Here is a 144,179-nt window from a genome sequence, read left to right as displayed (position 1 = left end):
TCTCTCCACTTCAATCCATACTTCATGCTGCTGCCCGGATTATCTTTGTCCAGAAACGCTCTGGACATATCACTCCCCTCCTCAAAAACCTCCAATGGCTACCGATCAATCTGCGCATCAGGCAGAAACTCCTCACCCTGGGCTTCAAGGCTCTCCATCACCTCGCCCCCTCCTACCTCACCTCCCTTCTCTCCTTCTACTGCCCAGCCCGCACCCTCCGCTCCTCCACCACTAATCTCCTCACTGTACCTCGCTCTCGCCTGTCCCGCCATCGACCCCCGGCCCACGTCATCCCCCGGGCCTGGAATGCCCTCCCTCTGCCCATCCGCCAAGCTAGCTCTCTTCCTCCCTTCAAGGCCCTGCTGAGAGCTCACCTCCTCCAGGAGGCCTTCCCAGATTGAGCCCCTTCTTTCCTCTCCCCCTCGTCCCCCGCTCCATCCCCCCGCCTTACCGCCTTCCCCTCCCCACAGCACCTGTATATATGTATATATGGTTGTACATATTTATTACTCTGTTTATTTATTTATTTATTTATTTTACTTGTACATTTCTATCCTACTTATTTTATTTTGTTGGTATGTTTGGTTCTGTTCTCTGTCTCCCCCTTTTAGACTGTGAGCCCACTATCGGGTAGGGACTGTCTCTATGTGATGCCAATTTGTACTTCCCAAGCGCTTAGTACAGTGCTCTGCACATAGTAAGCGCTCAATAAATACGATTGATTGATTGATTGATTGATTGATTGTACAGTTACGTCCTTATGTTTTTAAGCTGGCTGTCCCTTGGTTGCCCCAATCTGGATGGCTAGCTCTGTCATCAGGAGCTGCAACCTGTTCTCATGTGTCTCTGTCCCTTTTGCAAGCCTGACTCTGCCCCAACAGAGGTGGTCTGAACACCTGAGGACCGAGCTCCACGACCCGATAGCCCGTAACCAAAGGTAACTTTAGGTCTAACTATAGGATATGACGGCCGCATCTCCAGTCCAGCTCAGTGACCTGCAAAGCCCCAGGACACAATTCCTCCTCTTGCTTCTCCGGCTGCCCCAGAATCAGTGTCTGCCTCCCTCAGTTCAGGATCCAATGCCCCTCTCTTGTAATGTCCTAGAGCCCAACGTCTGTGCAATCTCTCTCTTGCTCACTAACCCTACAACTATAAAGACCTGCTCATCCTCCTCCGTGCCATAGACTATAATCTCATCATAGGAAGGAAATGTGTCTCCACCAACTTCCCCTAGGTTATCTTTCTGCTCTCTTCATCCGCTATTCCCCAGCTTGCTCTCTTCATTCTTTTGTAGCCAGCCTACTAACTGTACCTCGTTCTCAGTTCTCCCACCTCCATCCCTTCGCTCACACTCCTGTCCTGGCTTGGAACTCCCTCTGTCCCCAAGTTCGACAGTCCACAACCCTCCTCTGTTCAAAACCCTCCTAAAAACCCTCAGTTTGGAAGGCTTCCTGAAAGAGATGTGATTTCCTGTTCCTCTCACCCTCCCTCCCTCTATCTCTCCACACAGTATGGTTCCAAAATCCTCCGCTTTCCCACAGCATAAGGGACTTGTTACAGGCTTCTGGCAAGCTCAACTAAGAAATTCCCAGGACCCTCCAAGCAAGCACGAGCAAAAGAAAGCATACCATTGATCCAATTATAATCAGACTGGCAGCAGATGCAAAGAATCAGGCCCATCCAATAGCTGGGCATTTGCCCCACTTCAGCATCAAAGGCATGGGCAAGAGGCTATGTGTCCGATGAGTGTGAGTGACTGGCAGAAAACCCCTATCTCTTGGCACCTGGCCGGCAAACAGTGTGTCTATTGAGAAAAGCTGCAAAGACAACTGCTAAACAACAGAGAGCCTGTTGTCTGTCCATTAACCATCTTCTGGGAATAAGTGATTCAACAGGGAAAAGTTTGACAGGGAGATAGAGGCGATGACAGGATATGGGGCACTTGCCCCTACGTGGCAATGATAAGTGTTAGGCAACCATCTGGTATTGGTTTCCATTTGAATAACCTGTTTGCAGAGCCAAGGTACTGGCTGGGCCCTAGTGAGGGGTGGTAGGGACAGATTAGAGAAACTCTCCCTGCAATGAGCATCCTAACTTTAGGTACCTGCAACCCGGTTGTGAAGTCCTAGAGGGGGAGCTCCCAGCAGAGTGCTCTGCAGCTGCTGTTGATAGCAGTGATGACGATCTGTGGTATTACACCCCGACAAGGGGTGTCCAAAGGATTTCCTCACTATGAGCATTGTGGGCATGGAACGTGTCTGCTAACTCTGTTGTATCATCATCATCATCAATCGTATTTATTGAGTGCTTACTATGTGCAGAGCACTGTACTAAGCGCTTGGGAAGTACAAATTGGCAACATATAGAGACAGTCCCTACCCAACAGTGGGCTCACAGTCTAATAGGGGGAGACAGAGAACAAAACCAAACATACTAACAAAATAAAATAAATAGAATAGATATGTACAAGTAAAATAAATAAATAAATAGAGTAATAAATATGTACAAACATATATACATATATACAGGTGCTGTGGGGAAGGGAAGGAGGTAAGATGGGGGGATGGAGAGGGGGACGAGGGGGAGAGGAAGGAAGGGGCTCAGTCTGGGAATGCCTCCTGGAGGAGGTGAGCTCTCAGTAGGGCCTTGAAGGGAGGAAGAGAGCTAGCTTGGCGGATGTGCGGAGGGAGGGAATTCCAGGCCAGGGGGATGACGTGGGCCGGGGGTCGATGGCGGGACAGGCGAGAACGAGGTACGGTGAGGAGATTAGCGGTGGAGGAGCGGAGGGTGCGGGCTGGGCTGTAGAAGGAGAGAAGGGAGGTGAGGTAGGAGGGGGCGAGGTGATGGACAGCCTTGAAGCCCAGGGTGAGGAGTTTCTGCCTGATGTGCAGATTGATTGGTAGCCACTGGAGATTTTTGAGGAGGGGAGTAATATGCCCAGAGCATTTCTGGACAAAGATAATCCGGGCAGCAGCATGAAGTATGGATTGAAGTGGAGAGAGACACGAGAATGGGAGATCAGAAAGAAGGCTGATGTAGTAGTCCAGACGGGATAGGATGAGAGCTTGAATGAGCAGGGTAGCGGTATGGATGGAGAGGAAAGGGCGGATGTTGTATCGAGAAGGAGTGTGGCCTAGTGGAGAGAGCATGGACCTGGGAGTTAGAGGACTTGGGTTCTAATCCTAGCTCTGCCAATTGCTGTTTGACCTTGGGCAAGTCACTTAACTTCTCTGGGCCTCAGCTTCCTCAACTGTGAAAAGGCGATACCTGTTGTCCTTCCTACTTGGACTGTGAGCCCCATGCGGGACAGGGACTGTGTCCTACTTAATTAATTTGTACCTACCTCAGCACTTAGAACAGTACTGTAAGCGTTTAACAAATACTATAAAATAAATAAATATTCCCCCAAGCACTTAGTATGGTGCTCTCCACATAGTAAGTGCTCAATAAATATGATTGACAGTGATGATGCTCCAGGAAAACTAATTTTTTTTTACTTTCCCCTCAGGGTTCAGTGGCCCCAATCATCACCAGAGATGTGTTCCTACTCCACTCTGAAACCGAGGTTAAAATCCAAGCCACTTTGGAGAAGGTCTGCAGCTCTGTAATTAGAGCCACCCAAGAGCTCACACACATCTGGAGATGGCTGCAGCGTGGGCTGGGGCTAGCATTTTGGTTTGCTGTAAGCCAGCCAATGAACAGAGCATCGTTCAACTGTTCTATTACCAGCAGGCAGCCAATCCAAAGGGTGATTCTGCATCAAACAAAGCATGGTTGGGTTCGGACCAAGGGGTAGAGCGGAAAGAGCAGAACACAAGTGCAAGGCTGGAGCTAATCTGTCACCTGATTGTTATTAGATTAGAGAAAGAGCTGCATAATCACCTTGCAGCTGTCGGGAAGGATAACACCACCATCTTCCCTTTCCCAGAAACCCAAGATCCTCTGTGTCATTCTCGACTCCTTGCTGCACTTCAACTCTCATATTCAATCTACTGCCAAATCCTTCCTAGGCATCTCCCAGATCCGTCCCTTCCTCTCCACCCAAACTGTTATCACTCTGGTCCAAGCTCTGGTTATATCACAGCTTAGACTGTTTTGTCAGCCTCCTTGCTGGTCTCCCTGCCTCCAACCTCTTCCCACTTCCAGTTTATACTACAAGCTGCTGCATGGATCAACTCATCTTTCTTACCATGTCTCACCTCTTCTCGAAACCTTCCAATGGCTTCCTGGATCTCTCCACATCGAACAAAAACTCTTTGCAATTGGTTTCAAGGCTCTCCACCAACTTCCCCTAGGTTATCTTTCTGCTCTCTTCACTTGCTATTTCCTGGCTCGCTCTCTTCATTCTTCATTAGCCAGCCTACTAACTGTGCCTCATTCTCAACCCTCCTACCTCCATCCCTTCACTCACACTCTTCTCCCAGCTTGGAACTCCCTCCCTCCCCAAGTTCGACAGTCCACAACCCTTCCATGTTCAAAACCCTCCTAAAATCCCAACTCCTCCAGCAAACCTTCCCCAATTAATTCCCAGTATTTGAAGTCATATTCATTCATTTATTCAATCGTATTGAGTGCTTACTGTGAGCAGGGCACTGTATCAAGCACTTGGGAAATACAAATTGGAAACACATAGAGATGGTCCCTAACCAACAACGGGCTCACATATAAACCTATCAATACCGGAGATGTTCATTCATTCATTCATTCAATCATATTTATTGAGCGCTTACAGTGTGCAGAGCACTGTACTAAGCGCTTGGGAAGCACAAGTTGGCAACATATAGAGATGGTCCCTACCAAACAGCGGGCTCACAGTCTAGAAGGTGGAGACAGGCAACAAAACAAAACATATTAACAAAATAAAATAAATAGAATAAATGTGTACAAGTAAAATAAATAGAGTAATAAATATGTACAAACATATATACAGGTGCTGTGGGGAGGGGAAGGAGGTAAGGCGGGGGATGGGGAGGGGGAGGAGGGGGAGAGGAAGGAGGGGGCTCAGTCTGGGAAGGCCTCCTGGAGGAGGTGAGCTCTCAGTAGGGCTTTGAAGGGAGGAAGAGAGCTAGCTTGGCGGATGTGTGGAGAGAGGGCATTCCAGGCCAGGGGGAGGACGTGGGCCAGGGATCGACGACGGGACAGGCGAGAATGAGGCACAGTGAGGAGGTTAGCGGCAGAGGAGCGGAGGGTGCGGGGTGGGCTGTAGAAGGAGAGAAAGGAGGTGAGGTAGGAGGGGGCGAGGTGATGGAGAGCCTTGAAGCCGAGAGTGAGGAGTTTTTGCCCGATGTCTGAAACTTATGAACTTATACACCTCATTCAATTGTACAATCAATTATCTCAACTACTGTATAACCATATAGTTTTATGTCCATCTCCTCCCCGTTGTGGGAAGGGGATGTGTCAGTTTATTGTTGTATTGTACTCTATCAAGGGCTTAGTATAGTGTTCTGCACATAGTAAACACTCAATAAATATGATTGAATGAATGAAGAATTGTGTCATTTCTTTGTTTCATATGTCCCAGGTGCTTGCATCCAGCTGGTACTCAATATATATTAAATCTAATACTACTCCCAGGGCCAGTAATCGTAGTCAAAAGCATTTCCTTCCCATTTTGTGTTTTTCCCATTGGACTTCTTGTTTCTCTAAGATGCAATCAATAGACTGGAACTGACTGGCTTGGATGGGGCCGGGGCAGTGTATGATGTCCATCCAAATGGACGGACAGATGGGGGTGTTCAGCATGGTGATACTGGGCCAGTTCAACCTTTCTAGAGCTTTGTATTCCTGGGTATTCAAACCATGACCAGCAGCCTTCTTTCTAGGAGGAGAAAGGCAAAGTTGAGAGCATGATCATCGACATCAGAAATCTCAAGAGAAATGTCTTTTTGGTGAACGGATGTGCATTCTAGGTAAATCTGCATCATGCTCCAGAAAAACTGCAGGTGGATCATTCAGTGTATTTACTGCCTTCAATTGACATATTTTGGGGTTCTGATAGATGCATACACATGTGCACATGCCCAATCTACCCAAGACACATGCCTCCAAATGTGTGCATACCATCTGTGGGAAGGGAATGAGGGAGAAGAGTGATATCTAATATCTCCAGATGGCAATATTTTCCTCTATTCTTTTTTTTACTGATAAAATCTGGGTGGACAAAACCATCTCTCTACTGGGGGAGAGGAACAAATGTTTCCAAAGCAAGGTTAAGCTCTTGTGGAAGGGTCCTTTCAGCTGTCAGTATGTGTTGTAGGAGACAGGCATCTAAAGAGGGATAACAACTGTTCTGAGAAATCCAACTCCACTTCCAAATTGAGAGACTGTGATGGCCCTGTAACATTAGGATTGAACTAATCATCACTTCTACACATGGCTTAATGCTGCCACGGCAGATGGAGAGGAACCATCTGTAGCAGGCCTTAGCATATTGAGGAAGGCAACTGAATTGGATCTTGTGGGTTAAATATGAAGGAGGAAACATGTCGAAATAAGTAAATGCGGTAGTGGGTGAGCAGACTGGAAAGCAGAACACAGTAAGCGTTTAACAAACACCATTAAGAAAAAAACTCCCTCTGACAGGAAATATGATAAAAATGCGGAGTTACAACTATGCCATGTGTTTACCTGGATACATCCAGGATATTCTGCACTTCACCTTGTCCCTTGAGGATGTTCAAGTGAGAAAGGAACACCTAGTGGAGCATGTGAAATACCAACCTCCACACATCAATCAATGGTATTTATTGAGCGCTGTGTGCAGAGCACTGTACTAAGTGCTTAGGAGAGTATAATACAACAGAGTTGGTAGACACATTCCCTTCCCACAATGAACACATATATGTTCTTTAATGGTTCTTGATGAAGGCACTTCAAGAGCGGTTTCCATCAGAATTCCACATATCAGGGGAAAGACCGGTAAACATTCTCCACCTCCTACTCTTTCCCTGTGGCCAAGACAACCCTGTGCCTCAGTCAGTACTATGTCAGAGGGGTGCATTCATTAGATGGTGCTGGCCAAGGACCCCCAGATCTTTCTGTGACTGCTAACTGTTGCTGAGACAAGCCTGAATTAGAGCATTCTCTTTTTCAAACCTAATTCAGTCAGAAAAGGAGGTGGTTTTGAGGGTTTAAACTACAGGGGAAGTAGATTTCCATTTGCAGAGTTGGGGTATCTATAAGGAAGAATTTCCTTATACTGAACATTACCAAGGGAGGCGGTGGATTATTTTTCTTTGAGGAGTCTAATTCCCCAAAGAAATATTTAATCTGGTTCCAAATCCTGTTGGTTCAACCTTCACAACATCACTAAAATCTGTCCTTTCCGCTCCATCCAAACTGCTACTATGTCCATCCAAGCACTTATCCTATCCCACCTTGACTACTGCATCAGCCTCCTTTCTGACCTCCTTGCCTCCGGTTTCCCTGCTGCCCAGGTCATTTTTCTTCAAAAACACTCAATCTATGTTTCCCCACTCCTCAAGAACCTCCAGTGGTTGCCCATCCACCTCCACATCAAACAGAAACTCCTCACCATCGGTTTTAAAGCCCTCAATCTCCTTGCCCCCTCCTACCTCACCTCATTGATTTCTTACCGCAATCCAGCCTGCACATTTTGCTTCTCTAACACCAGTCTATTCACTGTACCTCAATCTTACCAATCTCACCACTACCCTCTCACCCACATCCTGCCCACACCTTTCTTCTTCATATACAACATTTACTCTCCCCACTTCAAACCCTTATTGAAGGCAAATTTCCCTCGAGGGCTTCCCTAAGCCCTCTTTTCCTTTCCTTCCATTCCCTTTTGCATCACCCTGACTTGTTCCCTTCATTCATCCCCCTTCCCAGCCCCACAGCACTTATGTACATATCCATAATTTATTCATTTATATTAATGTCTGTAGGGAATGTGTCTATTATATTGTTGTATCGTACTCTCCCAAGTGCTCTGCACACAGTAAATACTCAATAAATATGATTCATTGATTGATTATCTACCCTGTCCTCAAAGTAATGTGTGGCTTAAAGCAGCATTAAGGAATGGCATGGCCTAGTGGAAAGAGCACGGAGCTGGGAGTCAGAGGACCTGCTTTCTAATCCCAGCTCTGCCATTTATTTGCCTGCTGTGTGACCTTAAGCAAGTCACCAAACTTTTCTGTGCTTCAGTTTCTTCATCTGTAAAATGGGGGACTCAATACCTGTTCTCCCTCCCCCTTAAACTGTGAGCCCCATATGGGAAAGGGACTGTGTCCAACCTGAATATCTTTTATCTACCCCAGTACTTAGTACAGGGCTTGACACATAGTAACTGCTTAAAAAACCTCCACGATTGTAACTGTTATTTTCCAAGGCTGATCTGCAGATAGGTGCCAGTCGGCCATCCCAGTTTATCTGCTCTGTGAATCACAGATTGCACCCTAACTCCAGCTCCAGATCCAACTTCAGCTCAGGACTTGTTTCAATTCCATGAAAAGGCCGACCTGCAGTCATTCAGAATCATTAGATCATTATCCACAGCAGATGAGTTCCCCAAAGAGCTGATCTAACAGCACTTAAAGCTGCTGCTGGCACTTGGAGAAATCAATTCTGGGGGACAACAGAGGATGAAATGTATTTCTACATATTTTCTATGTCCTACATTATTCTTCTTGCTCAGTTTTATCACATACAAAGTTCAGGAGAAATAGGCTCTTATTCCTAAGGTATTTGCCATTTTCAGTTGGCAAATAAAAATCTTGATCATCATCATCAACAGCATATATTGATCTGCAGTGGACAGAGAAGTGTATTATGCACTTGGGAGCAAAAATAGAAGCAAAAGACATGGATCTTGCTTTCAGGGGAATGGTGGAGACAAGCTGGCACAAATTGCCAGATAGTAAAAGAATAAAAGCAAATGATAAAAATGATTAAATTTAAGCAAGTAAATCAATAACAGATGCACAGATTTATATATGGGTGTCAAAATCTGAAGTCAACGGTCCAGCCTACTGTGACAACTAAGCACATACATTAAGTAATGATATTCACCGGGCTCATGACAGTTGGAGTTGAGAAGCTGCGTGGCCTAGTGGAAAGAGCATGGGCCTGGGAGTCAGAAGACCTGGCTTCAAATCTCAGCTCTGCCACTTGTCTGCTGTGTGACCTTGGGCAAGTCACTTAACTTTCCTGTACCTCAGTTACCTCATCTGTAAAATGGGAATTAAATCCTACTCCCTCCTACTTAGACTGTGAGCCCCATATGGGACAGGAACTGGGTCCAAACAGATTAACTTGTATCTTCTCCAGAGCTTAGAGCAGTGTTTGGCTAATAGTAGGTGCTTAACAAGTACCATAATTTATTAGTATTAATTATTATTAGTAGTATTATTATTATGACAGGTGACTGGTTGAGACATGTTTAGAATGGGTTTTCTGAAGGCAGATGCCTCATGGAATCAAAAAATAAAGCCAGAGGCAGGCAGGAGAGGAAAGAGACAGAGAGATGCTGAGAAGCAGCGTGGCTCAATGGAAAGAGCTCAATGGCTTTGGAGTCAGAGGTCATGGGTTTAAATCCCAACTTCGCCAATTGTCAGCTGTGTGCTTTTGGGCAAGTCACTTAACTTCTCTGGGCCTCAGTTCCTCATCTGAAAAATGGGGATTAAGACAGTGAGCCCCCTGTGGGACAACCTGATCATCTTGTAACCTCCCCAGTGCTTAGAACAGTGCTTTGCACATAGTAAGTGCTTAATAAATGCCATCATCATTATTATTATTATTATTATTATTATTATTAATTATCCATGGAGAAGAATCAGAGATGGAAAAAGACAGAGAAAGGCGGGGGGGGGGAGAGAGAAGTAGATGGAGGAGAGAGAAAGAGGCAGAGAGAGGGAGAAAGAAAAAGGGAGAAATGGGCAAACAAAGATAGGCAGAGATATATGAAGACATACTTTACTGAATCTGCCACCACTTGAAAGGGCAGGGGGTTAGTTCTACCACTGCCAGGAGAAGATGCAGAAATCAAGTCTGCCACAGTTAGGTGGCATGGAAATTGGGTGTGGTACTGAACCCCACTGCAGCCCACAATAAGGGGGAGAGAGATATTCCTGAGCTACTCAGGAAGAGAAAAAAACAGACCTTCACCATCTCCTATGACAAAGGCATCTCACCATACCTGAGGGGAAGAGGGAGAAGGTCCAGAGTCCAGACCTGCTGCAGCCAGGTAAGAGGAACAAAACTGACACACTGTGACTCCAGAGCTAGGGCATAGTGGCCTCTCTGATCCTCACAACTTCTTTTCCCTTCCCCTTCTTCATAACACAGCCCCTCACCTTCACCCTCCCCCCCCCCCACTATCTCCCATCCCCTTGTCCCCATGAACTGATACTGTCTCCCTCCTTCTCTTTCACCCTGGGTTTGCAACATTATAGGATTGAAAGTGTGAGTAAAATCCCCAAAACCCAGATATTCTTGATCAGTGGTGAAGTTGGTGTTTTTCTCCCCACTCCCTCAATGTCAGGAGGGAAATCAGTAGAAGAGCTTCACTTTTTACTTACTATTTTAGCCCCAGAAGAAAAATCTTAATCTCTGCTGATAAAGAATCAGGCACCCCTAATTGTGTTAGCATCCTGCCTCGCAAATATTTGGTGATGCTAAAACTCCAAACCTTAAGAGTGGGGAGTATCATTTTGGCCAAGTCTGTCTAGCGCAAACCTAAAACTAGTGTGAAATAATAATAATAATGGCATTTATTAAGCGCTTACTATGTGCAAAGCACTGTTCTAAGTGCTGGGGAGTTTACAAGGTGATCAGGTTGTCCCACGTGGGGCTCACAGTCTTAATCCCCATTTTACAGATGAGGTAACTGAGGCACAGAGAAGTTAAGTGACTTGCCCAAAGTCGCACAGCTGACAAGTGGCGGAGCCAGGATTTGAACCGATGACCTCTGACTCCAAAGCCCATGCTCTTTCCACTGAGCCACGCTGCCTCGAATTTTGGAGAATCAGTCTAGTCCTTAAAGATTCTAACTCTTTGTGTTTTGCTCTAACTCTAACCAGAAGACATTATTGGAATGTGATACTAGAAGTCTGGGTCTTAATTCAGGAGAGAAGGATGAAAAGCTTTTGCCTTCGGTCTTACAGATAGGGTATTCTTTCCATTCGATGTGAGTCTCCTAAATGTTATGGAAGTTCACCCATTTAGTAGCTACTGGGGCACTAGTGTCTCTGTGCTGTCTTCCTTAACCCACTGCAAGCCTTCTTAGGCTTGGGAGATTATCCTGAGGATTCCCAGGTAGCCAGCTATCAAGGTGAAACACCAATAATAATAATAATTATTATTACTATTAATAATAATGATAATAATACTTGTTAAGCATTTGCTATGTGCCATGCACCATTCTAAGCACTGGAGTGGATACAAGGTAATCAGGTTGGACACAGTCCCTGTCCCAGTCTAAGTAGGAGGGAGTAGGATTTAATACCATTTTACAGATGAGGAATGAAGTCAAGTGATTTACCCAAAGTCATACAGCAGATCTGTGGCACAGCAGAGATTATAAAGCAAGTCCACTGACTCCCAGGCCCGGGCTCTTTCCACTAGTAGAAGAACTGGGATGGGAGATAGAAAAGTCTGAAATGCTTTTTCAGAGAGACATGTTGGCACCAGGGGTCCTGAAGCAGATTCCAAGTTGTAACAAGTAGCCCCAAAATACTAGCCCTCTCTGCCCAGGTGACCCTCACCAATATTTCGTTTTGCCCTGGACAGGTTTGGGCCGCAGATGGAATGTCAGCATTGTGCAGGTTTGGCTAGTGCGAGCTAAATCCATACTGGCTGACTGGAAGGAGGTGGGGTTGTGGAAAATGACAAGTTCCCACACAAAAAGTATGGGTGGCATCAGAGGAGTGCCAAGTGAGACCGAGGTGTGAGACAGAGCAAGCCTAGGCACATGATAGGGCCACTAAAACCAAGCCACCTTTAGTCTTCGTTTGCTTTTACTCCCCGGCAATGCAGTGCCACCTGGGGCATCTATCTGTAGCAGTGTCAGATTGGGCCATACAGCAAAGAAGTATTTCTCCAATACCTCCCCACCTGTCTGCCAACTAGGGGCCCTCTCTAGAGAATCCAACAGGACAGGGCCTTTCTCCTCCCTTGTCATAAGTCTGACCCCTGCCTTTTACATCACAGGATGAAATATCTTTGCTTGACAGAGGGATGGACCACTTTTCTCAGGGAAACAAGCTGCAGGAAACGGGTGATTCTCTTGTCAAATGTTCAGATTCAATGATTAATGGCCAGAATCGCATGTGCCAGAAGCTCAACTCTCACCAACAGGAAGATGTCAGTGAATTTGGCCTTCCCTGGTCCAGAAATAAAAATTCAGCTGATGAAAGGCTCTGTCAGCTTTCTTCATCTCCTAATATGGCAGCAAAGAGTCACTCTCTCCTTTCTCTTTTGGACTTCTTCCTCTGGGAAATTAGAAGCAAGAAATGACAGAACCAGAAAAGCAGGGTTTTAGATATGTGACTCACCCTGGGAAAATATTTCTAAAGGTGAGATAAAATTAGAAAAGAACCACAAGGCAGAATCAGTCTGGGGGGGATTCCTCTTGTAGAACCTAGTTAATTGCAATAGTAATTGTGGCATTTATTGAGTGCTAACTATAGGTCAAGCACTGTACTAAGTGCTGGGGTAGATGGAAGATAATCATGTCCACAGGAGGCTCACAGTCTAAGTAAGAGAGAGAACAAGTATTGAATCCCCATTTTGCAGATATACAGAGAAGTGAAATGACTTGCCCAAGGTTACACAGAAGGTAAGTGGCAGAGCTGGGATTAGAACACAGATTCTTTGGCTCCCAGGCCCAGGCTTTTTCCACGAGGCCACACTGCTCACAGGGCTGGCTGGGGAAGAGGAGTTGAGTGGAACATGCCCTGGGTTCTATATTTGTTCAGAGGCTGCCAAGGCCCTCCACCACTTTCCTTGGTCTTGATGAGGCCTCCCAGTACAAGGGCACTTAAGCAGCTGGGACCCAAGTTGCTAACACCCTTTTCTTGATGGTAGGACATCTTACTGGGTGCTTGGAGATTGGGTGGCCTCTGACATCCCTCATGGATGGTGGAAAAGGATACACCTGTAATGTCACATGAGTCATTTTGCAGCAGTACACTGGAGCCATCTGAACCTAAAGCATTTCTCTGGAGAACACCCCAACTGCCAGTTGTTGTTTTTATGGTATTTGTTAAGAGCTTACTATGGGTCAAACACTGTTCTAAGCACTGGGGTAAGTACAAGTTAATTAGGTCGGGTACAGTCCCTGTCCCGCATGGGGCTCACAGTCTAAGTAGGGGAAAGAACAGAAGAACTGAGGTTAAAAAGAAGTGAAATGACTTGCCCAAGGTCATACAGCAAGCAATTGGCAGAGCCAGGATTAGAATCCAGGTCCTCTGTCTCTCAGGCTCGTACTCTTTCCACTAGGCCATTCTGCTTTTCAATTTGGTCCAGAGCCTCCGAGTTCACCTCCCAGATTCCTCTAAGTACCAGTGCCAATTAAAAATGAGGCAAGTAGTACATACTTCCCCTCACCATCTCTGTCCTTTTTCTCCCTTTCCTCTCTGCCCCTTCATTTGCCCCCTTTTCACCTCCTGCCTATTTCATCTGAGACAACCTGACTTCTAGTTGTCTTTCCTTTAATGGGTTAGGGCAAGAACACAAAATGGAGGTGGTTTGTGGAGGAGCCCATTAGGAACTGAATATTTGAAATCAGGCTCTATAGAGACAGAGAGCTATAATCTGGAGATGTCATAAAGACACAAGTGCCAATTGGCTCATGTCTATTTCCAGGTTAAACCAGATAAGTCTGGCCTGTCAACTAGCCAGGTAAAGGGTGGAAAAATATCACTTGGGAAAGAAGATACCTCTCCTGTCTGTTTTCTCTATATAATGCAAGCACACTTTCACTCCCATTTTCCCAGTACAAAGCACTTTTCCACATCAAAAATATTGAACACCACAACATAGTACTGATTCTGGGCTGTATCACCATGACCCAGAAGGCTGTACTAAGTGCTTGGGAAAGTACCATGAAAATGAAAGTTACCATCCCTACCTTCAAGGAGTTGGTACTTTAATGGGGTAGAGAACCAGATACAATTGGTTCCTCTTGTGGAAGAAGAGTGGGAGAGGGAACAAAGCTACACCAGATAGCAGCAGGAGCATGGAAAGATGACTAGACGAAGGAATAAGTGAAAATAAAAGTAGTGTGCATGAATCAGTTTTATGAAGTCTCTCCCATTAAGAACTGTGGATGAGCCTCAGTCATGAGGCTTTGAACTGAGACTTTAGGTAGCAGCATGGCTTAGTGGATAGAGCACAGGCCTGGGAATCAGAAGGGCATAGGATCTAATCCCAGCTCTGACAACTTGTCTGCTGTGTGATCTTGGGCAATATTCATGTCACTTCTCTGGGCCTCAGTTCCCTCACCAGTAAAATGGGAATTAAGATGGTGAGCCCCACGTGGGACAGGGACCGAGTCCAACCTGATTTGCCTGTATCCGCCCCAGGTCTTAGTACATTGCCTGGTACATAGTAAGAACTTAACTTACCACAGTTATTAATTATTATGAAACCCGAGAACTGTGTGCGGAAATTGATTCTAGTTTTAGTGGGTTGGGCAGTGCCACTCACACTCTCTCAGCTCAGACAGTTAAATTCCTGCTGGGCAGAGTGCTAACAAGTGAGCCATCTGGCAGAAGTTTAGCAATGCAAAGCGCATGCAAAAGTTTTTTATGTGCAGGACGCAGGACTCATTTAAGGCTGAAGTGACCACAGCATAGTACCGATGCTGGGCTGTAGCACCAATCAGTCAATCAATCAATGGTATTTATTGAGCACTTATTATAATAATTCATAATTATGGCATTTGTTAAGTCCTATGTGCCAGGCTCTGTACTAAGCGCTGGGGTGGATACAAGCAAATTGGGTTGGACACAGTCCCTGTCCCACTTGGAGCTCACAGTCTCAATCCCCATTTTACAGATGAGGTAACTGAGGCCCAGAGAAGTGAAGTGACTTGCCCAAGGCCACACAGCAGACAAGTGGCAGTCAGGATTAGAACCCATGCCCTTCTGACTCCCAGGCCTGCGCTCTATCCACTACATCATGCTGCTTCCACATGAGCACTGTTCTAATCACTTGGGAGAGTAGAATACAAGAGAATTGCTGACATGTTCCTTGCCCATAATGAGCCATGAGCTAGAAGATGGTTGCCTTGGTTGCCACTGTGGTTTTTGCTGCCCAGGTGGACCAGGTATTTTATAGGATTCCTGCTGGTCCAATCATAGCAAGTCATAGTTGGTTCTTTAGTTCAAAACCTTCACTATTGATGGCATGGCCACAATGGGAAGAAATGAATCAGTACTGTTTCATAAAGGTGGCTGTTGGGCTGACAATACCTAGCCCCATGAACTCTTTCTAGCTACCTGCACATCATTCAATAATTTATCCTTTCAGGACCTGAAATCGTACTTGTGTAGCCTGGAAAAAATGCAAAATTGAAAATAACCTGATCAAAAAAACCATTATGTCCTCTACTGAGAAAAAAAATATCTGAAACATACATCAAAAACTTCAACTGGTAAAACAACTAGTCATGCTAACAATCTAATTGGAGATGAACTGTTAAAATGGAGGAACAACATATCAAAATTGACTTCAGGAAACATCAATCTCCCCTCTAGCTCCCTTTCCCCATCATCTTCTCTGCCTTGCTTTTATCCATCACCTCTCTATAGCTCCACATCCCCACCTTCTCCCCGCTCCACCTCATTATCCCTCTTCTGTTGCCCTTGTCCTCATCACTTCTCTGTCTTTTCCCTCCCTCTCTCTTTGAAATTCTGCCTTTTTGTAGGTTTCCCTTTCCCCTCTAAATCTCAAAATGCTTTACGGACATTTATCAATTCTTCTAGGGTCCCAGAGAGCTACAGTAGGAAGGAAGCATTATTTTGCCTTTTTCATGAATGAGGAAACAGATACAGTAAGTGAAAGTTAAGTCCTTTGCCTGAGGTCATTCAGTGAGACTACGGAGGGGAAATAAATAGACTTTAGGTCATCCTTTGGTCAGGCCAAAGCTCCGCCTAATAGACTTTGCATATAAGGAAGGTCAGTTCTGTTATAACTGTATATTAATACAATAATGAGGTGATGAGGTTAAGCAACTCTCTAACCAAACCCAACTCAAAGGCAACATAAAAGAGAAGCAGCAAATCTTAAAGTATCTTTTGGGTTTGCAGTCTTATTTTCCTTGGGATCACTCTGATTTCTTTTAGGTCTTGGACACAGGTTATTTTATGGACACATAAGTCAAATAAGGGTATTTTCAAAACTAACTAGGTTTCTTTATGGATGGCCACCTTAAACCACAATTCTTCACAGTGATCCAAGTGCCCCTCAGAGAAATATTGAGAGCTGGAGAGAGCTTGACATTAGACTCTTATTGTTGTACTCTACTCTTCCCAGTGCTTAGAACAGTGCTCTGCACACAATAAGCACTCAATAAATACTACTGAATGAACTGGAGGCAGGAGGGGCAGTATACATGTGTGAGGTGGCACTCAGCGCTGAACATTGCTGCCAGCAATCAAGCAGAGATATTCACTGAGGGGGTACTCCATGCAGAGCACTGTACTAAGCATTTGGGAGAGTACTAGGGAGTTAGTAGACACAAGGCCTCAAGGAACTTAAAGTCTAGCAGAAGAGTTCACAACCTGGCAGCATTGCCATTCCCTGATCATCTCCATTGCTGCTCCACTTGTGGATCATTAAGGCAGCTGAGGGAAGGGAAAGCGGCACTGGGAAGGTAGGAAGACATGTTGCCCTTCTGCCAACACGTCACTCCCCCTACCACTACTAACTAAAGAACTACAAGGAAAAGTAGTAAGAGGGTTCGTGGAGGATGTGGACTGTGTTATGCATACAAACGTGACCAGACCTCACCCTGTATCTGGCTGCTTCCTGTCCTGTCTACCTCTTTTAATATCCATTTCATCCCCTCATTTCATCTTACCATTCATTAAGGCTCTCCTCAGCAAGGTGCCACAGAAACAGCCCATTTGCATTGCTCACCATAAGGCAGGGCTGGCTCCAGATGTTTGGCCAACTTGAGGGTGGAGAAACATTGGGGTACATGAAAAGATTGTGACTTGCTAATCTACTACTCCTTCACCAAAGGAAAGTCTTCCAGGAAATCTTTGTTTTTTGGATTCCTCCAATTAAAACATTGGCTTACAATCCACCCCACCCCCTTATCCCTTCCTCTGATTGGTTCCCCCAGGCAGGCTCTGATTGGTGGAAAAATCTTCCTGTTGAGTTCCCCCACACCATTCATTCGATCGTATTTATTGAGCACTTACTGGGTGCAGAGCACTGTATTAAGCGCTTGGGAAGTACAAGTCAGCAACATATAGAGATGGGGGTAACCCAGTCCCCAGGTATGGTGGGAACTCAGCGCCCACTTTCATTCAATCACATTTATAGAGTTCTTACTCTGTGCAAAGCACTGTACTAAGCACTTAGGAGAGTACAATACAACAACAAACGGACACATTCCCTGTGCACAAGGATCCCATTGTATGCTCCTTCTCAAAGTAGCAGGCACTCTGTTTCCTAGGTCTCTGGAGTAGCAGTCCCATGCTCTTTCCATATCATAAGCAAGAACTCTGGGAAAAGGGATATCAGAAACTGCAGGAGGCAGAGTGTCGGGGGAGCATTGTTAGATGTGATAGCTGGGTGGAAGGGAGTGCTGTGTTTTCTTCCCCTTACAGACCTGGCAGAGTTTCAATACCTTTTGAAGCCTGATAATAAACTGCAAACAAGCAGGAGGGAAAACAGAAAATATTCTCCAGCTACTGCCCAAGGATTAGAGCTTTTTTGTTGGTCAAGCAGCATAGCCTAGTGGAAAAAAGCACAGGCTAGGGAGTCAGAGGACCTGGGTTCTAACCCCAGTTCTGCCACTTGTCTGCTGTGTGATCTAGGGCAAGTCACTTAATTGGTATGTGCCTCAGTTCCCTCATCTGCAAAATGGGGATTCAATACTTGTTCTCCCTCCTACTTAGATTGTAAGTCCCACGTGAGACCTGATTATCTTGTATTTACCCCAGAGCTTAGTTCAGTTTCCGTACCCAGGCTTCCAGCTCCGGGAAAACTGGGGAGTAAATGGTGGATCTCTGGGGAGGTGCTGGAGATGGCAGGGAAGGAGAGGGCTGGATTCTGGTCCCACTGAGGGGAGGCCTAGGAGAGTCTTCCTGGCAGTTTTTCTCCTGCTTGTCCATTAATCCCCCACAAAAACCCCTGGACAGATTCCCGTTCCACCCTGCTTCCTGTCCCTGCTGGCACCTCTTCGCTAGCAGGGATGAAACTGAGACTTAGGAGACCTGAGAAAGGAAATAATGGCTTTTTCTAAACTGCTCCTAAAATACACCATCTTGCGGCATTCACCAACAGGAGAATCTCCGTCCATAGAACTAGATTGGCTTCATGGTACCAAAAATTTGATTCTTCCTTCCCCCACCCTATTCCTTAGGATTTCACTACATTGAACAGAGTGCACGGAAATGTAGTGTAATAACATGATATGGTAGTCCTTTCTACCCTAGGTCTTGGAAGGTTTGGGGGCAGGGGGACCCACAGGGCTCCCTGGTTGCTTCAGGACCATTGTGTTCTCCTCCCAGGTCTCTTGACAAAAATGTGGCTTCTAACTAAGGCTGGGTGTTTTTAAAATTTTTATAACTTCTCCTCACAGTCATCCTCCACTCCCGCCTCAAAGCAATTGCCTCATTCACTTAGTATCTGAATCCCGCCCCAAACTCAGGATTTCTGGCTCTCGTTTCCCAGCTTTGGAAAAAAAAATGTATTTGCTTTTTCTCTTCTCTGCACTCAACACATACTTTCGTTTTCTTGACCACTAGTTTGAAAAGTGTAATTGGTGTTGGGCATAATAGTCATCTACCTGGGTTACTGCTTGGCACATTTACAGTTGGTAAATTTAAGAAGTAAAGATTTGGAAACAGAAAAAGACTACACTGGAAAGTGTAAACTCCCATACTTTAGATTCCTAGTATTTCAGTGCATTTTTTGTGCTCCACACATTGCCACCTCTTATCAAGTGTACATAAACCAGACCAAGGGGCTTTGCAAAAGTCCATACTGGATCACAGTTCCTCTCATATCTATTTTTTCCTCTTTAAGGATAATTTAAGTTCTCAAGGAACACAAGTATAAACACACCACTATTTCACATTGAAAAATAATGACATTATTCTTATTGCACCCGATTCTCCCAGTAAAGTTACTCCCTGGAATAACTTAGACACTGTGGAATAATTCTTTCAAGTTATTAGAGGATTACTTAAATCCTCCCATCAGGACTTCCTAATCAGATAAGTCCTCTGATGACCCTTTTAATAATAATAATGGCATTTATTAAGCACTTACTATGTGCAAAGCACTGTTCTAAGCAACCAGATTGCCAAGGCCCGCAGCCTGGGACAGGTGCTGCCCTACCCTCAAGGCATGAGAACTTCCCTATCAGTCCTTGTGTCATACTGGAAACAACAGCAAGGTTTGGTCTTTAGAGTTATGGTATTTGCCAAGTGCTCACTATCTGCCAAGCACTGTACCAAGCTCTGGGATAGATACGAGATGATCAGGTCAGACACAGTATCTGTCCCTCATAGGACTCATAATCTCCTCAACTTTTAGAAAGTTTGGAAGGCCGTGGTTGTGGGTATGGCTGGACAGTTGGACTCTGAGGCCCGAGAAGCCCGAAATTTTGCTCCTTTAGGGATAGTACTCTATTGCTCATATTGTACTTATCTTTGTTCTTTTCTTTAGGCTGTTTTCATGTTTTTATGGTTTCATCTTTCCTTCTGTGTCTGTCACCAACCTCCTCTCCCCACCTTATTCTTAGACTTCTGAGCTCTTTGGGATCAGTGACCGTGTCTAATTCTTATCCATGTATGTTTTCCCAGTGCTTTGCTTACAGTAGACAGTTAATAAATATTATTACTATTATTGAAAGCATTACTGTCTGTTACTGCATCATGTGTATAGTGTATATATTATATATACATTTTTAAAGATGACAAATCTTCATACTTGTGGGGGAAGCTAAAAATAATTATGATGTATATTAAGAGCTTACTAGGGACTAAGCAGAGAAGCAACACTTGAACCTTGAATGTAAGTCCTATGAGGGACAGGGATAGTATCCAACCTGATTATCTTGTGTCTATCCAAGTGTTTAATACAGTGCATAGCACAAAGTAAGCACTTAACAAATACTATTAAAAAAATATTCAGAGATTTGGAAGTACATCTTCATGTTTATCCTGACAGAAATTGTAGATCACTCAATCATATTTATTGAGCACTTACTGTGGGCAGAGAGCTGTACTGTTATATTGTACTCTCCCAAGTGCTTAATACAGGGCTCTGCACACTTACTGTGCTCAATAAATACGATTGAATGAATAACTGCTTGCGAAAGTACAATATAACAGAATTGGTAAAAACATTCCCTACCCACAATGAGCTTATAGTCTAGAGAGGGAGACAGATGTTAATATAAATCAATGACTTACAGATATGGTTGAGGGTGGGGTGAATAAAGGATGCAAATCCAAATGCAAGGGTGATGCAGATGGGAGTGGGAAAAGAGAAAATGAGGACTTAGTCCTTCATTCGTTCATTCAATAAATACAATTGTGTGCAGAGCACTGGACTAAGCGCTTGGAAAGTACAATTCAGCAACAAAGAGAGACAATCCCTGCCCACAACGGGCTCACAGTCTAGAAGGTCAAAGAGGGTCTCTTGGAGATGCACTTTAAATAAGGTTTTGAAGGTGGGGAGAGCGATCGTGGGTTGGATCAATGGGATGTGACCTCTATACTTACTTGATGAAGGTGTTGAATGATGCTAGTGCTTCACCAGTGAACTCCCCACCCATCAAGAGAGATAGCTTTGCTCAGAGACACTCTTCAATCCCTCACTAACTGGATCCATCCTGACTGCCGGGTGCTTCAACAGGTGTGATGCTACCCTCAATCTTTTGCTCTGCGGGGAGCTTTCCTGCAATCTTCCCGAAAGATCTCAGCAGCTGCGCCCTGCTGAGCTGCCTATTGGGGCCATAATATCAGAAAGGAAGGGTGTTGGGTGGACTGGGTGGTTGAAGTCTTCCAGTAGCACTGGATTAGTAAGCAAGAATATGAAGAAAGAGGGAGTACGGTGATCTACAGCAAATACACTTAAAGGGTCTAGTGTAATCCAGATAGAGAGGAATAACATGACGAGCCTGCACAGTTATAGATTTCCCAATAAAGCTTTGACTTGAACTGGCTTTGGGTTCTTTGGTTCCTTTCTTACTCGTATGATAGGGCTGTGATGGCCAGAAGAATTTGCCCTCTAACTTATTAAAAGCAAGCCACATTTCTGACCTGCATATGCAGTCCATCACCAAATCCTGTCGGTTCTACCTTCACGACATCTCTAGAATCTGCCCTCTCCTCTCCAGCTAAACTGCTACCACGCTGATCTAAGCACTTATCTTATCCCACCTTGATTACTGCATAAGCCTCCTTGCTGACCTCCCCGCTTCCTGTCTCTCTCCACTCCAGCCCATACTTCACTATGCTGCCCACATCATTTTTCTCAAAAGCCATTCCATCTCCAACTTCCCCATTCTTCAAAACCTTCCTGTGGTTGCCCATCCATCTCCACGTCAAACAGAAATGCCTTACCCTCGACTTCAAGGCACTCAATTGCCTCTCTCCCTCCTCCTTACCTCTCTGATTTCCTATTACTAATAATAATTATTATTATTACCTCCTCCAAGAAGCCTTCCCTAACCAGGCCCTCATTTCCCCTACTTACCCTCCCTTCTGCACTGTCTATACACATGGGTCTGTACCCGCTAAGGACTTGTTATTCACCCCACTCCCAGCCCCACAGTACTTATGCACATATTCTAATATTCATACATATTCTAAATGATAATTTCCCTTACGTGTAATTTATTTTAATATCTATCTCCCCATCTAGACTGTAAACTCCTTGTGGGCAGGGAACGTGTTTACCAGCTCTCTTGCATTGCACTCTCCTAAGTGCTTAGTACAGTGTCTTTTAGACAAATATGTATTCTTTTTCACTCCCCTTTGCTGTTTGGCTATAAGGGTCCTAGTGGAATAGCTGACCTAGGTTAACAATCAAGGAATTGGAACTTTTTGGCTCCGTTTACTCTGCAGGAAGGTCCTGTGGGTTATTACTTTGAATAGTCACCTAAGATTTAAATACAGTAATAGAAATAATGCTCACAGTTGGAAAGAACTCTGGAAATGCCATTCACTTTATAGATGAAGCAACGTGTCCCAGTGGAAAGAATGTGGGTCTTGGAGTCAGAGGACCTGGGTTCTAATCCTGACCCTTCCACTTGTCTGCTGTGTGACCTTTGGCAATAATTTAACTTCGCTGTGTCTCAATTTTCTCAACTATGAAATGGGGATTCAATATCTGTTCCAACCTGATTACCTTGTCATCTACCACCATGCTTAGTACAGTGCTTGGCACCTAGTAAGCACTTAACAAGTACCCCAGCTATGTTAGATGATTCTCAATAATAGCTGTCATCTACTGGCAATCGATCCCTTTGCTATATTCCCGACTACTTTGCAGAACAGGAAACAGACCCACAGCCATGAGGGGCCGTCCCACAAGAGAATCTACGTTCATGTCCAGAGTGAAACCTCAGTATCCTGACTCTTAATGCCATGATCTACCAACTCCAATATTTTATTAAAAATGTAAACCTACTTCAGATAATACCTAGGTCTCTGCCCCCTCAAAGCACCAGGGTAAATACAGGATAATAAGGTTGGACATAGTCCCTGTCCCACAGTATTAATCCCCATTTTACAGATGAGGTAACTGAGGCACAGAGAAGTAAAGTGACTTACCCAAGGTCACACAGCAGACAAGTAGCAAAGCCAGGCTTAGAACCCAGATCCTCTGACTCCCAGGCCTGTTCTCTATCCACTAAGCCATGCTGCTTCTCGTGAGTGAGAGTGCATTGCAGCAGTAGCATCCTGTTCAGCTGTGAACAACACCCTGGACAGAGTGGAGTCTGTGGGCTAGATTGAATGAACTGCCTTATCTGAATCAAGAAAGGAAGAATTGTTCTCCTCATGGCAGTCACCATAGTTGAGCAGTTTCCTGAAAGGAGACCTTAGGATAGTGGCTGGTAGTTATTTCTGTTGTATGCATCAGGGACTCCTAGCAAATATTTGGTGTTTCCTGTACTGTGTGTCCTCGAGGAGCTATGCAAATTCTACAGCCCTCATCAGCAATGTCTGCCTTTATACTGCATAGGCTCGAACAATAAAATGTTTCCAGGAAGCTGAGGAACGGTGACAGGATTAAAGTCTCCTCCAAACTCCAATCAATCAATGGTATTTATTGAGTGCTTCCTAAAAGCAGAGCATTGTACTAAGCCTTTAGTACTGCTGTCGGTCTCTGAGGGAAAGAGATGATGGCACCTCCCTCTTGCCTTCTCTGCAGATATAGACTGAGGACATGGGTTGAATGAACGAGATGAGTCGAAGATAATGCCCAAATGAAGGGCTTGTGAGACGGAGGATGGGGGTGTTGTCAATGGTAATGTCACAGTCTTCTAGACTGTGAGCCTGTTGTTGGGTAGGGACCGTCTCTATATATTTCCAACTTGTACTTACCAAGTTCTTAGTACAGTGCTCTGCACACAGAAAGTGCTCAATAAATACGATTGAATGAATGAATGAATGAATGAAAGTCAGGAGGAGAACGAGGTTTGGGACAGGACAGAATTCCCCATTAGACTGTAAACTCCTTGAGGGGAGAGACCACGTCTAATACTTTGATTGTGCTCTTCCAAGAACACTCAGTAAATACAATTGAATTGAATGAACAGAGCCCCAGAGAGCTTACTGTATGCAAAGCACTGTACTAAGCTCTTGAGAGAGTGCAATACAGCAACAAACAGATTCCCTGCCCACAAAGAGTTCACAGTCTAGAGGGGGAGACAGACATTAATATACATAAATACATAAATAAATAAATAAATTACAGATATATACATATGTGCTCCTCTCAACTCTACCCTTTCTACTCAGCTAGACTCACTCACTCCCCTTTCCCTTCGCCGCTCTCGGACCACTAACCCACAGCCCTGGATCACTGCCACTGTCCGCCTCCTTCGTTCTTACGCTTGAGCTGCTGAACGCTGCTGGCGAAAGTCTAAACACCATGCCAACCTCGTTCACTTCAAGTTTATCCTTTCCTGCCTTAACTCGGCCCTCTCCTCTGCCAGACAAAACTATTTCTCCTCCGTTACTGACACCCATGCCCATCATCCCCGTCAGTTCTTCCATACATTCAACTCCCTTCTCAGGCCCCCGGTTCCTCCCCCTCCTCCTTCCCTCACCCCCAACGATCTGGCCTCCTACTTCATTAATAAAATTAAATCCATCAGGTCTGAGCTCCCCAAAGTCACTCCCCCCACTTCTCCAACCCCCCAGTTCTCAACGCTCTCCGCTACTCTCCCATCCTTCCCAGCAGTATCCTCAGAGGAGCTCTCCTCCCTCTTCTCAAGTGCTACTCCGGGCACCTGTGCTTCTGACCCCATTCCCTCTCATCTCATGAAATCACTCTCTCCGTCCCTTCTCCCCTCCTTAACTTCCATCTTCAACCGCTCACTCTCCACTAGTTCCTTCCCCTCTGCCTTCAAACATGCCCATGTCACTCCCATCCTAAAAAAACCCTCTCTTGACCCCACCTCACCTTCTAGTTATCTCCCCATTTCCCTCCTACCATTCCTTTCCAAACTCCTTGAACAAGTCGTCTACATGTGCTGCCTCAAAATCCCCAACACCAACTCCCTCCTCGACCCCCTCCAATCTGGCTTCCTTCCCCTACATTCCACGGAAACTGCCCTCTCAAAAGTCACCAATGACCTCCTGCTTGCCAAATCCAACGACTCATACTCTATCCTAATCCTCCTCAACTTCTCAGCTGCCTTCGACACTGTGGACCACCCCCTTCTCCTCCACACACTATCCAACCTTGGCTTCACAGACTCTGTCCTCTCCTGGTTCTCCTTTTATCTCTCTGGTCATTCATTCCCAGTCTCTTTTGCAGGCTCCTCCTCCCCCTCCCATCCCCTTACTGTAGGGGTTCCTAAAGGTTCAGTTCTTGGTCCCCTTCTGTTCTTGATTTACACTCACTCCCTTGGTGACCTCATTCGCTCCCACGGCTTCAACTATCATCTCTACACTGATGACAACCAAATCTACATCTCTGCCCCTGCTCGCTCTCCCTCCCTCCAGGCTTGCATCTCCTCCTGCCTTCAGTACATCTCCATCTGGATGTCTGCCCACCACCTAAAACTCAACATGTCCAAGACTGAACTCCTTGTCTTCCCACCCAAACCCTGCCCTCTCCCTGACTGTCCAATCACCGTTGATGGCACTACCATCCTTCCCGTCTCACAAGCCCGCAACCTTGGTGTCATCCTCGACTCCACTCTCTCGTTCACCCCCACATCCAAGCCGTCACCAAAACCTGCCAGTCTCAGCTCCGCAAAATTGCCAAGATCCGCCCTTTCCTCTCCATCCAAACCGCTACCCTGCTCGTTCAAACTCTCATCCTATCCCGTCTGGACTACTATATCAGCCTCCACTCTGATCTCCCATCCTCGTGTCTCTCCCCACTTCAATCCATACTTCATGCTGCTGCCCGGATTGTCTTTGTCCAGAAACGTTCTGGGCATGTTACTCCCCTCCTCAAAAATCTCCGGTGGCTACCAATCAATCTGCGCATCAGGCAGAAACTCCTCACGCTGGGCTTCAAGGCTCTCAATCACCTCGCCCTCTCCTACCTCACCTCCCTTCTCTCCTTCTACAGCCCACCCCGCACCCTCCACTCCTCTGCCACTAATCTCCTCACCGTACCTCGTTCTTGCCTGTCCCGCCGTCGACCCCCAGCCCATGTCATCCCTCGGGCCTGGAATGCCCTCCCTCTGCCCATCCGCCAAGCTAGCTCTCTTCATCCTTTCAAGGCCCTACTGAGAGCTCACCTCCTCCAGGAGGCCTTCCCAGACTGAGCCCCTTCCTTCCTCTCCCCCTCGTCCCCCTCTCCATCCCCCCATCTTACCTCCTTCCCTTCCCCACAGCACCTGTATATATGTATATATGTTTGTACATATTTATTACTCTATTTATTTATTTATTTAACCTGTACATATCTATTCTATTTATTTTATTTTGTTAGTATGTTTGGTTTTGTTCTCCGTCTCCCCCTTTTAGACTGTGAGCCCACTGTTGGGTAGGGACTGTCTCTATATGTTGCCAACTTGGACTTCACAAGTGCTTAGTACAGTGCTCTGCTCACAGTAAGCGCTCAATAAATACGATTGATTGATTGATTGATTGATATGAGATGGGGGAGGGTGTTCCCAGGCCAGAGGTAGGATGTGGACAAGATCAAGATAGAGTTTGGTACTGTTGCATCCACCCCAGCACTTTCCCCTCCTATTTCCGGAATATGGCTGACAGCATGGCGGTTCTCGTGGTTTGAAATGGGCACTGCCAGTACCCTGGATTCAAAAGAGTAAAAAAAGAAGACATTGGAGTGAGGAGGAGAAACAGGGGAGTGAGGGGGCTGAATTTGGGTGCAGGAAGTGGGAAGAAAACTGCTTGAAACAAGACAGAGAGTGGGAAGGAAGCGGGGCGCAGGGGGGAGCAGGCAGGGAGGAAATCGGCTTATCCTGGGGAACACGGACAAAAAGTGCATGACACATGACACATCTCTGGAATTCCCATGTTTGCAGCATGGCTATAACCTGAGGTATGCCTGTACTACCTAAGGGGGAAGCGCAGTGGCTTTTTGCTGTATCCATCTGATTGCAGATGCAATACCTGAATGACTGATCTCCCATTAACCTGAATGTGTTGTGTTTGTGACTACTCTTTATCTTTTCCCAACCTTCCAGTGTTCCATTTCCTTCTAATCATGTCTGCACTTTCCTAGGCACTGAATGTATTTTAGTTCCTGAAGGTAGAAACAGTTGATGTGGTCCTGGGGACCCATACCACAGCCTGCTTATTAATAATGATGGGATTTGTTAAGCGCTTGCTACGTTCCAGGCACTGTGCTGAGCGCTGGGTTGGATACAAGTAAATTGGGCTGGACACAGTCCCTGTCCCATGTGAGGCTCACATTCTCAATCCCTATTTTACAGATGAGGTAACTGAGGCCCAGAGAAGCAAAGTGACTTGCCCAAGGCCACACAGCAGGTATGTGGCAGAGCCAGGATTAGAACCCATGAGCTTCTGACTCCCAGACCCATGCTCTATTCACTATGCCATGCTGCTTCTATTTTATTATTATTATCATTATCATTATTATTCTGTGACTGTATTATATTCTTCCTGGGATATGACAACAAGAACTGCTCGCAGTAACCCAGATACGGACATACCATGGTTTTAATTTTGTTTTTCATCTCCTTCCTGATGATGCAAAGTATTTGGCTGGCCTTCTTAGCTGCTGTCACACCTTGAACTGAGAATTTAAAAGAATAGTCAGAAATGACTCCAATATCTCTTTCCTGAGATAGCTCAACACCCATCATCATTATGTTCAAACCCATACTTTAATGTAAGTGCACTGTGGGCAGAGAACATGTTTAGCAACTATGTTATACTGCACTTTCCCAAGTGCTTTGTACAATGCTCTGTGCACAGTAAGTACTCAATAAATACGATTGATTGATTGTTCGATAGGATGAGTGCAAGGCTAGTGAAAATCTGTGCTTCATTTACCTTAACTTTTAAATGGGGATTAAGACTATGAGCCCCACATGAGACATGGACTGTGTCCAACCTGATTAACTTCTATCTACCCTAGAGCACAGTACAGTGCCTGGCACATAGTAAGTACTTAACAAACACCATTAAAAAAAAACAAACTATGTGGATGACTACAGAAACAGCTTCTCAAATTAAAGGAACTGTCAGAGAAATGCAATTTGCTTTAATTTAATGAAGTAAAAAGGCAAGAGCCAACAGGACCTTCAGAAATATACACTTCAGGACTTTCCAAATCAAATTCTGAGCCTTAAGGCCACTGGCTTCAGTATACAAAAGACGAGATGAAAAGGATTAATCCCAGATCATCCAGTTAACCACACTACCTATTCATGGAGTGCTGCACTAGGTTCGTGACTGGGAAGATGCAGGTGAATTGAAGATGCTAATTCTGGGCATGTGTTAAGATAGGCACACAGCATATTATAGTGTGCTCTGCATGCAGTAAGCACTCTGTAAATACAATTGAATGAATGAATGAATGAAATACAAGGAAGTATGGAACATTTTGCAGAGATCCACCCGACCGTATCAAGAATATAACAATAATAAAAACAAAATGCCAAGTGGAATCTGCTAAGCAACAAAAAGTTTACAGTTAGCAGATCTCAAAATTACCATGCTTCAAAAGTTCTGAATAGAAAATCCCTACAGGATTTGCCAGGCCACATCACAGCTCTTCCCCGCTCTGTTGTTGCACCCCGAGGTGGCTGCCTCTCTCACTCATCATCTCAAGCTGGTCCTGCCCATGCCCTTTCTTTCCACTGGACCAACAGTCTACAGGAAACAGGAAGGGGAGGGAGCCAAACATGAAAACTTGGCCCAGTCAGAAAGGGCTTGCCTTTCCCCGGACGTACTGACCCCCGCTCCATCCCCCCTGCCTTACCTCCTTCCCTTCCCCACAGCACCTGTATATATGTATATATGTTTGTAAGGGTTTATTACTCTATTTATTTATTTTACTTGTACATGTCTATTCTATTTATTTTATTTTGTTAATATGTTTGGTTTGGTTCTCTGTCTCCCCCTTCTAGACTGTGAGCCCACTGTTGGGTAGGGACCGTCTCTATATGTTGCCAACTTGTACTTCCCAAGCGCTTAGTACAGTGCTCTGCACACAGTAAGCACTCAATAAATATGATTGATTGATTGATTGATTGACATGAGCGCACTACTCCACACCTTGAGAATTGTGTCTGAATCTGGCTGAGTACCGTACTTACAGTGTGTCAGGCAACTGCCACCAAAGATAGCTCATGAGCACAAAACCTCCAAAACACTTTCAGTCTTGTCCCTGGCCCAGAAGGCAGAGAGGCGATGAAGGGGCAATTTACTCCCCTGCCCCGTCCTCCAAATATTTGTCCAAAATGTACTAGCCTCCTTCATCTCAGCTGACACAGCTACCACCTTTCTATATTCTAGATCGAGTATGATGCAAGTGTTTTAATAAATGTTAAATAGAGAAAGTATGGGGGAAAAGCTTATGGCACATAAATTAGGATAACCGATGCCCACTGGCGGGTTACAAAATCATCTTCGATGATTTATTTATCCCCCCTTGGGCTGGGGATAAAAGCTGCTCCCATGCTTTCTCAGACTCCTCCATCGCTGTTTTATTTATTTGTTTGGGTTGTGTTTTGATGTTTCATCACTCCTGATGTGTCTGCCTCCAATCCCCTCTCCTCACTTCGACTCTTGGATTGTGAGCTCCCATCCCAAGGGGCAGAGACGGTGTCTAATTACCACCTGTGTATTCTCTCCCAGTGCTTAATACAGTGCTCTGCACACAGTAAATGCTTCATAAAGATCACTGGCCAAGCATATGAAGCATTGCCACCCTAAAGGGAAACACATATATGCTGATTTATTATACTAGAAAGATGTTGGCATCAGGACACCGTGGAATTGGCTGTAGTTTTGTAGCCATCACATTGCGTAAGCTATGTTTTATCCTTTATCCTTCCTGAAGCCCATTGCTAAAACTGACGTTCCTAAACCTGGGCTAGGTCTGCGACCAGCAGTAGAGAAAACAGAACAGATGAGGTTTTTGAGTTTTGGGTTCTTTTATGGTGTTTGTTAAGTGCTTACTATGTGCCAGGCACTGTACTAAGCACTGGGGTAGATATAAGCTAATTAAGTTGGAATCAAGTTGGACACAGTCAATTTCCCAAATGGGGCTCACAGTCTGAATCCCTATTTTACAGATGAGGTAACTGAGACAGAGAAGTGAAGTGACTTGCCCAAGATCACACAGCAGACAAGTAGAGGAGCTGGGATTAGAACCTAGGTCCTTCTGATTCCCAGGCCCGTACTCTAACCACTAGACCACGCTGCTTCAGGTTTTTTTGCCAATACTTTTGATGTCAGTCAGGAAGATTGTTTTCCCCCTCTGTTTGGCCTAAGAACATCAGCAGGTGACAGACTTTACAAACCCAAGTGGTCACTCACTCCAGCAGGGGAGGAATTCGACTCTGCAAACTGAAAATTGGATTCATTTTCTTGGTTCCTATAACTTGGCTTCTTTTCTCTTTTCAAAATAAGTCGAGTGACTGGATAACTCAGGGGACTGATCCAGTTTGGCAATATAGTCAGCCCTTGGCTGTCTAATTTCCGTAAAGCAAAAGAAGAGAAAGGAACACTAAGTAAAACCAAAGAGTGTCTGTAATATCAATTGTGAAACTGATACATGCTTCACGGCTGCTAATCTGGCAGTTCCAGATACTTCTTCCTGCCCTTTTGGGTGAGCAGTGAAAATCCATGACTTCATTCAAGAGCACTGTCAAGATCCATTCATCCAGTCGTATTTCTTGAACACTTACTGTGTGCAAAGCACTGTACTAAATGCTTGGGAGAGGACAATATGATAATAAACAGACATATTCCCTGCCCCCAACGAGCTATATGGTATTTTCTGGGTGCCAAATTCATTTACAGTATTCTTTAGCTGTCTCTGTCCCCAACCACACTATTAAATATTTCACAAACATACTTCTCACTCTGCCCATGGTGATGGGAACAATCCCATGCGTTTCTTGAAAAAACCCTTCCTTTGGGCACTAAAATGGACATTTGTTATGGGACTAAAGCCTTAAAGCCAAGAGTGTTCTCAGTTGAATTATTTCGACTCCCTAATCCCCTCTACACCCACATACTACCATACTCCACCCCAGGTTAAAATGTCTTTTTATTGACCACAGTTCCCTCAGCACTTGGGTGGGTAGCCCAAGGTAACACACTTGCTACTTCTCCCCCAACAGATTGTCCCCTTTATCCAACATTATCATTTTTAATCTCCTCTTCCTCCTCTCCATAAATTATTTTCAGTCTGTTTCCCACCTTCAATTGTAAGCTCCTTGAGGGCAGGGATGACTTCTACTTCTATTGTACTTAGCACAGTGCCCTGCATAAAGTAAGTGCTCAATAAATGGTATTGATAGATAGATCACTAGCCATGGTCTTTTTGGGCAACCACATTGACAAAAAAAGGGCTGATTTAGGTTTGGTCAGGTCTGTGTTCAACAAAATTCAACCATTCTCCTTCCTCTCCTTCATTTTGCTTAAGGGAAAAAAATAAAATTTAGGGTGTCAGGAACAAATCCACTTGGTAGGAACACAATTGCTAGGATCAAAGGTTTGATACAGTTACTCCATTGTCATAGTGGTAAATCTAGATTGGTGCTTCGAACCCTCAAATACTCACTGGGCAAGTCTAGAGCTAGAGCTCAATCAATCCATCTGTCATTGGTATTTATTCATTCATTCATTCAATCGTATTTATTGAGCGCTTACTGTGTGCAGGGCACTGTACTAAGCACTTGGGGGAGTACTATACAACACAGGTGATAGATACCTTTCCTTCCTGCAATGAGCTGATTGTCTAGAATTCCAAACCTCTGGACGCACAATATGAGGTTGTTGACGATGATGATGATGATGATGGTCTTCTCTAATGCTGTCGAGTGTTCTCCGGCCCATAGCGACTCCATGGACACATCTCTCCCAGAATGCTCCACCTCCTTCTGCAATCATTCTGGTAGTGTATCCACGGGTTTTCTTGGTAAAAATACAGAAGTGGTTTACCACTGCCTCCTTCCACACAGTAAACTTGAGTCTCTGTCCTTGACTCTCTCCCATGCCGCTGCTGCCCAGCACAGGTGAGTTTTCACTTGTAGCAGACTGCCTTCCACTCGCTAGCCACTGCCTAAGCTAGGAATGGAATGCATATGCCTCTGCTTGACTCTCCCTCCCATAGCTGAGACTGGTAGGCTACTGGAAACTCTCTGGGTGTGATCCTGAGAGGGGTGGGAACGTGTCAACCAACTCTGTTATACTGTACTCTCCCAAGCACTTAGGACAGTGCTGTGCACACAGTAAGTGCTCCATAAATATGATTGATTGATTGGGTGATACAAGTAACTCGGTCTCTCCTTCCTCATTAATAAGAGGCAAATCAATGAAAATGCTTTAGGCACAGAAGGGTAGAATTGGACTACTTTCCCCTAGTAGACTGGGTCATTCTAGAATGCTGGACCACTGGGTAGAGCATTTGGGTGGTTGGCTTCCAGTGATTGATAGCATCCTGTGGTTATGTCAATGGAAAGGCAGAGTTAAGGACTGGTGAAAGTGAAACTCAACGGTTGTTTGTTTCCTCTCCCCAAAAGTATCAATCAACCAATGGTATTTAATGAGTGCTTACTGTGTGCAGAGCACTGTACTAAGTGGGTGGGAGAGTACAATACAGCAGATTTGGAAGACACTTTCCTTGCCCACCAGGAGTTTACAGTCTGGGGTGGGGGACGAGAGGGGAATGGGTGTCTCTACTGGCCAATAACTGGATTTTTACAGGATTAGACCAATTCTACAACTGTTCCAATCCTTGTGAAATGTGGATCCTTTAACAGATTTAATTGAGCTCAGCTTTGTAGTATATAAACTCTTTAATGAAGGAGAGGGTGAGCACCTAGACAAGTTTATAATAGTCAGTCCTCCCCAAGTACCTCAAAGCTCACTAGAAACTTCTAGAGGCTTAAAACAGTAGAAACTGGCTCTTCAGCTACAGTGAAAGAGTATCAGAGTAACAGGGTGATTTTAATGGCACAATGTCATCTTCTGCTGAAGACTCTGATTGTAATCTTTTAGTCCTGTGGACAGTGTTTATTTCATTTGTTCCCTTTTCATGCTTAATTCCACCATTAGAAATTTAGAAAAAAAAACGTAAAGCCCAAAGGAAACGGTAAATGGAATTCACCGCTGCCAGGAACAAATTGCATAACCTGACACACACTCAAGGATTAGAGAGGCTTCCTATGGAAGGCGCTCTTTGGGAATTCTCCAAAAGGACCAGAAGCAAAGGTACAACATGTCCTTACTGAAATCAATTCATCCTAATTTCTTCCACTCTAGCCAGAGGCTGACAAAAAAAATCCCAAAGCAAGCAAGCAGCAGTAGCTGGACCTTTTCAGGCAGAAGTACATAAACGGAGGTACCTTAGGAAAAAAAATGAATTTGGTAGAAAAGCAGAGCCCTATTCATTGATAAACTTGCATCTACTCCAGCGGTTAGTGTGGTGTTTAGCGCACAGTAAGTACTTAACAAATGCCACCACCAATAAGGAGGGTTAGACGGGCCCATTGAGTACAAAGACTGGCAGGCCCACTTTCCAATCAATCAATCCATGGTATTTATTGAGCACTTACTGTGTGCAGAGCACATTGCTAGGTGCTTAGGAAAGTATCATTCCCTGCCTACAAGGAGCCTACAGGACTGTAATTCATCAAGTCCCTTTATGCAACCCAGGGACCTGATGAATTCCTCTTCTCTGATCCCCCTCTTCCCACCCATTACTAAGGCTCCCAGCAGTTAAAGGGTCCCAGGGACATAATCCAAGGATTAAGAATGAATTTTTTGCCCACCTTAAATACCCTGGAATAGTCTTTCCTGTTTGCCTGCGCTTCCCAATGAGGTAATAGAGCAAGCTGGAGGCCAAACCTACTTCACATCCTCCTTACTGCTGAATTTAACTGACTGAATTGGGCTCTTTGATGCTGCTGGCTTTGTGCTGCTTGCCCTGAATTCATATGGAAAGTGCTTCTCCTTTGTCTGCTCTCTGAGTAAACATGCCTATGTTTATTTAGAAACAGCGAGTCCTGAATGTCTTCAGTTAAATTTCTGTCTCTTTGTTTCTGTGCCAATTCCACATTCCTGGATGCCAGGTTCTGCCAAATAGCTATGTAAATTAATGCATGCTCAAGTGACTTCTGGGGCATACGGATGTCAACTATTATCGTATGGCCAGCCTCGACTGGCTGAGTTAACCTAACTGTGAGCAGCTTCATCTAGACAGAGAAAGATATGTTCAGATGACAGCCAGCCAGCCAGTTAGAGTAATGCAGTTCTTGGGATACCGTCTTGTTTTTCAAACAGGCTTTAGAGCAAAAGTCTTTTGACGAGTACATACACAAAATGAGACGTGAATGTAGTTGGCACAAAAAATGTACATGGGTGGTATTCCTTGGTGAGGATATTCCTCTTTGGCTTTGAATTTCAAAGATTGTCTGCTAGATCATTTGGCTAACATCTCGATCCACCCCTCAGCTGCTCTTGCTCATTTGTAGTGCTTGTCTCCTGAAATCTGGGCTGGAGTGGGTTCTGTATATACTCAGTTTAGTTCCCACAGCATTGAAGGACCGAACTAGTTGAAAGGAACTTGTAGTTCAAACATCTCAGAACGCTAGAGGACTTTAGCCCCATGTCCTTCCCCCTCCCCCATCTAATCCTTCTCTTGTCCTTTTCTTCCTGCTCCACTCCCCACCCCTCCCTGCCGCCCCACTTTCTCCCTGCCACAGTTAATATAAATTTGGGATGGTGTCCTGATGGCTTGGTTTTCAATAAAAACAATATGCTCATGAGACTCATGGAGAATGAACTTTTTGATTGTGAAATTAGCTCTAAAAATACATTTATTTACTATGAATGCTATCGGTTTGGCATAGATTACATAGCTCTCCCAGTAGGAGAGGTAACTTATTGAAACAGGAAGGTAGAGCATATTCACTCTCTAAGGAACTTCATTCATTCATTCATTCAATTATATTTATTGAGCGCTTAAAGTGGGCAGAGCTCTGTGCTAAGCACTTACTAAGCTCTGTGCCTCAGTTACCTCATCTGTAAAATAGGGATTAAGACTGTGAGCCCTATATGGGATGTGGGCTTTGTCCAACCTGATTTGCTTGTCCAGTGCTTAGTACAGCACCTGGCACATAGTAAATGCTTGACAAATACCATGAAAAGAAGGCCCTAGATCCCCCAGAAGGTTGCCTGACTAGGGGGCAAGCAGACCCTCAGTCCCAGCTTCAGAACATAGCATGGGCAAGAAGAACCCACTGGGTTCCAGGGCTGACCAGGGGGGTGTGATCTGCTGCTGACAGAGAGCAAACAGTGGAGCTGTCCTGACTTCACTTCTGGCCTCCCAGACCAGTACCATAGGGTGAGGCAGGCTAGTTTCAGGCCTCTACCCTTCCTAAAAGTCTCTGGGGACAAAGCTAATGCCTTCGCCTCCTCGGTGGTATTCCCACTGAGGGTAAAGGATTCCCTTATCCCTGTTGAGCTGCAGATGGCTGCTGGGAGTGCCCTGTTTTCACTCCCTACTATTTCTAAAGTTTTTGAGGTGCGTGTCGTGACATGGCGCTGTTCTTACTGCATGACTTTCTTCAAAATCTTCCCCTATACCTCACTGCACTTAGGGGTGGTTTGTGGATCGAGGATGGTTAGGAATCTGGATCATTTTTAAATCGTCACTTGACTGCCAATCGTGCCTATTTCTTGGATGTGATCCATTCGTTTTACAAATAATGATTTTCAGCAAACCCACAGTGCATACATACATCGTAATTACAGGTGTGGCTGTCTGCTACTGGTCTATGGAAACTTTCTTATTAGCTACTGTATTATCTTGATATTGCTTGAAACCTGTCTAGATCCTACCCAACCTAGCTGATCTAGAAACTTCTTTCATAGAACAACTGCCAGACATCTCTTTGTCAACTCCTTGATTTATATATCTTTGATAAGGCATCATCTACGAATGAGAAACAACTGAAAAGCAAAATGCCATTACTGAAATTAGTACGATAGTGAACCACTTTGTGTTCTGGAGCTCTGGCGAGGGGAAACAGTGGGCGATTCAAGTAAGAGTATTAACATCACATCAGGGAGGAAGGAAGTGCTGGGGAAAGCAGAGATACAAACATGATTAAATCCGTAAAGCTTAAGAGTTCTGCATTATGCTAGTGGAGCTTCTCCTGACCAAAGAGAATTAATCTCTTGTAAACACTTCTCCCATCTTCTACCCATTGCTCACATTCTTGCTCCTGCCCGGAAGGGGAGGCGATAAATGGAGAGATCTACCGTGGGACTGCCACAGAGCAGCTTTGTTTCCTGTCCTCTGGTTCATCCTACTGGGAGCAGAACAGGATGATACGGTATTTAAAATGCACTTTCCACATCCTCTCCATCACCCTTCACTTTGCGATCTAGCTTCAGCAGCTCTCAGGAAATGAAAGCCTGATCCTCAGTATTTGCAGGTCCAGAGGAGCGACCAGAAAGACGGATGAAACTATGACTCAATGACTCCTGCTCTTCATGGAGCCAGTCCACAAGCATCATGACCTAGTGGATAAAGCACAGGGCTGAGAGTCAGATGGTCATGGGTTCTAATCTCAGCTCCGCCACTTGTCTGCTGTGTGACCATGGGCAAGTCACTTCACATCTCTGTGCCTCGGTTCCCTCATCTGTAAAATGGAGATTAAGGCCTTGAGCCCCACGTGGGACATGGTCTGTGTCCAACGTGATTAGCCTGAATCTACCCCAGCACTTATTACAGTGCCTGGCACATAGTAAGCGCTAAAGAATACCATAAAAAATGGCACTAAGGTGCACTCCATCAACCTTTTCCCTTCTATAATAATAATAATAATAATGATGGCGTTTGTTAAGTGCTTAATATGTGCCAAGCACTGTTCTAAGCACTGGGTTATCAGGTTGTCCCACGTGGGGCTCACAATCTTAATCACCATTTTACAGATGGGGTAATCAATCAATCAATCAATCAATCGTATTTATTGAGCGCTTACTATGTGCAGAGCACTGTACTAAGCGCTTGGAAAGTACAAATTGGCATCACATAGAGACAGTCCCTACCCGATAGTGGGCTCACAGTCTAAAAGGGGGAGACAGAGAACAGAACCAAACATACCAACAAAATAAAATAAGTAGGATAGAAATGTACAAGTAAAATAAATAAATAAATAAATAAATAAACAGAGTAATAAATATGTACAACCATATATACATATATACAGGTGCTGTGGGGAGGGGAAGGCGGTAAGGCAGGGGGATGGAGAGGGGGACGAGGGGGAGAGGAAAGAAGGGGCTCAATCTGGGAAGGCCTCCTGGAGGAGGTGAGCTCTCAGCAGGGCCTTGAAGGGAGGAAGAGAGCTAGCTTGGCGGATGGGCAGAGGGAGGGCATTCCAGGCCCGGGGGATGACGTGGGCCGGGGGTCGATGGCGGGACAGGCGAGAGCGAGGTACAGTGAGGAGATTAGTGGTGGAGGAGCGGAGGGTGCGGGCTGGGCAGTAGAAGGAGAGAAGGGAGGTGAGGTAGGAGGGGGCGAGGTGATGGAGAGCCTTGAAGCCCAGGGTGAGGAGTTTCTGCCTGATGCGCAGATTGATCGGTAGCCATTGGAGGTTTTTGAGGAGGGGAGTGATATGTCCAGAGCGTTTCTGGACAAAGATAATCCGGGCAGCAGCATGAAGTATGGATTGAAGTGGAGAGAGACACGAGGATGGGAGATCAGAGAGAAGGCTAGTGCAGTAGTCCAGACGGGATAGGATAACTGAGGCACAGAGAAGTTAAGTGATTTGCCTAAAGTCACACAGCTGGTAAGTGGCAGAGCCAGGATTAGAACCCACGACCTCTGACTCCCAAGCCCGTGTTCTTTCCATTAAGCCACACTGCTTCTGTTTATCTACTCTCTCCTTCCACTACACCCCAGCTCACACCCTTCACTGCTCTCAAGACAACCTACTCTCCGTACCTTGTTCTCATCTCTCCTGCTTCTGATCCCTAGTTCATGCCTTTCCTCCTGCCCGGAGCTCCCACCCTCTTCAAATCTGCTAGACTTGAATCTGTTCTCTCCTCAGTCAAAGTCTTTCTGAAATCACATCTCTTCCAAGAGGCTTTCTCAATGTAATTTTCTCTTTTCCCCAGATTTTACACTTCTGTGCCAACTGTGCGTGTGTTTACTCACAACCATCTGCAGCATTTCTACACATCTCCCCTTAAGCACTCACTCATCTATTTATCTACTTTTCCTTCTTCCTCCTACTTTTTTATGGTATTTGCTAAGTGTTTACTCTTTGTGCCATTCATTCATTCATTCATTCAATCGTATTTATTGAGCACTTCCTCTGTGCAGAGCACTGTACCAAGTGCTTGGGAAGTACAAGTTGGCAACATAGAGAGATGGTCCCTACCCAACAGTGGGCTCACAGTCTAGAAGGGGGAGACAGAGAACAGAACAAAACAAAACATATTAACAAAATAAAATAAATAGAATAAATATGTACAAACATATATACATATATACAGGTGCTGTGAGGAGGGGAAGGAGGTAAGGTGGCAGGGATGGGGAGGGGGAGGAGGTGGAGAGGAAGGAGGGGGCTCAGTCTGGGAAGGCCTCCTGGAGGAGGTGAGCTCTCAGTGGGCTTTGAAAGGAGGAAGAGAGCTAGCTTGGTGGATGTGTGGAGGGAGGGCATTCCAGGCCAGGGGGGTGACGTGGGCCGGGGGGTCGACGGCGGGACAGGCGAGAACGAGGCACGGTGAGGAGATTAGTGGCAGAGGAGTGGAGGGTGCGGGGTGGGCTGTAGAAGGAGAGAAGGGAGGTGAGGTAGGAGGGGGCGAGGTGATGGAGAGCCTTGAAGCCGAGGATGAGGAGTTTTTGCCTGTTGTGCCAGGCACGGTACTGGGGTAGATACAAGCTAATCAGGTCAGACACCGTCCATGTCCCACGTGGGACTCGCAGTCTTAATCCCCATTTTTCAGATGAGGTGACTGAGGCACAGAGAAGTTAAGTGACTTACCTAAGGACACACAGCAGACAAATGGCACAGCAGGGATTAGAAGCCAGGTCTTCCTGACTCCCAGAAATAAATTAATTATTATTCTGTCTTCCCAGCTAGATTGGGAACTCTTTGAAGGGAAGGAATTTTGTCTATTGTAATCCCCCAAATGTTTAGTACAGTGCTCTGCACACAGCAGGTGATAGGTAAATACTACTGATAGATTAACTGATTGTGCAACTTCAAAGGCTGCACAAAATACTGAGGTGGAATTTGGGAGGGTATAACCTGAGGAGAAGTAAAATTATTTGGAAGAAATTCTCCTGAAGGAGATGGGATTTCAGAAGGGCTTTGAAGATGAGAGAACTTTGATCTGCTAGGTTTGAAGAGGGAGGGAATTCCATTCAGTAGGAAAGGCTTGAGCAAAGTTTTGGGGGAGAATGAGACACAGTGAGGAGGCTAGCTTGAGAGGAATGAAGAGGGTTGGAGGGGGGCGTTCAGTGGGAGAAGAGAGTGAAATAAAAAAGACAGAACTGATGGAGTGCCTTAAAGCCAAGTGGTCAGGAATCTCTTCTCGATGCAGAGAGGAACTGGCAACCATGGGAGGCTTTTGAGGAGTGGGGAGTTGTGGGTAGAACAGTATTTTAGAAAAATGATCCAGCAGAAGAGCGAAGTACTGACTGGAGAGGGGGGAAACTGGAAGCAGTGAAACCAGTGAGTAGGGCTGATTCAATAGCCTAGTTGGGATATGGCAACTGCCTTTCCTTTAGGTGGAAAGGAAGGGGCCTATCCAGAAAATGTTGTGGAGGAAAATCCAATGATTTAGTGACTGAAGGTGAGAGTTGAAAGCAGTTGTTTGTTCTAGGCTATGTGAAAAAAAAATTTTGTTGCGCCACATATGAAGTATAGGAATCAGATAGGCAGTCTACAGGACAAGGGAGATCTTCATTTTAAAAGGTGTGCTCCCCAAAAGATCTATTTGAGAAACACAAAGTTAGGGCAGCATAGAGTGATATACTGGAAACAGAGCAAGCACCAACAAAAATTCTATAAATAAGCTCAGTGGGATCCCATTTCACCAGTCTGTACCAAATATTATTTGATTGTGATTTTGCAGACAGACACAAATTGCTCATCTGATAAACCCAGATGATCAAATACAAAAGTATTTATCATGCCAAAGAAAGACAAAAGAAGGGGAATATTACAAAAGCATATTCATAGCAGATCTGATAGTCTATGTGGAGTCAGAGGGCAGATTATTTTGTGTGTTCACTTTTTCTCCAAAGGGATTTTCAATCACTGGACTATGTCCATTAGCCTGTAAAAAGCCCATTTTCCCCAGTGCCGAAAATTACTCCCTGGTAATACATTAGTTACTCTTGGAGGAGTGTTAACTCTTTCCAGACACTTAGAAACCATTTAGAACTTGACTGCAGTGTAAGTACTGTGTAGGCAGCAATTACTGAACCATTTCCCTAGTCAATTTACTGGCAAGGAGTAAGTCTAGGCATTGGGAGAATTGAGATCATTAGCAGTACAAACACTGAGCAGTCCTACAGATTAAATGTTGTGGATATAAGTATGTAGGCATAACCAGCTCCATTGGGGCTAAGTCGTGGAGACAAAAGCAGAGGGGCCTAGTGGATAGTGCATGGGCCTAGGAGTCAGAGGACCTGGGTTCAAATCCTGACTTTGCTACTCATCTGCTGTGCGACCTTGGACAAGTCACTTAACTTCCCTGTGCCCCAGTTTCCTCATCGCAAAATGGGGATTCAACACCTGGGCTCATTTTCTGGGTAGGAATATGAGCCCCATGTGGGACCCGATTGTCTTGTATCTACCCCAGCACTTAGTACGGTGCCTGGCACATAATAAACATTTAATAAATACGATTATTTGTATTTGTATTACTATTATTTGAAAAACAGTGTGCCCTAGTGGGTAGAGCATGGACCTGGGAGTCAGAAGGACCTGACTTCTAATCCCAGCTCTGTCACTTGTCAGATGTGTGACCTTAGGCAAACCACTTAAATTCTCTGTGCCTCAGTTCTCTCATCTGTAAAACAGGGATTAATACTGCAAGCCACATGTGGAAGGGACATGGACTGTGTCTAGCTTATTTCTACCCCAGCACTTAGCACAGTGCCTGACACATAGTAAGTGCTTAAATACCATAAAACATCATTATTACTATTATTATTATTATTAAGAAGCACTATGGCATAGAGGATAAAGCATGGGCCTGGGAGTTAGAAGGCCATGGGTTCTAATCCTAGCTCCGCCGCTTGTCTGCTGTGTGACCTTGGGCAAGTCACTTCACTTCTCTGGGCCTTAGTTCCCTCATCTGTAAAATGGGGATTAGGACCGTGAGCCCCATGTGGGACAGGGACTGTCCAACCCGATTTGTTTGTCTCCACCCCAGCATTTAATACAGTGCCTGGCACATAGTAAGCACTTAATAAATACCATAATCAATCAATCAATCATATTTATTGAGCACTTACTGTGTGCAGAGCACTGTACTAAGTGCTTGGGAAGTACAAGTTGGCAACATAGAGAGCCAGTCCCTACCCAACAGTGGGCTCACAGTCTAGAAGGGGGAGAATACCATAATTATTATTTAATATAATAATTAATATAATAGTTAATACAAAATTTAATATTATTATTACTATTATTTTCACCCTCCATACAGAGGCAGCCCTTATAAAGAAGGTGGCCTGGCTAGCAAAGCTATTTTATACTCTGAAAAGTCTGTTTTTGTAAAAATTTTCAATTGGGTAAGAAAGGTGAGGGCCCAGGAGCTGAGACTTTCTGGGAAAGTTTTACCCAGGGCCTGGTTTCATCAGCCCCGGGGGGATCCCCAGTGTGGCCACCCACAGTGGAGAGACCATGAGCTCCACAGCTACCCAGCTTCTCTTGCTTCAACCCTACTACACTCTGCATCTCCTCAACCCCCTTCAAAGCCCTATTGAGGGCACATCTCCTCCAAGAGGGTTTCCCAGACTAAGCCCCACCTTTCCTCATCTCCTACTCCCTTCTGCGTCGCCTTGACTTGCTCCCTTTGCTCGCCCCACCCTGCCTCCAGCCCCACAGCACTTATGTATATAACTGTAATTTTATTTATTTGTATTAATGTCTGTCTCCCCTCTTCTAGACTGTGAACTTGTTGTGGGCAGGGAATTTCACTGTTTATTGTTATATTGTACTTGCCCAAGTGCTTAATAAATGCAACTGAATGAATGAATGAATGAACGAACCCATCCAGACTTGGGCTCCAAGCATGACTGTCACACCCCTTTCATCACACCCCATCACCGGAACAGGTTCACTTCCACCTTCCTAGCTCTCTTTGTTCCTTCAGGATCTGGCATAAGTAGGACCCAGCAGAAGCACGGTAACCAGCTCAGGAGAACCAATTGAACTGCCTAAGGCCAAGGGGCCCACTGTTTCTTCCACGATACTTATTTAGCACAAAGCTGAGTAAGGAGATTTGATGTGGGTCAGGTTCAAGAGCCGAAAGCCTGAGAAAACCAGGAAAAGCCTGTGCCGTGAGAAAACTGCAGGCCGTTGACTCGAAGCAATACTGTCCCCAAGGACAATACTGTCCCCAAGGACAGAACTCAGGGCTAGAACTATGAAAGTTGTAATAATGTTTGGATAGGTGAGCGGAACAAAATGAGACTCCTTGGGACAGAGGAGGAAAAGAGAGACAACTTGTAGAAAAAAAAAGAAAAAGAAAGGACTAAATCTTTGACCACCAAAGAGCCTCTGGGAATGTAGCAGTGACTGCCAATTAACGAAGCATTGAAGAAAAGCCTATCATGCTTCAGACCAGATGGAAACCTCAGTTTATGGTTAAATAATGATCACTAGGAAAATAGAGAAAACATGAAGACCTTCCTCTGCCTCCCCGCCCCCACACACATTACACCCAAATGTAATAATAATTGGGAAACAAAGAATTAATGAGAAATATCCCATCATATGTCTCAGATCTGGAAGAAACCTTATCAGGTCCTAGCTTTGGGTAATTAGCAGACAAAGGATCTGTTCAAATTTGAGCACATAAAAATGAGACTTTGCCTGGTTTTTGATTTAAAATCCCACAAAACTGAGAGAGAAAGAGAGAGAGAGAGATGAAAAGAGAGAGAAAATGTTCCAGAGGAAAACGAGGGTCTCTTCCCCTTCATCTGAACTAGAATTTTGAGATCTAGCAAGTCTTCCAGCAAGCTCCTACTGTGGTGAGATTTTACCTTTAGAATAGATGTACTGTGTTGCTTTACTGTGAAATATAATATATGTGACACTTTATCCAAAGGATTTGTCTAATTGTTTGTTGAAATATTTTATATTGTTTGAATCATCATCTTTTTTATGGCATTTGTTAAGAGCTTACAATGTGTCTAACACTATTCTCAGTGCTGGAGAAAGCACAAGTTCTTTAGATCAGACACATGCCCCTGTCCCACTAGGCCACACTGCTTCTCAAGTTCTTTGTTTTCAGAGCAGCGCTTTGCCCAATGTGCTCAGCAAATACAGTGAATGATAAATATTACATCTAAGGTTTTTCTTATTTTTAATTTTCATTATTGTTTATCTCAATTATAGCACTAAAAATTATAGCATTAAAAGTTCCATAAACAATGGTTACTGTTATAGCTTGGAGTATATTTTCTATGAACTGTTATGAGCACACCATGATCCACTCAAGAACTCAGTATTAGCAACCTGCAAGCCTAGCCAGGTTTCAGCTGGATTATGGAAGATTTTCCCAAGAGCAAATGGCTGTGACTGCACTTTGCTCTGCACAGCTGTTGTCAGCTCCCCACTTGTCCCTTATTTCACCTTTTACTCCAGCTTATCCCCAGTGCTTAAAATTTAAAAAAAGACAAAGAAAATTATATCCTAAATGCTGGCAGCACCCACCACCCTGAATGCAAACTGGTTATTGAGATGGTGAGCCCCATGTGGGACAGGGACTGTGTCCAACCTGATTTGCTTGTATCCACCCCAGTGCTTAGTACAGTGCCTGGCACACAGTAAGCACTGAACAAATACCACAATTATTATTATTATTATTTTGGTGGGGGGAAAGTGGTGATAGTGGTAATGGCCACAATGGAGAGGGAGGGTGACAAGCTGCTAAAGAGCTCCTCTCCTCCAGCAGAGTAAGAGTAAAATGGGGAGGGGAGGGGGTTGTGGCTGCAGCTGAGGGTGACTAGAGAGACAGCAGGGACTTGAGGGTGAATAGTGTAGACCTTCCCCTGCCCCCCCAAGGGTGCATGGACCACTCACCACCTCCATCCCAGAACAGCCATTCTGGGAATTTATACCTGAGTGAGTTCTTCCAACAATCCATCAATCAATCATATTTATTGAGTGCTCACTGTACTAAGCACTTGGGAGAGTACAATACAATAATAATAATAATGGCATTGATTATGCGCTTACTATGTGCAAAGCACTGTTCTAAATGCTGGGGAGGTTACAAGGTGATCAGGTTGTCCCATGGGGGGCTCACAGTCTTAATCCCCATTTTACAGATGAAGTAACTGAGGCACAGAGAAGTTAAGTGACTTTCCCAGCTGACAGTTGGTGGAGCCAGGATTTAAACCCATGACCTCTGACTCCAAAGCCCAGGCTCTTTCCATTGAGCCATGCTGCTTCTCTCTTCTACAACAGAATTAGCAGGCATGTTCCCTGCCTGTAATGAGTTTACAGTCTAGATGGGGAGACAGACAGAATTATACAATGATTATAATCAATGACCCTCTCTGGTTTTTTATTGCATTTAGGTATTTATCTGTTCTTTATTAATGGGTTTATGCAGCACCTATGATGATCTCAAGGCACTGCACAGAAAATTTGTAAATATATAACTGATTTTACATAGAGGACGGAAGGGTTAGAACTAGAAACAGGAAAGAGAATGGCTTTAAAGTACTCCATCAGTTCTATCCCTCTTATTTATCCACTCTCTTCTCCCACTACACCCCAGCTCATACTCTTTGTTCCTCTCATGGTAGCCTAATCACTGTGCTTCATTATTTTTCTCCTGCCTCTGACCCCTTTATTTATACCTTTCTTCTTGCTGGCACTCTCCCCCACTTCAAATCCACCAGAGCATAGCTTTCCCCCTCTTCAAATCCACCAGAGCATAGCTCTCCCCCTCTTCAAATCCACCAGAGCATAGCTCTCCCCCTCTTCAAATCCACCAGAGCATAGCTCTCCCCCTCTTCAAAGTCCTTCTGAAATTGCATCTTTTTCAGGAGACCTTCCCCAACTTATTTATTTTCTATCCAGGTCATATCCACCCCCATTTCTGTACTAAGTACACACTTGCGTACTCACAACGACCTGTAGCTCTGTATTCAAGCACTACCTCATACAAATCCCCTTCTCCCTCTTCCGTCTATCCATAAATTAGTAATAATGATAATAATTGTATTTGTTAAGTGCTTACTATGTGCTAAGCACAGAAGTAAGTGCTGGGGTAGATAGACTTTACTCAGTTGGGAAGAGTACTTGTCCCACATGAGGCTTACAGCCTAAGTAGGAGGGAGAATGGGTATTTAATCCCCATTTAACAGATGAGGAAATTGAAGCCTAGAGACATTAAGTGACTTGCTCAAGCAAGTGTCAAGTTAGGATTAGAACCCAGGGCCTCTGACTCCCAGGCCCGTGCTCTTTTCAGCAGGCCAAGCTGCTTCATGACTGTCTCCTCCACTAGGTTACAAACTCTTTGAGAAGAGGGATGGTGCCTTCTCAATCTATTGTACTTTCCCAAGGACATAGCACAGTTCTTTGCATACAGTATGTGCTCAATATGATTAATTAATTGACTGAAAGGACATAAAAAGGGTGAAAGAGTGGAGAATGTGAAAATTCAAAGACTTTGATTAAGAAAAACTTCTCAGTAATAACTGAGGTATTTAAGTGCTTACTATGAACTAAGCCCTGAGGTACACTGTACAATCAGATCAGACATAGTTCCTGTCCCAAATGGGGCTCAGAGTGTAAAGGGCAGGGAGAACAGGTATTTAACCCTTATATTACAAGTGAGGAAACTGAGGCACTGAGAAAAAATAATTCACCATAGAGTCAGAAGTTGAGACAGAGCTCCAAATGAATTTCCTTGCTTCCTAGGGCTGTAGAGATATGATAGAGTCACCCGACAAATGGATATTTACCCATCGACCCAGCTGAGAAATTGTGTATGACGAGTGTAGTAGGAAATACTGATTTCATTTATCCTATTAGGCATGTGCCTTCAAGTAGTGAAGCTGGTAAAAGTTTATGCTTATCTTCAAGGTTGTCATGAGGACCCTATCTCTACAAGTGAAAAAAACAGAGAAAGCAGTGGGTCCTAGAGGAAAGAACACAGACCTGGACCTGGCTTCTAATCCTGGCTCCGCCACTTGTCCGCTGGGTAACTTTGGGGAAGTCACTTTACTTCTCTGTATCTCAGATACCTTATCTGTAAAAAGTGGATTAAGACCGTGAGCCCCATGTGGGACATGGACCGTGTCCAACCTGATTAGTGTGCATCTTACCCCAGTGCTTAGTAGAGTGCCTGGCATACGCTAAGTGCTTAATAAATGCCATTAAAAAAGCACACAACTTAATAAAAAAGACACAGAGGAGACACAGCCCCAAAACACATGCTGAGCCTATCCAGTAACAGGCATTTGCCCTGCAGCTGGACCTCAGATGAAAGGGAAATAGTTCACATAGTGCCAGTTTACAAATACCAGCAAGAATTCAAAACAGGACTTCAGCTATGCATCCCCCTCACAATGGATGCTCCAGGATTTCTCAACCCTGGAAAGGCCTCCCAGTTGGAGCATTTACAATAGGAGGAAGGAGAGGACTCTGTGAAAATAAAAGAATAATTAACCCAATGGCCACAAAATCATTCTCCTAACCTTAAAGAATATTCAAGTCTGGAAGGAAGGCTGAGTCTCTGCAAGGAAAAAAATGAGAAAATAAAGGAGTTTGGATTCAGGTGATCTGATTAGTTAAATAGAACTCATTTGGGGGCCTCACTCCTATCCTTGCACTTTGTAAAGACTCAGTCGATTTCATGGTGAAGTTGATCCTCCCATTCTCTTTTTTAATGGTCTTTGTTTAGTTCTTACTGTGTGCCAGACACTGCACTAAGCACTGGGGTAGATGCAAAGTTGGACGCAGTCCATGTCCCACATGGGGCTCATGGTCTCAATCCTCATTTTACAGATGAAGTCACTGAGTCACAAGGAAGTTAAGTGACCTGCCCAAAGTCACACACAGCAGACAAGTGGCAGAGTTGGGATTAGAACTCAGGTCTTTCTGACTCCCAGTACCATGCTCTATCCACTCGGCAATGTTGCTTCCCATTCTCTTGCATTATTTTCCCCACAGCCACCATTTTCTTCCCCTCTTCCTCATCTGAGGTTACTAGAATTCTGTTGGAGGTGGGGAGAAAAAGGAAAGAAAGGGAGATAGAGACACTCAAAGAGAAAAGGGCTGAGGGATACACAGAATGACCTCATCATGATCAAGATCATCACCATCATTGGGATTAAGAAGTCAAAGTCATAGTCCTGGCCCATAAAAAGTTGAAAATCTAATGGAGGAGACAGGCAGACATAAATAGCATGCACTGTGAACAAGAGTAAAAGCATGGATACAACTTATAAAGGCAAAATAAATTAACTGAACAATGGTAGTTATTGAGTGCTTTCTCATGCCTTTCACTGTACTCAGCACCTGGGAGAGCACAGTAATGAACAAATGAAATAAGCATACTGGTACATAAGTACTAGGGGTGAGCTGATGTGTTGAGATGATCAAGGAGGTGAGGAGAAATCAGGAAAGGAAATTGCGGTCCTTTAAGAGGGCTTTGAACTGCGGGTGAGACATGGTTTGGTAGATTTTAGTGGGGAGCAACTTTCTTGCAGGGGATAGGATATATGCAATGAGTCAGAGATGGAAGAGGCTATTTTAGCATGCAAGCTGGGTGTAATGAGAGAAGACAGTATAAAATGTAAGATCTGTGACAGCTGGTGGAAACCCTGAAATCCTAAATTTCATCAGGAGTTCCTAATTGAAGTGGAGAGAAATGGGTAGTCATTGGAGGCTCTTGAGGAGGGATGTGTTCTGAACAGAGGGTTAGGAAGATGATCCAATTAGCTATATATAAATGAGAGTAAAGAGGAGAGAGGCTGAAAGCAGGGAGACTAGTAAAGAGTAATCCAGCTAAGAGTTGGACTAGAGTGGTGACCTTGACAGAAACAACATGGTCTGGGGGGAAAAGCACAAGCCTGGGAGTCAGAGGACCTGGGTTGTAATTCCAGCTCTACAAATTGTTTCCTGTGTGACCTTGGGAAAAGTCACTTCTTCTCCGTGCTTTAGTTCTTTCATCTGCAAAATGGACATTCAATACCTGTTCTCCCTCCTACTTAGATTGTGAACCCCCAGGTGGGACTGCTTATCTTGTATCACTCCCAGTGCTTGTCACATAGGAAGGACTTGAGAAAAAATATTATTAGTATTGTAATTATTACTATTGTTCAGGGATAGCAGTGTGAGGGGGAGTACATGAGAACTGAGGGAAAAGTGTGGCAAAGAGCTGCAGTCAGTCCATTGTATTTACTGAGTACTTACTATGTGCAGTAGGATTTACTGCACCTAGAATTTCTTTACCTTCATTATACTGCTAATCAGCACTCCTATCCCTCCTTGTCTTGTCTTATGCTGTCCAGTCGTCTCTGACCCATAGCAACTCCATGGACACATCTCTCCCAGAATGCCCCACCTCCATCTGCAATCGTGCTGGTAGTACATAGAGTTTTCATGGTAAAAACACTTTAAAAATGTTTATATACAATCTTACTTCTGAAACAATCCACTGTTTTGGGTCATTTTATTTTCCAGCACCATCACCATGTTATATTTATTTGGTACATCACCATAACCCCTCAGGGTTTAATTGAGGAGCACTTAGCTTTTGAACTTACAGAAATAAGCTCACCCAGATGGCAAGAGGAGAGAAAAGGTGCACTACTTATCACTAATCATCCTAAGTGGTTTTATTTTTGTAACTGATTTTTCTTTGTAACAAAGGATAAATGGCATAGTGACAAATTGACAGTGAATTTTCCCAGAAGATAGCAGGGACTCCAAGATAGCTGTCTGATGGAAGTTATCTTTAAAAAAAAACAGCATAGGAAATCACATCTTAAGTCCAGTGGTAAAGTGGGTTCTGGAAGTAGTTGGCACGTGGAGGATGGAGAAGGTGCCAAATATATACAAATGCAATTGTAGGACCTGTCAAACACAGTACCATGAGAGGCAGGGAACATGTCTGCCAACTTTGTTTTAGTATACTCTCCCATGTGCTTAGTACAGTGCTCTGCACACAGCAACCACTCAATAAATACAATTGATTGGTTTATTTTTAAATGATGCAATCAGGAAGAAGTTAAAGTTTCACCAACGTCCCGTCTGACCAAGTAGGGTGGCAGGAGAACTTCACTAAAGCACTTAGAACAATTAAAATCAGGGAAGAGACAACTGTCTTGTGAGCCAGGAAATCTAGTTCCTGATCTCAGCTTTGCCACTGGCCCATTACTTCTGTAACATTTTGTAAATGCTTGGCACTTGTTTGCAAAGTGGCATCATATGGTAAGACAAACAGAGCCAACTGCAGACATTTGGTCATCCTGAGATGGGGAAAAAGTTTGCCACTCCCTCCTTAGAGTGACCACCCTGATGTGCGCAGCACTGCTGGGCACACAGCCTAATGCAGCAACATCACTGGGAATGTTTTGCCCATCCCCTATGACAAGAATATAATAATAGTAAAAACAAATAAATGCAATCAACTAAGAATTCTAGTCTTAAAGTTAGCAGACCTCCAAATTGCCATGCTTCCAAAATTCTAAATGGAAAAATTTTTCTAGAGTTGCAAGGCCACTCCCACTAGTCTGTAAAGCTCCTTAAGGGTGGTGAATGTGTCTGCTAACTGTTGTATCGCCCTCTTCTAGGCACTTACTACAGTGCTCTGCCCACAGTACACACTCAATAAGTACCACTGACTGAGTCTGCTGCAGTCCCACCCGCTACCATCTCTGATGGTGCATGCTGAGGCAGCTGCTTCTCTTACTTACCTTCTGAAATCAGCCCTGACTGCCAGTCACTCACCCTTGTTTATTTTCCCCATCTGTAAAATAGGGACACATGAGTACCACACTCAACAATGATGTATAAATCAGATGAATGTGCAGGGGTGTCTCCTGCTGAAGAGGGCCACCAGAAGCAGCATGCCCTAATATATGGAGCCTGGGCCTGGTAGTCAGAAGGACCTGGGTTCTAAACCCAGCTCTGCCACTTGTCTGCTGTGTGACCTTGGACAAGTCACTTCACTTCTCTGGGCCTCGGTTACCTCATCTGTAAAATGGGGATTAAGACTGTGAGCCCCACATGGGACATGGACTGTGTCCAACATGATTAACCTGTACCTAACCCAGTGCTTAGTACAGTACCCAGCACCTAGTAAATGCTTAATAAATACCATTAAAAAAATAAATCATGGAGGGAACTCACAGTTTAAACACTTTCCCCCAAGGTATGGATTACTGAGGAGATGCCCCAGGCTCTCAAAGAGCCTCACCATTTTCAAGAACGCAGAGAAAGATCAGATTGAAGCAGCAACAATCTTGGAACCTCACTGCTGTCTGTTACTGCCAAGCTCCTAGCCAGGATCCTCCTGGATCAGCTACTGAAAGCAGTTTGGCCTAGCGGAAGGAACACAGGACTAGGAGTGTTAACTAGGCTAGACTAGTGTTACTGGACTAGAATCCTGCTATGCCACTTGTCTGCTGGGTGACCTTGAGCAAGTCACTTAACTTTTCTGTGCTTCAGTTTTCTCATCTGTAAAATGAGGATGTCACAACTTCTCTGTGCCTCAGTTTCCTCATCTGTAAAATGGGGTTTCCCTCTTCTCCTTCCTGAGACTACCAACCTCTTGTGCTGATCATCTAGTATCTGCCCCAGTGCTTAACATAGCGCTTAATAAATACCATAATGATCATTATTACTATTACTGAAGAACGTTGTGGAACGTTGTGAGAAGCAGCGTGGCTCAGTGGAAAGACCATGGGCTTTGGAGTCAGAGGTCATGGGTTCAAATCCCGGCTCTGCCAATTGTCAGCTGTGTGACTTTGGGCAAGTCACTTAACTTCTCTGTGCCTCAGTTACCTCATCTGTAAAATGGGGATTAAGACTGTGAGCCCCCTGTGGGACAACCTGATCACCTTGTAACCTCCCCAGCGCTTAGAACAGTGCTTTGCACATAGTAAGCACTTAATAAATGCCATTATTATTATTATTATTGCATGATCTCAAAATCACAGTAATCCCAAAATGGAGATCATGTCTACTGATCTGGTCTACATGATCTGATCTGAAGACAGGTGACTAGAGCATGGTGCAGTAGACATGATCTCTCACACCATATCCCCCCTAGTGCTTAGAACAGTGCTTCCCACATAGTAAGCGCTTAAAGAAATGCCATCATTATTATTATTATTGTTAGATACAGGGAGAGCAGGGACCAATTCTAAGATCTCCATAGTTTTCTTAGACCTTCAAAGGCATGTGATACCTTCAAGTTAGGGTTCTACAACCCAAGACTTAGAATCTGTTCACTGGGAGTTCTGTTCTCTCTCGTGCATTTGTGGATGTGGGAACCCTGAATGAATAGCTGCATTTGGGCTACCAGTCTCCTAATCAATCGATCGATGGCATTTATTGAGCGCTTACTATGTGCAGAGTACTGAACTGAGTGCCCGGCAGCCAGCCAGTGGTTCGTCTGCTGCTTGTTCCCAAGCGAATACTGCTCAATCTTGTCAGATTCTGGTGAGAAAAGAAAATACGGGAAACTTCCTTGCAGCTGGTCAGGATCCTCACCTTCCCCAGCTTCTGAGGTCCCTGCTTTTGGGACTGGGCAGGTTCCAGTGTTTAAAACCTTACCTGAGGGGGTTTCCATCTCCCCAGCAGGGGTTCCCTCTAGACTGTAAGTAAACTTGTGGGCAGGGAATGTGTCTATTTTTGTATTGTACTCTCCTAAGCTCTTAGTACAGTGCTCTGCTCACAGTAAGTGCTCAATAAATACGATTGATTGGGGAGAGTGAATGTGTTAACCATCTTTCTGTGACAACGTAGAACTAAATGCCATCACAGAATTCTGTTACCCAGCCAGATGCCACTGTCCATCAATGCAATGATCGACAAGAAAGTAGAAAAATCAAATCAAGGAGGCAGCATGGCAACAGGACTCGGACCAAACTGAAGATCTACGGCTGTAGCTCTATCTGCCCCTTCTTCTCCACCCAGACTGCCACCACAGTGATCCAAGCCCTTATCATATCTCACCTCAACTACTGCATCAGCTTCCTTCCTGACCTCCCTGCCTCCTGCCTCTCTCATCTCTAGGCCACATTTCACTCTGATGCCTGGATCATTTTTCTCAAAAGTCATTCAGTCCACATCTCCCCACTTCTCAAAAACCTCCATTGGTTGCCTATCCACCTCTACATCAAAGAGAAACTCCTTATCGTCGTGTTTTATGGTACTCAATCAGCTCTCACCCTCCTACCTTACCTCGCTGATCTCCTATGACAACCCAGCCTGCACACTTCGCTCCTCTAATGCCAACCCACTCACTGTACCTCTATCTTATCCGTCTCACCCACCCCTCTGGCTTGGAACTCCATCCCCCTTCATATCCATATGTCCACCACTCTCCCCACCTTCAGAGCCCTACTAAAATCACACTGCTTCCAAAAGGCCTTCCCTGACTAAGCCCCCATTTCCCCATGCACTTGGATGTCTATCCCTTAAGTACTTGATACTCACCCCACCCCACCCCCAGAACTTATGTACATATCCCTATACCCTGACATTTTCCCCGACATGGCAGAAGCAGAAGAGGAGAAGGAAGTGAGGACAGTGACTCCTTCTTCCTCCAAATCCCCTCCTTTGGGGAGTGTTCAGGAAATTGGAAATGGGAATGGCTGGGCTAAAACGGTTGGAGCAAGGCTACCTCAGTCAAATTTGATAAAGGAGACTGAATTAGAAAAGATGTGATTTTTGCCTCTCTAGCTGCGGAAGGAGGCAATGGTAACCCAGTTCCGTATTTTTACTGAAGAAATTATGTGGATCCACCACCATAACGATTGCAGATGGAGGTGGGGCGTTCTGGGAGAGATGTGTCCATGGAGTGGCTATGGGTGGGAAATGACTCAACAGCATAAGACAAGGCAAGACATGGAACCGTTAGGTTCTTCCTCCTTCTAAACTGTGAGCCCGTTGTGGGCATGGATTGTCCCTCTTTGTTGCTGAATTGTACTTTCCAAGGGTTTAGTACAGTACTCTGCACACAGTAAGCGCTCAATAAATACGATTGAATGAAAGAATAAGAGGTGCCCACACTGCCAACCACGGAAAAACAACAGACATTATATCCTACTCCACTAGGTGGTGCTAGCCATTATGTAAAAGAACTGGGAATCTTAGGGTAGGAAAGTATTCACCTTAATTTAGCTTTGTCCATTTATTAGATACAGGATTGGGATCTCTTTCAAAGGTAGTGATTGTAGGGGCATTTACAAGTCATTCAGGGACACAGTATAACCACCTCTAGCCCTGTTGTTGGTCCAGCAGGTTCACGCCATTGAATAACTATCCTATATCTGCTACCCAGATCGTCTTTCTTAAACATAATGCAGACCACATCATTCCGCTCCTCAAAATCCTCTAATCCTCTGAACTCTGAATTTCTGTTGGTCCCCATCCAACAGAAATTACTGACCACTGGCTTCAAAGCACTCCACCAGCAATCGTTTTACCAATCCGCTCTCTTCACCTGTTACGCCCTAACTTGCTCTCTTCTCTACCCCCTGCCACTATACTTTGAGGAGCAGCGTGGCCGAATGGAAGAAGCCCGGGCCTGGGAGTTAGGGAACCTGGGCTCTAGTCCCAACTCTGTACTTGCCTGCTGTGTGACCTTGGGCAAGTCACTTCTCTTTGCCTCGGTTTCCTCATCTGTAAAATGGGGTTTCAATACTTGTTCTCCCTCCTACTTAGACCATGAGCCCCATGTGGGACAGGGACTGTGTCTGACCCGATGATCTTCTATCTACCTCAGCGCTTGGCACATAGTAAGCCCTAAAAACCATTATTATTAACACTGCTCTGAGAATTGGGTTCTGCCATCAGTGGTGAAGGTTTCTGACCAAAGAGAAGCAGTGTGGCTCAGTGGAAAGAGCACGGGCTTTGGAGTCAGAAGTCATGGGTTCAAATCCCTGCTCCACCACTTGTCAGCTGTGTGACTTTGGGCAAGTCACTTAACTTCTCTGTGCCTCAGTTCCCTCATCTGTAAAATGGGGATTAAGACTGTGAGCCCCATGTGGGACAACCTGATCACCTTGTATCCCCCCAGCGCTTAGAACAGTGCTTTGGACATAGTAAGCGCTTAACAAATACCATTATTATTATTATTATTATTATTATTAAAGAACCACCCAGGGCACTCAGTGAGGTGAAGAGGCCCAGCAGGAAAAATAGCTAACATTCATTCATTCATTCAATCATATTTATTGTGTGCTTACTGTGTGCAGAGAACTGTACTAAGCACTTGGGAAGTACAAGTCGGCAACATATAGAGACAGTCCCTACCCAACAACGGACTCACAGTCTAGAAGATGGGCTCACAGTCTAGAAGATGGGCGGCAAAGACCACAGTGGCTACCAAGGCAACTGTCTGCCGGGTCATGGGGCTATGGCACAGCAACAACCCTATGCTGCGATCACTTTGGCTGCAAATGGGTCCTGCGTGAAAAATATCTTTGTGTGCACTTTGCACTGCACTGCCCACCTACTCACTCGTTACACTCTGTGTCTCAGCAGGAACACATCTGACCCCAGGAGGAGAGCATGAGAGTATGTTGGGCAAAAGCACTAACACTAATTCCTTCATACAGGTTCTTGGTCCTGGATTCATTCACTCAGTAGTATTTATTAAGCACCTACGTGCTGGGAAGAAATTCACAGGTGAAGAGTAGAAACGGTCCCTGGGCCTTAAGGGACTCACAATCTAAAAATAAGCAGGAGGAAGGTCGGTGATGGAAACTAAAGGAAAGATAGAACAATAAAAGCAAAAAAACAGACAAGACAAGGGCAACGGTGATAACAGTATACTCTGCAGAAAGGTGTGGCTAAAGGAAAAGATTCATGCTCCTCTCTGTTCAGGCAGAGCTGTTCAGAGTCCAACAGATAGAACAGATGCTGCACGACTGCCCCAGCGCCAGTGTTCTAAAAGTTCGGAAAGCTTCGCCTTGACACTTCATTCTTACCCAGTCGTTGCTGAAGGTAAGCAGGGTGGTCCATCATTATCCTCATCCACCTATTCATCCACCATTACCACTCATCCAAAACCCTAGTTGGAATGGAAGTACAGTGTTATAGAAAAGTCAAAAGCAAGGGAAGTCCTGTAGTAAGAATTTCATAGAACTTCAAGATTTTCCCCCAAAACCATTTCCAGTGCCTCACAATGGCAACTAGGTTTTCAGTCCTTTTGAGTCTCTTAAACCAGAGAAGACCTAAATAAAAGGAGATTTTAACATTAAAACCACTGATTTGCCTGAATTCCTGTTTCCAAGCAATTTTCCAATCAATCAATGGTATTTATTGAGCACTTACTGTGTGCAGATAGCTGTACCAGGCACTTGGAAGAGTACAACACAAAAGATGTGATGGACACAATCCCTGCCCACAATGAGGTTTTCATTCCTCCTTACCTCGCTTCCCTGTTTCTTGCTTTTGATAAGCTGTATTCCAGAGCCACTTTGTTTATTCTCTGGAGGGGGAAGAGTTGAACCGAGAAAGAATTCAGAATTTGAACGGTGATGGTTATGGAGCATATCTGTACCCATAGTGAAGAGCCAAAGAAAAATTCCTTCATCCTGTCCTTTCTCCAAAAAACTCAGAAGAGGGAGTCTTGAAATTTGTCAGGAGGCCCGCTAGGTGATAAGCTACCTAGAGTTTCATTTTATTCCAACCCCTTTCAGGATCACCTAAATTCAAAAGGTTAGAGATGAGCGCCTTGCAGTTCCTGGGGTTATTATTATCATTTTTACTATTATTATCTTATTTTGGACAACTTCGCTCTCCCAGGGTGGGGCTTCTTTGGTTCCCATGGCAACCTTCCTTGTGCTATTGTGTTGAGGCCTTGGTGGGGAGGCGGGTGTGGAATGGAAGCTCATCTGAAGCTGTAGTGCCTCAGGGAAGGCAATTCACCACTGAACCCCGCGCTGGCGCTGGCTCCCCGGCAATTACAGGGCCTCTTTTGGTTTGTCTTTACCTGTCCGGGCAACAGGAATTGTTTGGAGGTTTTTCAATGATCTAAGAAACGGTAGTTTACAGGACCCAAGCTCTGGAACAAGGGAGTGGGAGGGAGAATTGGGGGAAGTGGGAGGGAGAGATGCCGTTAGGAGATGGGAGTTAGGGGGGAACGGTTCCTCAATTTCTCCCCCATTATCCCTCACAAATGCCCCGCAAGTATCCCCATCATCCCGCCGAGGCCAAACTCTCAAAAGAGGAAGTTAAGAGGATCTGCTGTTTCTCCCAATCTAGCAGCCGCGACCTCCCGTTTGAGTTGAAGGATTTGGGGGATCCGCAGCCTCTTTAGCTAAACCTGAGGCAGGAAACTCGCACGAAGGAGGTAAGCAAACAGAAGCTCACTGGAAAGAGCAAGGGCTTGGGAGCCAGAGGTCATGGGTTCTAATCGCAGCTCCGCCACTTTTCAGCTGTGACTTTGGACAAGTCACTTAACTTCTCTGTGCCTCAGTAACCTCATCTGTAAAATGGGGATTCAGATCGTGAGCCCCATGTGGGACAACCTGGTCACCTTGTATCCTACCAGCGCTTAGAACAGTGCTTTGCACATAGTAAGTGCTTAACAAATACCATCATTATTATACGTATTTATTGAGCGCTTGCTATGTGCAAAGCACTGTACTAATCGCTATATATAACAACAGACACATTCCTGCCCACAACGAGCTAACTGAAGAACCAGAAATAAGGGTGGGAGGGGCACTAGGTTTCCTTTAACTAGTACATGGGTGGAGGGGCGACACGGAGGGAAAACCCCCGAAGACTAAGCAAAGTATACAAGATGACTGCTTCCTGTCTTGAAAGGGGCCCCCCTTTTTATTATTTTGAAGACCCAAACTATACACCCCGCCCCGGTTTTCGGAGAGGAAGGAAGCGGCATTCTCGGGGCTGGTGTCTTTGACCCGCAGCAGAGGCGTACAGTGCTGCTTTGAGAAGTCGCAAGAGAAAAAAAAAAAAGGAGGATGGCTTAGAGCTGGCCGAGTTCGTCGTGGGCAGGGAACGTGTTGTTAAGTGTCCCCTCCCCAGCGCTTAGTACAGTGCCCAGCGCACAGTAAGCGCTCAGTAAGTACCGATCGATCGGGAGTAGGAATAAACGGCAGGAGCAGTTGCTCCCGATCCTCCCTCGCTTCTCACGTCCCGCCTCGGATCCAAAAGGGGGGGCCAGGGGGAGAAGTGGTCGGGCTCGGGTAGCGGCCGCTGCTTCTCCTGGCGCGGGAGGGCCCCCGAAGGCGCGGAGAGCAGGGGCAACTTGGGAGAAACAACACGGCCAGATCCTGGAGGTCTCTGGGAGGGGGAGAGGGACGGTGTATCGCTTTCCCGGTCTTCCTGATCTTTGCAGGAGGAAAGGGGGGTGGGGGAGGGAAGAGGGGGAGAGAGGAGGCCCGCCCAGTCCGCTCCCCCCGCCCTCCCGGAGCTGGCTGCTGCTGCTGCTGCTGCCGCTCCTCCTCTTCCCCTCCCCGCCCCCCTGCCGAGAAACACACTCCTCCCACGCAGAGAGCTCGAGCCCCTCGCTGCGAGCGGCCGCCGGCCTTGGGGCTGCGCCTCCGCCTCCGTCCGGGGGCGAAGATGAAGGAGCCACTGCTCGGCGGCGTGGCCATGCCCGGCACGTTCCTCCAGAAGGCTTGCCGGCTGCTCGTGGTCTTCTGCGCCCTGCACCTTACCATCACCTTGGTCTACTACTTGTCCGGCCGAGACTTCGGCGTCCTGCAGCTCTTCTCCGAGAACCAGCAGAGCCAAGACCTGCGGGGCGCGGCGGAGGGGGCGGCGGCGGCCACCGCCGGGCAGCGGCGGGCGGGGCAGCCGGCCACGGAGAAGCCCCTCAAGTTGGCGACCGAGGGAGCGGAGCCGGAGAGCCAAACGCGGGACTCGACACCAGCGGATTGCCCCGACCCCTCCCCGTTGCTGGGTAAGATTCACTTTCCTCCCTTGCCCCGGACCCCCTCCTCTGGAGCCCAAGTGGAGCTCCAGGCCCGGGGGTAATTTCATTAGAAGCTGGGGGTGGGGGGAGCAGGTGAAGGACCTAATCCCCCTCCACCACCACAAGCGGAAAATGTGAAGATGGGGGGGTGTCCCCGGCGCCCCTTAGTGGGGGTCGTTTCTGACAACTTAGTTGGGCCGAGCGCATCAGTTTCCCTCGTGCTTCTCCCAAGCCACCTCCCCCCCTGCCCTTTTCGGGTTCTCTCCCCCGCCCAACAGTCTCTGCTGTTATTTTGTTGATTTTTTGTTGTTGTTTTTTTTTAAATAAAAAGCCTAGATCATTTTGGCCGGAGTTGCCCCCAATCCATCTCTGTGCTTTCTTCTCCCTCCGCTTTGACCTCGGGCTCAAGGAACCGGGAAAACGCTCTTCTTTGGTCGACCCTGATAAGGGTAGCAGCTACTACGGAGCCCTTGGCTGGATGATGTTGTTATTATCGTTGTCGTTGTTTTTGTTTTTCCCGTATCCACCCAAGGAAAGTTAGCAGTTTGCTCCTTCCTCGGAAAATTGAGGGTACTAGCCGCATCTTCAAGCCGATCAAGTAGAAGTTTTATTTAGTTCAGAAAGAACCGTGTGACCGTTGACCCTGGTGAAGTAATAATACTTTAACTATGGCTATTTACATGAAGCACGCAGTAAAAGCCGAATCTTGGAAGAGAAGTCCACCCTGTAAAGTGTGAAATTCAGAGTTGTTCCGTTATTCGAGTCCGGTTGAAATTGGAACTCGAATCCCGTTTACGTCAGTTTTATAGAGAAGTCACTCATAAAGGGGATTGGGCAAAAGTGGAGGAAAAGGTGTTCCTTGAACGACACAAAATCTGTAATATAATCAGTCCTCATCAGTCTTTTAAAAAAAAAAAACAACGACCCAAACTGGCTGCCTTCTAAGGGACAGGTTTTGAAACAGGTAGTTCCTTATTTCTAAAATCAGATTTTGAAGAATGCTGTTTTTCAAGGAAGAGTTTTTATTAGTTGGGAAGATGCAATTTGTAACTTTATCAAAGTACGGCCAAGGTTACTGGTAGTTACTCAACTTCCTCTGTTAATGTCGTAATATTTATATACTTTTCAAAGCATGAAGAACCATCTGATCCATTTGAAGTAGTGAAGTGGAACTTAGTTGTTAAATTTAGCTATCTTGCTGAAGAGGCTGGATTTTTATCGTATTAAGAAGGAAGTCTTTGGATGCTGTAATTTTGAAAAAATGAATCTGTAAGAAATCACTTTTAGAGATTCTTTACATGAAAATTAGTCGCCTGCTGACTGAGACATTGAAGTGTCCTTAAATTCCTACAGTTTGAAAGATTTACTTCCTGATGTTAAGTAAGCAGCTTTTAAAATAGGTCCAGATAACTATTTGGGGATGGGGGAGGGAATTCAGTTTGACAATTTAAGAATCCCCACTATTTTAGCAGGAAGGTTAGCATGCAAATTAGTAAACAAAGAACAGATTGAGTTTTCTTTAAATCATTACTATTGCATGACATCTCTGCTGTTTTCACACCGATTTACTGGTTATCAAATTGATTTCCTAAATTAACTTAGTATATCCATATAATATTGATTTTCTGTATGATGTATGATGTATTTTCTGTATGATGATTTTCTGATCGATGCTGTAATGTAGGAAGACCTAATTTTCACATATTAACTGCTTATATTGTACATTTCAACTGCTTGGACTAACATGGAGTTTCCTGAAAATTCCACATTATCTGCTTGTAGGCATAGTTTGGACTGAGAAGCTGTTTTTAAACTGTAAAGATCATTTTTTTCTGTTTTAGGGAAGTTTCATGTGGATTCCAATTAGAGCAACTCTGAGATCAAATGCATTTGTCTGTGAGAGCCTGAAGGTGTTTATAAGCAAGGACATGTAAATAAAAGGCCAGTTGTTTGACCACTTGTGGGAGATTTTGAGAGCAGTAGAAGACACTGTATATGGTCTAACTGTTCACACTTTTGCAGATCCATTCCCTAGTGCGGAACGGTCAGTATGTCCTCTCTGCAGCAATCAGTTTTACTGTTGAAACAGGATTATTGGCCAGTTACCCAGTTTTATGGGCTATTACTTACTTATTGTTTTTAAAGTTCCAGTAAAAAGTTTAATAATAATTGTGGTATTTAAGCACTTACTCTCCATCAAGCACTGTTCTAATCACTGGGGTAGATGCAGTATATTCAGGTCAAATGCAGTCCCTGTCCCACAGTGGGCGGGAAAACAGGTATTGAACACCCATCTTGCAGATGGAGAAGCTGAGGCCCAAAGAAGTGAAATGACTTGCCCAAGATCACACCAGCAGACAAGTGGCAGAGCCGGGATTAGACCCCAGATCCTCTGACTCCCAGGCCTGTGCTTTTTCCATTAGGCCACACTGCTCCTCTTGGTTGAAGTCTGGTTTGCTTTTGGTTATTTCACTGGTGCTAATGGGAAAAGATAAGAAAGCTAAGTACTGAGCAGGTTGACTGCACAAACAAAGCATTGATTTGTGTGTGTTTGTGTGTGTGTGTGTGTGTTGCCCAGTGCTACTTTTGCAGTTGATAATACTCCTACCTGGATGTGGGCATCTTGTAAATAGTTCACAACCTGCAGACCCAACAGGTTCTCATCTTTATTTTGGGTCCACATCTCCAACTAACTGTCAAGAAGGGTTCTCCCAGGAATCGCTGTGATATGATTTGACCACCCTTTTAATTCTCTGAGGCATTTATTTTAGAAGTCCATAGCCAAGTTTAGGTAGTATTCCTGTTTGACTTTACTCATTATGGTCTAGACCTTTTCTTGCTGACTCCACACTCTACTGGGTACATTTTAGTTTCTGTTTCACCTCTCCCGATACATAGGCGTCATTTCTCTGACTATTGAAAAGCACCTTGATTTGTGTGAAGAGAAAGCCCAGTACATTTTACCATTGAGCTAGAGTACTTTAAGCTTAAACAAAGCCATGAGATAACCCTCCATCCTCAAGAGGTTTACAGGCCTGCCAGCCAAGCTCAAGTCAAGTAATAAAAATTGACCCTTCAAGAAATTGATTCTTCTAGACTGTGAGCCCACTGTTGGGTAGGGACCATCTCTATATGTTGCCAACTTGTACTTCCCAAGCGCTTAGTACAGTGCTCTGCACACAGTAAGCGCTCAATAAATACGATTGAATGAATGAATGAATGACCCAGGCTTGGGCCAGTTTCAGACAGCGAAGATCATGTAGTCTTTATTTCATATTTCCTTGGGTCTTTGAGGATGTCAGCCCACCCTAATGATAAGATGGGAGGGACAGAGAAACACTCCACTTTCATTGGCTTCTGTCAGTGACTTGAAAAGCCAAAGATTCAGAGCCCCTTGATCTGGTCAAAGCAGAGTAACAGAATCATGGTGTTCAGGTCTGAACTGGAGTGTGGTGGGGGGGGGAGGGGGCGGGGGAACGTTAGGGTAAGACACACCTTACCCTAGCCCAGCTCTAACCTTCCCGACTTTTCTTTTGCCCTGCTCTCAGGCTTGGGACCGGTGGATTCTCTGAACTGCTCTGGGCCTGGGCAAGAGCTGTGGTGGAGGACTGAGCCCAAACTCAAGGGCCAGGTTTTGGTTGAGGGGATTAAGTGAGTGAGGGAAGTTGAGCCTGGCTGGAAAAGCGATTGGAGCATTGGGCTGGGCCCGGATGCTGCATTCAAAATGGATCTTTGGGTCAAGACTAGTTTGGTTTGGGACTGAAGATTTCAACCTGGGCAAACCTCAATCCCCCTCATCTCATTTGGTCTGTGGTCCCTTACTCAGCTGTTCAAATGAATTCTGAATACGTACATTGAAAAGTTTGTCAAGCTCTCCTGTCTACATAGAATCAAAGTTGTTGTTGTCTTAGAGTTCTCTAGACTGTGAGCTCATTGTGGGCTCATGTGTCTACCCATTCTGTATCGTACTCTCCCAAACACTTAGTACAGTGCTTTGCACACAGTGAGCGCTCAGTGAATACCATTGATCGGAGACAGTCTTATTATCAAGCACCAAGTCTTTCCGATTCAGAGCGACTGTCTTCTGCCATAGTCCGTAACCTTTCTAACGGTTCTTCCGTTATCGTTGTTATGGTCTCTATCCATCTAGCTGCTGGTCTGCCTCTCTCTCATTTTCCCTGGACGTTTCCTAGCATTAGTGTCTTCTCCAGAGAATTATCCCTCCTGATTATGGGTTCAAATATGCTAATCTAGTCGAGTTTTTTGGCCTTCTAAAGGCCACTTTGGTTTAATTTGCTCCAAAATCCATTTGTTTGTTTTTCGGGCAGTCCATGGTTTTCACAAAAGCCTTCTCCAGCACCACATTTCAAAATGATGCTTTTTCTGTCCTGTTTTTTCACTGTCCAGCTTTTGGATCCATACGTTGTCACTGGAAGCACCATAGAATTGACAATTTGTATTTTTGTGGCAATTGTTACTTCACCACATTTAATGAGTGGCTTAGGCAGCATTATTATCTAAGAGGCTTGGGGCACAGAGGGCACGGCATTCTACCCTCTTGCTGGTTGGAGCCCTGGGCCCCAGAGAAGTAGGGTCAGGACCAAAATGAATCGAGGAGTGGGTGGTGTCAATCTTCCCTTTCCCAATCTCCCATCCAGCTGCCCCCACAGCTCAGTCCCACCTCCCACAAGAGCAGGCCAGCAGGATGAATATTGAAGGGGATTAGGGAGACTCACCAGCCTTCCTTCCCTCACCCACCCTTCAGTCCCTGCTGGATGCTGCTTGCCTTTCGAACCAGCAGCTACTTTGGGCTGTAGTCACCTGTCTAAACAATTATATGGAAAGGGCGGCTGGGTGAGTGCTTCTGTATGTGTGTTCGGTTTTGTCTTTGGTTTTTTGTTTCTTTACTTTCACTCTTTTGCTCCTAGATGTGTTTGTCTCTTGCTTCTGATCTTGTTTTTTTCTCTCTCCTTCTATCCCTCCTCCCACCCCATCTTTTTATGGTATTTAAGTACTTATGTGTCAAGCACTGTTCTAAGCACTGGGGTAGATACAAATTAAGCAGGTTGGACACAGTCCCTGTCCCACATGGGGTTCACAGTCTAGGAGGGAGAATAGGTATTGGATCCCCATTTTGCAGTTGAGGAAACTGAGGCACGGAGAAGTTAAGTGACTTGCCCAAGCATTTGGCAGAGCTGGGATGAAACCCAGGTGCTCTGACTTCCAGGTCCATACTCTTTCCACTAGGCCATGCTACTTCTCACCCAGCTGCCTCCCCTCCTTTCCAAGAAAGGGAAGATTTTCCCCTCTTGCTCAGCAACCTAGAGATAGAAAACCACAGACATACATCATCCCTACTCCCACCTATATACATCTTCTCTCCCCCCCACACTTCAGAGTCACAGTTCCCCAACCTACTCACCTCACATACATATATCCATATTTCCCTCCCATATATAATGCATGGATGTGCATATTTATATGCCTCTATACATGACCCCCTCCCATATTTATGAAGGAACTACTTGCATGTAGAGAACCATAGAATCATGTTTAAATTCAGAAGCAGGAATCGAGACTTGACTCCAGGAGACACACACAACTAGTACACAGAAGGGTGAAAAAGAGGACGAGAGTGTGACAGAGGACTTGGAAAGGACAGCAATTGCTAGAGAGGGCAAAAAGAGAAATGGATTTGAGAAAAGGAAATCTAAATTAGAGAAAATAAATGCATACTTGAACCTGGGCAAAGATTAGGTACTTTGACTGGAAAAGCTTGTAAAACCTTGGTTCCCTGGCAAACCTTGTAAAACAATTTCACTGTATTGTGAATCAATGGCCTCCCCCGGGGAGGGTCGGATTCTGTGTTCACTCCCACTCCCCACCGGCTCTTTTTCCTCCCCTAGTGAAATGTGAGAAGCCATGGTGGGTGGGATGGGGGAAAGAAGGTAGAGCTTTGCCCAAACTTCCATTCTACATGCTCTTAGCATAGACTTGAGAAATGTAAAAGCCTCAGACCTCTGCAGTCATTCATTGAATCGTATTTATTGAGCACTTACTGTTTGCAGAGCACTGTACTAAGCGCTTGGGAAAGTACAATACAGCAAAGTAATAATTGTGGTTTTTGTTTAAGCGTTTACTATGTTCCAAGCACTGGGGTGGTTACAAGCAAATCGGGTTGGACACAGTTCCTGTCCCACGGGGGGGCTCATAGTCTCAATCCCCATTTTACAGATGAGGTAACTGAGGCACAGAGAAGTTGGGTGACTTGCCTAAGATCACACAGCATACAAGTGGCAGAGCCAGGATAAGAACCCATGACCTTCTGACTCCCAGGACTGTGCATTTCTTGCTGAGGGGAGGTGGAAGACCAGGGGAAAGGGAACACAACTGTAGATCTTTATGGGGGGCAGACAAGAGATGGACGCTCCTCCGTGAAGAGAGGAGACTCTTCCTCTTCGGCTGCGAGCTCCATGTGGGACAAGGACTGTTGGACCTGATTATCTTGTAACCACCCCAGCGCTTAGTAGAGTGCTTGGTGCATAGTAAGTGCTTAACAAATACCACAATTATTTATGAAGAACAGGTCCCTTCAAGCCCTAGGAACAGGTTCTTTAAGGCCAGTTGTGAATGCATACTGTTACCCAAAGCCATGCAATGCTCCAAGTTTCAACCCCTTCAGTAATTTAGGCCAATTTATTTGAGGCTCAGGCATTTTTGACTGCCCTGACACATGCTTGCTTGCTACAGAGTATAATTTGTGAAAGTTTGGTGTTGCTGGAATGCAAGTAGCTTGAGGAAGGACCTGCCTGATTTATGTGGCTCACATGAACACTAAGCAGAAGGTCTTCACTATGCTGAATTGATTACAACTACCTTTCAGGCACCATTGCGGTAGCAGAGGCGATTCTGGTTGCTTAAGTCTGTTGTGTCTCATTAATTTCCTTCGGGGACTACATCCACTGTGGGCAGGGAACATGTCTACCAACTTTTACATTGTTATAGTGTACTCGCCCAAGTGCTTAACACAGTGCTGTGCATGCAGTAAGCACTCAATAAATATGATTGATTGATTCCAAAGGGAGCAACTTCCATTGTGGCTGGGTGCATGGCCCCAGAACATCTTTGAATTTCTGAATCTTGGAGAAAGAGAATTGCAGTAGCATATGTGCACACCCATATTCACCTTCACACCCAGCATGTGTACACATACAAAGACTTGTCCACAGGAGCATTCACACATTCATTCATTCAGACGTATTTATTGAAGGCTTATGGTGTACAGAGCACTGTACTAAGTGCTTGGGAAAGTAAAACACAACAATAAACTGCAATGTTCCTTCCCCACAATGAGCTGACAGTCTAGAGGGGCGGAGATAGACATCAATACAAATAAAGTGATAGGTACTGGGGGGCTGGGAGTGGGGAAGAGCAAAGGGAGCAAGTCAAGGTGAGGCAGAAGGGAGTGGGAGATGAGGAAAAGTGGGGCTTAGTCTGGGAAAGCCTCTTGGAGGGGAGAAGATGTACCTTCAATAAGGCATTGAAGGTGGGGAGAATAATTGTCTGTTGGATTTGAGGAGGGAGGGCATTCCAGGCCAGAGGCTGGATGTGGACTAGGGGTCAGAGGTGAGACAGGTGAGATCGTGACACAGGGAGGTTAGCACTATACACACATACCCATGCTTTCAAGGATGCATGCATGTATTCTCTCTTAAGCATCCAAATGCAGGCTCCCTTTTTTTTTTCCTCTGATGTTGTCTGGCCTCCCTGTATTTAACTTTTCTACTATTTCAGGAACAGAGGGAAAGTGGCTAATGCTCCCCCTTAATTGTAAGCAAGATTGTTAAGAAGCATCCTGGCCTAGTAGAAAGACCACAGGCCTGGGATTTGGAGGACCTGGGTTCTAATCCTGGCTCTGCCACTTGTCTGTCGGGCGACCTTGTACAAGTTCTTAACTTCTCTGTGCCTCCATTTCCTCATCTGTAAAATGGGGATCTATTAACTGTTCTTCCTCCCACTTAGAGTGTGAGCCCCATCTGGGACAGGGACTGTGTCTCATGTGGGACGGGAACTATGTCCAATGTGTTCATCTTGTATCTACCCCAGTGCTTAGTACAGTGCTTAGCATATTATAAGTGCATAACAAATACCATTGTTATTATCATGCTTTTTAACTGACAGTACACGAATGAGTTTCCCTGTAACAGTTGTCATTGCAAATAAGGCACAAGCTTAGGGTTAGCTGTTTAATTCCATCATTTTCCTGCTATATGGCATTTTGGAGAAGACTTTGCCAAATGTGTTCCGAGAGCTGTAATCTTGTCTTGGACCTTGTGCCAGTGGAATTTGTATAGTAATCTTTGGTTGAGGATCCAGGGTTGAGTCCCTGTTAATCAGAAAGAAGTACAAAAAAACCCACAACAATTCAGTGATGGGTGGGCGGGTTTGTGTGTTTGTGTCTTTTTTTTCCATATGGGCATTTTCATTTCTAAAGGAACTAATTTCAAGAAGTTCTGAGCAAGTATAAACAGATCAGAATGAGTCATACTAAACTTGAGCGTGAACACCTGATGGTATAGTCTGACCAGCATTTTGTAACCGGAAGTTCGTCAAAGCCCTAACCTGGGAGTCTAGAATCTACAGATTACACTGAATGCAATAGGCACCCACATTTTCTGTGTGGATTTATTATTGTTGTCACGTTTTTCCAAGGAGCTCAGATCTCATTAACTGACATTGTCTTATAGTCTACCACAGGAGGACTGGTGGTCTAATTTCCATTTTCTAAGGAAAACTGAGGCACTATGAAATATATTGCCCAAAGTTACCATCTTGTCCCATTTCATCACTTCATACTACTGCATATGGGATTCCTCAAATTAGACAGCAAGGAGGTGAAATAATCAAAACATGAGGACAAGAGTAAGTAGTCCCAGGTATTAAATGCCAAGCCGGGGTATTGAAGGTATAATTATCACTCCCACATACTGTTGCATTATTTACCTGTAACCGGATGTCATTTAAGGTAGTGCTAGAGGCCTGACTAAGTTTGGGAGGTGAGTTTTTATTTTGAAAAGTATGCTCCTTTAAAACAAAGAGAAAATGCTAGCGTGGAACCAAAGCATGCTTAAAAAACACTCGTTTAAATGAAATGAGCAGCCGTGCATTGATTTTTTACCGTAACTACCATATTACCTTGGGTCTTAAATGAAACAGTTAAAAAAGCTTACAGGCTTGAAAAAAATTACAAGTCAGCTTCCTGTCACTGGCCGCCTGACGTGTTAATTTCATGTCCATGTGTGAATTGGTGCAAAGTAGGGAAGTCTGTGAGAAATCATCTTTTCTCAGGATCCGGTCACAGGGTAACCAAAAATACGTGATATGGAGTGGTAAAGCAGTTTCTCAGAACATGCTGTACCAAAGCAGGTCTTCAGATAGTGAAACAACATCCATATTTCACGTGGCAGATTGACCATCCCTTTACCATCATTCATTGAGAGCCTGGTCACCCACTGGACACATTTGACCACCCATTCTCATCCATAATTGGGTAGAAGAGGAGGCAGAGGTTTCACCAGGTGACAGAAAAACTGTTTTCATTATTACATCACCTGTGTTAGGAAGCCTATAAACTGTCTAGTGGAAAAACCAAGAACAGGAAAAGAATGGAGAGTCTGATGTGCCGTTGTACTTTTTCAATTTAGCAAACACCTTTGTTATGTTCTTAATTTAAAGAAACCAACGTAGCCTCAGGTTTTTGTTTCTTTTCCCTGACTTCTCTTCCCTCCCCTTGAATAATTGTATAAAGCTGATTTTTAAACTGAAATCATTAGGGGCTTGACACATTGAGATTCTTGTTTTGTGTTAAATCTGAAGTGGTGAGATTCTATCCACCTTTTGCCATAGAAAGAGAACATGAGAAAGTTACACAGAGAGGGATTTGGCATGGTTTAGGAAGTTATTTTATTTGTGTATAAAGGGTATGTGTTCTGAAATCTTTGATTAGGGAAAGAAAATTAGGAGCAAGAACAAGATATTGCACAAAAGATGTTTGAGAGATCTTACTAGAAATCTGAAGTACTAATTAGATTAAAATTGTAATTTTAAAAGAGATTAGTATACTTTAGTGTTTCTGTGATATATGTTCATGTGTGAAACATGGCAAACTCAGATTTGGGGGGAGAGGCGGGGGTGGAAATTGTCATTCTCAAGTAGAACTTTATGGCTTCTATTACTAAGGCTGAAATATCTTTGATTTCAGACTGAGCCTTGGCTATCAAAACTGCTTGGCATTTCTTCACACTCCCACTTAATCATGAACAATTGGTAAAAGCAGCTTGTTAAGGCAATTTGGCAAAGAAAAAAAAGGCAAGAAATTGGAAGAGTAATCAGAAGGACAACACTGAACAATTGCCTGAATTTGTTCTCCCTAAATTCTTTCTTTTCAGAAAAAAATTTTGTTTGTTTCTTTCTGTTTTTCTTCTGACATTCTGAAATAGTAGTAGTAGCCACAGCAATGGTATTTTTTGAGAAATCATTTGGTGCAGATACAAGGTTCTTGGGAAGTACAGAATAAAGTGACATATTTCCCCACTCACAAGGAAGTTACACTTTAAAAATCCTGCATTTCATCATTGCCATGCAGACTGATAAGAAAATTATTTACATGGGTTTTTTTCAGTGTAATCGCTGATCTTTATTATTTTAGGTTGACATTAACGTTGTGGAGGTGGATATTTCACAATCTAGCTGCATCTGAATTCTGACTTGTTAGTTGCTCTTGTCTGGTTTCATAGTGTTGCCTCACTTTTTCCTAGGAACAGAAGTGATTCAGCTTGCCCAGTCATACCAGTTCACTCTCAAAATTTTATAGCCCAGTTGTGTATGTTAAAGTAGTCTCATTTTCTTTTCATTCCTATTAGGAGAGGTGGAGACTCTAGACCGTGAGCTCATTGTGGGCAGGGATTGTCTCTCTATTGCTGTATTGTACTTTCCCTAGTGCTTTGTACAGTGCTCTGCACACAGTAAGTGCTCAATAAATATAGTAGAATAAATTAAATGAATAAGAAAAGGGCAAGACCGCATTTTCCAATTGGTAATTTTTGTGTTTTGCAACATTGCTTGGAACACAGTATTGGGAGGAATGTGGCTTTTTCCATCATCCTAAAGCCTCATTCCCACCAACACAAACTGTCTGTCCCATCTAAGGATAGCTTTGGTGTTGTGAAGGTTTTCTGTAGGAGATATCACTGACTGAAATTCACCTACGGGTGAATTAGGTCACGTGTGTGACCGAAAAAGCGTCAACATCACCACCATCTTCCTTGTCACAGAAGCCCACAGGTTAGGTGTCCTCTTTGACTCCTCTATAAATCCTATTGGTTTTCCTTTAATTCACAGATCTGCCCCCTTCCCCTTCACCCTTTCAGTCACCACCTTGTTTCAAACGCTCATGATCTCCAGGCTGCATTACTATGAAAATCTTCTTGCCTTGTCTCCCCACTGGAGGGTCACCCTCTTCGTTTTAAACAGGATGAGCTGTTTAGATCACCTTCTTAAAGTGCCACTCAGCATGCATCACTCCCTCCCTGCCACCAGTCTCCAGTGATCCATTTCCTTACTGCATTAAACTCATGTTCTTTGCGTTTAAGGCCGCCCACTGGCTAATCCTCTTAACATCTGCTCCCTTCTCCTGCTACATCCCAACTTGCACTCTTTCTTTTTGTTCCTCCCAAAATAACCGTCAACTCTGCCTCAGTTACAAGTCTCCTGTCTCACCCACTTCCCACATCTTTCCCTCTGGACAGATGTCCCTCCAATCAGTCAGTTAAAATTACTGAAGGTTTACTTCTCCCAAGCACTTGGGAGAAGACACTGCAATAGAGTTGGTGGGCATGATTTCCTACCCTCAAAGAGCTTACATTTTAGTGGCAGGAGAGGCAGACAGATAGTCAAATAAATTACAGATAGGCAGAGTATATGTTCATAAGGCATGTAGGGCTGGGGGGTTGTGTGGAGTATCAAGTGCTTAAGAGGTACAGACCCACCTGCATAGATGATGCAGAAGGGAAGGGTAAAATGAGTTAATTAGGAAATGTTGGAGGAGATATTATTTTAGTGGGCTTTTGAAAATGGGGAGAGTGGTGTTCTGTCAGATATGAAGGGGAAGGAAGTTTTAGGCCAGAGTGGGGACCTGGGCGAGGGGTCAGTGTCGAGACAGAAGAAATGGAGGTACAGTTGAAGAGTTGGAGGTACAGTTAGTAGGTTGGCGTTAGAGGAGCCAAGTGTGAGATGTAGATAGAGCACAGATCAGCGAGGTACGGTAGGAGGGGGAGACCTGATTTCGTGCCTTAAAGTTCATGGTAAGGAGTTTCTGTTTTGATGCAGAGCCGGACAGGCAACCATTGTAGATTTTTGAAGAGTCGGGAGACTTGAACAAAACAATTTTTTTGAAAAATGATCCAGGCAGCAGTGAAATGGCTTGGAGAGGGGAGAGACTAGAGGCAGGGAGGTCAACGAGGGGGCTGATGCAGTAGTCTAGGGCTTGCATCAGTGTAGCAATTTGGATAGAGTGGAAGGGGCAGATCAGTCAATTATATTTATTGAGCTCTTACTGTGTGCAGAGCACTGTATTAAGCACTTGGGAGAGTACAATATAAGAGGATTTGTAGACGCATTCCCTGCCTACAAGGAGCACACAATCCAGAAGGGGAGACAGTAAATTATAGCTATGTACATAAATGCTGAGGGACTGAGGGTGGGGCGGATAAAGGGTACAAGTCGAAGTGCAAGAGCGATGCAGAAGAGAGGAGTAGGGGAAATGAGGGCTGAGCTGAGGAAGGCCTTTTGGCGGAGATGAGATTTCAATAGGGCTTTGAAGGAGGGGTGAGCCATGATCTGTCGGATGTGAAGGGTGAGTCCAGGCAAGAGGCAGGATGTGGACAAGGGGTCCATGGTGGAATAGATTCATTCATTCAATCGCATTTATTGAGCACTTGCTGTGTGCAGAGCAGTTTACTAAGCACTTGGGAAGTACAAGTCGACAACATATAGAGACGGTCCCTACCCAACAACGGGCTCACAGTCTCAGCGAGTAGGTTGGTGTAAGAGGAGCAAAGTGGGTGTGCTGTTGTAGTAGATCAGTGAGGTAAGGTAGGAGGGGGCCGGGTGATTGAGTGCTTTAAAGCCGATAAGAAGTTTCTGTTTGAGGAGGTGAATGGGCAACCACTGGAGGTTCTTGAGGAATGGGGAAACATGGACTGAACATTTTTGTGGAAAAAATGATCCGGGCATCAGAGTGAAGTGGGGAGAGATGGGAGGCAGGGAAGTCAGCAAGGAGACTGATGCGGTAGTCAAGGGAGGGATAGGGTAAGTGCTTAGATCAGCAGAATAGCAGTTTGGAGCAGAAAGGGCAGGCTTTAGTGGTGGTTGTGAAGGTAGAACTGACAGGATTTAGTGACAGAGTGAATATGCAGGGAATGTTTCTGCCAACTCTGTTGTATTGTACTTTCCCAAGTGCTTAGTACAGAACTCTGCACATAGTAAGTGATCAGTAATTACCCTTAATTTATATGTGGATTGAATGAGAGAGTTGGGAGGATGGGGGTGCAGAGAAGGAGAAAGACAGGGTTGGAGATGTAGATTTGGGAATCATCCACATAGAGATGGTAGGTGAAGCCATCGATCAATCATTTGAATGCTTACTATGTGCAGAGCACTGTACTAAGCTCTTGGGCAAATGAGTTCTCAAAGGGAGTGGGTGTAGATGGAGAATAGAACAGAACTGAGCCTTGAGGGACCCCCACAGTTAGGGGGTGGGAGGCAGAAGAGGAACCCGCGAAAGAGACTGAGAATGAGCAGCCACAGAGATAGGAGGAGAACCAGGAGAGAACAGTATCAGTGAAGCCAAGGTTGGGTAATGTTTTCCAGGGGAAAGGGATGGTCAAGTGTGAAAGGTAGCTGAGAGGTCGAGAAGGATTAGGTTGGAGTATAGGCTTTTGCATTTGGCAAGATGAGGATCATTGGTGACTTTAAAGAGGGCAGTTTCTGTGGAGTGAAGGGGTGGAAGCCAGATTGGAGGGGGTCACTATTCCCTTATCCTCCAAATCCCATCATTTCCCACCCTGAAACCCTTCTAAAAAAAGCCACCTCCTCCAAGAGACATTCCCTGATTAAACTCCACCTTTCTGGTCTTGTCATCCACATGGAGTACTCCTGTGCATACCCTGTGATACAACTGGGTTATGGTCCTTGAACACGTGGTAGTTTGTTTTTTTTTTGGAATGACTGTATTTTGGTTGGGATGTTGCAAATATTTACAGGTTATAAATTAGGTTTCATTCCAGAACTTTGGGAAAAGCACTATGAAATAACTTTACCAACACTTATCACTAGTATAGACCATGTAAATGATTGAATTACTGTAATAAAAGATTAAACAAAGCAAAGCACTGCAGTAGTAATTAAATGAGGAGTTGTGATATTGTTATGTCTTGGAGAGGAAGGGGCAGATCTGGGAAATGTGGAAGAAATACTGGCAGAGTTTAGTAACAAATTGAATCATCATCATCATCAATCGTATTTATTGAGCGCTTACTGTGTGCAGAGTACTGTACTAAGCGCTTGGGAAGTACAAGTTAGCAACAGATAGAGACAGTCCCTACCCAACAGTGGGCTCACAGTCTAAAAGGGGGAGACAGAGAACAAAACCAAACATACTAACAAAATAAAATAAATAGAATAGATATGTACAAGTAAAATAAATAAATAGAGTAACAAATATGTACAAACATATATACATATATACAGCTGCTGTGGGGAAGGGAAGGAGGTAAGATAGGGGATGGAGAGGGGGAGGAGGGGGAGAGGAAGGAAGGGGCTCAGTCTGGGAAGGCCTCCTGGAGTAGGTGAGCTCTCAGTAGGGCCTTGAAGCTCTCAGTAGGGCCTTGAGTTGAATGTGAGAGTTGAGCTAGGCATAAAGGACAGGAAGGATGATGGGGTTATTTACTGTGATGGGAAAGTTTTACTGTGATGGGAAAGTTAGGGGGAGAAGTGGATTTGGGAGGAGAGAGGAAGAGATCAGTTTTAGACAAGTGCTGGCAAGACATCCATATGCAGATGTTCTTGGAGGCAAGAGGAAATGCAAGAAAGTGAGATGGATTAAAAGGTATCTGCATAGGGGTGGTAGCTGAAGTCATGGAAACAGATGAGTTCTGTGAGGGAGGGAGGTAAAGTCATAAAAATAGGGGACCCAGAACTAGAGTTTTGAGGAAAACCCGTAATTTAGGGGATGTGAAAAACCAGCCAAAGAGACTAAGAAGGAACGTTCTGGTCAGAGAGAAGTGGGGAGTTAGAACTGTTTTGGCAAAACCAAAGTAGTGTTTCCAGAAGATGTCTGGGTTTATAGGGCCAGCTAAGTGTTCTAATTGAAATTGGTATTGTCTGCCTAATGGAATTACTCTGCATGCATCACTCCAAGTGGCTCATTCAACATGCTTCCCAGTTCATTCCAAGCAGGATTTTAACAAAAGACACTCCAGTGTCTTCTGGGCAAAAATGAGTTACCTCCTGTAATATCTACAGAGCCTGAGTAGAATTTCATGTGATTAAAATGTTGACTCACTAAAAAGCACTATACCATTTTGACTCTTCCTGGATTTTTGCCTTCAAGTATTAGTTGTTAGAACACAAAATAAAAAAGCCCTTTATCATCCCTGTTCCAACTCCGCTTTGATTCAGATTTCAATTTCAGGTCAGTTTTGTTTGCCCTAAGTGCTATACAAATAAGAATATTTCCTCTTAATAACAATAATAATTATTATTAATATGCAGGTACTTAAGTGCTATGTGCCATGGATTGTACCAAGTGCTGGAGCAGATTCAAGCTAACCTGTTGGATACAGGCTCTGTCCTACAAAATGGCTCTAAGTAGGAGGGAATAGGATTTAATCCCCATTTTACAGATGAGGAAGAAATGAAGTAACTTGTTCAAGGTCACACAGCAGATAAGTGGTAGAGCCGGAATTAGAATTCAGGTCCTCTGATTCCCAGACCCATGCTCTATCCTCTAGTTTACACTGCTTCTCTTCCCCCTTCCTTTCTCTCCTTTCTCCCAGAACATGATTTGTTGCCTTTTTTTCTTTTCATTCAATCCTATTTATTGAGTGCTTACTGTGTGCAGGGCGCTGTCTGGACAGTTGTTTTTTGGGTTTTGGGTTTTTGTTTTTTGTTTTTTTAGCAAATACAGCTAGTGCTGAGGATTTCTGAAAGCTACCACCTCAGGGGTTCAAACTCTTTTTTCACATGGGCACTTAACTCTCAAGAGGAGAACTGCTGGCAAGGCATATGTTTGAGGATTTGGGACATGCTCATGCTTGTTGTTCATTTTAATAATGACTTTGCTGCCTGCAGTCTCTTGGGCAATTCTTTTCCCATCCTGGGTGCTTCATTTTCTAACCTTGCTCCAAGGGCCTTGGAAACAGAAATGTCACTGTTCTGAAACACCCATTTCCCCCCTTCTTCTTCTTTTCTTCACCTTTCAATCTCTAAGAACAAAGCACTTTTCAGTGGCAGTAATGATACATGAAAAAAAACTTCCTAAGAAAAATGGATACGATTAAAGAAAAGTAGTGGCATTCCAGTTTACTATTAGGAGTGTACATGAATTGATGGTATAAGTGCATTTACCTATTATATCTGAAGGGTTTGCTGTGGAGAGTGAGATCTTGCGCAGGTGAGGCTGAAAAGACTTAATACGTGACTGATGCTTCACTCTGCCTTGTTTGAGACTGTACTTCATTGTGTCTTTAAAACTTGGTTCCGCTCTTCCTGCTTGCATTTTGTCCCATTTCAGCTCACCCAACAAAGCAGTCCTTGACCCGGGACTCTGACACTGGGCACTTCCAACATTAATTTTCTAAATTGACATCCTCTTCGGTTCCTTGGCGGTAAGATAGATGTGTCAACCCTCTGTATTGGCTCCACCTGGCTATCAAATCCCCCAAATCTCCCTCTGCCCCCATTTGAGCTTTCTCTCCAAACTGTTTCCCCATTTACAAGGGCCCATCTATCTGCCCCACAACTTCCCCCTCTCCAGATGGGGGTCTTTTCTTTATTAACACAGTGGTAGACAGTCAGGCTGGACCTTTCTCTGACCTCAACCTCTCTCCCTTCTTCTCTCTCCTTCCCCTCTACCCTTATTATTACTATTAGGAAATATTCTTATTTGTATAACACTTAAGGTAAACAAAACTGACCTGAAATTGAAATCTGAATTAAAGGTGATTTGGAACATGAATGACAAAGGGCCTTTTTATTTTGTGTTCTAACAAAAGAGTGAGGGGCTTCTTCCTTTATATGCATGCCCTCCCTCCTCTTCTCTTCCCCCTCCCCCCAAAACCGCCATGGTATTCATTCATTCATTCAATCGAATTTCTTGAGCATTTACTGTGTGTAGAACACTGTACTAAGTGCTTCATCTCAGGCCTGTTGGTTTCCTAGTATGGAGGCACCCATTCATTGTTCCTCTCAGTACTTGTAGTTGGGGTCCCTTACTCCAATAGAACTGCAAGGTTCTCACAACTTTTTTAACCACCAGACTTTGGCATTGCAATGTCTTGATGACTTGGATGCCATCTTTCAAACCCTTTGTCATATTCCTAGCCTGAGTTGTCACAGAATCATATCAGGTGTTGGTCGGGCCAGTGAGCCCTACATCTTTCAAGCCAGACTTGATAGCTTGTTATGGTCAGGAAACATGTCTACCAACACTGTGGTTCTCTCCCAAGCACTTAGTGCAGTGCTGCTTGGGTATATATGGCCTACTGGCTAGAGCACGGGCCTGGGGGTCAGAAGGTCATGGGTTCTAATCCCAACTCTGCCACTTATCTGCTGGGTGACCTTGGGCAAGACACTTTACTTCTCTGTGCCTCAGTTACTTCACCTGTAAAATGAGGATTGAGACTGTGAGCCTCATGAGGGACAAGGATTCTGTCCAACCCAATCTGCTTGTATCCACCCCAGCGCTTAGTACAGTGCCTGGCACGTAGTAAGTGCTTAACAAAGGCCACAGTTATTATTATTATTATTATTATTATTATTGTTGTTGTTAAGCACTCAAATACAATTGATTGATGTTCCCGGACAGTGATCTAAATGAGGTGCCGTGGTTTAGCCTTCGAGTGCACCTAATGATGTCTTGTGTCCCATGAGACAAATGATAGTACAGGGAGTTATGAGCTGATGTTGGGTTTAAAAAAAAAAACTATTCAATGAAAATTAGCATTCTCCTTCGTTGAATGTATTTCATATTTTAGGATCCAGTCCTAACTTGAATAAGAACTTTACACCCTCTTTAGCACTTATGTATATAGGTGGTCTCAATTTTGTATTTCAACTACAATAATTTTGTATTTCAATTTTGTAATTTATTTATGTTTGTCTCCCTCATTAGAATGTAAACTCCTTGGCAGCAGGAAACATGCCATTTTGTTTTTCTGTACTTCCTAAGCACTTGTTAAAGTGCATGCATCACAACTAAAAGGCCATTCAATAAATGCTGCTGCTATTACTATTGCTACTACTCTAAAGGCCCTGACAAATGGAAAAGTTCATGGGAGTTGCTCTGTTCAATTATAGCCACTGAGCTGAGTTCTGGGCAACTGCCTTCTTGATAATCCTAATCGTCACCAGCCCCACAACCACAATAGCACACATAGTCAGTATCTATGAGAAGCAGCATGTCCTTGTGGATAGAGCACAGGCCTGGATAACAGAAGGACCTGAGTTCCAATCCCAGCTCTGCCACTTGTCTTCTCTGTGACCTTTAGTAAGTAACTTCTTTGGGCCTCAGTTACCTCATCTGTAAAATGGTGATTAAGGCTGTGAGCCCCACATGGGGCATGGACTGTGTCCAACTGGATTAACTTGTATCTATCCCAGCACTTAACAAATACTATTTAAAAAACATTCTGCAAATATGTGTAAGAGAGCAGGATCAGGTCTTTGAATGGTCCTATGGTACAACAGAATGCACTTTTCACAACCTCAGGCAAGACTTCACCCTAGGTTAGAAAGACATCCATTGTCCAAGTTGTTGTGAATTATCCTTAAGACCTATGCTTTCCACTACAATTACAGCAGTTTTTCTTAGGGTTTAATGTTTTGGGGGTTTTTTTGTTTGTTTTAATGACCCTGCCAGAACTAGCTGACAACAGACAGTTTTCTTTTCTGCCCCTCTGGACTAAACCTAGGTTTCAGCAAATCCTACATACGTTCTTCGGCCTACTTCTAGGAAGGGGAATATGAGAAAACAAAAGCTAAATTCCTGAGAGGCCACTAAAGAAAATGAGATATAGAGCTGACTTTGAAAGATACTGCTAGTAATAGTAGTGATATTGGTACAGGGCCTGATGCATAGTAACCACTTAAATACTATTTAAAAAAAAAAACCTTGGGAAATACAGCGTGGCTTAGTGGATAGAGCCTGGGCTTGGGAGTCAGAGGTCATAGGTTCTAATCCCAGCTCTGCCACTTATCAGCTGCTTGACTTTGGGCAAGTCACTTAACTTCTCTGTGCCTCAGTTACTTCATCTGGAAAATGGGGATTAAGACTGTGAGCCCCACGTGGGACAACCTGATTACCGTGTATCTACCACAGTGCTTAGAATAGTGCTTGGCACATAGTAAGCGCTTAGCAGATACCATCATCATCATCATCATCATAATTACTATTATTATTATTACAAAGCAAACAAGTTGACATTCCCTGCTCATTCCCTGAGCTTACACTACAATGGGGGGTGACAAATATAAGAGTATTTATAGACAGTAATCAAAATAAACGAATGCATTTTTAATGGTATTTGTTAAGCGCTTACTATGTGCCAGGCACTGTACTAAGCACTGGGGTAGATACAAGCTGATGAGCTTGGACACAGTCCATGTCCCACATGAGGCTCGCAGTCTAAATTCCCATTTTACAGATTGAGGCACAGAGAAGTTGAGTGAATCATCCAGTTAGGGGTGGTAACCTGAATCCAGGTGAGCACATGAGCTCCTCGAGAGAGTGGTCCTAGAGGCAGAAAAGTAGGGGACCCAGAGTAAAACCCTATGGGACACAAGGATTGAGAAGGTGGAAAAGGAGCCAGCAAGTGAAATTGAGGAGTGGTCGGAGAATGAGAAGGTGAATCAGATGAATACTGCCAGTCTGAAAGTGTTTCAAGGAGTGGGGAATGTTCCACAGTGTCAAAGGCAGCCAAGAGTTCAAGGAGGAGAATAATAATTGTGGTATTTAAGCACTTACTATGTGCTGAGCACCATACTAAGCAAAGGGGTAGATACAAGATACAAGATAATCAAGTTGGCACCACACCCCTCTTCCATACAGGGTTCACAGTCTAAGTAGAATGTAGAAGTAGAATGTAAATCCCCATTTTACAGATGTGGAAACTGAGACACAGGGATGTTAAGTGACTTGCCTATGGTCATACAGCAGGCATGTGGCAAAAACAGAACTTACGTACATATGCGCTTATGTACCTATCTGTAACTTATTTATATTAATGTGTCTCCCCCTCTAGACTGTAAGCTCATTGTGGGCAGGGAACGTATCTGTTGTTATGGTGTACTCTCTCAAGTGCTTAGTACATACAGTGCTCTACACATAACACATGTCCCGCCGTCGACCCCCGGCCCACATCATCCCCCTGTCCTGGAATGCCCTCCCTCCCCACATCCGCCAAGGTAGCTCTCTTCCTCCCTTCAAGGCCCTACTGAGAGCTCACCTCCTCCAGGAGGCCTTCCCAGACTGAGCCGCCTCCTTCCCTTCCCCACAGCACCTGTATATATGTTTGTACGTATTTATTACTCTATTTATTTATTTTACTTGTACATATTTATTCTACTTATTTTAATTTGTTAATATGTTTTGTTTTGTTCTCTGTCGCCCCCTTCTAGACTGTGAGCCCACTGTTGGGTAGGGACCGTCTCTATATGTTGCCAACTTGTACTTCCCAAGCACTTAGTACAGTGCTCTGCACACAGTAAGCGCTCAATAAATATGATCGAATGAATGAATAACAGGCATTCAATAAATATGATTGATCGAACCCCTTATCTTCTAACCCGAACCCTGTCCTCCTCTTTCCTTTCCTGTCACTGTAGACAGCACCACCATCCTTCCTGTCTCAAGCATGTAACTTTGGCATTATCCTCGACTCATCTCTATCATTCAGCTCACATATTCAATCACTAAATCCTGTCAGCTCAACATCAATAAAAGCTGCCCTTTCCTCTCCATCCAAACGGCTACTACATTGATCCAAACAGTTACCCTATCCCAACTTAATGACTGTATCAGCCTCCTTGCTGAACTCCCTGCCATCCGGTCTCTCCCCACTCTAGCCCATTCTTCACTCTGCTGCCCAGATCATTTTTACAGAAACGTTCAGTACGTGTGTCCCCACTCTTCAAGAGCCTCCAGTGGTTGCCCATCCACCTCCGCATCAAACAGTAACTCCTTACCTTCAGCGTTAAAGCACGCAATCACCTTGCTCCTTCCTACTTGCTGCATTCCTACAGCAACCCAGCCCCCACACTTTGCTCCTCTAATGCCAATTTACTCACTGTACCTCCATCTCATCTGTCACCCCCCACCTCTCACCCACACCCTGCCTCTGACCTGGAATGTCCTCCCTCTTCATTTCCGACAATTACTCTCCTGATCCTCCAAGCCACGTTGAAGGCACATTTCCTCCAAGAGGCCTTCCCTGACTAAGCCTCATTTCCTCTTCTCCCACTCCCTTCTGGGTCACCTTTGCACTTGGATTTGTACCCTGAATTCACCCCTCTCTCAGCCCTACAGCAGTTATGTACATAGCCATAATTTATATAAATATCTGACTCCCCTTCTAGACTGTAAGCTCGTTGTGGGCGGGGAATGTGTCTACCAACTCTTATTTTGTACTCTCCCAAGTGCTTAGTACAGTACTCTGCACAAAGTAAGCTCTCAATAAGTACAGCCGATTTGTTGCTTGATGTGACAAGGCTAGAATTTAGAACCCAGGTCTTCTGACTCCTCGGCTCATGATGTTTCCTCTAGGCCATGCTGCTTCTCAAGGATTAGGACAGAGTAGAGCTCGTTGCTGTTAGCCACCTGCCAATCTTGATTTTTCACCATTTTGGACCATATTAAATGGGTAGATTTGTTGATCCTTATCCTAAAGATAATACTCTCTTCTTTGGCCATGCAACCTTCCCACCCCCTTCCATTTAGAAGGGAGAGCTGTTCCCCAGCCTGCTGTAGCTAGTGGAGACTATACTGATTTGCTCTGAAGCAAACTTCTATTGGGACAATTAAAGCAAACTTTTATTGGGAGCAAAGATGAGAGGGAGTTTGAGAGGAGAGAAGTGGAATAAAGATGAAAGGAGTCATAAATATTTGCAAATCTAGAGTGATTGATTGTATTTGAGATTGCACATATGGAGTTCTTCCAGTGAACTTGGAAGCCTGGTGACAGGAAAAAGAGCTCTCTAAAATTCAGGGGATCTTTCTAGGACGTCTAAACGAATCCTCTGTCTATTTTTTTTTTTAATTTTTAATTTTAATTTGAACACTTTCCACCCCATCAGAGTCTGACCTCCCATCTACCTCAAAGGTGTTGTAAGGATATGCAGGTTTGTGAGTTGTGGCTCATTTCAAAGCAGCTCTGCTGTGTAAGGAGATCTATTTAAAGTTTGGGGGTTTGGGTGAACCAGACCCCGAAATTATGAGAGACTCTGGCTCAGGGAGGAGAGATGGCAGGAGTGCAAATCCTTCACTCTTTTGGTATGCGTTACGACATTTACTTCACCTGCATACAAATTCAGCAACATTATCCATAGTTTGTTTCCCTCTCTTCGGAGTTAATACTGATTTCCTATTAGGTCACATGCCTACCTAGCAGGGACACTGTGTGCTGGGCTGCTTGTGCTTAGCTCAGAATTTGGGCCCCACGTATTTTAGGTAAAAACAGAATCGTCTTTACTCAACAGAGCATTTTCATGTGTGTGCATACGCATACAGATACTCTCAAATGCAACAGATGCATTTTCCCTGCCATCAAAATATCTGGTGAAAAATGCATTATGATTCCATTTGAGTGATTGTTTATACATATACACAAGCAGCGTGGCCCAGTGGAAAGAGCCTGAACCTGGGAGTCAGGAGGTCATGGGTTCTAATTCTGGCTCCACCACTTGTCTGCTTTGTGACCTTGGGCAAGTCACTTCACTTCTCTGGGCCTCAGTTACCTCATCTGTAAAATGGGGACTGAGACTGTGAGCCCCATGTGGGGTAAGGACTGTGTCCAACTCAATTTGCTTGTATCCACCCCAGCGCTTAGTACGGTGCCTGGCACATAGTAAGCGCTTAACGAATGCCATTAAAAATTAAAAAGTGATAGAGAGCACTGATCTTGATATTCAAAGAGGATAATTGCTATCTCTATACGGCTGAATAACTGAAAATACAGAAACTACAGTCTTGTTCACAATATGCATGCACAGATCATGGCCCCGTCTGGGACATGGCCTTGGACTAAAAGTCTTTCCAAAAAGGGTTATTCCCATTTCTGATCGCCACCCCCCTGCTGCCGTTGTACTCATGTCCTATAATGTTATTGCCCTAGTTCAGGTCACAGAACCACATTTGCTTGGTTATCCTGTTTTTCATCTGTTTTCAGCACACATCCTGCCCAGTGAAGTTCTGTTGCGGGCTCATTGCTTCAGTGTTAGCAAACTGGCTGTGTTCCAGAACCTTGTTGTTAGCGACCCTGTCCTGTTGCTAGGTATGGCACATAGGCAAGGCTGGTGAAAATGCCCAAGAAGCCAGTATTATATCTCTGTATCATGTCCAAGTCTCCGTATAGAAACCTGGACACAAACACTAAAGGCTCAAAGTTCTGTAACCAATTGAAGGGCAAACAGATTTCAGGATTGAGTGCATTAATGAAAAGCGCGCCAGTCGACACCCAAATGCCAGTGTGTTTGCAAAGCAGTGCAAATGTAGGGTATAATGAGGCTCAGCTGAAGAGACCAAGGATACTCATCCGTTCCTAGCCATAGTGGCACCGTTGCTTACAAACAGTCGGGAACAGTATGAAGTACAACCACGTGTATCAGATGGATCAGATGGGAAACAAACTGAATATGTAAAACTCCAGATAGTTTTGGAGACAGATGTATAGAAGGGTTCTAATGAAGGACATGGTTAACTTAACACTGTCTAAGGCAGACTAGCACCTCGTGGCTGACAGAATACGTCCCAACCTTGCATGTACAAAACCATGGAAAGACAATTATGTTGTACTGCTGTATGCTAAACGAGAAACCATCTGGATAAATAAGAAGCCCAGATAAGTGAGGACCAGATGGATGAAGTTGCCCAATAATGAGCTTTGAATTAAGATGGTTGAATCATTTTTTAAATGATTTTCAGAAATAGTGGGGTATTGTGATAATTCTTTGGCACCTCCGCTTTGCTTGAAGCTGCCATCATGTCTTTTAACTTGAATTATTTTCCCTGCTCTTCCTTTCTTTAATTGTATTTCCAAAACAGCACTCTGGCCTGTTCTGTTCCTTTTGTGTTTCTTGTCCTTTCCCTCTCACTGTGCAGTTATTTCAACCTCTTTATGTGCTCAAGTGGAATAGTTCAACCCCAACTTTGAAATTGTACTGAGGCATGTGGGAATTTACTAGGCAGCAGGTCTGTGCTGTTCAGTATGGAGACCCTGTCTTGACTTTGCTAAACTGACAGATATGTCCCCCTTAGGTCGAAATCCTGTTCACAAAAAAACATTTGTGAAAGCCTGCTGGGAAAAAAATCAACAGTCTAATGTTTTGGGAAAAGATTTTGGCAAAATTGCCTTGCTAGCTAGCTTGTTTCGCATGCTTGCTGATTTTTAAAGGCACAGGCCCTCTGAGATACTCTATTAAAATTGCAATCGTCTGAAATAATTATCTTTTTACCGAGAGTTATCTGTAGTTTCTGGGTATCAAAGGCTCCTTTAAAAAGGGACACACTTGGCTTTGTTTCTAGTTGTAATGTCTCCCCAAGTTCTAAAAACCAATGCAGAATGTCAAAGAATAGTTTTCCGTCAAGTTATCCTGTAGAAACTAGTCACCTGCTTAACTAGCTTGAACTATAATCGCTTAAGTCACAAACACTAAAGGGAGCTAACAGGTAACATTGTGTAAAATAAAGTCAGTTCTTGATTATGGTGTGGGCAATCTGTTGTAATTTCTTGAGCACTTACTGTGTGCAGAGCACTGTACTAAGCACTTGGAAGGGTCCAGTATAACAGTTGGTAGACACGTTCCCTGCCCATAACAAGTTTACAGTCTAGAGGGGACGCAGAGATGGCATAAATAAACACATACTTAGGTAATCCAGGATTTTAAGCTTCCTTCCCCCACCCAACCTCTTATTGAAGCTGCCCTTTCTGATAGCAAACTTAAGGTGTTTGTGTTTCATTTATTTCTCCTGACCCCTCTCTGATGAAAGTGCTAATAAGCAGAAAAATGATGGAAAGGACATAACAGGACAGAGAAGGTAGGGGACCCAGATAAGCTACAAACTGCCTTTTACAGTGGATCCCAGTTCTCCTGAGAGCCTGGGAATGTGTCTAGCAACGCTATTGTATTCTACCAAGTGCTTAGTACAGTGTTCTGACCACAGTAAGTGCTCAAAAAATACCATTGAGTTCTTGTACCCTGAGTCAGTCCCATCCCCTTGGGTGGGTGGGTGAGCCTGGAGGAGGGGAGAGACAAGATTCAACCATTCAACAGTAAGCGCTCAATAAATCAGACCAAAATACCTCAGAGTCCCAAAGAATTGGGTCAAATCTATTTTGGATAACTAAAATGGGGAGAATGCCTGGATATCACTGTACCAAGTGCTGGGGTAGATACAAGCTAATTAGGTTGGACACAGTCCATGTCCCACACAGGGCTCACAGTCTTAATCCCCACAAGCTCACTTTTCTGTCCTTCCCTGGCAACACTGGATGCTTTTTTTAATGTACACTCGGACAATCAATCAGTGATATGTAGTGAGTGCCTGTTATGTTCAGAGCACTGTGCTAAGTGCCTGAAAACCAGTAGCGCTGCCTGAAAGAGAAGGCAGATGAGGAGGGCAAAAACCTTTCCTTTTTAGACGTTTCCTAGTCTGCTTACTTTCAAATTCAAGTTGCCACAGAGTCTTTTGCGGCTAAAAGGGCAGGCAGTTGATTCATTATCACAATCCGTGGTTTAAGCAGCCAGCTAGACATTAAACAGCTAGACCATATTCTTTCCAGTTCAACTGGATGCTGGACAAAATTGGGTTTTAGTGGTGAACTAGGAAAAAGAAGCTGAAGATTTGGAATCAAGCTTAGAAATTAAATGTTTGACAAATTCGGTGAACTATGGAATGAATGACGACACTATTAAGGACAACTGAAAAGGACAACTGCCACTGTCAGTCTATATTTTGTTCATTTTTGAGGTGAAAATAAAAATCCTTTATTTAAGCCATGAAGTAGGCGCGATTTAAGTGATCGACATTGTGCTGCTTTCCTTACGCATTTTGTCATTGTGTTTTAATTTTACTTCTCTAATATCATAGGAAGGAAATGCAATCCCAATAAATTAAATGTGAAGAGGGAAGATCAGAGAACTTGTGAAATATCCAACCAGCTAATTTCCTTTTTTAAAGATAAAAGAATTTAATAAAGGGTACACAGATGAGCCCCCAAAAGGACGATGAGATCATGTGACAATCCAATTCATGCGAGACTAAATTTCTTTAAAACGAGTATGAAAGTGGACTCTGTATGTGGGAAGTCCTCGACTTGGCGACAGTCCGAGCTGTGACGAACGGCACTTTGACGTCTCTGAATTTGCACCCCGTTTCAGGTTTCCGCTGTCGGATCCAACTTTACAGCACCGGGCTTTTAAGGTAAGTATTTTGACACCCTGCCCCCCTCCCTCCTCACAACTTTCTAGTTCCAGTCCTCTCCCCTACCTCCGCTCCCTGATCGCTGTTGCTCTTGCCACTGGTCCCGGTCACCTCCAAGGCCACAAGCCTGGAGTGGGGGGGCCAGACTGGGACAGAGGAGGTGCCTGGAGGGAGCCACGGCGCCTCCCCTTTTCCTACTGCCAGTGGCGGCCACGATAAGAGCAGCAGCAACCTTGACTTGGGCTTCAGGAGTGGCTTTCAGCCCCCTTCTCTTCCTCATGAGGCAGAGGACCCAGTCAGGGCCTGCCTCTGGGTTGTCCCCCACCCATCCGATCCCAATGTGGGTCTCTGATTGCAGGGGCTGGGGGGAGGCCCTGCTCAGTCGACCTCCCCCCTTCAACATCCTGTCTCCCCTGTGGGAATGCCACGCACCTCCCCCCCCATCTTCTTTCTGCAGCCTGTCCTCCTGCCCCCTGTCCTGTTTGGCCACTGAGGGACCAGCAGCTGTGGGGGAGGGGCTAAAGGGGCGAAGTGGAGCCGCCCTTTGCTCCACTGGGTCAATGCTTTGGGAGACTGGCTCCCAGCCAGGAAGGGTCCCCCTTGGGTTGGGGGTGGGGGGGCGGGGAAGGGCAGGCAATAGCTGCTGGAGCTGCAGCAGTAGCGCCTCAAGGCCTCCTTCGCCTCCGGTGTCGCCACCCAGATCTCTCCGGCCCAGCCCGGCCCGGTGTCTCCCTTCAACTGCTTCTCCCGGAGGACCCGACCCACACTAGAACTGCTTGTTGTAGTGATGCCACAGCGTCACCCCCAGCTCAAATGAGCACCCCCCCAACCCCTCTACCCCCTCACATCTAGCTTCTCACTCCTCACTCTTCTAGGCTTTCTCCTGCCTCTGATGGCCTGGTTTGAGACACTCCCTCCCACCCACCTCAGCATTGCTTGATTGGTGTTTCATCCCCTTACCTGCCTGCTGGTCTGCTTGCCTGAAACCCTGGAAAGCTGGGTGACTTTCAGCAGCTACAGCAGAGGCATTCGTCAGTAAGGATGTGCAGGTCACTTCTATAAACTATAGGTCCATTTTTTTAAACGTATCTGTGCCTTTTAGATCATTTGTAGGTGCACATCGTACAGCACTGTGTTTAACATGCTCTGTTTTTTGTGGCTTTTTTCGGGGGGATGTTCAGTGTATTGGTATTGTAAACAGATCATATTAATGTAGCTCTGTTTCTCATCTGTAATGGTTGAGTACATAATGCTGAATCATTTTAGTAAAATTAGGGGATGTGGCCATGGTTCAGAAACTAATCTTCATTTATAACATTGTTCCTGTTAGAAAATTGACTTTGACTTATGATGCAGTTTTCAAGAACCACTTTTTTTAAAAAATATGGTATTCGATAGGCACTTACTATGTGCCAGGCACTGCACTGAACACTAGAGTGGATTCAAGCAAATTGGGTTGGAAGCAGTCCCTGACACACATAGGGCTCACGGTCTTAACCCCCATTTTACAGATGAAGTAACTGAGGCACAGAGAAGTGAAATGACTTACCCAAGGCCACACAGCAGACAAGTGTTGGAGCTGGGATTAGAACCCATGACCTTTTGACTCCCAGGCCTATGCTCTTTCCACTACGCCATGCTGCAGTGGTACGTGGTCTTGATGAAATTATTATGCCTGATAGATACTGACAACCAAAATAGTCCCCTGGATGGAAGTGTGCCTATCACAAGCTGTAGTCAGCCGTTATTCAGGGAAGCAGTGTGGCCTAGTGGGTAGAACGTGGGCCTGGGAGTAAGAAGGACCTGGGTTTTATTCTGGGTTTTGTTGTATGATCTGAGGTAAGTACTTCACTTCTCCGGGCCTCAGTTACGTCATTTGTAAAATGAAGGGTAAGACTGTGAGCTCCATATAGGACATGGACTGTGTCCAATTTGATTATCTTGTGTCCACCCCAGCACTTAGTACAGTGCTCTGCACATAGTAAATGCTTAACAAATACCACAATTACTATGAGGGACCTCAGAGATTCATTTAATCATATTTGAGTGCTTACTGTGTGCAGAGGACTGTACTAAGCTCTTGGGAGAGTACAATATAACAGGCACATTCCCTGCCCACAACGAGCTGAGCAGGTTATTGTTTTCTTGCTTTCTGTTCTAAATCCCAGGCTACTGGAGAGCAAGGGAGTCCTTGGGGCCCTTTTTGACCTAGAGGAACCCCAGAAAGGGGAACTTTGGAGGCCCCCTTCCTCTCAAGCGGCATAGAAATTACAGCAGAGTGGATTAGAAACCATCACTTCTACTCCTGTGACCTCCCTCTGAATCCTGCGCTGCTGGTACCATAATCCTATTTGGTAGCACCTAGGGTTTAAGAAAATTATATTATGCTCACTCTAGAAACATTTATAATAGAGCTTATATTCCATATCAAGGAAGGGTGAAGTGAAAGAAGAAGGGAAAAACTGGAGCAAGGAAGTAAATATTCCAAAAGGACACACAGACCCAGTTTTCCTATGATCAATCAAATCAATCAATCGTATTTATTGACCATTTACTGTGTGCAGAGCACTGTACTAAGTGCTTGGGAAGTACAAGTTGGCAACATATAGAGACAGTCCTTACCCAACAGTGGGCTCACAGTCTAGAAGGGGGAGACAGAGAACAAAACAAAACATATTAACAAAATAAAATAAATAGAATAGATATGTACAAGTAAAATAAATAGAGTAATAAATATGTACAAACATATATACAGGTGGTGTGGGGAAGGGAAGGAGGTAAGACGGTGGGGATGGAGAGGGGGAGAAGGAGGAGGCTCAGTCTGGGAAGGCCTCCTGGAGGAGATGAGCTCTCAATAGGGCCTTGAAGGGAGGAAGAGAGCTAGCTTGGCAGATGTGCGGAGGGAGGGCATTCCATGCCAGGGGGATGACGTGGGCCGGGGCGTGACGTCGACGGCGGGACAGGCGAGAACGAGGCACGGTGAGGAGATTAGGGGCAGAGGAGCGGAGGGTGTGGGCTGGGCTGTAGAAGGAGAGAAGGGAGGTGAGGTAGGAGGGGGTGAGGTGATGGAGAGCCTTGAAGCCCAGGGTGAGGAGTTTCTGCCTGATGCGCAGATTGATTAGTAGCCACTGGAGATTTTTGAGGAGGGGAGTAACATGCCCAGAGCGTTTCTGGACAAAGACAGTCCGGGCAGCGGCATGAAGTATGGATTGAAGTGGGGAGAGACACGAGGATGGGAGATCAGAGAGGAGGCTGATGCAGTAGTCCAGATGGGATAAGATGAGAGCTTGAATGAGCTATGATGTGAAGGTTGTGTTCTTGCGGAACCCATTGCCAAGGAAAACTCACATTGTTGCATCCATATCTGATGATGGAATGATGATAATAATAATGGTGGTATTTGTTAGGTGCTTACTATGTACCAAGCACTGTTCTATGCGCTGGGGTATATACAAGGTAATCAAGTTGTCCCACATGGGGCTCACAGTCTTAATCCCAATATGATGCATCCCACCATTTGTTTTTTTTTAACACCGTGTTGCAGTGTACCAAGAGCACGGGCCTGGGAGTCGGAAGGAACTGGGTTCTAATCCTGGTTCCGCCACGGATCTGCTGTGTGACCTTGGGCAAGTCACATCATTTCTGGGCCTGTTACCTCATCTTTAAAATGGGGATTAAGGGTGTGTGCCCCAAGTGGGACAGGGACTCTCTCCAACCTGACTAACATATCTACCCCAGCGCTTTGAATAGTGCTGGGCATGTAGTAAGCACTTAACAAGTACTTATAATTATTATTATTATAATTATTATTATTGGATGCTCATTGTTGGAAGAACTTTGGCCATCACATTCTATTCAAATCACGCAGTGAAAACCCACCTTCTGTTGTAATTGAGTGTATATACATTGATCGAATTTCTCTTTGGGCTGATGACAGATCACTGAAATCAACACAATTAAACACTATGTACATAGTCATACTTCATTTATGTGCATGTCTGCCTCCCTTTCTAGACTGTAAGCTTGTTGTGGGCAGGGAACTCGTCTACCAACTCTGTTGTATTGTACTCACCCAAGCGCTTAGTATGGTTTTCTGCACACAGCAAGTGCTCCATAAATACCACTGAGTGATTGATTGATTGCAATTAATCAGATAATTTAAGAAGGGAATTCTTAAACTCTGAAAATCAAAAATCAACTATTTCTTTTTTCTAAGATGCTTTGAGGTTCTCCAAATCCTGTAGTGTTCCGTGGAGCTTCAGAACATTTTGAAAAAATGCATTGAACTCAATTTTTAAGTAAAATGTAGAAATTTCCTACAAATGAGGTAATAGGGTGCTGTGCATTCAGTTGCTACGTACAGTGTAAAAAGCATGATTTTCAAGAATTGAAAGAAAGTTGGGTTGGGAACAAAGCTAGAAAGAACGACTAAACACAAAAGAAACCCACTTTTGGAAATTGACCTATGACTGACTAAAGTTTATCTCCCTCAAGGATAGTTTTGAGTGGAGTATTGAAAGTGCTAGGACCTTCAATGAATTTCAAGGTGTGGAAGTCTAAAGATAGCGGAGGCCTAAGCGTAGCCCTAGGGTGAGAAGATTTTTCTCCTGCCAATTATTCATTCGTTCATTCAGTCATATTTATTGAATGCTTACTGTGTGCAGAGCACTGTACTAAGTGCTTGGGAAAGTACAATACAGCAATAAAGAGAGACTATCCCTGCCCACTAGAAGCTCACATTCTCATAATTTAAAAAATCAATCAATCCATCATATTTATCGAGCACGTACTGTGTGAAGAGCACTGTACAAAGCACTTGGGGGAGTACAATATGACAGAGAAATGTAAATTTCTAGACCTTTAGCAGTAGCCAAACTGTGATCTTTTGTATAGGCGAATGTGTAGCAATGCCCATGTTTGATTGTGATCACACTGGAGGTCAATTTCAGATAACCGATTTTCGGGGGATTTTTTCCTTTTGTTTCTTAGGTAATGGAGAGGCAAGGGATATCTGGGTCCTATTTCAGAATTCTGGATTCAGAGTTTTCTGGATCAGAACAGAACCCAAGTTCGTGTTGGGAATCCAGGGTTTCAGGACAGTAAGGGTGTCACCTACACGTTCACAAGAAATTATTTCATAATTGAAAACCATCTCAGATTTGAAAATTAAGGCATTTTATTCAAGTATGTTAAATTTTCGGAATAATCTTTTTGCAAGGGGAGTTCTTTGAGCTTACTTGGAAGTGTAAACCTACAAATATCTTGTTCACTGTGCAGAAAAAGAAAAAAGTGGTCACAGTCTGTCAATGTTTAACTTTTTGTCTAAATGTGAACTTTCAAAGATTGGGAGGCAATGTTGAAATCTCTGTGTGTGTGCATTGATTATATAAAGTCAGGCACATTAGTGAATTATCACTAATATAACTCATCCTATTCTGATCAAGATAGTGCCTTATTACTCTCCTAAAAAAATTCAATCATTGAGCTACAGGGGGAAGGGATGTGGTTGACTTGCCTTTTTTCAATTTCTGAAACTTCCTTTGAAAGGGCACTTCCTGTTTTTAGAGAACGGAGGATGTTATCACTCATCCTTGATACAGTTTGAATATGTGAAAAGAGGAAAGTATAAAATTGGAATGCTCATAAGCTGGAAGTTCCCCTGTGAGGGTCTTTCTTTTGGTGTCCTTTAAGTTCATGTTTTTTCCTTTAACAAAAATAGCATTTTAAAGATTTTTAGACTTTGACAAAGAGAAACTTTAGCAGGAAACTTCTACCTGAATGTTAATAGTTCCAAAGAAGCAAATGGCCCTCAAAGGGAATTTGAATGTTGAATTCAGAAGGATATGATTGTTTTCTGGTCGGATTGTAGGCTGAAAAGTGTCACTTCCTGGGTGGGTGAATGTGTGACAGCAAAGGCCAGCAATTCCTTCCTTATGATTGCATAGATATGGGTTGTTGTTGTTTTTTTAATGATATTTGTTAAGCGCTTACAATGTGTCATGCACAGTTCTAAACTCAGGAGTAGATACAGGCTAATCATGTCGGACACACTCCCTGTCCCACATGAGACTCACAGTCTAATAGAAAGTAGAACAGGTATTGAATTTCCCATTTGCAGTTGAGGAAACTGAGCCACAGAGAAGTGAAGTGAGTTGCCCAAGATTACACAGCAAGCAGGTGGCAGAACCAGGATTAGAACCCAGGTCCTCTGGCTCCCAGGTCCGTGCTTTGCTCACTAGGCATACTGCTTCCCAAGTGACAAAAAATGTGTCATTTTGGGGTTTTTGTATAACATCAGTAGCTTCAAGTCCTATCATTGTTTTCTGCTTGACTTCACAATTAGCTCAAGTGAAGAAGAAAATCAATAATGGAAAAAAAATGAACATTAGACCTTAGAGCCAAAAGCATAAGCCACCAACCAGGGCCTCTCTGAACTTGTGCAGTGGTACTCCAGGAACTTCTAGGCCAATATTTATTCCCTCTTATTCCAGTGCCCTAACACAGCTAATTTTATTTTTAGCCTCCAGTAATAGAACTAAGAGCAGGTAATTCAGAGGCAGGAAGAGGGGTTAGTTCAGGGTACTGGGAAGGCCACCCTAGAAGCTTATTTTATGGGCAAATCCACAAAACTGGAACACCATGCAAAAATCAGTTCATCAGAAAGTGAAAATGTTTTTTAATGTTACTTGTTAAGCTTTTACTATGTGCCAGGCACTGTACTATGCGCTGGGGTAGATTGATCAATCAATCATTTTTGAGCACTTACTGTGTGCAGAGCACTGCACTACACACAATATAATAGTTGGAAGACACATTCCCTGCCCATAACGACCTCACAGCCAGGAGGGGTAGAGATAGAAGTTCATCAGGTTGGACACAGTCCCTGTCCCACATAGGACTCACAGTCTTAATCCCCACTTTACAGATGAGATAACTGAGGCCTTGCCCCAGGTCACACAGCAAAGTGGTGGGGCCAGAATTAGGACCCAGGTCCTTCTGACTCCCAGGCTTGGGCTGTATCCACTAGGCCATGCTGCTTCGTGGAGGAGATAGATGACCCTAGGTGGACTGTTGGTCAGGCATGCCAATTATTTTTATTTTTCGTGTAGAGATCTAACTTGGGGTGGAGGTTTGAGGAGGTGTGGCTTCCTAGACCAGAAGCCAGGCCACTCACAATTCTCCTGTTGGCCTCAGGGCTTGGTCAATCAATGGTATTTGTTGAGTACTTATTGTGTGCTGGGCACTGTACTAAGTGCTTGGGAGAGCACAATACAACAGTGGGGGAGAGAAAAGCCTTTTTTTCCTGGGCCTGGAGCCCCCAAACCGGAGGCGGAAAGGAGGGGAGCTTCAACAGTAACAGCACTTTCTATATGCAGAGTACTGTGATAGGCCCTAGTGAACACACCAGCCCTCAAGGAGCTGACACAAAAGAGCTAAATATACAATAGATAAGAGCTAGATACACATGATAAAAACAAAACTAGGTAAATAAACAAATTAACACTTGAATGGGAAACGGGGAAGAGAAGATGGGGGAGGGAGAGGAAGGAAAAAGGACAATTAGCTTGGACTCTTTTTTTCTTAGGGTATTTCAATGCTTACTGGGTGCCAAGGCCTGTACTAAGTGCCGGGGTAGCTACAAGATAATCAGGTTGGACTAAGCCCCTGTCCCACATCGGGCTCACAGCCCCCTGTTGTATAGATGAGGTAACTGTGGCCCAGAGAAGCAAAGTGACTTGCCCAAGATCACACAGCAGACAAATGGTGGAGCCCGGACTACAATCCAGGTCCTTCTGGCTCCCAGGCCCGGGCTCTATCCACTAGGCCACACTGCTTCTTCTGGTAGGCGAGGACAGGCCAGTTGAGTCCGGAGCCCCGCAATTTCACCAGGGGCAGAAGAGAAGATAATAATAATGATAACGATGGTATTTGTTAAGCACTTTGTGGAGTGGGGGGGGGAGATACAAGCTGTATTAATGGAGTGAGAGCAAGATGAAAAATATCAATACAACTGGTAATAGCACTAAGTGTGGAGAAATGAATAGACTCATGAATTGATAAATGTGTAAGTGCCAAGGGTGGTTTTTGTTTAACATGGCTGGGACAGTGGAAATTAGGGAATGCTTCCTGGAGGAGGTGGGTTTTCAGAACGGCTTTGGAGATGGGGAATGATGTAGTCACGGGGAGGAGATAAAGCAGGAGGGGGCAAGTTGATTGAGTACTTTAAAGCCAATGAAAAAGGAGTTTCTGTTTGATGCTGAGGTGGATGGATGACCATTTTGAGGAGTTGGGAGACATGGACTGAATGGTTTTTTTTTTATTTAGAAGAGCGATCCAGGCATCAGACTGAAGTATGGACTGGAGTGAGGAGGCTGATGCAGTAGGCGAGGTGGGATAGCATAAGTGCTTGGATTAACGTGGTAGCAGTTTGGATGGAGAGGAAAGTGGTGATTTCTGTTCTGGGCATGGGAATGCAGTCAAATGTAGCTCAGTCAGTTGGACATATGTGCAAATGGGGCTGAGATCTAGTCACATGGTGCTTTCAGGAGCAAAATCTGCCCACAGAATAACAATAACTGGTATTTAAGTGTTTACTATGTGTCAAGGACTGTACTAAGATTTGGGGTAGATACAATATCATCAGATCAGGCACTGTTCCTGTCCCGCATGGGACTAACAGTCTAGGTGGAAAAGAAGGTATCAAATCCCCATTCATTCATTCATTCAATTGTATTTATTGAGCGCTTACTGTGTGCAGAGGACTGTACTAAGCGCTTGGGAAGTACAAGTTGGCAACATATAGAGATGGTCCCTAGAAGTTAAGTGACTTGGCAATGGTCCCTGTAGGCAAGTGGTGAAACCAGGGTTAGAACCCAAGTGCTCTGACTCCCAGACCCAGGCTCTTTCCACTAGGCCATGATCTTTCTTAATCCCTTCATGGTGATGATGTTGATAGTGGTATTTAAGCGCTTACAATATGCCATGCACTGTACTAAGCACTGGGGTGGATCCAAGCAAATTGGGTTGGACACAGCCCCTGACCCACATGGGGCTCATAGTCTCAATCCCCATTTTACAGATGAGGTAACTGAGGCACAGAGAATTGAAGTGACTTGCCCAAGGTCACACATTGGCAGACATGGCTGGCTAAAAAAAGACTTAAACATTTCTACAGCATTTAAGTGACTTATAAATGGAAAAGAAAGTGTTTCAAGTGTGAAATGCTGCAGTTTTCATTTGGTGATGCTTTACTAAGCAAGTCCAGACTATCCCCCCACTACTTTGCAAAAACTGGGCCAAGCCTGATTCCAGACTGGTGAGGCTAGGTCAAACCAGTCCTTCCTGCTGCCTGTATCTCAAAGCAAAGGAGAGGGCTAGTCAAGATACATAATGCACATTTAAGTTCCTTTCTTTGTTTTGGCTTTATCTAAAAGAAAAAAAATTGAAATCCGTACTTGTGCTTGCTTTGCCATTGAAGTCAGGAGGTGGCTGGGATAATAATAATGATGATGGCATTTGTTAAGTGCTTACAGTGTGCCCAGCACTGTTCTAAGCACTGACATATTGACCCTCCATATAGTCAATGCTTCAAAACAATAAAGGAGAGGGGGCTCAGACCAGGGAAGATTTATGATAGGTTGCCCCTGCCCCCAGATCCATCTGGTACATTCCTCTAACTTTACTCCCACCACCCTTGAGAGCTGGGTTTTGTTCTAACAGACCCCAAGGTTGTGGGTCTCGAGCAGGATTAGGAGGTTCTCCCACCTCAATCAGATTCTGCTTCTCAGAACCTGGGCCGGAGTTACAGTTTTCAGGGAGTTGGGGGAAGGAAGATGTAAAACTCAGTTTTCCAAGATTCCCTCCCTGGCCTTCCACAGATTGTCAGCAGGAAATAGCAGCTCAACATCTAGTAAATGTGTGGCACATTCACGGGGCTCCAGGTGGCTTGCAGCTGCCTCGGCCCGTGGAAGATACAAGATGTGAGTCAATCCTGAATGCCTGGTTTGGGTTCAGTGGTTTAGGCAGTTTCAAAGTCCTTTAACTTGCAGACAGGTATTTACATTTTCATCCCAGCTGCCTACTTAGTTCTAGAAAATGGATTGTGTGTAGCTGCATTTTTAGAATCAAATCTTTAAAAAGAATGGGTAGTTTCAGGTGTTGCCAAATACTTGTAAAGATGCCCCCAGAAAAGATTTCTCTTCCTGTTTTTCATTCGATTAGTATAGTTTTTATATAGCACACAAGAAAGTCGCTCCAGAGAAGGACATAAGGTTCACACTCAAGGTGTGAACCATGCTTATTTTTTAAAAGACAGAACAAATCATTTTTATCAGTTAACAGTCATTAAATCCCTACTGGGTGTTGGGTTGTGTTCTGAACAGATTTTTGTATGGTATTCCTTAAGCCGGTATGTGTAGAGCACTGTTTTAAACACTAGGGTAACTAAAAGGTAATCAGGTTGGACACCGTCCCTGTCCCCCATGGGGCTCAGTCTCTATCCCCATTTTACCGAGAAGGTAACTGAGGCACGGAGGAATTAAGTTACTTGCTCAAGGTCTCACAGCAGAAAAGTGGCAGAGCTAGAATTAGAACTCTGATTCTGGCTCAAACTCCCAGGCCTGTGGTCTTTGCACTAGGCCACGCCTCTTCACAAGAGGATACAGACTGATACAGATCCCACCCCTGACCTTGCCCTTAACTCTCACTCTACCCAGGGCCAGCTTCAGATACTTCATCGCCCTGAGGCAGCAAAATTCACCACTTCTTCCTCCCTTTGTATATTCATTCATTCAATCATATTGATTGAGCACTTACTATGTGCAGAGCACTGTACTAAGTATGGCGGGATAATGTAGGAGTACATGCAGCAGTCCTTTTGAAGCCCAGAACCTAGTGCCACCAACCAGTCAATGGTGTTTGAGTGCTTACTTTGTGCACAGCACTGTATTAACCACTAGGAAAGTGCAATATAACAGTTGGTAGACATGTTCCCTGCCCATAAGGACCTTACAATCTAGAGGGGAAGACAGAAATTAATATAAATTTACAGATCAATTTCAGGGCAGCTGAAGGTGGCCCTGCCCTACTCCCTCATTCCCACCATTAAAAATAATAATGATGGCATTTGTTAAGCGCTTACTATGTGCAAAACTCCATTCCAACCAAGTTTGCCGCCTAGGTCATCCCTCCCTCCCTTTCCCTCTGTTCCTTTGCCATAGAGAAGCAGCATGGCCTAGCGGAGAGAGCACAGGCCTGGGAGTCAGAAGGATCTGGGTTCTAATTCTGGCTCTGCCCATTGCTTGCTATGTGACCTTGGGCAAGTCGCTTCACTTCTCTGGGCCTCAGTTTCCTCAACTGTAAAATGGGGATACCTGTTCTCCCACCTACTGTGACCTCCAGGCCTGTGCTCTGTCATCTCTTTTGTAAAATGGGGATTAAATCCCACTCCCTCCTAGACTGTGAGCCCCATGCGGGACAGTGACTTGTACCCACCCTAGCGCTTAGAATAGTGTCTGACACATAGTAAGCACTTAACAAATGCTTACAAATAAAAAAAGTCTGATTGAATGAATTAAATACCCAACCACATATAGCCTTTCCTTTGGGTAGCTGCCCCTGATCAGTAACACCCTAACCCTTTACCTAGACCTCCCCTTCATTGGATGGTCATAGGAATGTATTCTAATCTGTGTGTTTGCTAGCCTCCTTGGTATCTCTATTGGTTTGATGGCTTTCTAAAGGCAAGGGCTACCTATGAGATCTTAGTACCAGCCTATGTTATTATTAATAATAATAATGGTATATGTCAAGCACTTGCGTGCCAGGCACTGTTCTAAGCACTGGGGAAGATATAAAGCTATCAGGTTCGACACAGTCCCTGTCCCACATAGGGCTCACAGTCTACAAGGGAGTATGACTTAATCCCCACACCACAGATGAAGAAATGGAGGCACAGAGAAGTTAAGTGACTTGCCCAAGGTCACAGAGCAGACAAGTGGCAGAGCTGGAATTAGAACCTAGGTCCTCTGACTTCCAGGCCTGTGCTCTTTCCACTAGGCCATGCTACTTCAACTCTATCATCTCCATTGTCTATCACCTCGATTGTATCATACCTTTCCAAGTGCTTAGTACAGTGCTCTGCACACAGTAAGTACTCAATAAATATCATTGGTTGATTGACTTATGTCCCCTGTGGGCACTAAGTAAATTCTAGTTGGTCAAATTAACTGACTGCCCAGTAGGCATACTTGTCCCCTTAAACGAAAGCAAAGAATGAGGTCAACTCTTCTTCTCCCAAAGAGTACTTTACAAACAGGATATCAACAACCTTGCTAACTGTAGAGGGTGCGTTGTCCATTAAACTGGCTGGCCCCCTGGAGACCTTCCAGTTCACCACACACACCCTATCAATGGTATTAATTATAATAATAATAATAATGGCATTTATTAAGCACTTACTATGTGCAAAGCATTGTTCTAAGTGCTTACTTTGTGCAGGGCACTCTACCAAGAACTTGGAAGAGTACAGTATAGCAGAGTTGGTAGGCGTGTTCCCTGCCCACAAGGAGCTTACGCCGTATAGCACATTTATTCTGAATTCAGTTGTCCTTTTTGTCTCCCCCTTAGATGGTGAGCTCCTTAAGTCTTCCTAATGGGCAGGGTGGTAGGAAAGGTAAGAGGACTAGGGCAGTGCCTTTTAGGGGCAATTACATGGTACATGCAATGTGTGTGTGGGAGTGGAGGGGCAGGAAAGGAGTGAGGAAAGGAAACAGAGCGCAAAATATTTTGTTGCAGTCCTATGCATTAATTGCTCTTTAATATGAATGTGCTAATCTTCACCATCCTATTTTTCCAGTTGGTGCATTGCGAGTAGAATTTTCCCAGCCAGTGAATCTGGAATCTGTGAAGGAGTCCAATCCGGAAGTGAGGAATGGAGGCCGATTTACCCCAAAGAACTGTAAAGCCCTTCAGAAAGTGGCAATCATTATCCCGTTCAGAAACCGAGAGGAGCACCTCAAGTACTGGCTGTACTATCTCCACCCGATCCTTCAGCGACAACAGCTAGACTATGGCGTTTATGTTATCAATCAGGTATGATGTAACAGATTCTGAGTGGTAATTTCTGTTGGCTACAGTTTTTAGGAAACAAAAGGGTTTACTGGGATTCTAAATCTTAACGTTCCCACAGACAACATACTGTATGCATTGTAGCTCTAGCCTGAGAGCATTACAAGCATTTACTTTATCGGTGACTTGTCAAGCAACCCATGTAGGATTCAAGATTAATACAACAGCAAAATAATGAGTGAAATGGAGAGAATTAGGAACTTTGACTTACCAAAAACTCATTTTTAACTTGCTCTTCTGGGATTTGTGAGCTTTGTATTCTTATTTTTTTGTAAACTGTAGTGAAACATGGTAAAAATGTAATGACAGCTAGAAACTTTGATTAGTGAAAGATGTCAAAATGAATTCACAAATTAGACAAGTTATAGTTGACAGTGCTCTTTTACCTAATTAACATGAGGGCACACTGTTAATTTTAAGGGATTTCAAAGACTTTTGATATAAGTATTTCCAATTTAATGCTCACAGCACATTTATGACTCTATGAGTACAGTCCATAGATGGGAAAATAATTCAAGATTTACTGCCTCTAAATTGAATTGAGGAGAAAAGTTTAATGTTGTATGTGATGTTCACTCAGTTCTGCCAGAACACGAATTTCACTATGCAGTTTGGCTAAAATGCAGTGGCAGAGTTAGGGAACGTTCTTCCCACAACATAAGCCTGCCTGGATACAGTGTGACTTTGTGTTGGAAGAAATGACCGTGCGTGTATGTGTGAATTTGGACAAGGGGTGAATTCTGAACGTGAGTTTTCTTTAATGTGGGGTTTTTCAAGAATGCAAGTGCTACGTTGTAGAACTAAGTGTATTTGACTTGCATCAAATTTTATCATTGCTTATAAGTTTTATACTTAGAACGAGAACCAACCTGTGCCTTCATGAGTGATCGCTTGGGAAACGTGGGCACCAAAGTTACCTTTATTCAAAAACAACTGTCAGTTTCCCATCCCAACAATTTGATTTTTATTTCTTTCTTTTGAGTTTCAAGATACCAGCATGGCTGGATTTCAGTTTTGATAGTAGATTTTGCAGCCCTGGAATTGGCCAGTGTAAATAAAATAGGTATAGGGCCAACGAAGCAAGCTAATGATGTAAGTTGGTATGGAAAGATAAATGCCGAAAACATCATGCATGCTTGATCTTTTTTTATGTGTGGTGGAACGAAGCACGATGATTTGTCTCTAAGCAAGACTTTTTAATCTCTGAAGACAAAGGTAAAGGGAAAAGATGTATCTTTTTAAATAACATCAGAGCTTTATAGGAGCATCTTACAATATTTTTAATCAGAAGACCAGAAACAATCTAATTGATCAGTATTGAGTGGACTATTGCAGTACAAATGATTATGTTCTGAGGTGAAACAAGCTGGGCGTATATAGGAGCTATCTACATGTTGTCTAGTTTCATTACTCCTTCGAAACTTGCAAATAGCAGTCTCAGTTGTGACGTGTAACTTTCTAATAAGTTAACACATACTACCTATCTTGGCATATTTATATTGCATTGGTCTGTAATCTTGGAAGCCTTCTAGTTTTGGGTTCCAACCTTCTCCCATCTCCCACTTTCACCTGCCCCATTTTTTTCCCCTAGTAATTAACATGGTTTTTTTTTTTTCCAAAAACTAGGCTCAGCCTTCGTAAGGTGGGCCAATAAGTTATTATCCTTACCTCTGCTTACCCTAACACCAGGTATGAGGGACAGTGATATGAGTTAATATGAACAGTTCCTAATGGAAAGGTCGCTCTACCACACCAGTTAGCCTCACCATTACTAGCAAAATCTAAGACACAGAGAATTAATCTGTGAATATCAAAGGCAAACATACTTTTAATGCTGTACTTGTTTCCCTAGGGCCGAGTCAAAGTTTGGATTGGCGGAGCCCTCGAAGGACGCCTGCATTGATTGCCCAGAGCTTTGTCAGTGCCTGCCTATTTTTCTTTGGATGAACATAGTCCTAGTGTTGCCAAGCCTTCCCTTCTAAATTCAGCCCAGCCCCAACTTCCTGCAGCATGGCGTAGTGAATAGAGCGCGGGGTTGGGAGTCAGAAGTCATGGGTTCTAATCCCAGCTCCACCACATGTCTGTTGTGTGACCTTGGACAAGTCGCTTCACTTCTCTGGGCCTCAGTTACCTCATCTCTAAAATGGGGATTGAGACTGTGAGCCCCCATGGGAATTGAGATTGAGAACCCCACATGGGATAGGGACTGTGTCCAACTGGATTGGTTTGTATTCACCCCAGAGCTTAGGACAGTACTTGGCACATAGTACGCACTTAATAAATCCCATCATTATTATTATTTTTATCAAGCAAGACCCTCTCCCCTCCTACCCAATTCCAATTCAACTCTAGAACCGAGCCAAACATCTAAACAGACTTGAAATAATTCTACTCTTTTCCAGGTCCATGGGACTGGGCAGATGCTATATTCTCTTCAGCGTTAGGCTTTGGTGAGGGAAGGGAGCCTGTTTGGATGAGTATCAAATGAATGAATGTGGTATAAGTATATCCAAGTTTAGACAAAGCTTAAAGGCACTAACCTATCTGAATCTGTTTACTTGGATTACTCTTCATGGAAGTGTGGATTTACTCCTAGGTCTGGTGAAAAGCCAAGAGGAAATGTATGTGTAGCTGGGAAAAACTAGGTGATTATCTTACCAGACTGCTCTTGTCATTAAGCTGGCAGGAAAGAGCTCTTTTTCCTCCCCCCTCTCTCTCTCTCTACCAAGTAAAAGTATGTGGGAGGCTAGCTGAAAATGTTGTCTTTAACAGCGATACCTAGGAAAGCATTCTTGTTTCTTTGCTGTCTTGACAATTGCTTTTCTTTTTCTTGTCTGTCCTTCCCATGCAATCCATCCTTCCTTTTTGTTTTTCCTTCTAGTGGGGCAATTTTACCTTAACTTGTTAATCCTGTCTGTAGCAAAGCAAACCCGAAGCAAGAGTTACCGTGTGGTCTGACTCTTACTCTCCACCTCCGTTCTCTTCTGTACTCTCCATCTCGTAGAAAGAAAAAGAAGTGTGCTGACCCTTGCTGCTGCTACGCTGCTGCTGCTTCCGCACTGGTAATGTCCACGAAAATCCAATCAAAACAAACATAAAAAGAAAACCACTCATATTGGGCAATGCAATTTCGATGATGATTTCATTGCATCTTCATCATTGGGTTCTTGGATTTAAGAAGCGCTCTAGATTACATATGTTGAAATAGTTTAAAAAATATATGTACTTTTGAAGTTGCCCTGGAATAACAAGGACGGATGAAAAATCGTGAACACCCTAAGAATTAGATGCATGTCTTCATTCTGGTTATTTTGCCGGATCTAAAACTTTACTTGAGGTATTGTGTGTTTGCGTGTATGTGTGTATATGTGCGTGCGTGTTTTGCTCTTGAAGTTCAAACCATCCACAATGTGTATTGCTGTTCAGTTAACCCAAACTTGTCAGAAACTAAATGATATCACTTTTTGCAGGTTCCACATAATTCTCAGGATCCTTTCATCTCTTGATAAGTGAGCAACAGCACTCTTAGTCAACCGTTACTAAACTTGGAACTTTTGAAATCAGTGTCTTTATGACCTTCCCTCATTTTTTTCCCCTAGCTTATTCTTTCTTCCAACTATGATTTCCAGGCCACAGATGCCTTTGAAACGGGTTCAGGGCTATTATGGAAAGCACGTTCTAGATAATTTATCAATCTCTTCTGGAAAAGCCCCAGAGTTCATTTTGCATTTTCTTTCTTTAAAAAACAAAAAAGGGGAAAAAAAGTTTTCTGCTGTCAACTCTATTTCCATGCCATTTACTTGCTAGAAGTGAAATACTGAGTTTGAGATCTTAGTTTAGCTCTTTCGTCTGGTTTGCTTAGTATCACTACAGTGTCACAGCTCCTGCTTGGCTGAGCTTGGAGAGGGTGTGTGGGGAGGGTGCGTGTGTGTGCATGTGTGCATGATATTTTTCCTTAAAATCATAGAAGGCTCTCAGCAAGCTGTGGCTATCAGGAGGGCAAAATACAGTGACAGTTTTGTGAAATGCTTTGTTAGGTGTTTTTTCCTTCTGGTTAGTTCACTGGCTGTAAATTTAACTTCAGAATTTGCATTAAAGCTCTATTTTGTTACTGTATAGCTATATATATATACTGTATATATACTGTATAGATATATATCTCTTTATATATATATATATATATAAAGAGAGAGATACCTATAGTTTTGTAAAACCAAATAGCTTTTATTGTAGGTGATGGTATGTGTAAGGATGAATCTGTACATATAAAATGTTGCACGTTAAGAAAATGTGTCCAGATAGCAATAGGACAAATTAGTTTGATATTACAAAAGAAAATTGATTTGAATGAATTATGATAAATACTGCGTTCTTGGTGCTTCATAATACTCTGCATCTTATGGGGACTCTAATGAGCTACTGAGGCCACCCGTTCCTGAAGACCACAATTTGGAAAGAGCTCATATTTGGGGTTAGGGTACTAAAATACTGAGGGGGCAGGTTAGAAAATATCCAAAATCCAGGCTCCTTTTCGTCAGGACAAAAATTGTATTCAAAACTCTTCACAATGACCGGAGAGATGTACTTGATCTATATGTGTCATTTGAAAGGTGAAAAACAAAGATTTTGAGAAAAAATTGCATAATCATTATAATAATAATTGTGGTATTTTTTTAAGCACTTACTCTGTGCCAGGCACTGTACTAAACACTGGGGTAGATAGAAGCAAATTTGGTTGGACACAGTCTTTGTCCCACATGGTACCCAAAGTCTCAAGCCCCATTTTACAGATGAGTAAATGAGGCACAGAGAAGATAAGTGACTTCGTCATGGTCACACAGACAAGTGGCGGAGCAGAAGTTAGAATCCAGTTCCTTCTGACTCCCTGGCCTGTGCTCTATCCATTAGGCCATGCTGCTTCTCTAATAAAAATGAATACCGTATTTACTGTAGTGAATTGAAACTTAGGTGGGTTTTATTTGGAAGTATATATGTATGCCTGTATATATTGCTGCAGTTCACTTAATAAAATGATCAACCAGTATTTATTGAGCACTTACTATGTGCACAGCACCATAATAAGTGCTTGGAAGAGTAAAATATAGCAGAGAGTCTAGAGGGAGAGACAGACATTAATATAAGTAAATACATTATGGATATGTCAAAGTGCTGCGAAACTGAGGGTGGGGTGATTAAGGGCTTAAAGAATCCAAATCCAAGTGCATAGGTGACACAGAAGGGAGAAGTAAGGACTTAGTACACGTACACTGTAAGCACTACGTAAATATTGATTGATTGAAAAGAGGGCTTAACTGGGGAAAGCCTCTTGGAGGAGATGTGATTTTAATAAGGCTTTGAGGTGAGGAGAGTTTGTGGTCTTTCAGAAATGGAAAGGGGGGGAGTTCCAGGTCAAACAGAGGGAGGACATAGGCGAGGATGTGGACAAAGAGTCGGCAACAAGGTAGATGAGATGAGGTACAGTGACGAAGTTGGTGTTGGAAGAGCAAAGCGTGCAGACCGGTTTGTATTAGGAAATCAGCAAGGTAAGGTAGAAGGGGGCAAGGTGTTTGAGTACTTCAGAGTCAACCGTAAGGAGTTTCCGTTGAATGCCAAGGTGGATGGGCAACCACCAGTTCTTGAGCGAGGAGACGTGGACTGAACTTTATTGTAGAAAAATGATTCAGGCAGCAGAGGGAAGTATGTACTGGAGTGGGGAGAGACAGGAAGCAAGGAGGTCACCAAGGAGGCTGATGCAGTAATCAAGGTGGGTTAGGGTAAGCGCTTGGATCAGCATAGTAGCAGTTTGGATGGAGAGGAAAAGGTGGATTTTAGTGTTGTGATGAAGGAAGAACTGACAGGATTTAGTGACAGACTGATTATGTGGGTTGAATGAGAGAGAAGTCAAAGATAATACCAAGGTTACAGGCTTGCGAGATTGGGGGAGAGTGGTATTGTCTACAGTGATGGGAGAGTCATGGGGAGGACAGGAGTTCCGTTTTGAACATATTAAGTGGGACATCCAAGTAGAAGAAGGCAGGAGGAAGTATGAGACTGCAGTGTAGGAGAGAGATCAGGTCCAGAAATATAGGTTTGGGAATCATCTGCATAGAGATGGTAGTTGAAGCCATAGGAGTGAATGAGTTCTCCAAGTGTAAATGGAGAACAGAAGGGGACCCAGAACTGAACTTTGGTGGACTCCCACAGTTAGAGGGTGGGAGGCAGAGGAGGAGCCCACGAAAGAGACTGAGAAGGAGCGGTCAGAGAGATAGGAGGGGAACCAGGAGAGGACAGTGATGGTGAAGCCAAGGTTGGATAATGTTTCATGGAGGAGGGGGTGGTCCAAAGTGTCAAAGGCAGCCAAGAGGTCAAGGAGGATTAGGATGGAGTAGAGGCCATTGGATTCGACAGAAAGAAGGTCATTGGTGACCTTAGAGGGGGATGTTTCTGTGGAGTGAAGGGGGCAAAAACCAGATTGGAGGGGATCAAGAAGAGAACTGGAGCAGAGGAACTGGAGGCAGAGGGTGTAGACAACTTGCTCAGGGAGTTTGGAGAGGTGTGGTAGGAGGGAGATGGGGCAATAACTGGAGGGAACTGTGGGGTCAAGGGTGGGTTTTATAAAGCTAGGGGATACATGAGCATGTTTGAAACCAATGGGGAACAAGCCATTGGAAAGTGAATGTTTGAAGATGGCGGTCAGGGAGGGAAGAAGAGAGGGGACCAAGTGTTTTGATAAAGTGTGAAGGAATGGGGTCAGGGGCCCAGGTGGAGGGGGCAGATTTGGAGAGTAGGAGGGAGATCTCCTTTCAAGATGCTGCTGGGAAAGATGTACAGATGGTCAGGTCGTCAGGGGAAAGAGACCCTGGCACTTAGGAACTTATTTCCACCTCCCTTAGTCTGCAGTTTCATTTTTGATCTTTCCAGTTGTGACTAGTTCTAACGGGGAAGACAAACATCAAAATATATGTTAGCGTCAGCTCCTTGAGAGCAGGGAACATGTCATGTACTTCCCAAGCACCTAATACAGAGCAATGTATCTCATGGGAGCTCAATAAATATGACTACTATATATATTGTCGTTCGTATTCAAAGACAACACTGCTTCTATAATAATTTTATTGATTTGTGGCTACATGGAGCATTCTCGTAAGCTTTTACTTTATAGCTAAATAGAACTGGAAAACCCCACCTTATGCGTTCTTTACTATTCACTCAGTGAATCATTCTTTGCAAATGATTATAAGCAATTTCAGCTTTTAAGTTCTCATTTCATCCATGCAAAGAGCCTTTCCTTTTTGTGTTGCCTTTATTTTTAGCCCTCCCACAAAAAAAGTTATGTGACTAGAAACACAAAAGAATTTACGTGGAGATAGGAATTGGAAAGTAGAGAGGAAGGTATGAGATGGATGGTTTCTTGTACATATAAGAATTATTTTCAAGTATTTGTTTCCCTGTTTTCTCTTTAAGAAAAGCAACCCTTGTAAACATGAATGAAAATCCTCTTTATTGTTTTAGAGTGCTAGAAAGACGTTTCATTTACAAAGAGGCATAGAATGAAGCAGTATGGCATAGAGGATAGAGTAAGGGCCTGGGAGCCAAAAGGTCATGAGTTCTAATCCCGGCTCCGCCATGTATCTCCTGTCACCTTGGGCAAGTCACTTAACTTCTCTGTGCCTCAGTTTCCTCATCTGTAAAATGAGGTTTGAGACTGTGAGCCCCACATGGGACAGGGACTGTGTCCAACCTGATTTGCTTGTATCCACCCCAGCGCTTAGTACAGTGCCTGGCACATAGTAAGCGCTCAACAAATACCATAAGTATTAGCATTATTAGAAGTTTTATGGAATTGTTTTGTGAAATTAAATCAAATGGTGCTATTTTTCTGCCCAACGTCCTTATAGAAGACTATGGAATATGGTTACTAGCCAGATAACAATCACTGTTCAAATTTTGATGTTTCCTTAAGTTGTTTGTGCTTTTGGCCATGCCTTGTGTGTAGACATACAAATATATTTAACTTTTTGTCAACTTGATATCCATCAATAAAATAGATCTCTATTAAAAAACATTCTAATGGAAAGAGCACAGGACTGGGAATCAGGTTCATTCATTCATTCAGCCGTATTTATTGAGCACTTACTGTGTGCAGAGCACTGTACTAAGCACTTCGGAAGTACAAGTTGGCAACATATAGAGACGGTCCCTACCCAACAGTGGGCTCACAGTCTAGAAGGGGGAGAAAGAAAACAAAACATATTAACAAAATAAAATAAATAGAATAAATATGTACAAGTAAAATAAATAGAGTAATAAATACGTACAAACATATATACATATATACAGGTGCTGTGGGGAAGGGAAGGAGGTACGGCGAGGGGGAGGAGGGGGAGAGGAAGGAGGGGGCTCAGTCTGGGAAGGCCTCCTGGTGGAGGTGAGCTCTCAGTAGGGCTTTGAAGGGAGGAAGAGAGCTAGCTTGGCGGATGTGCAGAGGGAGGGCATTCCAGGCCAGGGGGATGATGTGGGCCAGGGGTCGACGGTGGGACAGGCGAGAACTAGGCACGGTGAGAAGATTAGTGGCAGAGGAGCGGAGGGTGCGGGCTGGGCTGTAGAAGGAGAGAAGGGAGGTGAGGTAGGAGGGGGCGAGGTGATGGAGAGCCTTGAAGCTGAGGGTGAGGAGTTTCTGCCTGATGCGTAGGTTGATTGGTAGCCACGGGAGATTTTTGAGGAGGGGAGTAACATGCCCAGAGCATTTCTGGACAAAGACAATCCGGGCAGCGGAGTGAAGTATGGATTGAAGTGGGGAGAGACAGGAGGATGGGAGAGACAGGAGGATGGGAGATCAGAGAGGAGGCTAATACAGTAATCCAGACGGGATAGGATGAGAGCTTGAACGAGCAGGGCAGCGGTTTGGATGGAGAGGAAAGGGCAGATCTTGACAATGTTGTGGAGGTGGGACCGGCAGGTTTTGGTGGGCTTGGATGTGAGGGGTGAACGAGAGAGCAGAGTCGAGGATGACACCAAGGTTGTAGGCTTGTGAGACGGGAAGGATGGTAGTGCCGTCAACAGTGATGGGAAAGTCAGGGAGAGGGCAGGGTTTGGGAGGGAAGACAAGGAGTTCAGTCTTGGACATGTTGTGCTTTAGGTGGCGGGCAGACATCCAGATGGAGATGTCCTGAAGGCAGAAGGAGATGCGGTCCTGGAGGGAGGGAGAGAGAGCAGGGGCAGAGATGTAGATTCCCAGCTCTTCCACTTGCCTGCTGTGTGACCGTGGGCAAGTCACGTCGCATCTCTGTGCCTCGGTTTCTTCATCTGTAAAATCGGATTCAATACCTGGTTTCCCTCCTTCTTTGACTGGGAAGGCTGTGTGTGACATTGACTCTCCAATATGATTATCTTGTATCTGTCTCCACGCTTAGCACATAGTAAGCGCTTAATAAATATCAATCGTATTTGAGTGCTTACCGTAGGCAGAGCACTGTACTAAGTTCTTAGGCGAGTATAGAATAGCAGAGTTGGTAGACATGTTCCCTGCTGGCGAGGGATTTACGGTTACTTTATTATTCTTCCTCCCATACTAATTTCCCCTAAAGGACAATTACAGAGATTGTTGCTTTCCTAGAATCTCTCCCTTCAGGATTAAATTATAAAAACTAATTGGATATGGGTTTGTCTGGGTCATGTGTGTCTTGTTTTTCTTTATACAGAAAGTCCCCAATCACTAGGTACAATACTTGCAATCAGTGGGTATGTGTTTGAATAAATGAATAGATAGTGTCATAAACTTTGCTCCTTTCTTTAGGGTGTTTGTTAAGCGTTTACTATGTGCCAGGCACTGTACTCAGCAGTGGGGCAGATACAAGCTAATCAACAGTCCATGGCCCAAGTGGGGCTCACAGTCTTAATCCCCATTTTCCTTGACCAAAGCTTTCAAAACAGTTTCCCAGTGGAAAAAAAAACTGCAGTAATGCAACTCTTCTTTACAAACCGTCTTATTCAAAAAATGATGATTTCAAAAGATATTTATTTTTTTCTATTATCATTTATTAATAAAGGGGACCTGAATGTATGTCCTTTACACATTACCTTTAGAAGACCAGTTTGTTTCAAACTTAATCCTACTGTGGAAGTCCTCCAAGGGGAGAAAGTGAATCTGGGTGTGATAGGAAATGGGTTGCTCCAATTAGACTACATGCTTGAGGTCAAGAATACAGTGTTGATTTGGGGACAAGGCTCCTGGCTTTTCCTTGCTTCTTGACCCTTAGGGCATTTACCAGCTCTGTTATATTGCACTCTCCCAAGTGCTTAGTAGAGTGCTCTGCACACAGTAAGTGCTCAATAAATACAATTGATTGGTTGATTTACTATTTCACCCCACCTTCAGGCCCCACCACACTTATGTACACATCTATAAATTAAGTATATTAATGTCTGTCTCCACCTCTAGACTATAAGCTCGTTGTGGGCAGGGAACTTGTCTACCAACTCTGTTGTACTATACTTTCCCAAGTGCTTAATACAGCGTTCTGCACACAGAAAGCGCTTAATAAATACCATTGATTCTAGAAGCAGATCGGGAGGAAGGAATATGACCCATCCTTGGGAACAACAAATGACAGGTGAGGTGGGCAGAGAGAGGCCCTGACAAATTCCCAGGCCTTGAAGCCACTTCCTGAGGTAGTGGGGGAGGAGAAGCTGAAGTGGCTGAAATAGTAGATCCTGATTGGTGCAGTCCGTGTCCTGACATTCGACTCCAGCTGTCTCTTTCCCTGGGAAATATGATGCGAGCAGTTCAAAAGACTTTTTTCCTGCAGAAAGACTATAGTTTCTTGTACACTGCTGATCTGAAAGTGTTCCATTTGCATATACTCTTTGCTTGAGCTGTGAGCTATCCTGCAGTGAAGCTCTCCTTTCTTGATAACACAAGTGGAGTGTTACAGTGGAGTGACCTTGACTGGTCAGTGGGAGTTCGAGACCTCTTTGAAAAAATGACAAAGAGGTTTTCACTGCCCATCTGTTCTAGTCGGCACTGACTGAAACCTGGAGCCAGAATGCCTGGTTTCTTTTCCTGCTGCTGTCTGACTTGCTGCATCACCTTTCTTGGACAGCATGGTGGAACTGCGAGGAAATCCCTGCATCCATTTGAGCATCAGCAGAGCGCTGGCTCCAGTTTCAGGTTCCATTGCTTAAGCGAAGTGGGGAGATGGTGGAGTGGAACCGTGAGAAACAACCTGGCCTAGTGGATAGAGCGAGGGCCTGCCAGTCAAAGGACCTAGGTTCTAATCCCGCCTCCCCCACCTGTCTGCTGTGTGACCTCAGGCAAGTCACTTCACTTCTCTGTGCCTCAGTTACCTCATCTGGAAAATGGGGATTGAGGCTGGGAGCCATATGTGGGACAGGGACTGGGTCCAACCTGATTAGCTTGTATCTACCCCAGTGCTTAATACAGCACCCAGCACACAGCAAACACTTAAAAATACCATTATTTTTAAAAAACAGAATAATAATAATAATAATAATGGTTTATGGGAAGCGCTTGCTGTGTGCCAGAGTTAACCTGCAGAGACCCTGGGGGTTTCTCATCTATGCTCCCTCTAGAGCAGGGCAGGGAACGTGTCTACCAACTTTGTTTTGTTGGACTCCCCCAGGGGCTTAGTACAGTGCTCTGCCCACAGTAAGCGCCTCAATAAATACCACTGATTGATTTTTGTGAGCATATGGCTTACAATTGAGGCACCATAGACCCAGTGGCCTGCAAGTGGAACAGCCTGAGGAAGGACCACATCTCTAGAGCCAGAAGCATCAGGGAGACGCTTCTGCTTCCAGAGGATTATTTTGGATAAGCAGTCTTCCTGTCTGATGGTAAGAGTCAGTGAAACCAGTACCAAAGGTATCTGTGGGAGGACTTAGCAGCCACCTGCTACATCTGACCCTTCTGGGAAGCTCTCATTTTGGCGGAGGTCCCAGCTTCCCACCTAAAACAGCACATTGTTTCTTTTACACCCATTTAGTGTTCGTTAAAAGAGGGCACTGGAATTCTCTGCCTGGGACCCCTTTTGAGTAGCTACACTGTAGTCTTTCCATTCAGTTGCTCAGCTACAGACCCCACCATAGGATCACCGTCACTCTTTTCCTCGTCTTACCCTTGCTAAGCTAGTTCCTCCTCCTGTCTCTTACACTCAATCACTGGTATTTTTTGTGCTTACTACGTGCAGAGCACAGTACAGCAGAATTAACAGGCTCCCTGCCCATAAAGAGTTTACAGTCCAGAGGGGGAGACAGACATTAATATGAATAAATAATTTATAACTTAAAGGTATGTACATAAGTGCTGTGGAATTGGGTGGGTCGAATAGCAAATCTCCAAGGTCACAGATCCAAGTGCATTCCTCTGTCTCATTTGCCGGTCATTCCTTCCTTCCTTTCCTTCCCCAAGAATCCCATGTGAACTTGACCATCTCAACCTCTTTTAATCCTCTTTCCCTATGGCACACTTTGACTACTTCCTCTGGTCTAGAAAATTTGCCTTGGTTTAAACACCTCCCTCCCCCTCCTCTTCAACCTCTGAATGATTTTGACTGCCTTGAAATGACCTTTCATCTCTTCAGTTTATCATTAGGTTATGACATTCTTAGTGTGGGTGTTCAAGGTATCTTTGTAAATTAAATATTTACATATGTATGTGTTCAGTGCGTCTAATTTAATCGTGTAACTGTATGGATCTGTTTAAAGCATTTATCCTGTTTTGGATCTTGGAAATGCATTAATGCATTTTCCATCCAGTTCTGAGAGAAACTGTCCCTCGTTTAGCACTCTATCACTCAACACTCTTATTTTCCTGGAACCAGTGAAGAGCAGTAACTGGGATGTAGCAGTACAAGGACAAAAGTAGCAAAATGTTCAGGCCAGTATGAAATACAACCTTGCCCTGCTCTAAACTTAGTCTAAAACTAGGGTAAGCAGAATTAGAGTTTCAGAAAGGGCCGTCCTGTTCCACTGAAGGCCTCGTCTCTCCGGCTAAGCTTTGACAAACATAGATACATTCTGCCGGGTAGTTTATCCATTCTCCTTTTTCTACCTGAGGTGTCTGTTTGCTGTTTTCCACGTGGCTCTTAGCAACCTTCCTCTTAAAAAGGAAAAAACTCTCTTCTGGCATCATCTGTGGGTGCCCTAGTTCTTTGCAGATTGTAGTCTCTTATTGACATCAAGACCTCTAGGTCTTCCCCCTCTAGGCTGTAAGTTCCTTGTGGGCAGGGAACGTGTCTGCTAATTCTGTTGTATTGTACTTTCCCAAGCACGTAGTACAGTGTTCTGCACATAGTAAGCACTCAGTAAATACGAGAAGCAGTGTGGCTCAGTGGAAAGAGCCCGGGCTTGGGAGTCAGAGGTTGTGGGTTCTAATCCCGGCTCTGCCACTTGTCAGCTGTGTGATTTTGGGCAAGTCACTTCACTTCTCTGTGCCTCAGTTCCCTCATATGTAAAATGGGGATTAAGATTGTGAGCCCCACGTGGAACCACCTGATCACCTTGTATCCCCCAGTGCTTAGAACAGTGCTTTGCACATAGTAAGTGCTTCACAAATGCCATTATTATCATTATTAGTATTATTACCATTGATTGATTCCAGGTGAGTCTACAGAGTAAAGGCTTCATGGGTGTTTTGGGCCCTACCTGCCGATAGTTGGACAAGTCAAACTACCCACTTCTTCATACAAATTTCCTCCCCCCCCCCCCCCCCGCCGTTCCATTGGTTTCCCTTACTCTGATCCACAGTAGACTGCTTTTTGAGAGCACTCCTCTTCTGTAGTAGCGCTGCCCAAAAGACATGCTTGACAAAGTCCCCACGATGCCATGAGAGACGTAGACTTTGGATTTTCATGTATTAATGTGGACACGCTCCTAACTGTGCCCATGCAAACCATGGCCTGAATCTGAACTCAGGTGATGGGTATGTATGTGCTGTACTTTTGCCTGTGCTCCTGCTGCTGCTGTAATTGTGTAAACACCCTTCCTCACGTTTATTTCACCTGTTCTTCTCCCCACCCCACCCTCTGTAGGTGGGCGGTATGACAAAGCATCGAAAATAGAGCACCTAGATTCAAGGAGTTGAGAATCCATTCATTCTGACTCTCAGTAGTCCAGAGTTGAATTGAGTAAACCACAGTAGATGACCTTTACTGGTGGGATATCCCAGTTCTCATTTTCTGTTCCCAGTTCTTCCTATCACATAGAGTTTTCTATCAGATTTTTTTCTTCTTTGTTCTGCCTGGGCTCTGTAAACTCCTCGAGGGCCAGGATTGGGTCTACCAACTGTTCGGTATCATGCCCTCCCAAGCACTTAGTACTGTGCTATGCACAATAAATACCTCGGATTGATAGTGACATTTTTCATATCAACTTGATGGCAGATCATTTTGTCCAGAGGGGAAAAAAAAATCTTTCAGTGGGAACCGCTCTCCTTAGAAACCACAGTAGGTCCCACCTGTCGATTGAAATTGCAGCTCCCATTAATGGAAGTGACCCATTTCCTGACTGTGAACTCCCATCAACAAGATGGAGGGGGAGCATTGCCTATTGAAGGCACAGACGTGGCTCTGAAGAAGACATTGTCAGAAAATGTTAAGTTTCACTTCCTTTCGGGAGAAATTTAACTTTTTCAGTACAATTCAATTTTTGAAACTCAGGCATAACTAATCTTTTTTTGGTCAGTTAGACTTTAGTTGTATAGGTGATCATCAAACTAAGAGCGAAGTTGATTTAAATGGAGAAGCAGCTGTATTTGCACCACAGTCTAAGGGTTGGAAAACACCACTCTCAAGTGTGAGGGTAAAGTATGCAAAAGGAAATATTCCTTAGCTGTGACTTTGCTCCCTGGGAAAAATGTACAGTAGCACAAATTCCATTCTAATATGCCTTTCTGACCTATTTCTTAACTCATGGCATAATTAAGTGGCAGGGAATGCCAGCCTTATGGAAAGTTTGTAAGTTAGTTAAGGCTGAAAATCTAATGAACCAAGACTTTCTCTACTGTCCGAATCCAAATATCTTTCTCTGCTAGTCTTTGTTTACTTTGATAACAGTAAGATGGGTCTTCTCAAGATACTGTTTAATCTTTTTTGAAATCTTTTTTTTTATTTAAACCAGGGAGTTTTATAATTGTTTTTAAAGGTCTCTATAAATATTTACATTAAAACTCAAATCCCCAAAGAATAGTAATTGTAATTCCTAACCTATCTTGTTAACAAAGGGAGGATGGTGCTAGGCTTTTGGAAACCCCTACACTTGCATAAAAAGTTTCTCAATCATCATCGGTCCTGCAGCCCTACTAGAGGAGACAAAGGGCTATGCTTCCCCAGGAGAGCTTAGGAAGGAAGAAATGGTGATTAAGACTGTGAGCTCCATGTGGGACATGGACTGTGTCCAAACTGATTAGCTTGTATCTACCCCAGTACAGTTCCAGGCACATAGTAAGTGCTTCACAAATACTATTCAAAAAAAAAAAAGGAGCAGTGAGAAGTTGAGTATCATTCTATCCTGAGAGGGGGTTGGGTTCATGGGGAGTGGGAAAAAAAGACTAGCAGAATTGTATTCCTTACATCCTTTCTTTCACCAGCCCTTGTGGCTCTCCTCCCTTGGTCCAGCTCTCTTTCTATGATTATGACTATTATTATTATGGTACTTTTTAAGCACTTACTATGTGCTAACATTTACTAAGCACTGAGGTAGATACACGAAAATAATGTTGGACACAGGCCCTGTCCCAAATGGGTTCACACTCTTAACTGGGAAGTTGGATTTAATTCCCATTGTACAGTTAAGAAAACTGAGGCACAGAGAAGTTGTGACTTTGCCTGGGGTCATACAACAGACAAGTGGGGGAATCGGAGAATCGGAGTTAGTACTTGTTTTGTTTTGTTGTCTGTCTCCCCCCTTCTAGACTGTGAGCCTGTTGTTGGGTAGGGATTGTCTCTATCAGTTGCCGGATTGTACTTTCCAAGCGCTTAGTACAGTTCTCTGCACACAGTAAGCACTCAATAAATATGAATAAATGAATGAATGAACCCAGGTCCTCTGACTCCCAGACTCATGCTGTTTCCACTAAGCCATGCTGCTTCCCTCTTCCAGTATTCTTCTGCCACAACTGCCATCACTCCACTGCAGCACTTCCCCATCATGGATAACTCACTTAACTTCTCTAAGCCTCAATTCCTCATGTGTTTCTTTCCCACCCTCTTCTTTATTGTAAACTAATAAAAAAAAAAGTTCTATACCAACTCACTTGGTAATGGAGAATTTAAATCCTAGCAATTGAAAGTTCTGTCGGTGTCCTTGAAGTTGCCACAAATTATACTTCAGAAAAGCCATATTTCAGATAACTGTCTTGAGTCTAACCAGTCAAAACTTGCCCTCCCATCTAACAAAAACCCACTTTAAAAAGTCTCATTTCCTCTGCCCTTTCTCATCCTTCACACAGCCCAAACTCTTAACAGTTTTTTTTGTTTTTTGTTTGTTTTTTCAATCGTATTTGTTAAGCATTTACTGTGTGACAGGCACTGTTCTAAGCACTGGGTGTTTGGGAGCCTGGTAGTGTCAGAGGTAATTCTGGGATATTCTGTATAGCAAAAGGGTGCCATCATTTTAAAATGCTGTTTTCATTTTGAAGGCACTGGGTTTTGTTTTTTGTTTTTTTCATGGAGTATTTTGTTAGAGATCACTTTTATTTGTCCCTCTGTCATTTGGGGAGGTAAATATTGGTGAGTGGCGCATACTCTAATTTTTAAGAAGAAATGACAAATGGAAACTTGGAGCAAAGGAAAAAATATGCAAATCCGGCACTTAGTCTGGCCCTTTCTAACCCCTTCACATTTGCAAATACACAGCAGATGAAGCAGTTGTCCCTGTTGAAGTGGCCTCTTTACACCCTCTCTTTTAATGTACCATCTGTCTGGAAAGTTCAGTGATATATTCTAATAAGTGATGTACAGTTTCACTGTAATTTGATGACTGTGCAAAGTTTGTTGCTCACATCATTCTTGAGAGCCAGTTATACTGGGGCCGGGGGCGGTGGTCATGAGAGTATTCACTGTGGTTTAGATAAATTGCAATTCAGCTGTCTAATGAAAAGGCTAAATATGAAGACCACTGGATACGTGCGGCATTTTCATTTGTATATCATGGAAACATGGCTAGTCCAGAGAGCGTGGGAAATTTCCAGGGGTAGGGGTCAAAAATATAGATCGAGAATATGAAAGCAATTTTGATAGCTATGTGACTTGTTCAAATAGTAACAGCCACGTTCTTCTCTGTTCACCGTTATCAACTTGAGGGGAGGGAAGAATGGGTCTGTTTATTGTTGTACTGTACTCTCCCAAGCGTTTAGTACAGTGCTGTGCACACAGTAAGTGCTCAATAAATGATTGAATGAATTTACTTCCTCTTAGGCAATGACTACAACCCACAAATCTGCTCCCCTTTGCTTCCTGTGGCTGAAAATTTTGCTTAGGTGTCACAGAGATGCTGCTACGGTGTGTTTCTCTGTAGTAATAATAATAGTGGTATTTGTTAAGTGCTTACTGTGTGCCAGGCACTGTTCTAAGCCCTGGGGTAGATACAAGGTAATCAATCTGTGACCCACTTGGGGCTCACAGTCTTAATCCTCGTTTTTCAGATGAGGGAACTGAGGCACAGAAAAGTGGTGACTTGCCCGAGGTCACACAGCAGAGGTGTGGCAGAGAGGATCAGAACCCACGACCTTCTGACTCCCAGGCCCATTAAGACATGCTGCCTGTATAAATCGGAGGGGCAGGTTCCGCATCACTGGCAGATGTGCATAACCGCAGCAACTCTTGTTGACTTGCTGTGCAGCTCGTGCCTACATGCTTTCGTGCCTACGTGCTTTACTGGTTTGGCAGCACCCTTATCCCCGAGGGACCAGCCCGGAGAGAAGTGTGGCACCCGGCCCTGGCTGTCTTTTACTTGCTGCCACCTCTCACCACCACCCACGATCCTCAAAATACGGGCTTCCTGTTCAGAATAAAGAAAATCTGGATCCGTGGCCCTCGACCATCTTGCCTTTTTGGTTTGCGGCCTTTCGGTTCCGTGAGGCTTGGCCACCCCTGGCGTGGCTTAGTGGAGTCAGAAGAACCTGGGCTCTAATACCAGCTCTGCCACATGTCTGCTGTGTGACCTTGGGCAAGTCACTTAATTTATCTGGGCTTCAGTTACTTCATCTGTAAAATGGGGACTAAGAGTGTGAATCCCATGTGGAACAGGGATTGTGTCCAACTGATGAACTTGTATCTACCCCTGCACTTAGAACAGTGTTTGGCACATAGTAAGCACGTAACAAGTACTTTTATTATTATTATTATTATTATGATATACAAAATGGAGGGTGAACATGCATCTCAGGACTCCTGCTCGCTGAGGCTCCCTGCGCTGCTGACCAAATGAGTTTGATTTAAAATGTGGGCTTTAGAAAAATGCATTTGCAAGTAATTTTTTAAGAATTACCTCTGTGACCGATACCCTTTGTCTTAGGTATATGTGCTAACTTATGTTGAATGGGCAAGTAGGAGGGAAATCATTACTGTGGGAAGATGTCCAGGTTTTAACAGTCAGAAAGCCAGATCTCTGCGTAAACACTTGTGTTGAGAGAAAGGCCTCCTGCCTTATTTGTTTATTTTAATCTAGGATGGAGAAGAAACCTTTAACCGGGCTAAACTTCTGAATGTAGGCTTTCAAGAAGCCTTGAAAGACTATGACTACGGCTGCTTTGTATTTAGTGATGTCGACCTGATTCCAATGGATGATCGAAACACCTACAAGTGCTACAGCCAGCCAAGGCATCTGTCTGTATCAATGGATAAGTTTGGATTTAGGTAAGTGCTCAAGCGGATAAAACCACTAAATAACCTGCAAAGATACAGCTGGTAGATGCAGAGCATGTTGAGGTTTTAAAGAATCAGTTCCGTAAATCCAATAGCACACAGTCTTCGCATTTCAGGCAAGGATTTGGGGTGGGGCGGGGGGACAACTCATTCCTAATTGAAATTTGGTAGACCTATAGGTCTTAAACCAAAAGCACATAGTACAGTGTTTTGCACACAATAAGCGCTCAATAAGTACGACTGAATGAAAAGGAGACCCTTTAACTGTGGGTGTCCCACAGGACTCTGCTCTGGAAGGCCCTTTCAGTTGTAAGCCCTTTGAGGGCAAGGACTACATCTTATTTCTGTGGTAAATGCCTAAGCCTCTAGTACGGTGCTGTAAGCATACAGTAAATGGTTGATGTTCAGGAGAAGGAAGTCCAAAGTCTGACGTGAAAACCAAAACTACAAAAGAGGAAGTTAATGTCTTGCCTTTGGATTGCATTTTTTGTGGTGGTTCTTGCTTTAGCACCAGAAGAAATGACCTAAAATTTAGAAGACATGATCTTTTAAAGTACCCTAAACAACGACGTCTCCCACTGCTTCCCCGCCTGAGTGAAAGCAGTCCCACTAGTTGGTGCGGAGGCAGGGCTGTGTGTGATCGAAACACCAAACGATGTTTCTCGGGAGATATAGTTCATCCCCTGGGCCTTGAGGAGATATTAGACTATTTAGAGTCTATTTGGTCCTTAGTTTGTTAATGAAGAAAATGGCCCAGGCCTCCTCCAAAATCCGTCTTGGGATTGGAACTAAATTCATTTGCGCTTCTGATGGTGAGCTTGGCCATCCATAACAGAAGCTTGTTGTGGGCAGGGAATGTGTCTGTCTATTGTTATATTTTACTCTCCCAAGGGCTTAGTACAGTGCTCTGCACACAGTAAGTGCTCAGTAAATAATAAAAATGGCATTTGTTAAGCGCTTACTATGTGTTGTCTGTCTCCCCCTTGTAGACTGTGAGCCCACTGTTGGGGAGGGACCGTCTCTATATGTTGCCGACTTGTACTTCCCAAGTGCTTAGTACAGTGCCCTGCACACAGTAAGCACTCAGTAAATACGATTGAATGAATGAGTGATGGCCTTTAAAACGCTTTGGAGGAATAAGCAGCTAGATTTGGCAGACAGACTGAATAACGAGGGTTGAAAGAGAGAGGAGTTAAAAGATAACACCACCACTGCAGGCCTGAGAGATGGAGAGGATAGTTTTTGTTGTGATGGAAAAATTCAGCAGACGGGAAGTTGAGGAGTTCCATTTGGAACATACTGAGCTTGAGGTCCTGGCGGGACAGCCGTGTGGAGATGTCCTTCCTAGTGGTAGGAAGAAACGCCACAGTGTAGAGAAGAAAAGTGGTGAGAAATAGCAAAAGAGATTTGGGAGTCATCCACGTGGTGGTTTTAATTGCCCTGAGAGTGGATGAGCCTCCCCAAGGGTGGGAGTGTAGATTGCGAATAGAAGGGGACCTGTATTTAGGGATTAGGCAAGTAGAGGAAGAGTTGGGGAAAAAAAGACCGAGAAGCATCGGACAGAGAAGTAAAAGGAGAACTGGGACAACACTGTCTCAGTAAAACCAAGCTCAGTTAGTGCTTGCAGGAGAAGAGCACGGCCCACAGTTTCGAGGGTGATTTGAACCACCAGCGCCCCGAGACAATGCAGTAGCAAGCAATTCCTAGCTGACAAGGGTGACTGTGAGGTGGGGGTGGTAAAGTACAGGCCATGTAACCCTTGGGACAGCGTAGGTTTAGAGCTTTAGAAGGAGAGCTCTGGGCCCTAAAAATAGAGGTTAACTATACCCGAATAGTTTTGCTTTGCTTTTCTTCTTACCCCCTGGCTTGACAAGTGTAATTACTACTCAGTCATTTTTTTTTCAGTGAAAAGCAGCCCTCACTGTGAACATTGAAATATTATGAAAAGTGTGCTAAAGGCTGACCACAAGGATAAGTACACTTCAAAGTAAGAGGCAATGGGATCCAGTGAACTGATCTCTGAATTAGAAGCCAGGAGAACTAAACTAGGTATTAGGAGTAAATTCTGCCATGCCATTTAACAATGTTGGGCAAAAGTCTTCATTTTGATGCTTTTCCCCAAACTACTGTAATAATAATAATTCTTGTATTTAAGCGCTTACTGTGTGCCAGACACTGTACTAAGTGCTGGAGTGGATACAAGCAAATCAGATTGGACACAGTCCCTGTCCCACATGGGGCTCACAGTGTAAATCCCCATTTTACAGCTGAGGGAACTGAGGCATGGAGAAGTGACTTGCCCAAGGTCACAGCAGACAAGTGGAGGAGCCAGGATTAGCATCCACAACCTCCTGACTCCCAGACTCGTGCTCTATCCACGACGCCAGGCTGTAAGAACCCATTGATCCAAAATGCTTAGGATCCAGGCCAGTTCAGAAGCCAGATGATTCTGGAAAAATGAGTTTTCTATTTTTATCCCGAGGTTATCTACAAAGCAGTTGGGCTAAATCTGGGGCACCTACTGCTCTAGCAAGGCAGCTACGAAGCCTAGAATGTGGCCAGGGAAAAAGTCATGTGAAATTTAGTACAGTGTTGGACCATATAAGTTAGATGCAGAGTCTCCAAATATACCGTGACCTGGTTGGTATTTGACAGCTTTACTTGTCTGGAGTTCCTATAATATAGTTGTAGGGCATGTAACTTTGTAAACAATACCTTTGATTAATCATATCTTCCTAACCATAGGAATGAGATCACTTCTTTTAAAATGATGCCGTTCTTATTCCAATCAATAAATGCCACTTCATCTCAAGTTGTGCTAACCATTGATTGGACGGAAATTAATGGCTTGAGTAGAATTCAAAGATAGTACCATAATTGATATTTTTGGATACAAAGTTGTATATCGTTTCCACCACTAGCAGAAAGCTTTTCACTCTCGCCACTCACTTTCTTATGGTATTAAATACGGTAGAGTGGCAAAAGCACCAACAAAGTACAGCAAAGTTGAAGCACAGGCTGGTAAGCGTAGCAAATTCATTCATTCAATCGTATTTATTGAGTGTTTACTGTGTGCACAACACTGTACTAAGAGCTTGGGAAGTACAAGTTGGAAACATATAGAGACAGTCCCTACCCAACAATGGGCTCACAGTCTAGAAGGGGGAGACAGACAACAAAACAAAACATGCGGACAAGTGTCAAGTCATCAGAATAAATAGAAATAAAGCTAGATGCACGTCATTAACAAAATAAATAGAATAGTAAATATGTACAAGTAAAATACAAGCAAATACAACACTTTGCCCAATAGCTATGAGTGTAATCGTTTCCTCCTGTACCAAATTGACTTGAACTACTTTGTGAGTTGTGTTAGACCAGAACAAACTCTGTTGTGAGAAAAGCATTCCCTGATTGTTCCATTGTACTCTCTCCAAATTGTGAACCGAAGACACGAGTTATCGTAGAACTTGACAGTACTCAGGACTGTGGGGCTGGTCCTGCTTCAGTAATTCAGCAGCCCAAAATGGGGGTGCAATTTGCCCTCTTCTCCTCCTTCCCTTAGAGAAGCAGCATGGCTTCTCTAGAGAAAGAGCCCGGGCTTGAGAGTCAGAGGTCATGGGTTAAAATCCCAGCTCCGCCAACTGTCAGCTGTGTGACTTTGGGCAACTCACTTAACTTCTCTGTGCCTCAGTTACTTCATCTGTAAAATGGGGATTAAGACCGTGAGCCCCACATGGGACAACCTGATCACTTTGTATCCTCCCCAGCGCTTAGAACAGTGCTTTGCACATAATAAGCACTTAACAAATGCCATCATCATTATTATTATTTCTCCCTCCCCCCCGTTTTGTATGACATCATTATGTCACACTCCACAAGCCCATAGTGAAATGACATCAGATGCAGCATTTTGCAAAAGGGCAGTTAATAATAATTGTTATATTTGTTAAGTGTTTACTATGTGCCAGGCAGTATACTAAGCACTCGGGTGCATACAAGCAAATCGGGTTGGACACAGTCCTCCCTGTCCCCCATGGGGCTCACAGTCTCAATCCCCATTTCCCAGATGAGATAACTGAGGCCCAGAGAAGTGAAGTGACTTGCCCAAGGTCACACAGCAGACAAGTGTTGGAGCCAGGTTTAGAACCCATGACCTTCTGACTCCCAGGCCCGTGTTCTATCCGCTACTGTATGCTGATAGTTCTCAGCTTGCTTCCCCTGCTGTGTTGCAACCGCCACCAGGTAGATCCTTGCTCTAGAGCAACTGTCCCCACTCAGAATTGGTCCAGACCACTGGCTAGGGCTGGAGGGTGATAGGGGTTGGGAGTTGGGGGGGGGGTGGCTCCTCCCACTCCCAAATTGGCTCTGGAGTTGGCAACTGGGGTGAGTTTGGCCCCGTGTCTGCCTAAGTCATCAGCATGTACAGGTGACCGCTCCGGAGCGGAACAAGAACAGGATCTGCCAACCGCGGCCGGGATCGTGGTTACTGCAGAAGCAACAACTGCCTCATAAGTCCTGCTGCCAGGCGCATGTCATGGCAGTGTTGAGGCTAGCCAAAGACTTGCAGTCTTTGCAGTCCTGGGACACCCCCAGAATCACAAGGTGGGTCTCTGTCCCTTCCCATCCCCCTCACCATGCCGCCCTTCAACAGAGCACCTCGCTCAGCTTGGCTCCAAGATCCCGACTCCAGCCTCTTGGGAAAGGCCTAGTGCCCAGCTACCCTTGAAAAGGGTCTGCTTCGCTGTTCCCTGCTGTACACACCCTGAGGTGATTGCCTCCCTCACTTACCACCTGAAATCACAGCTGGCCACATCAGAAATCAAAGAACACCACCCAAACTGGTTGTTGAAAGGTAGGGCATAGACTTGTCTTTCAACATTTGGTTCAGAGAGTAACGTGTAAGCGGTTGGTTTTCCACAGACAGCTTTTCATCACGTTACCCTGCCATCAGGTTTGTAAAGTGAGTTGAGATCCTCAGAAGAAAGGCACAAATCTTTATACGATTAAAATGTTAGTTTTTGACTTGCCAACTGTATAATATTTATTTTTTCATTTTTGTTCCTTCAGACTACCTTATAATCAGTATTTTGGAGGTGTGTCCGCTTTAAGCAAAGAACAATTCCATAAGATCAATGGATTCCCTAATAATTATTGGGGATGGGGAGGTGAAGACGATGACATTTATAACAGGTAAATATTCACTCCAGTGCTACTTGTAAATCCATCATTTTAATGAAAAATTTTTCTCTTTAGAAGTGTTCTCTGAGCTTTCATAATCTCCCTTCTCAATTTGCTTCCAAATCTTGAACTCTCAATAGCCTTGTCATCCCAAGAGGAACATTTTTTTAATTGAAATGAGCTGAATTTCCATAATGTGGAAACAATTTCCCAAAATTTTTCTTAACATGTGTACTAATCACCAGTCATTTGTATTTACCCAATAGTCCTGCCCTCTTAGCTTTAGTTTTAATCTAATGATGAAAATATAATTGTCTGTCACTAGTCAGTTGCAATGTCTTCTTAGCAGAAAATTGTAATTTCTTCACAGAAGCTGAGAAGAGTTAGTTTTGGTACTATTCGGTTAGCTTGCTTTTCCAATCTCCAAATAGCTTAGTAGCAAAAGAAATGTACAAAATTGCCTATGAAAAGTTTATGGTTCATAATTTCTTCAGAATCTCATTTTGAACTTGATATTGAATAATAGTTGTGAAATGAATAACTTCCAGGAGCTCCACAAATTTTAAATTTATGAGTATTCACTTGGTTGTCTGGAGGGGTTGTTTTGGGACTTTTTTTATAGAGCTAACATTTTCTACAGAGGGAAGGGAGGAAATAAGTGGAAGGCTTTTTTTCTTTGAAACCTTAGTGTTAGTCGAATCAGAACTTGGAGCTGATTGTAGAACTATTATCAAATTTGGAGAGCTAACAGTATGTAGGTCAGTCTCTTAGGGGACAAGATGGGGTTCTGTTCTTCACTCCGTAGCAGACATAGGCAGTCTATTATTATTAGATCAATCATATTTATTGAGCGCTTATTGTGTGCAGAGCACTGTACTAAGCACTTGGGAAGTACAAGATCTATTAAGCACTTACAATGTGTCAAGCACTGTTCTAGTCCCTGGGGTAGATACAAGTTATTCCGGTCAGACACAGGCTCTGTTTCACATGGGGTCAGAGTCTGAGGGAAAGCAGTCTTTGCTTTCATGCCCCATTTTCCCTCCTGCAGAATGAAGTTACTAGAATTCCCCAACCCTCGGGTAGCATTGCAGAAATGTGCAGGATCCTAATCTCAACATAATTAATGCCATTTCTGGGTCAAACTAGTAGTTCAACCAGCCCAACACCCTGTCTCCAATGTTTGATGGTTGTCCTCTGTGACCCTAATTTTTCTCTCTTAACAGTGCTTCATGGGCCTGTTGTCTGTAAATCTTTCTAAACTCTTGAACATCCTAAAATCTCACCTATGATAGTTCTGACTCTACCTGCTAAAACCATTATTCATTTCTTGTCTGTGAATTTATCCAAACCCTTCTTGAAACTATTACTACTTTCCACCTACACATTTCCTGTGGAAAAGGATTCCATCTGCTTATTGTATGAAAAAGTCGTTTTGTTTTTTGAACCTTCCTCCTTCAGGTTCCAGGTTGTGAACCTTGTCCTGGAGGGCTGGGATTTGGTGAACAACTCTGTGTGTGTCCTGTCCACACCCTTCACATGTTTGTGAACTTCAATCCACCCTCTTTCCAGACAGGAGAATCTGAATCTTTTCAGATTAAAGTCTCATGGAAGCCACTCCATCTGCCGATCAGCTCTATTCTGTCCTTCAGGTGTGAGGGGGCCTGGGAGGCCTTAAATGAAAATCAGGGTGACCGGGAGTTGTTTCCAAGTCACGCCTGTCCTATAGAGAGAATCGGGAAGCTTTGGCATCTCTTCAGCCCAAATGGAATTAAACAGCAAGCTTTCAAATGAAGCTGGAAATTAAGTGTGTAGAATGGGGGAAGAAGAGTTCCGCTCTGCAGCACAGCTTCTTTCCCAGTTGTGAATCTTTGCTGGAAGGAGCTAGGGAGCAGAGTCGGGTGAAAGTGGGTAGGGACCGTCTCTATATATTGCCAACTTGTACTTCACAAGTGCTTAGTACAGTGCTCTGCACACAGTAAGCGCTCAATAAATACGAATGAATGAATGAAAGGAACTGAATCAATCAGAGTGGGAATGGAAACTTTGAAATGATACTTTAATCTTCCCCCCAAAGACTACGCTTCGAATTACCTGGTAGCTTTCACCTTCTATGGGTCCCACTCCAAGGCTGTATTGATTAAAATATTTCTAGCCAATCCCTACTTTGGCTCAGTGCATATTGCACCCTCCTGCCAACTACAAACGGCCTTCAATCCATACTTCACGCTGCTGCCTAGATTGTCTTTGTCCAGAAACGCTCTGGGCATGTTACTCCCCTCCTCAAAAATCTCCAGTGGCTACCAATCAACCTACGCATCAGGCAGAAACTCCTCACCCTCAGCTTCAAGGCTCTCCATCACCTCGCCCCCTCCTGCCTCACCTCGCCCCCTCCTACCTCACCTCCCTTCTCTCCTTCTGCAGCCCAGCCCGCACCCTCCACTCCTCTGCCGCTAATCTCCTCACTGTGCCTCGTTCTCGCCTGTCCCCCCGTCAACCCCCGGCCCACATCATCCCCCTGGCCTGGAATGACCTCCCTCCCCACATCCGCCAAGCTAGCTCTCTTCCTCCCTTCAAGGCCCTACTGAGAGCTCACCTCCTCCAGGAGGCCTTCCCAGACTGAGCCCCCTCCTTCCTCTCCCCCTCATCCTCCTCTCCACCCCCCCACCTTACCTCCTTCCCTTCCCCACAGCACCTGTATATATGTGTATATGTTTGTACGTATTTATTACTCTATTTTACTTGTACATATCTATTCTATTTTATTTTGTTAATATGTTTTGTTCTCTGTCTCCCCCTTCTAGACTGTGAGCCCACTGTTGGGTAGGGACCATCTCTATATGTTGCCAACTTGTACTTCCCAAGCGCTTAGTACAGTGCTCTGCACACAGTAAGCACTCAATAAATGATTGAATGAATGAATGAAGTTGGAGTAAAGCAGTGTGTGAGGGGATGTTTTTAAATACAGATTTGAAGTGACTTTACATGTGTTTTACTTTTGCAGATTAATTTTTAGGGGCATGACTATATCTCGCCCTGATGCTGTTATCGGAAAATGTCGAATGATCCGCCATTCAAGGGACCAAAAAAATGAACCCAACCCACAGAGGTTTGTGTTTTAATAATAATAATTTTGGTACTTCTGTGCTTACTATCTGCCAAGCACTGTACTAAGTGCTGGGGTAGAGACAAGATAATCACAGTCTAAGTTGGAGCAAGAACAGGTATTTAATCCCCATTTCACAGATGAGGGAACTGAGGCACAAAGAAGTTGTGACTTTGCCTGAGGTCACTCAGCAGGTCCGTGGGGGAACTGGGTTTAGAACCCAGGTCCTCTGACTCCCAGAAGCATGTTTTTTTTTTTTCCACTAGGCCACAGAGCTTTGTTCAAAATTCTTTTTTCTAGGCAGATTGTGACAGTGTTCTAAACAGGGTATATTACTAGTACAATATCTTAGATTTCATGGGGATTCTAGGATATTTTCCCCTAATTCAAGCATAAGGAATATAAGTTGCTTTGACAGTGCCAGTTCAATCCAAACATATAGCGACTGTGTAATCTGGCATTCTTGTAGTAACAAGAGATGAGTCCTGCATCTCTTCCTGATTCTCTGACTCAGCTGGAGATCAGGGTTACCTAGATCAAGAAAGCTTTCCCTCCAATTCTCACAAGGACCAATTAGAGGATCAATTAGAGGCTAATGTGTAGGAGAGAGTAACTGTCCAATCTGTTCGTTGGGTTTGATTTGACACACTAATTTTTGTGTTTGCAGGTTTAACAGAATTTCACACACCAGGGACACCATGAACTCTGATGGTTTGAACTCACTTTCATACAGAGTGGTGGAAATTAAAAAATACCCCTTGTACACCAAAATCACAGTGGATATTGGGTCACCAAGATAGCATTTCATGGGGTGCAATAAAACACTGGAAAATAATCAAGGACCACAGTTTCCTCTGTTTGCAAAATTGTGCTGGGATTTCCCCCACCCCCTCACCCCCCCGATTTCTCTTGCAAAGTGAACAAGAAGGCATCGTTTAATTGTTCAAAGGCCTTTCCAAATTACTAGGAAGAGTGGGACTTTTCATCCTCGGTTTGCCTCTACACACAATTTTCTAGCTTTATGTCAACTTTAGAGATTGTAAATGAGTTGTATTTATTTTGGTCTTGTTGGCAAGTACCACATATAGTCCTCTGCAGCGCACCCCAGGATGTTAATAGATGTATGAAACTGAAGACAGATGCTCTCAAATTACAGTAAATTAATGTTTAGTTCCCAATGGTAATCTGCCAAATGTTAATATAGGTAAAAAGAATACTGCTTTAAATTTGTTGCTATGGCTCACTTTATGAAGGACTGGAAAATGCTGCTAAAATTGGTTTACAAGTTTACAGTTTGGATAATTTTTTTTTCATGGAGGCAATATCATTGTGCGTAGTGGTGTTTGTCTTTGACTATTTTGTCTTCTAACAACCAAAATGTCTACCGTGTCCAAACATTTTCTTTATGTCCACATATTTGATCAAAAATCTTCCTCAAATGCTGCAGTTGTATTTTTATTGCTCTGGAGAGAAGATTCAGAAGTCTAGCACTGGCATTTCACCTTACCAAAGTTTTAAACGTGAGAAGAGTATTCTATAGCAAAAGTCAAAAGTGTTGGGTGCCGGATCATTCATCAGTAAAATAAATATTCTGTCTCCAGCTATCTTATTTCTGAATGTAAAGGTGTTTTCTGGTTTTATAGCAATTTGCAGTTGTTCAAGGACAAAGCAGATTGTAACTGTGAGTTAAAGTGATTGCTTTTGATTCAAATTTACCTAAATACTTAGTATTCTGTAAATCATGAAAACTATTTTTCTGGCAGTGCTGTACTTGAATTTACTATTTTTATTGTGATATTTTAAATATATTGGGGAGGGAAAGTTGTTTTTTGAAAAAAAAAATGTATTTGAAAGCTGTATACTCTATGGTAAATGCCCTTAACAGGTAAGACTTAAAAAACCACCTTCTAATGCTCAAAGCCTTTAAACGCTTCACTATGTAGATGCCATTGTATTTTAGTTGCCCCTGCACATGTGATGAAATCTTTCTGTGTGCTTTGGTACTAACAGGACATCCGAGATCAACTCCATCTGACTTAAACCCTTGCTCTAGGGACCTTGAGACACTAGCAAAATATCTGATGACTTCAGGAATTCCTCTATAAAGGGGAGAAAGTATCATCTCGGGCCCCCTGCTACCACACAGCATATCAGGGAAATGAGACCAAAAACTGCCCATCTTCTCCCTTCAACTTGGGCAATATAAAATGACGGGGCAGGGGGGCGGGGAATGTTCTCTCTCACCACCAGGACTAGTAGCCCTCCTGACCAAAAATGGTGCTACCCTACATTGTCTCTTCCCCCCCTCCCCCAACCCTAGCACCCCCCTCCCCCAACCCTAGCACCCCCCTCAACCAAGTCTTGAATGTGTCCTTAAGTCAGCATAATGGAAAGCTAGCTATGCAGTTTTTCTTTTGTTGTACCTGGAGAGCTGCAGTCAGATGTGCTTGGGCCCCTTTTAATTCTTATCTTGTCTTATGCTGTGGCGTTATCTCTGCCCCATAGCGACTCCATGGACTCATCTCTCCTGGAACGCCCCACCTCCATCTGCAGTCGTTCTGGTAGGGTATCCATAGAGTTTTGATAAAAATACAGAAGTGGTTTATCTTTCCCTTCTGCGCAGTAAACTTAAGTGTCCACCCTCGACTCTCTCCCGTGCCGCTGCTATCCAGCACAGGTGAGTTTTGCTTTCCACTCTCTAGCTGCTGCCCAAGCTAGGAATGGAATGAGTAGGCCTCTGCTTGACTCTCCCTCTCCTTCCCATAACCGATAGAGTACTGGAAACTCTCCAGGTGTGATCCTGAGAGGGCCCCTTTAATTCTAGGGACAACCTATTTTTTCTTTTTTTCTATAAGCTCAGCAGTATCTCTCCCTGTGATAGAGATGCCGATCACCAGCAGCTGTTTTACTGCCTGTGATCGTCCTTACTCGGCTGGTCTTGCCAATGCGTCTGAGTGAGGTGCTCCCCCAGATTTCCCTTTGATTTGTACATCTGCATTTGAGCTTGGCTCAGATTGCATAGGCCTAGGACAGCACCTACCAGAAGCAGAGTCCAATTGAAAGTGCTGGTGTTACAGGTGGCTGAAAAGAAGGGGAAACTAGGGAACTAAAACCACCATGTACCATTTAGGTAAAAAAATGACTGCTATTGCACTTTTTATTACACTGAACTGAGTGGGTACAGAAACACTAGTCAGAGCAACTGTCCTTGCTCTCGTGGGTGGGTGGGAGATGGGGGAAAGAATTCAGGCTGGTGCCTTACATAGTTTCTCACATGTGCCTTTATCATTTTGAGTGTCTTGATTTACTTTTTTTAAGAAGAAACAATTTTGTGTATAAAAGCTGTTTTCCACTGCTTTAAAAGCTATGCAACAAGATTACTCTTCAGGCTCTCTTTCTTCTGTGATGACAATGCTATCAAAACAGGGAACTATTACAGCAGAAATACAGCCCAGGAGAGAGGACTATTAACTACAAAGCTTAAAAATGAATAATCTCTCCCTTTGGGCAAGGTCATTGCTGGGTTAGTTTGCCTATGTGCCTTTAAAGGAGGGGGTATGGACCCAAATAACAACCTTTCATGTTGCTTGCTCAGTTTTCCAAGCAACATTTTTATTAAATGACGTTCCTTAGGTAGGTGTTTTCTTCATTGTAAATTTGAACACTTTTGGTCTCATTAAGTATGTCGATCACTACCTGCCCCAGAGGAGAAAAATTACCTTTCCTCTCCTCCCCAACTTGCTAACCTCCTAATGCTCTCTTGGGCTTTCCCCTCACTGAACATAGATGGAACATGTAGCTCTCAAGACTGTGAAATTTCTCCGGGCCTTGACCAGCCCGTGTAAATCCAGTCTTTGTTCTCTCTGGGATTTTCAGGAGCCTAGTTTTAACTGAGCATTTCATTCAGAAGTGAATTTTGACTGTGAAACTGACATTTGTGTTACTATATTACCAGCCCATTCTGTTGCAGCTGACACTGTTGGCCTATAGTTGGGTAAATAGAAGCTTAAGCACATAGGCTCAGCATAAAGAAAACACAGGTACCTGGGCATCTTAAGCATTCATGCTAACTTCGTAGATGTGTTGTTCATTTTTCTCTCCCACTCTTTGTTTCCTTCATTTTGAATCTTGAACTTCCAGCAGATGCTTTCTGTAGGCAGGTAGGCTTTGCACTTTGATCGTGTGTGTGTATGTGTGTGTGTCTCTACAATCAAAACGCTGGAGGTTCCAACCTTAATTTTCATATCAAATGACAAATGTATTTTCTGCCTTTAGTAATATAACTTGAATAAATGGCCTTATCTTTGTAGTTCCTTGTTTTTGGTTTCTGAACTGTGGGCTCTTGTAGCGATGATGTGTAATTCTCTCCACATGTGGACCTGGGAGCAGTACCTTACGGGAGGGAAGCAAAATTAATGACCTGTGAGTTTGTCCAGCAGCATATCACAAGGAAAATCAGCAGGGAGAGTTTTGGATGATCAGGGGTCCTTTCCCCCACTCCATACACCCACCCCCTTAAGGCTCCCATCAATGATCGGGAGAGTGCCAGCTTCAGCAACTCCTCATCATCATTATCATCATCAATTGTATTTATTGAGCGCTTACTGTGTGCAGGGCACTGTACTAAGCGCTTGGGAAGTACAAGTTGGCAACATATAGAGACAGTCCCTACCCAACAGTGGGCTCACAGTCTAAAAGGGGGAGACAGAGAACAAAACGAAACATACTAACAAAATAAAATAAATAGAATAGATATGTACAAGTAAAATAAATAAATATGTACAAACATATATACATATATACAGGTGCTGTGGGGAAGAGAAGGAGGTAAGATGGGGGGTGGAGAGGGGGACGAGGGGGAGAGGAAGGAAGGGGCTCAGTCTGGGAAGGCCTCCTGGAGTAGGTGAGCTCTCAGTAGGGCCTTGAAGGGAGGAAGAGAGCTAGCTTGGCGGATGGGCAGAGGGAGGGCATTCCAGGCCCGGGGGATGACGTGGGCCGGGGGTCGATGGCGGGACAGGTGAGAACGAGGTATGGTGAGGAGATTAGCGGCAGAGGAGCAGAGGGTGCGGGGTGGGCTGTAGAAGGAGAGAAGGGAGGTGAGGTAGGAGGGGGCGAGGTGATGGAGAGCCTTGAAGCCCAGGGTGAGGAGTTTCTGCCTGATGCACAGATTGATTGGTAGCTACTGGAGATTTTTGAGGAGGGGAGTAACATGCCCAGAGTGTTTCGGGACAAAGACAATCTGGGCAGCAGCATGAAGTATGGATTGAAGTGGGGAGAGACACGAGGATGGGAGATCAGAGAGAAGGCTGATGCAATTGGATGCAATCCTCAGCAATTGGATGTATTTATTGAGTACATACTGTGTGCAGAGCACTGTACTAGGCATGTGAGAGTGTGCACTAGAGTCCATAGTCTTCTCTAGATGGTGAGATCCTTGGGGGCAGGGAATGTCTAATTGTTATATTGTACCCTCCCCCACAGTAAGCACTCGAATGAATCTGACACTATTACCCTTTTCCTACCAGTATCTCTCCCTCCATCTCCAGTAAATTCATTGGTCCTGGGTCCCCCAGCACAGACTTCCCAGTCCAGTTGGCTTGAAAAAGAAAGACTGTGAACTTATTTTTTTGCCCAAATGCTTTTCATGTAAAACCCCACATTTCACCACAAATTGAAAAACTAAAAATCCAACCTAAGATGAGCTCCCCTCTTGCCACCTTCACATCTCCCAGGAACCTGTCCTCCCCGCCGACTGTTTGGTTCCATTCCCTTTTCCAAACGTCACGTCACCGCATCCTTTCAGTCCGTTGGAACCAGGAAATCACCTTGTCCTTTACCACAAGGCTCTTTCTCCCACTCCTCAGAAACTGGACAGAACAGAAAAAGTGAAATTAGTGGAGCTGAAATAGCATACTGAATCTCTTCTCTTCCTTCTACCCCCTAATTTTGCTACATTTGACTTCAGACCCCTCTCTGATCTTAAAGCACGGTCAGTTCTCCACATCATTTAGATCAGGCAGTAGAAGACAGTTTTGGTGGTCTCCACGCTCAAATACGATTCATAATGTCCACCTCAGTACTGCAGTTGAACCCGGGGATTGTAGATCTCCTAAAGGGCAGAGATCATGTCTACCAACTCTACTGTACTCTCTCCCAAGTGCTTAGAACAGTGCTCCTCACACAAAAAACACTCAACTACCATTGATTGATTGCATAAACAGCTGGACCCAATGCCCAATCCCATGCCTTTTAACACTAATTTTAATCTGGTATTTTGTTTCAACACAGCTCAGGTCCTTGAGGGAATTGGATGGTCCCATGAATCCAGCTCTGCCCTAATAATACAATTCCTAGTACTTGCTGTGTCTGCACTGCTGAAAATGAAGTAGAGACAGATGAGTTTTCCGGTTTGTTTAATCAATGTAGCTAAACTGGGTAATTCGGGAGAAAAAATTACTTTGAGACCCAAATGATCTGATTGTCTTCACTGATCCATTTCCCGGAAAAGTTGATTTAATGTTGGGCTGCCCCCTCACCTGGTGATTCAAGTGTCCAATCTTCCTGTTCCTGCCCTTTGTCCTACAATTCTTCCCCCCGCCCCCTCCCCAACACACCCACACACACACACACAACCCGACTGTGGGCTGCTTATCCAGGGCAGAGTCAGAGTTGGGCATGGAGGAGGAACCTAGCTAGGTGACTTTCCTACCGTCAAGCCCCATGAAGCTGAGCCCTTAAAGAGGCTCTGAAAGCCCATTTGGAGTCCCAGTTTGGGGGAACAGCTGTTGTGATATCCTGGCTGTCAGAGCTCTTGGCTGTGAAGCAGCATGGCCTAATGGAAAGATCCCGGGCCTGGGAGCCAGAGGACCTGGGTTCTAATCCCAGCTCCACCCTGTGTCTGCTGTGTGACCTTTGACAAATCACTTAACTTCTCTGTGCTTCAGTTTCCTCAACTGTAAAATTGGATTCAATACCTTTCTCTCTCCTCCTATTCAGACTGTGAGGCCCACATGGGAGAGGGACCGTATCTGACCAGATTAACTTGTATCTACCCCACCACTTAGAACAGCGCTTGACACGCAGTAAGCACTAAACAGATACCATTTTTTAAAACTCCAACAAGCCACAGTACCAGCAAGCAATTACCCTCAAACCTCTCAGAAGAAGCCCTGGTGGAAGGGCTCTGCAAAAGGACTCTCTAAATTGCCTCCTGGCCCTGAGCCTGGATTCTGGGCTAAAAGGACCACTCTTCTCTATGGTGGGTGCAAGTTGGCACTGGCCTTCAGGACCTGAAAGAAATCAAGCTACAGGCAAGTAAAACACAAATTCAAATTGTAAATAATAATAATGGTGGTATTTGTTAAGTGGTGTACTATGCAATAATAATTGTAGTTTTTGTTAAGTGCATACTATGTGCCAAGCACTGAGGTAGATAGATCATCAGGTACCCCATATGGGGCTCAGTCTAAGTAGGAGGGAGAACAGGTATTGAATCCCCATTTTGCAAATGAGGGAACTGAGGCCCAGAGAAGTTTAAGTGGCTCACCCAAGGTCACACAGCAGATAAGTGGTGAACGGGGATTAGAACCCAGGTCCTCTGACTCCCAGGCCCGGGCTTTTTCCAGTGCCAAGCACTGGACTAAGTACTAGAGTAAATACAAGATAATCAGGTAATACATGGTCCCCGCCTCTCATTAGGCTCAGATTGGACACACTCTTTGTCCTCCTGCCTCCCGTCTACCCATGGATGTCCAACCAGCACCTCAAGCTGAAAATGTCCAAAACTAGAGCCCTCATCTTCCCTCTCAGATCATGGCACAATCGATAGAGCATGGGCCTGGGAGTCAGGAGGTCATGGGTTCTAATTCAGGCTATGCCACTTGTCGGCTGTGTGACTTTGGGCAAATCACATCACTGGGCCTCAGTTCCCTCATCTGTAAAATGGGGATTGAGACCGTGAGCCTTATGAGGGACAGGGCAGGGTCCAACCTAATCACCTTGTATCTACCCCCCTGTTTAGAACAGTGCTTGGCACATAGTAATGCTTAACAAATACAATTATTATTATCCTCTCCACCTGATTTTCCCATCAGTTATCTATCAATGGCATTTAGTGCTTACTGTGTGCAGAACACTATACTATGCACTTGGGTGAGTACAATAGAGTTGGCAGACATGATCCCTGCCTTCAAGAAGCTAACAATCTAATGGGGAGAGAAACGTTAAAATAAACGACAGGTGAAAGAAGCAACCGAGTATAAGAATAAGTACATAAGTGCAGGGTGGGTGGTAAGTATCAAAATGCACAGGTGATGCAGAAGAGAGAGAAAAGTGTGGGGAGATGAGAGGTTAGTCAGGGAGGACTTCTTGGATGCCAATTGGACTTGGATCCTCTCCTGTCCAACCACGCGTCATAGCCCCTCTCGACCACTATATCAGCATCTCTGGACCATACTTCACTCTCCTGCTCAGATCAGTTTTCTAAATCATCATTCTGCATACATCAACCCCACTCCTCAAAACCCTTCACTGGTTGCCCCTCAGTCTCTGCATCAAACATATCATCAGCTTTAAAGCACTCAAGCAGGTCTCTCCCTACCACCCAGCCCCCACCCTCCACTCTCACTTATCTCTCTGCCATCAACTTCTTGCTCCACAGCCTCTCTCCTGACTGGAACTCCAGCCTGCTTCATAGCCAGAGCACCACTACTCCCCTCCCCTCTCCAACTTCAAAGCCCCACTAAAATCACATCTTCTCCCAGAGGCTCTCTCAGACTAATCTCTCATCTTCCATGCTCATTTCCCCCTTCTACTGCATCACAAATGAACTTGAATCCTCATCCTCTAAACGCTTAAGTACTCACCCTAGCTTAAGTACTCACCCTACGGCTACCCCGCTCCCAACTCACTCATTCATTCATTCAATCGTATTTATTGAGTGCTTACTGTGTGCAGAGCACTGTACTAAGCGCTTGGGAAGTACAAGTTGGCAACATATAGAGACGGTCCCTACCCAACAGCGGGCTCACAGTCTAGAAGGGGGAGACAGACAACAAAACAAAACATATTAACAAAATAAAATAAATAGAATAAATATGTACAAATAAAATAGAGTAATAAATATGTACAAACATATATACAGGTGCTGTGGGGAGGGGAAGGAGGTGGGGATGGGGGGGCGGAGAGGAAGGAGGGGGCTCAGTCTGGGAAGGCCTGGAGGAGGTGAGCTCTCAGTAGAGCTTTGAAGGGAGGAAGAGAGACAGCTTGGCAGATGTGCGAAGGGAGGGCATTCCAGGCCGGGGGTCGACGGTGGGACAGGCGAGAACGAGGCACAGTGAGGAGATTAGCAGCAGAGGATGCCAGCTGGGCTGTAGAAGGAGAGAAGGGAGGTGAGGTAGGAGGGGGCGAGGTGATGGAGAGCCTTGAAGCCGAGGGTGAGGAGTTTCTGCTTGATGCGTAGGTTGATTGGTAGCCACTGGAGATTTTTGAGGAGGGGAGTAATATGCCCAGAGCATTTCTGCACAAAGACGAGCCAGGCAGCGTTGTGAAGTACGGATTGAAGTGGGGAGAGACAGGAGGATGGGAGATCGCAGAGGAGGCTGATGCAATAATCCAGACTGGATAGGATGAGAGATTGAACGAGCAGGGTAGCGGTTTGGATGGAGAGGAAAGGGCGGATCTTAGCGATGTTGCGGAGGTGAGACCGGCAGGTTTTGGTGATGGCTTGGATGTGAGGGGGGAACGACAGAGCAGAGTTGAGGATGACACCAAGGTTGCGGGCTTGTGAGACGGGAAGGATGGTAGTGCCGTCAACAGTGATGGGAAAGTCAGGGAGAAAGCAGGGTTTGGGAGGGAAGATAAGGAGTTCAGTCTTGGACATGTTGAGTTTTAGATGGCAGGCAGACATCCAGATGGAGATGTCCTGCAGGCAGGAGGAGATACGAGCCTGGAGGGAGGGAGAGAGAGCAGGGGCAGAAATGTAGATTTGGGTGTCATCAGTGTAGAAATGATAGTTGAAGCCATGGGAGTGAATGAGTTCACCAAGGGAGTGAGTGTAGATAGAGAACAGAAGGGGACCAAGAACTGACCCTTGAGGAACCCCTACAGTAAGGGGATGGGAGGGAGAGGAGGAGCCCGCAAAAGAGACTGAGAGTGAACGGTCGGAGAGATAAGAGGAGAACCAGGAGAGGACAGAGTCTGTGAAGCCAAGGTTGGATAGAGTGTTGAAGAGAAGCGGGTGGTCCACAGTGTCGAAGGCAGCTGAGAGGTCGAGGAGGATTAGGATAGAGTATGAGCCGTTGGATTTGGCAAGCAGGAGGTCACTGGTGACCTTTGAGAGGGCAGTTTCCGTGGAATGTAGGGGACGGAAGCCAGATTGGAGGGGGTCGAGGAGAGAGTTGGCGTTGAATATGCTCCCAGTGCTCCCAGTAGCACTTAGGTATGGATCTTTGCACTTTGCTGCTTCCCCTTTTTTAAAAATTTCCTTTCTCGTCTTCTCCCCTGCTGGATTGTAAACTCCTTTAGAGCAGGTAGCATGTCTACCAACTGTACAGTATGCTCCCAAGTGCTTAGTACAGTGCTCTGAACAGAGTAAGGACCAATAAGTACTACTGCTTGATTGGTTGAAAGGTGATTAGTCCTCAAGACTTCCTGGGAATCACATTCATTAAGCATTTACTCTGGGCAAAGCAATGTACTGAGCGCTGGAGAGATTCCCTGGACATTGATTCATGTGAGTTTCCTGATCCATGGAGGAGGCTCGCAATCCATGAGAGGGAAAGGACAGGACAAAAGAAAGAGGAAAAGAAAACAGGCTAAATAAATCAAAGTACAACAGTAATATCAATCAATGAGTAGAAGAGTCCAGGGCCTTAGGTGATGCTTGTTGTGGGCATGGAATGTGTCTGTTTATTATTATATTGCACTCTTCCAAGCGCTTAGTACAATGCTCTGCACACAGTAAGCACTCAATACAATTGAATAGAAGTGGTAGAGGGAGAAAGAGGGTGGGGAGATGAGAGATTAGTCAGGGATGACCCCCTGGAGGACATTTGATTTCAAAAGGGCATTGAAGATGGGGAGAGCAGCGGTCTGCTCCATGTGAAGTGGGAGGGAGTTTGAGGCAAGAGAGAGGGTGTGAGCAACAGGTCAGTGGCAAGAGAGAGACCAGAACAAGAGAAGCAGCATAGCCTCATGGATAGAGCACAGGCCTGGGTGTCAGAGGGCCTAGGTTCTAATCCTGGCTCTGCCACTTGCCTGCTCTGTGACCTTGGGCAAGTCACTTCACTTCTCTGTGCCTCGGTGACCCCACCTGTAAAATGGCGATTAAAAGTGAACACCCCACATGGGACAGGGGCTGTGCCCAACCTAACTTGTATCCACCACAGTGCTTAGAACAGAGCTTGGCACCTATTAAATAATTAACAAGTACCATAATTATTATTATGGGGGAGGGGTGGTGATTGGAACAGCCAAGTACCCTCCCAGCATGCACTCTGCCCTGACCTGGTCCCCAGTTTTGACAGACTACCATCCCCCCCAATATCAGGACTAAGGTGGCCATTCATCTCATTTTCACCTGGTCTGTCCCCTATCCACTGCAAGTACAGTTCTAGACACCTATGTCCAGTATTTTTTTTAATGCCTAGCCTCCTCCTGCTGCAGCTATAGCCACCAAGCTCAACTATGTAGTAAAAGCAGCATGTTTAAATTATAACAATAATAATAATAATTACATGGATCCGGAAGGGAAACGAAAAGATTCTGGAGCAGGAGGGGCATCAGAGAAACGTTCTAGGTTCAGGTACACTTAAACTTCCACAAGACAGAGTCAAACATCATCACTTCATGCCGGGTGCCCAGCACAATGCACGTCAGCCCAGGGAACCAAGCGTCGGCAATCCGGGATGGCGGAGCAGTGACCGCCATAGTCGAGACCAGCAATTATGCCGTCTGAAGGACCCAGGTAGCTCCACCGTTTGTAGAGAGAATGAAAGATGGACCATGTGAGATCTTCACAATCAACAGTCTACATCTCTGTAACTCATTTATATCGATGTCTGTCTCCCCCTCTAGACTGTAAGCTCGTTATGGGCAGAGAATGTGTCTGTTGTATTGGACACTGCCAAGTACAGTACAGTGCTCTGCACGCAGTAAGTGCTCAATAAATATGACAATGAACGAGTGAATGAATGGATGAATGCTGGTCCTGGCCCCTCAAAGAACAGGCAGCACTTTCAGCTGGGATTGAGATAAGTCAGAAAGTGCCAATTTTCCTTTCCTCTCTTCCCCATTCTACCCCACCCTCTATCATTCACTCCCTTTCTCCCTTCCTCTCCCTCCCCCTCCATTTTTGGCCCAGCCCCTGTTTTGCCTCCGGTCCCTGGGAATCCACTTACCTTACTCCAACCCCTACTGGGTGTGGACACTTGAGCTTCGGAAATGGCCATTCACCTTATCCCAAGGGGAAGTCGTAATTTCTGTGTAGAGAGAAGGAAAGAATGCTGATGTCATTCATCATCATCAAAGAACATCAAGCTCCTCTTAGCCCTCCGCTGAGCACTAGATTAACAAATTCAAGTTCCAGAGCACTCGGGTAACTAACAATCTGAGAAGCAGCGTGGCTTAGTGGAAAGAGCATGGGCTTGGGAGTCAGAGGATGTGGATTCTAATCCCAGCTCCACCATTTGTCTGCTGTGTGACCTTGGCAAGCCACTTAACTTCTCTGTGCCTCAGTTAACTCATCTGGAAAATGAGAATTAAGACTGGGAGCCCCATGTGGGACAACCTGATTACCTTGTATCTACCCCAGTGCTTAAAACAGGCTTGGCACATAGTAAGCACTTAAATACCATAATTATTCAGGCAGACAACATGGTTGATGATGATGATGATGGTATTTGCAGATGGTTGCAGTCAAATTCAGGACAAATGTGCAAAGACAGAAAAATGAGGCAGAAAATTGATCCAAATAAAAATGTGTTAGAAATACAAAAATAGAATTTACCTGTACAGGCATACCCCAGGTTACAACCACTCTGCAATATGATCACCCCGGGGATACGACCTGTACGGTGTGGAAAGACTTACTCCACCATACATCTGCCCGGACCAAATGATACGTCAGATTGGTCCAGGCACATAGATTCCTTCTCTCCCCGCCCCTCCTCCAACCCCTTTTCCACTCTTCCCCTCTTTCCACCTGCTTTCCTGCACCCTGAACTCTCCCACCCTCTCAGCTCCCCAGGTCCCCCCCACTGAATTTCCTTGGCCATCTAGAGTATTTTCCCCCCTCTTCTCTTTAAACCAATGTTTACCTTAGCCACTGATGCTGCCAAGGCCGCCACCATAAAAATAATAATAATGATGACATTTATTAAGCGCTTACTATGTGCAAAGCACTGTTCTAAGTGCTGGGGAGTTTACAAGGTTGTCCCACATGGGGCTCATAGTCTTAATCCCCATTTTACAGATGAGGGAACTGAGGCACAGAGAAGTTAAGTGACTTGCCCAAAGTCACACAGCTGACAAGTGGTGGAGCCAGGATTTGAACCGATGACCTCTGACTCCAAAGCCCGTGCTCTTTCCACTGAGCCACGCTGCTTCTTCACTGCTTCCCCTTAATAATGACTGTGGTATTTGTTAAGCACTTACTCTGTGCCAAGCACTGTACTAAGCACTGGGGTAGATACAAGATCATCAGGTCAGACACAGTCCCTGTCCCACATGGGGCTCACAGTCTAAGTAGGAGAGCCAACATTGAATCACCATTTCACAGTTAGGGAAAGTGAGACCAGAGAAGTTAAGTGACTTGCCCAAGGTCACAACGCGAGCAAGCGGTGGAGCTGGAATTAGAACTTTCGACTCCCAGGCCCATGCTCTTTCCAATAGGCTGCACCAAACACTGTATTCAATACACCCTGGTTAAGGTTTAGACTCCCCACTGAAAGCAGAAATCCCTTGTGTGACTCAATCCTCTCGCCCACTATTCCTTTCTTTATACCCCCATCAATTTGTTTTCACCAATTCACTCTTCTGATCGATCATAACTAAGTATAAGGCAACATGGCTCTATTCGCCATCTAAGCAGTAACATTTGATTGATTATATTATTGTTTGTACCTGGAATCACCAGTTCTGCTAGGAACTGAAGATTCCTGGACTGATCACTCAAGTCACTCACACAGTTATGTAACAAACTGCCTTCCAAACAATGGGTGCAACAAAAACAATACTAGCAGTAAATCAACACTGAAAGGCTCAACATCAGTGCTACTTATTGAGCCCTTACAATTTGCAGAGCACTGTAGTAAGCACTTGGGAGAATATAATACAACAAAGTTAGACGTGTTCCCTGCCCATAACAAGCTTACAGTCTAAAGGGGAAGACAGACACAAATGTAAATAAGTAATTTGTAACATGCAGCCAAAAAGGATCCACTTCAGCAGAACTTAATTTTGTTAACCAACAACTGGAGAGTATCAGTTTGTTTGGGATACCTTTAAGTGCAATATCACCAGTGCCTGTGAAGACATTTTTGGATTAGCTACTGAAAATCTAAATTAAGTCAATGAGAATGACCAGAAAATCCAAGAACTGTCATGCCTGGAAAAATGCTATCAAGTGCCAGTCATTGAACCTTAAAAAGCAGCGTGGCCTTGTGGAAAGAGCAGGGGCCTGGGAGTCAGAGGACCTAGCTTCTCATCTCAGCTCCACTCCCTGCCTGCTGTGTAACCTTGGGACAACTCACTTCATTTCTCTCCTCCATTTCCTCATCTGTAAAGTGGGGATTCAATAGCTGTTCTCCCTTCCCTTTAGACTGTGAGTCCCATGTGGGAAAGGTACTGTGTCTGATCTGACTATCTTGTATCTACCCCAGAGCTCAGTACAGGGCTTGGCACAGCGTACACGTCGAATACCACAGTTATTTTTATTCTTATTGTTAATATGCCGATGATACTGGAGATGGACTCAGTCGAGAAGCAGATAATAATAATAATGGTATCTGTTAAGCACTTACTACTACTAATAATAATAATAATGATGGCATTTATTAAGCGCTTACTATGTGCCAAGTACTGTTCTAAGCACTGAGGTAGATACAAGGTAATCAGGTTGTCGCATATGGGGCTCACAGTCTTAATCCCCCTTTTACAGATGAGGTAACTGAGGCACAGAGAAGTTAAGTGGCTTGCCCAAGGTCACACAACAGACAAGTGGCAGAGCCGGGATTAGAACCCATGTCTTCTGACACCCAAGCCCAGGCTCTTTCCACTAAGCCACGCTGCAGATCTCCAAACATAGGAAAACAACTGAGATTGCCACTTATCCCAAAAACTAAGACTCCTAATGCGCACACTCCAACCTCAATAATTTACAATTAAGGGGAAACATTGGAGAATGCAGAATATTTTTAATTGTATTTACTAAGCACTTACTATGTGTCTGGAAATGCACTAAGCACTGGGGTAGATACAAGCTAATTAGGTTGGACACAATCCCTGTCCCACATGGGGCTCACAGTATTAATCTCCATTTTGCAGATGAAGTAACGGAGGCACAGAGAAGTGAAGTGTCACACGGCAGACAAGTGGCAGAGCCAAGATTAGAACCCCGGTCCTCTGACTCCCAGACCCGTGCTCTTTCCACAAGACCACACTGCTTCTCATACAGAGGAAGTCATCGCTCACAGAAAAGTGATGCAGATGAAAAAAAATTCAACACTATCTCAAAGGTGCAGGCACAGTATTTGGATGCTCGGAGGAACAGATGTTCAGACACTGCCTCATCGAATATAGACAGGGCTGTCCTTTGGTTTGAAAAAGGCCCAGCTGACAGGGGAGAATGCATTCCTAGTGCCCCATTAAATCACAAACAAAGCATGGTTTAACAGGCTGCTTTGATTCCCCATGTTCCGATATGGAGCAGAGGAGCTACAGCATTCTGAAGACTTCAACGCGGCCTGTGGAAAATGCTCTGAGTCTAAAGGCATGGCCTACTGGCAAGAGCACAGGCTTGGGAGTCAGAGAAGCAGCGTGGCTCAGTAGAAAGAGCACGGGTTTTGGAATCAGAGGTCATGCATTCAAATTCCAGCCCTGCCAATTGTCAGCTGTGTGACTTTGGGCAAGTCACAACTTCTCTGGGCCTCAGTTCCCTCATCTGTAAAATGGGGATGAAGACTGTCCCTGTGGGACAACCTGATCACCTTGTAACCTCCCCAGCACTTAGAAAGTGCTTTGCACATAGTAAGCGCTTAATAAATGCCATTATTATTATTATTATTATTATTATTATTATTATTATTATGTGGGTTCTAATCCCAGCTCCACTACACATCTGCTGTGTGACCTTGGGCAAGTCATTTCACTTCTCTGGGCCTCAATTCCCTCATCTGTAACATGGAGATTAAAACTGTGAGCCCCATGTGGGACAGGGACTCTGTCCAACCTAATTACCTTGTATCTACCCCAGCACTTAGAAAAGTGCTTGGCACACAGTAAGCGCTTAACGAATGTCATTATTATTATCCCTCACTTATGTAGGCCTCTGTTAACAGCTAAGCACTCTAAGTATCAAAGCATCAAATGCAGAGCTCTAGCTTCACTGGACTGGACATGAGATCAAAATGTCTCCTCCCAGACTCCCCAAAATGGATGCTACAAACCCAACTAAGGGAGAAAACTTTTTTTTTCTTAGGGCATTTGTTAAGCACTTACTATGTGTCAAACACTGTTCTAAGCACTGAGGTAGGTACTAGATAATCAGGTCAGACAATCCCTGTCCCACATGGGGCTCATAGTGTAAGGGAAGCAAGAACAGGGATTTAATCCTCACTTTACAATTGAGGGAACTGAGGCACAGAGGAGTGAAGTGATTCACCCAAGGTCACACGGCAAGCAACTGGCAGAGCAGAGCTGGGATTAGAACCCAGGTCTTCTGACTCCCAGGCCTGGGATCTTTCCACTAGGCCACACTGCTTCTTGTTTTCAGAGATGTTTCTGAGTCTGATTTTAGAAAAATCAAAATATAGCCTCTTGGGAAACCTTGGCCAGGCACATTTCACATGGAGGAATAAATTGTCCAGCACTGTCCAAGGGAGACAGAGATATGAGACTGGGGCAAGCAGTGAATTGAGAACCCTTAAACCCACCCCGTACAAGGAAATGCTTGCTGAAGCTGCAGACCTTGGGTGAGTCACTTAACTTCTCTGTGCCTCAGTTTCCTCAACTGTAAAATGGGGATTAAATCCCTGTTCTCCCTCCCCTTGGACTGTGACCAGTTAATGGTCTCAGATTTGCCTGATCAGCCACAGCCAGTCACATTAATAACCTCCTGGGAAAGAAAAACAATTCTTGTTCCCGAGACACCTGAGGATCACGACGATGGGGACGACGTTGACAGAGAGGAAAATCAGTGAAGTATGTACACTGTCTGCAAGTCAAGTTATAAGATCATTTAGCAAGAGAGTAGCAAGAGTCACAAGAGCCTAGCCAGGTACAGAAGGCTCCTTAGTGGAAGAGAGATTTTTAGGAGCTGTTTGAATGCTGAAAAGAAGAGGATTGGAATTCCTACATGGGAGTGACTGTTCTTTTCTATTTTTGATTCAATGTTCACTTTATTAATAACAATAACGATTGTATTTATTAAGTGCTTCCTATGTGGTAAGTGCTGGGGTAGATACAAGATAATTAGGTTGGACACAGTCCCTGTGCCACATGGGGCTCACGGCCTAAGTAGAAGGGAATAGGATTGACTCCCCTTTTTATTGAGACCCAGAGAAGTTGAGTTGCCCAAGGCCACACAGCAGTAGCAGAGTCAGGATTAGAACCCAGGTCCTCTGACTCCCAGGCCCCTGCTTTTCCCATTAGGCCACACTGCTTGCCATGGAGCACGGATTCTGTCAGCACCATCCAATGAAAGAAGAAGGTTCAGTCCTTCCGGTGAACGGGGACCTCAAAACCAAGAGGCTGGACAACTTGGACACAGGTAAACGCGGGAATTTTTCAAGTGGGTCCCTGAGGACCAGACAGGCTCAGAAATCCAAATGGAAAGGCAGAAATGTGGAAGAAGCGAGAGGAAGAGGAAGAGCAGAACACAAACTTTGGTGTGGCAACAGAACTCAGGAACAGTTTGGGGGAAGACCATTTTCCTGTCGAAAATTCTGATTTGGGTTCAAATTTGCATGAGGCAAACCTAATGTTAAGCACTAACCTAACATTATTGGAATTGCACCTTGCAGAGAGAGGACCAATAGTTTTGGACACAAACAAGTCTTGTTTCTGAGCTCTCCTCATCAATAAGTCTATCTGCCAACTCACACTCCCCAGCAAACCTACGATGGGTAGGTTCTCAGATTCAGGCCTCTTGGCAGCAGGGTGAGAAAGGCAGTGCATCTTTGCCAACATTTTCAAGCAGCAACTTGCCTTGGGGCATAGTCCTGAGCTATTCCCCTGAGCCCCCTTCTCCTCCCCTCCTTTCACCTTCTCTTCCCTCT

General features: G+C 44.4%; 1 protein-coding gene across 1 annotated transcript; it reads left to right on the top strand.

Annotated features, from left to right (window-relative positions):
- Positions 1 to 56,380: 56,380 nt before the first annotated feature.
- B4GALT1 (beta-1,4-galactosyltransferase 1) lies at positions 56,381 to 127,591 on the top strand. The gene is made up of 8 exons (XM_038769497.1): positions 56,381 to 56,513; positions 56,735 to 56,822; positions 57,992 to 58,403; positions 98,246 to 98,481; positions 117,205 to 117,392; positions 122,472 to 122,594; positions 125,584 to 125,688; positions 126,353 to 127,591. Exons 3-8 carry the CDS (start codon positions 58,064 to 58,066, stop codon positions 126,483 to 126,485), a joined length of 1,125 nt encoding a protein of 374 aa, XP_038625425.1. The 5' UTR covers positions 56,381 to 56,513; positions 56,735 to 56,822; positions 57,992 to 58,063; the 3' UTR covers positions 126,486 to 127,591.
- Positions 127,592 to 144,179: the final 16,588 nt, after the last annotated feature.

The sequence above is a fragment of the Tachyglossus aculeatus genome, chromosome X4 (assembly GCF_015852505.1).
Source record: "Tachyglossus aculeatus isolate mTacAcu1 chromosome X4, mTacAcu1.pri, whole genome shotgun sequence".
NCBI lineage: Eukaryota > Metazoa > Chordata > Mammalia > Monotremata > Tachyglossidae > Tachyglossus > Tachyglossus aculeatus.
Note: the sequence above shows the minus strand (reverse complement) of the source record. Positions and strands in the feature narration are given on the sequence as shown.

What these genes read in the sequence shown, in the direction of transcription:
- B4GALT1 (XM_038769497.1), top strand. Translation starts at nt 58,064, where the DNA reads ATGAAGGAGCCACTGCTCGGCGGCGTGGCCATGCCCGGCACGTTCCTC. An exon ending in GCGTTTATGTTATCAATCAG is followed by an intron (nt 98,482 to 117,204) that starts GTATGATGTAAC and finishes ATTTTAATCTAG; the next exon opens with GATGGAGAAGAAACCTTTAA. An exon ending in ATGGATAAGTTTGGATTTAG is followed by an intron (nt 117,393 to 122,471) that starts GTAAGTGCTCAA and finishes TTGTTCCTTCAG; the next exon opens with ACTACCTTATAATCAGTATT.